A 110,869-nucleotide genomic window follows, 5' to 3' on the forward strand; every position below is an offset into this window, starting at 1 on the left:
AATCACCTTCTGCTCTTCCCATAAAAAATAGCATCAACAGGGACCATTCAGGCATGTAAAAATTCTCCTAATTCCATTATTTTCCACCAATGTGTCACTGTTCCTCCCAAACAACTCACATCTTTGTCAGTGAAGGAGAGTGCTCCCACGTCCCTTCCTTCATGGTGCACATCTACATTAAGATCCACAATTCTGAGATTAAAGTCAAAGTTCTGAGAAAAAAGTCAGCATTCGTAGAAAATAGTCAGAATTCGTACAAAAAAATCAGAATACACGGAAAAATAGTCAGAATTCTGAGAATATTAAATATTTATTCATAATCAAATATTAATATTAAAATAATATTTAAAAATGTGTTAACTTTTTTTTTATTGCTTCAGTGGCCCTAATCTTCTTCCATTACATAATGGTGAAGGGAAAATGCTATATAAAAACAACAAAAGCTATTACTTAATCTGTTTACTTAAATTATATTGGAGCTAGCGACTAATTCATTCTTAATTCATGACTCATATTTATAACTGCACCCAGTACCTACTGTTCTAAATAAAAAACTAATTTATTTAAAATCAATACAGTAAAAACCCTCATCGAATCACTACTGGGGTATGCAAGTGATCAAAAATACTAACTTGCCCTATAAAGGATTAATCATTTTACATTTACTTGAGTAACTTTTTTTTTTAAAGACAACAACAACAAAAAAAACTACATTATTTTAGAAGCTGTTGCGCTTCACTATACTTTTTATTTTTACTTAACTAATGTTATTGCGTATTGAAACACTGGTTACATTTCTTAACTTTTCTCAGCTCATCGAGAAAGTTAAACTACAGCAAACAGTAGGTATTTTTGTTGGAAGTTCTTCATTCTTTCCCAACTGATGTGCAGTAACTACTGTAAAGATCATTTTAAACTGGTTTCCTCTGCTTGAATTTGTCCGTAAACATATCTATTTATTTCTTTGTTTGTTTTATATTTTTAAAACACCCAAAATTGCACATAGCTGTCTATCTGATTAAATAATTTTAAATATTCAGACAGATGTTATGCTTCAGTTCAATTCAGTTAATTTTCAAAACACTAATTCACAGCACAGGTATCTCAAGGCTCTTTGCAGCAACAATCCAACCAGATCATTGTGGAGTTAGGAGGCTGAGACAGAGGCATTTCTTGCAAGAAAAAAGGGTTAAATTTATTTAACGTCTTCAGATGGAAGAGATATAGCTCTGACTGAAGCAACCTTAGTACATACATTTATACCCTACAAAAATCCAACACACACTCCCCTCAGGGGAACCACCCCACCCCCTGCATAAAGAACTTTCTCACAATTCAACATTTGGAGGAAATACAGCTTAAGTTCATCAAAGCCGTTCCCTGTTAGGTTAATATATCTTTCACTGGCCAGATGGATCTCCTCAGAACAACAGTCCTCCCCTTCACGCCATGAAGGAAGCTGTGGGACTAATTCTAATCTCTCATGACCTTCGTTTGGAGACATATCTCAACAGGTTTACTCCACATCATAGAGTCAGATTAGTTCAAAGTTTTTGATTTAAGGAAAACAAGCTGATTGCATCGACTCATTGACTCGACAGTAATTCCTCACACCAACCATACATGTATTGACAGTGGAGAGGAAAAACTCCCTTTTAACAGGAGGAAACCTACAACGAGTTCACAATTACTCAATGTAGCCATTTTATCAATTTTTTTATTTTTTCATTTTCTATTTTTACTCTTTTACTCTTACTTGAGTAAGATCTTTGTGTACACTACACACCTCTGTTTTCGGGTAACTTTCATGTTAATGGTTTAAGGGCTCCATTTAGGACCTCAACTTGTTTTGCCCAAACCTTTGTTTCCAACTTGCTTAGACTTCATGAATTAATGCCGTAATGCTATTTTAGATTGACCATTGTTGCTGTAGATGGGCTTTGATTTTGAATTGTCTCAGTAAAGTATTTAGGGTTTAAATTTGGTTCTCTTTTTTAGATTGATGGCAAAATTTTAGGAAGTTTATCCCACATAAAACTATTTCTGAGTGGCCAAATGAATAGCAGGAAGTGTTTGTACTAAATGCACTAATAAAAAGTTGGTGCAATCAGCTGCTGCTATCGAAGTTAGCACTAAATCAAAGAACCAAACTGGATCCTGACATAAACTGAATTATTGTTACACTTCTCAGCTAACAGTGAGAAACTGTATTCAGTTCCCAGCTCATTAAATTTGCATTAAGATGAAATTAACTCATGACTGGTGTTCTCTGTAACGTACCGACCACCAATAGGTTGTTAATGGTCTCACATTATCAGCAAGTTTCAGAAGGCTAACATAAAAAAAACAAGCCTACAGCATTTTTTGAGCCAAACTGAGGGGACTCAGTGAAATCAGTAAACACAAGATCATTCTGGCTCTGTTTTTCACACGCTGTAAAAGTCTTTAAGTCCTGTCTTTAACAACTGCTCATGTTTTCAGCACCATGTGGGCAGCTCTTGGCCTGCTAAAAGGTTTTTTTAATGTTGTATGTTGATAATAACACTAAAATTAGCTAAAAGTTTACGTAGCTCTTTTGAGTTACGTTTTAAAGCATAGAACGAAGAAGTAATTTCCTTTGGACCACCTGCCTGTGTCGGTGAGTTTGCACTATGCCCTTGCTTTGACCTTGACACTCCATTTCTATATATAGAGCTGTATATATAGAGCTTGGAATCCTGAGGTTCTGAGTTTGAGCCCTACTCCCAGAGTCTGCCACTCTAGGTCTCTGAGAAAGACCCTTAACCCCAGATTGCTCCCCGGGTGCTGCACAATGACAGCCCACTGCTCCCCAAGGGGATGGATGAATTTCTCCAATGTAAGATCAATAAAGTTCAACCAAAAAAATAAAAATAATATATATATATATATATATATATATATATATATATATATATATATATATATATATATATATATATATATATATATATATATATATATATATATATATATATATATATATATATAAACACATATATGCACACCCCTTAAGCCCCTGTCCCTTTTTCTTAAGACCACTTTGATCCCTTAGTTGGGGCTTTCTGAAATGCAAGTGGTTGTGTGTGTGTGTGTGTGTGTGTGTGTGTGTGTGTGTGCCTGATGAGGGGGTGGTTGCTGTGAATAACTACCAGGCAGTCAGCCAGTATCTGTCATCTGCCAGTGCAACACTATCCTTCCTGTCAATCTTGTTTTATAATTGTAACATTCTCATATTCTCCAGCTGAGCAGAGATAAATTTCCATCATAGGGACACACACACACATACATGCACTCATTCTGCCATCGTAGTGAGGACCATGTGTTGACTCCCATTGACTTCCATTGATTTTCAGCCATTTTCAACCCTTTCTATTCCCTAACCCTAAAACTAACCCCAAACCTAACCATTACCAATGCATACCTAACCTTAACCCAACCTAATGACATCTTAGTCCTAAACCTAACCATTAGCAAAATAACATGTGAGAACTGGCAAAATGTCCTCACTTTGCAACAACTGGTCCTCAATCTGATGGTGAAGTTGGAAAAATTGTCCTCACTCTGGGCTAGACAACTGGCACCAACTGTGCTTCTTTTGGTATTTTTTTTTTAATTCTCTCTACAAGATGTTAATTACATTCTAAAAGTAATTTTTAGCATTGTGAGAAAAAATTAAATGCCAGTTTTGGGCAACTTCCTTCTTCTGACAACTATGCTCCAGAGCCCTACTGCAATAGATGGACAGACAGACTGACAGATGATAAACAGAATTTATTTAATATTGCTGAAGGTCACACAGTTGCACAGATTAACTCAAAATGTTCTTCTCAAATAGCTCATCAGCAGATATAACAAAAATAAGGTAGAGGATCTTTAGCAGGGAAAACAAATCTAAGAATTAGATTTTTTTTTTTTTTTATAGATTTTTGTTAATTTCAAATCTTTCTGAAGGACCAAATATGTTACTTCTGACTGATTTATACTCTTGATAATAATTTAAAGCCAACATGTATTTGTTGTCCCTAATGAGATGGAAGCTTAAAAGTCCATTCAAACCTCACGCAAAAGACGGATACGGATACGTGTGGAGTGTTTCATACGTTCTAACCGTCGATTTCGTCCGTACTTTGACAGGAAAATTGGGAGCTTACGCTTACGGACGAAACGGATCAATACGGAGCAATACTACCGGAAACGGTGGGGGCGCTATTGAGTTTTTAGTACAAAATGCAACAGAATCAGGTCTTGGACCATCGCCATGTTTTGATCAATGACGAATCATTGGCGCCCAGCACTGCCACCTAGAGGAAATACGGGTTATTGCGCACCTCAACGGACGGAGGTATGAAGGAGTCAACGGATAGAACGTACGGACAGAAATACGGACATGCAGGCCAAACTTGAGGTATGAATGGGCCTTAAAGCAACGCTTTTTAACTTTTCGCCAACAGGGGGCGTTTAATGTGTAACTTTCAGGTTTAGCACCCCTGGTCTTGAAAGCAGCTGGCAGCACTGACCTGTCATAAAATGAACCAGGGTGTGGACCACTTTGGACCAGCAGATTGTGAAGTCATGAAGTCAGATGAAATGTGTTGTGAATTGGCGCTATAGAAATAAACTGAATTGAATTGAATCATTGATAAAGGGAGCTATCTACATGGAAATTATTCCTGGGGTCAAATCTAAATAGTCAATCAAAGACATTTTAAAGGCACAGAGAAAAGCAGCATTAAAACAATAGAACTATACTTTAGTCTTGTAAATAAAATCAACGGTTGTGTCTGTGCAGACTCAACAGATGGAAAAAATACCAGCTAAATAAGTAAAAAAAAATACTAATTTGCTTGTACTAATCATTCTTTCAGTCGACCAGATTGTCTGTGTATATATCACCAGCCAGAATTCCTGATGGTGTAAAGAGGTGCACTGCCGCACATAACATGGGTTACTTGCACGCCTCTGAAGGCACCATCAATGTTGAATGTGTATACGCTGCCTCCACAGAGGTGTTGTGTTTTTTGTTGTTTATTTAGGAAAGGCCTGACATATTTCATAGATACAACGTGGTGCAAAATTCTGCACGTATGTCCAACCGGGGCCTCCATGAAAGAGTCAGAGCGCTAAACTGCCATGCATGTAGTCCAAAACCGTTGTGCATTTCAAACATTTGACACACTTTGGAACTAAAAATACAACAAAGGAGCCCCCGAACTGTTCAGCAGCTGAGATACATCTGTCAAGTAAGAATAATTTAATATTTAACACTCAAAGTTTAAAGAGCTGGGCTCCTCAGTTCCAAGCGTTCTTACAGGAAAGCAAATTGAATTCCAATGTGTCATACTTGGCGGTTGAAGGGCAGAAAAAACGTCCCAAACAATGTCCCTGCAAAAGATGGCTGCAAAGTCAGGGTTGATTTTTCTTTACTGCTGTCATCAGACATCAATGGAAAAACCATTAGACCTCAACCCAGCTTTCAATACAAACCATTAAAATCCTGAACAGGTTTTTAGATTATGTAATTTGTATTAAAGTGTTTTGTCTATTTTGTGTTTTAGATAAGTTTCCACATGAATCACTCAAAGATCTCAAAGAAATGTTATCTCTTTTGAAGTTTGCTTTGTAGATTAGATGAAAAATTATTTTCTTAAACCATTCGAGGTAAATGAACAAGCTATAAATGTTTTGAAAGCTTTTAAAAGGAAATATTCTCAACTTTTACATACAACCACCAGCATTTTTATCATTTAATTTAGCTTTTTTTGTTCTATTTGTCATTCCCAAGGACAAAACAACTCTCCTCTCACTTCAACATGATGATTCAGAGGCTAATCGTTCACTTAGATATTTAATCCTGTGGGGAATGAGACCCTAATACTGTGCTGCATGGAGTTATCACAGGGAGACCATGTGCAATGACACCCGCTCTCTCTTGTATCATTGGAAATTCTCAGTGAGGGAGACCAGATCCGATTACTTAGGATACTGTGGGCTCAACAATAGTGGGACTATAAATACATCCTTAGCAGGTTTTCCACGCCTACATAGAACCTGCAGCTCAGGCCTTCATGCATGTATGCAATTTCACAAAGCATATAGAGGCATCCTATAGACTCCTGACATGCCTTTGGAGACTTAAGACACACAATACCTGCAGAGCGTAATCCAGATACTTCGATATCGACATGTAAAAAAGTGAGAGGAATTACTAGAGTCACCACAGAACGCGGAATCGCTTCACAAAGTTATTTACAGCTCAGTCCATCAACAAGCAGCAGGTGCAGCATCCTCACAAACAAGCCTATTAGCTTTCCTCCCTCTGGAACAATAACATATCCGGCAATCAGCTGCTCTCTCTTAGTCACACTGATACATTAGTGACAAACTGTATGATTTGACTGCATTTCATGACTGTTCTTTGATTATTTTTTTTTATTAAAGTAAGCCACAGGAAATGGATATCGGCTTTATTTGGCGTCATCCTACATTGGCTGTGTTCAGATGATTTGGCCTTGGACTGCTGTTCCATCAGTTTGCTTCATGCGGATGGAGCGATTCGGGGGGGAGGCAATAAAACTTTATTGTAAGCCAAAAGGGGGCTTAGCAACAAAAAGTGTGTGAAACAGTGCCCTGATCTGTGAAGACATTATGAGCAGTTCATATCTTCGTTTTAGTAATTAATGATATCTGCCTTATTTATCCACTACTGATTACATTACTCTGGGGGGGGGGGCTAATGCACAGGGTCACGTACAGTAAAACCTTGGATGAGAATCTTCTTCTCTCAGCCAGAACACCAGTGATAGGTTGAGGATGGATCTAATTGCTCAAAGCATGTCACCAAGGCAATAAAGGAGAAGCTAACATGAGGCTCTTTAAGGTCACACAGTGGGCAGGCCAGCAGCTTGTTGCAGACAACTATTATTAAAGATTTAGAGTAGATCTGTGCAGAGGACAAGAACAAATTCAATCTAGAGATGTCTGCAAACCTAAAGACCCATTGCAAGGAATGTCTAAAAACTGCATTTTTCCAGATTATAACAAGACGTTAGTCATTAACTTTTACATTTAACCAATAAATTTCTGTACCTCTGCAATAAATTTTACATATATTAAAATTAATTTCCATCTTTCATGACCAGTGGCATTTTTCCCGAAGTTGATTATGAGCTGTTAAAAAATTGTACTTGACTTACTTTTGTACTTCTATTATTAGTTTTATTCATCATAATAAAAAAGTAGGGTCAAAAATGTACTCATTATTAAAAGGTGTTTGAGTTTTAAATGTTATTTTTGTGTCAAGATTTGGACATTTCCTGACATAATATTTTTTTAGACTTAAGTTTCTAAGTTTACTTCCCATGGCTCACCATTGTTTATTAGCTCAGTCTTTAGCTTGCTGTATAATTCTTCATGTTTTGAGTACACGAAAAGACATAATGTATTTTTGTTCAACTCTTTGAGATGGGCTACATCATGCAAAGGATTCTGGGAGTCCTCCCAAGTACCTAATGGGAGCATTGGAAGGTCCCTATGCTGAAAGAGCTATTGATAGGAAGGTTCCAGCTTTCTCTTCCTACCGCCTTCCTTACTGCCAGCACTATTCAGATGGCACTTATCATGGCGGCCACTGATGTACTTCTGCTTTGGCTTGAGTCCACATCCATCTGCTGTATTCAGATGGCTCAATTTAAATATTTAAAACCGGTAAGTGGAAATGTGTCTACAGTTAACATGATAAGTGCTGTCCGAATATCGCTATCAGTAAAGAAAGAGCTAGGAAAAAGAAACAGGACACTTCCTAGCTCCAGCTCATTTAGCATAGGGTCCTCCTGACGTCCCTAGCCGCCACTAAGATTTACCCACAATCCTTTGTCAGATAGGATGTCTTTACATATACTCTTTGTGACACATGTTAATGTTCGGACCTTTATATGGTTAGGTTTCTATAAAGACGGGCATACACTGCACGATTTTTTCAATTGTTGCATGCAGCTAAAGCTCACACTGTACGATGAAATAGATGGGTTTAATAGTTCACAGCTCACGATGTATGTTCTCACACTGTGCACTACGACGCTCTGATGCGATCTACTTGCTCACACTGTACGTCTAAAAACCACGTCGGACTCCACTCCGCAGTGAGCTGGCGCTAATTCGATTCTTCTATCCGGAAGCCAAACGAGTAGAAGAGGAATATGAAGTTCACAAGAGTGAATCGCTTTGCCTTGGCAACTTGTGCAATTTGGTGCTGAAAGCCCTAAAAAGGATAGGCGACAACATATTTGGAGAAAGACATGGTTGAGCAAACGCGGCTACTACGGTCTATCAATTTTACAGAAAGAACTCCCTTTCACTCACACCCACAAACATGTTCGATTTTTTTCCCAACCACACAATTCCTGATAGGGAGCTGGTCGTGAGAGGCTGATTGCCCCTCGTTACGCCCTATACAAGAGGTCACAGATTAGCGGACCATCTGGATCTGGACCCAACCTGATTTAAAACATTTATAAATTACCGCATGTTGTCTGACGGCAGTGTCTAATTTCACTTGCGCTGCTTCTCCTGTTAATACGGTAAAGCTCCCCAGAGCGCCTGGCATCAGGCTACATGTGATACAAGTTAGTCAATGAGCTGCTGTCAGTCTGAGTTGCTGCTGCTGCTACTTTTAGACACAGCAGGCAAACCTGTGGCAAGCCGGGCGATGGGAAAGAAGGAGAAGATGATGAGAAAAAGAAAGCAGAGAAAGTGTGGACTGCTGGAAGAACTGTGGTGAACTGGTGAAAGAAAAGTGAAATGTTGTGCTCAAAGATGACCCTGAACATTTAGAGGATGTTTGGTTCAACCTGCTGCTGTGAAGCAGGATTCTCCACCATGAATAGAATAAAAAATAAATATGGATCCAGGCGCTAAATGAGCTCAAGGATATGCACTTTAGAATGGTTTTGTCTTCATTCAAACCCAGGTTTAAAGCCTTGCAGGGCAGCATAAAGCCCACTGCTCTCATTAAGACATGAAAAAGAAAAAAACTAACTGAACGGTCATTTCAGGTGTTCTATAAAATATGTGAATAAGGAAATTGTCTATATTCCAAACTGAATGATTATTGTTCTCTACTTAAAAAAAAAAAGTGTCCATTTTTTTCCATTTTTTTACGTACGTGTCCAACATCGTGATGATGTCTGGATTCAGCACAGCAGTCCCGAACTCCTTTCCTACCCTGGATAGAATTTATACTGTTGACTCCGCAGAAGGTGAAGGGATAGGAGCAAGGAACAGGAGGAGGAGCTTCAGTCTGAAGTATTTAGATCGAGCCACGGGCTAATTCAGCACTAAATATCAGCTGAGGAGGTCATGCATTCATTTGAATCAGGTGGACTGAAACAGATGTCTAAAACATGTAGGGCAGTGGTACTTATGGTCATCAGCTTTTCACCTCAGCCATAGCCACTCTACATTTAGTCGTCCTGCAGCTGCTTGTTACACACATGCATCTCACCTGTTCCCCCTGCTATTTATTCCCAGTTTCTCACTGTTTCTAGCTGGATTACAGTTTCCGTTCAGGTCTCGTCTGCTTATGTCAATGGCTGTTTTTGCTGTTGCTTCAAACTTTGCTCTCCTAGTTCCGGTTCTTTAGGTTTTGTTTTGTTTTATTTTGTTTTTCAAATAAAACCACTCACCATGCTGCACCTACCTTCCTACATATACAAGTTTGTATTTTGCTATAGAACAATCTGGTTTGTTCTGGGATGTTTGTATACAAATCACCATGACAAGTAAGCCACATGTTTTACTCGTCAGAACATTTCACATGTATGATGGATGCAAGACCATGGTCCATTCCTAAAAGCTGTGTTGCATGCCAGGTCAGAGGTCAAAGAGCCAATGCCAGCTCCAGATGGTATCTTTCTACTTTTGGAAAAAGATGCTGTTAAGAAATACTGCATCTCAAAGCAGGAGATACCTTGACATGAGGATGTATTTTGAGTTTGGGTTTGGGAATTCTGAAGGGAGGACATGCTTGACCTGTTATAGATACGGGTTCATAAAGAATGAATCCTGACACTGAGAGCAGATTTACAACTTTTCAATCAGATAATAAGATGCTTTTAGCTTTATTGAACTGCTGAATCTGACTTAATTCTACTTTTAAAATCCCAATTACGTTTTTATATGGCTTTATGCTAGCATGCCTTTTTTGTAAAAAAGAAAAAAACATCTATGTGCAGTCTAGCTTTGCTTTTTGCCTCCTCCTCTATTCTCCCATATTGCTTTTTCCATTCTGTCTGCCAGTGCCAAAATCCAGAGGAGCAGAACGTGGTGTACAGTACGATCAGATGTCAAGTGACTAAATGCCGTCGGTGCTGCAATCTTCTGTGGCTGAGAGGGCCGTGGTGTCGGCTTGCTCTGGTAAAAGAATTTTGCCAACATTAACACCATGCGCGACAAAACGGACACCGACTGAGTGAAAAGGACCTTTCTGCCATATCATTATGTAACACCCTTAATGTGAAGGTGCTTTTTTTTTTTAAACCTGAACACTTTATCTGTTTTTTTCCCCTTGGTTAACATCAAGTATTATATCCAACTATTACCAACAACGTACATTTCGGTGTCAGTTAATCTTACTGACGGCAAAATGTCAGCATTCCGTAGCATATTAGCATGCCAACGGATGCTAGCTAACAAAATACAGACTGTTTTGTGTATACACATGCCTGTAGACCTAGTAAAATGAAATGTAGAGCAATGACTTATTCTATAGTAAAATTTAAATCTAACGTTTGTAAAAAGAAAAAAAAAAGAAATATTCAGAGAGTTCAATTTTTGTAGGTCAGAAGTTGGAAAGTTGCTGCTATATTGGTGTATTTCAACATAAATCAAGACTATAAAATAGATTTGTTACTTGGTAATGTTCTCCTATTGTTTGTGTTATGAATATATTGGGATGAGGGGTGTGCAAGATGGATATTGTTTTTTTGCAAGATACATAATCAGCAAGAGACTTATTGACTGTCTAACCACCCTTAACTTTCAGAATTGTTTTCTATTTCAATTTCATAGTAAAATCACGCACATCCTTTGAGGACTAGAGATATTCCCTCATTCTGCTCCATTTGACAAACACAAATGCAGGTATATCCCAAATAATAGAACTGTAAAATTAAAAAAACATGAGAAGAACAGTTTTCTTTTTGTTTAAACATGAGTCTTTATAGCTGCTCATCTTTTTATCACAATTCACTGAGTCCTCAGGATTAGAAAATGATGAAAAAGGCACAACAATCAGCATGTACAAAACTTAAAAACAGAGAGAATTTTAAAAAATGTTGTTACACATGATTAATTTGCAATGAAAGAGAAATATCAAACAAACAAACAAAATAAAATATTGAAGTGTCTGACCCTTTAGGCATTTTGTGGTAAACATTCATATGTTAAGATCTACTTTATTGTTGGGACAAGAAGACGTTGACATCTCCTTGGATCTATTTTAATCTTGGATGGAGATGTACTTATAACTTTCATTGCCTCAAGAGCATGTGAACAGGATTATATTCCCCCAGACATCTCATCACTTGAGAACCGTGTTAAAACAGCATGAACACATGCCTCGGTCAGTTTTATATCAAAAGGAGACGTGGCTCTGATATACAGAACCCTCTGCAGTTAACGGCAGTACTAACAGCTCGGAAACAAAGTGAAGCATTTTAAAAGGTACATAGTCACATCATTTGACATTTTATTTATTTATATGTTGCGTTGACAACGTTTTTATGACAAAATGCGGCGTCCTGCTGGTGCAGTATTTGTTATCCTTGTCTTTTAAGCCCTTTTTTTCTCAGTTTAATTGTAAATATAGCCTTTGTGTGTATATTTACCAAAACAACATCATGTGCCGAGAATTACGTCACTGTACATGTGTAGAACCGTTAAAGATGCTGAAACATTAGAGTCGAGCAAGTTCAGAATTCCCAGTGTATTTAAGAAAAGAAAAGTCCAAGATCAAGTTGGAGAAGAAGATGTTTGATTCTAAGGCTACATTCTCACTGCAGGCCTTAATGCTCAATTCTGATTTTTTTGTGAAATCCGATTTTTTTTGCGTTGCCTTTCACATCTCCAAATATATGCGACTATTGTGTGATCGCCTTTGGGAACTGCATTCATACAACGCAAGTGTTCGTCATGCGCAGTAAAGGACACAATGACGTCACAAGCAAGCGCGCTCTGTGTTTATGGAAGTAAACATTGATGGTTGCGTTGGAGCGCATTTGATCTTTCCCAACCTTAAAACTTAAAAAAGTAATCTTTTCAACATGGTTAAACATAAATACTACTCTCCGCATTATCGTCCGCCATGGTTGTTGTTTTTCTTGACACTTATCTTTAGCGAGAGGCAGAATAGTGACCTATGTCGCGCATTAATGACGTTCAGCTCGGATGAATGCAACCTGGCCATTGGCATGCGGGTCGCATTTGAAAAGATCAGATACGTATCGGATTCAGGACCACATAGCCGAGTGGTCTGAGTCGCATTAAAAAAAATCGGATCTGTGTTGTTCAGACTGTCATGAAAAGATCAGTTATATGTCACACATGGGCAAAAAAAATTATAAAAAAATCAGATCTGGCTTACTTCAGGCTGCTGTATGAAAGTAGCCTAAGTGGAATAAAACTCGAGTTGCACTGATAAAAGTCTGACCGTTGAAGTACACTAAAGCTGGAGCTAAAGCTAAGAAAGCATTCAGAGTTTCTGTGAAATTGATACACATGACTTTACACTTTCTTGCTAATAGCGCTACGTGTGTTAGCAATGTTTTTAAGCCCCATCCTCTGAGATATCGGTTTTCAGTGAGGCACTACAGCGGTCAGAACGGTCAAAACTTATTTAATAGCTGCATTAGTGTCACCATCTGGCTTTCTGTTAGTTCAGTGGTACTGCAAGTAGGTGGCGCCACCTCTGTTTATGTCAGCTCATTGCACCCAGTGCTGAGGTTCTATTTAGGCTCAAATAAATACAAAGAAAACACCATCAGGATGGACAGTTGGAGTATATAACCTTATTGTAGCATCATCAATTGGATTTTGGTCTTTTTGGTGTAGATATACATCGTGACTATGCCCCTTTAAACTATACTTCATTGATTACTTTCTGTTTTTCTGTGGTTATAAATATGACGTGAAACGGCCCATTACTCTGATTCTCACCATCAAAACATAAAAAATAAAAGAAACTATGAAACCTAAAAAGGAAGAAGTTTAGCAATTGTAAGCTCGATTATGAGGAAGGGGGGAAATTATTATGAAGGGTGCTGCATTTTACCAACTTCTTATTCTTCTCCACTTCTATTGTAGAAGGGGGTAATAGCTATATGAAGGCACTTTTTGTTTATATCCAGCGCATCACAGAAAAAGTACAATGAAATCAGGTTGCAGCCACGGTACGGTGAGTTTACCCGGAGTTAAACTGTAGCAGGCTGCTCCAAAAAGGCAGCACAGACTTCTTTCCCCCACTCGCTTAAGGCAATAAGGTTCATAAATGACTGTATCAAAATAAAATCTTTATTCAACTTTGGTCCAAGACCTTAGAGAGCACAAACGGAACTTTTACTTATGAAATATATCGACACTGACAGGAAGCTAGAGGGTTAGCTTTGGAGTGCGATCATGAACCAGTCTCTTAAGAAATTAGTGTTTCTGAGAGGAAGCTAGAACACCGCATTGAATCAAAGAAATTCCTACCTTAAAAGCTGCAAAGCACAATAAGGCTCTCACATCTACTTCAGCAACAGAGATTTACAAATCAGATTAAACATAGAAAATTGGATAATCATGTAGTTTTGGCACAGATAATAATCTCTTATGATGCATGAAAAATTTCTCACGCATGTGTAAAATGTAAAGGTATAAAATAAAGGTCTCTTAGAGAATGTCAGACATTATAGCAAACTAGTCAGTGCCCTATACGGACGAACTGTCTCCTTAATGCTGTCTTGTTTGATTTGTTTTTCCACACATATCAGAGTTTGTTTTTCTTTTGTTTTCAAAAGGGCAGCGTATCCATGAAGATTTTCTCCACAATCGGAGGAGGGGGGACCAAGTCCTCCAGTTTCAAGTAAAAGATGCGCTGCCGGCCCTGAGTGCACAGAGTTCTCAGCTCTGGGAGTTTGCCCAGAAGACGGGACAGATAGTTAGGCTGTGTCCGTGTCACTTCTGATCCAATTCCACTCATGTGTTCCCTTAAACAGCTGATGAGGTTGTTCTGAAAGTCCTCGACTCTTTTGGGTTCCTTCAGGCCATGGCGATCTAGAATCATAGCATGGTCGTCATTATAAATGGATTTGATTAAAGTTTTCCAATCAGGGAAGCAAGATAAAAGGACTTACCGGTGATGATGACGAATGCTGAAAGACAGGCAAACAGTGACACGTCTAAGTTCATCCGGTGAAGGCTCTGTGAAAAATCCAAGATGGAGTCGATCCAGCCACCAAAACTGCTGGCGCACTGCTGCCGGTGGAGGACCAGGCCGTTACAAAAGATCAGCTTGTTCTTCTCTGGCTTTGACCTGAGCAGTTTAAACCATCCAATCCATTAGTGTCTTCAACAGTCAAAGAATTTACTATGTTAAGCTTAATTTCCAACAGTAGAGAGATTTAACTAACCTATATGCCACCCGAAGAATGAAGAGCTCAACAAAGGCAGATTCAAGGAGGAGCTCCTGATCCTCTGTGCAGAAGTCTGTGAATCCTGGGATGGTTTGAGCCCATTTTCTAATCACTGCTAGTGCATCGGTCAGCAGGTCGTAGAACTGCCTTATATCATCGGCATCCTCCTTTTCTTTCAGGTCGTCTGTCTTTTCCTGATACTGCAGAGGAAACAAATCAAGAACTGTAAAGACGTCTGAAGTCTCTCGTACGGAGAGAGGAGATCAGGGCCTGCTGGAAATGGCCGGCGTACCTTGGAGTAGTCGAGCTTTCCGATGCTTGGGTCGGAGTCCAAATGAGCCCTGATGAGAGAAGCGATGATGTTCACACAGGGGGTTGTTGAGGAAGGCTCAACTGTGGTCTTGGGTTTGGACGGTAGGCGACCTCGGCGGCCTTTGAGGCTGTCTGTGCGAACAACTAAAGGGACACGGAGAGAAAGACGCATGCATGACCCTCACATGTCGACTGATACATACTTCAGGATCAGTTTCAATGCCCCCTTTCCTTCAGCTGGCACTTTAAGGCTCAAGTTGCACATGGATTTAGTTTCCATAAATTGTCACTAGAAATCCTATTTTGTAGTCATGGTACTTTGGACTAATAAACACCCCAAGACGGTTCGACAATGCTTTACCTTCTTTGACCATTCCGACAGCAAGACATTTCTGGAAACGGCAGAATTGGCATCGGTTTCTCCGCCTCTTATCGACCGGGCAGTCTTTGTTGGCGAGGCAGACATACTTTGCATTTTTCTGGACAGTTCGCTGTAAAACCAAATAAAAAAAAACATTAGAATAAAATGTATAGCTACATGATCTTAGCATGTTAATTCCACTTTATAGTTAATAATGTAAAAAAACAAACATTGTGTTTATGAGGCACTTTTACAAACAACTTTATAAAACTAGAATTTAACAATACTGGTTAATGCAAACATGATAACCAACTCTAGCGTAACTTTAATGCAGGAAATTGCAATCCAAGTCTTTTTTTTCTTAAAAATAAATGGATTTATCTTCAATTGAACAGGTACATGAGGCACTTTGCCAGTGGAATAATTCAATTTATAGTTAAAATGTTTTAAAAATCTCTTATTCAAGTGGAAAATATCCGGTTATCTTATTTTAGGGGTTATAAACACTCAAATTAAAAGGTAAACCCACTTATTTTAAGCAATTTTAAGTCATTTTTAGATCGTTTTAGCAGTGTGATATGCATACCATGTTTTCAAAATTATTTTTACACAAAAGCATTAAATTCCCCAAATCAGAAATACTCCTAAAAGCAAACTAAGTTATTTAACAAATCTTTAAAATTAATGACAACAACCCCAGCAAATTAACATAACATTCTTATATCAAACTGCAGTTAAAATTTAAATCCTACTTTTATTTTTTTTATCTCTGCATAGAATATAATAAAACATAATTTTTTAAACCTTCTTCTTTGTACTATTATTCTACGGAAGAGGATTAGGGCCATCGAAAAAATAAATATTATTCCAGTTTAATATGGTAAAAAAGACTTTAATCTCGGAATTCTGACTGTAATTTCAGAATTAAGACTGAATTCTGACAGCTAACAAACATGTTAGCATCAATCCGTAGCCATGTCAGTTTTAAAGACTAAACTAGCTCTCTTATTTTAATCACCTTCTGCTTTTCCATTTATGAAACAGCATCACTGGGGAACCCTTCGGACACGTAAAAATGAGCCTAATCCCGTCATTTTTTCCAATGTGTTACTGGCCCTCCCAAACAACTCACATCTTTATCAGTGAACCTGAGTGCTCCCACATCTCTTCCTTCAGGGTGCCCATTTACATTAAGATCCAAAATTCTGAGAATAAATTCAGAATTCTAAAAAAAAAAAAAAAATAAATCAGAATTCCGAGAAAAAAGTCAGAATTCTGAGATTTAAGTCAGAATTCTGACTTTTTTACCATGTTAAACTGAAATAATATGTAAAAATCAGTAGCCCTAATCCTCTTCCATAATATTCTGCTTTATTGTTACTCTAAACTTCATTACTCTAAACTTTTTTTCCATTTATTCATTTTGTTTAAATCCTCTAATTTCATACTTTATTATTTCAGATAGTTAACTTTGATGCGTAGATACGGCTGGCCCCGTTACTGATGGAAGTCAGGATATTGTTTCATAAACATTTGGACACCATTTGCTATAGTTTAGATGTTATTAATATTTTCTGATTCTTTCTGTTAAGATAAGGCATATAATATAAACCCATAGAATGTATTTACTTTATGTATAAAGAGTTTGTTGGTGTATTTTGTTCTTGTTATGACTAAAGTATTAGCTACGGTATACATAGCAGCATGCTATCCATAGTAAGTGGCTGTTGACGGCTAGTTTTGTCTATCAATGATGTTTGCTTTCATTAACAGTGTCAGTTTCCTGATTTCCTTGACGCTAACTGATACTGTTTGCTATTGATAGACACATAGTAATGCTGCTACTTAGCAACATAAAGAAACCGAGTAGAAGCAGAAATAGAAGCTAAATGTAAACCTAGTCTCTTGATGTTTTAATTTTTGTCGTTTCTAATCTTAATATCTGAATATTTCTACAGGAAAAATGATCTAAAAATAAGTAGATGGAATATGGAATGGAATGAGTGTTTTTAACACTAAAAGATAGCATATGATTATTAGATTTTATAGACACTTAATAAAACAATGCAGATTTTTTTTTATCTTATTTCAAATGTCTTGTTCCATTGGCGATTACCTGCTTAATTCAAGGGAAAAAAATCATTTATTTTAAGCAAAACTGACATTTTTTGCAGTGAACAAATAAAATTGTTCAAGTAAATTGTGAAGACGAAGTATTAAATTGGTCTAAGGGACAAATCAGTTACAGTCTCTTCTTTCAGAGCATATATACAGTATAAGAAAGTGATTTAGTATTACACAATACTAAAAACTGACCTATAACGTTATAGTTTCTTAAAATCTGAGTATTTGCCCTTCATTTCCTCAGATAAATAAGATGATCTACCAAAGAAAGGATAATCTTGCCTGTTAAAAAAAATAGACACTATGCATTTAAAACAAGAGAAAAGTTTTTATTTTAAAGGAGAATTCCGGTTTTTAACACTTTTAGCCCATTTTCTGTAGTGTCCAGGAAGAAATCGAATGATCGACACCAAAATTTTGACAATTGGTCCTGTCTCTGCTTTTTGGCTCATTTATAATCCCCCCCTGGCTGCTCCAGAACGGCTTCCATAGTGCATGCCCGATAATGTCCTTAAAACAACCTTAAACGTTCTTTTTTTAAAATATGCTACTCACCGGGTCGTCAGCGCTGTTCAATGACGTTCCAAAAAAAGTTTCGTAAAGAAAAAACGTTCCTGTAGTGTTTTATTTAGCATTTTGTAAATCCCATTGAGTTCTGTTGGAATAGTCAATATTCCCCTGCCACCGGAAACGGAAATGGGGCCTGTTTACACAGTTGTAGTCTTTTCGCTTCACTCTGTGTACTCCGACGTCGAGAATCAAGAATCCACCTTTCGTATTCCATTTTCAGAGTTTTATAAAGTGTTTAACAGAGACGTTAGCACCTCGACTTCGGAGTACACAGAGTGAAGCGAAAAGACTACAACTGTGTAAACAGGCCCCATTTCCGTTTCCGGTGGCAGCGGAATATTGACTATTCCAACAGAACTCAATGGGATTTACAAAATGCTAAATAAAACACTACAGGAACGTTTTTTCTTTACGAAACTTTTTTTGGAACGTCATTGAACAGTGCTGACGACCCGGTGAGTAGCATATTTTTAAAAAAGAACGTTTAAGGTTGTTTTAAGGACATTATCGGACATGCACTATGGAAGCCATTCTGAAGCAGCCAGGGGGGGATTCTGCATGAGCCAAAAAGCAGAGACAGGACCAATTGTCAAAATTTTGGTGTCGATCATTCGATTTCATCCTGGACACTACAGAAAATGGGCTAAAAGTGTTAAAAACCGGAATTCTCCTTTAAATATACACTGAAAAATTATCTAGAAATAAGTAAAGATTTCTTAAATGAAGTGTATTTATCCTTGATTTGAGGAGTTAAATGAGATAGTTTACCAATGAAATTAGTATCTTTGCTCTTAAAATAAGATAATTAGATAAAATGCACTTGAAATAAGACAATGCAATTGTGTTTTCTCATTTTAAATGTAAATCGTCTTGTTCATTTGGCAAAATTTCTCTTACCTCCTCAATCTAACAAAAAATGCAATTATTTTAAGAAAACAAATTACTTCTCTGGATTTCCATTTTTTGCAGTGTATGAATTAAGGCAATATACAGCTATTTCAAGAAAAAAACCATGTGCATGTAAATTTTGGCATTTCATGCTTTCCGAACATGGACCAGGCCCCATTCTACAGGGGCACTGGCCCCTGTTGGCCCCCCACCTAGAACCCGCCCCCATGATCAGTGTGATAATTTTTTCTTAAATATCCTTATGTATACAGCAGAGCACATGAACAAAAAATGTGTAATAATATTTAATGTTCAATAAAGACTCTAATCATGACTTCTAACCTATGCAGACAGTGAATGATCATCGTTAAACAAAATGTACCTTAAATCTGCTCATACTGCTTGCATAAGGTTAAAAGTATAGAGGATAATCTTCTATTGAGTTCAAAACGAAAATTCATTTTCTATACATTCTGTGTATACAAAAAGACAATGAAGTTTGTCTAAGTTATTTCGAGGTGGATCATCCTCCTAATTGTCAATCATTCTGCTGATACGTTTACATAAGGCCGTCCTACCTGCTCGTCCAGCTATCTTTTTCTGCACATGCGCCCTTTCAGGTGTATATCTGTGGTGAACTACAGCTTCAGACAGCCATTGAAGCTCACCTTTCTCAACGCGGTTCTTTGAAAATAGCTGAGGGTTGTAAGAGAAAAAGTGTCTACGAAGTGTATGAGAAGAAAAGAAAGGCCTAAAAAGAGACAGATATATCCCAGAATGCTTTGCACGGAGAGCTCTCCTCGCAAAGCATTATAGGATTTGCTGTCACAGCGTCCCGCTGTCGCCATAGGCTGTGGATACCCGACAACGGCAACTAATAAAGATGGCGCAGGCACCGTGCAGTGGAGGAGTTACGTGACCAACAGGGAGCAAAAAGCAGTGATCATCTGTCCGAACGGAGTCCACTATATAGTCGCTGCTCTATTTAGGGATTGAGGGATTTGCAACTTTTAAACAGAGCGTGCATGATGAGAAATTGCTTGTGCACGCTCTCGCATTCATACAAAGTCTTGTTAAAAAATTTGCGAAAATCCTCCACAATACCTTTAATAGAACAATCCTACATAATTTAACTGCTTAAAACATTTTTTTTTATTTTCCTACCTTAAAGAAGCCTTTGCATCCTTCACAGGTCCGAACCCCGTAGTGCTGACAGGAGGCGTTATCGCCACAAACCGCACAGCGACCTTCACTGGAACCAGGGTTGGAGATTTTTGGAGACATTATCCCCCCCTCCAGAGTTCTTGGGCTTTCCAGTGGTGCATGTTCCAGGGACATGGTGGGGCAGTGAATAGGGGAGACATGTTGGTGCGGAGAGAGAAAGAAGGCATCCTCTTGACAAGTTGGTGCATCGTGATGATGATCCAAAGGAGAGTGCTGCTCCTGTGCGTTACTAAAGGTGAAAAATGAAAACTGCTGAGCCATGGTGGCCTTCTCTACAGAGGACGGAAGGGCTTGGGGGAACGGGCTGAAAGGGGAATCCCAGACAGCTGCAGACTCTGTCTGAAAGCCTGGTGTTGGAGGAGAGCCCGTACCGTAGATGGGGCTTCCATAATAATCGGAGCCACATGACAAGTGCGTTTCTTCAAGGCAGCTGAGAGAAAAGGATCCTGGGTAGCAGCCGTACACTTGGAGATCATCCAGCTTGAAGGGCTGGTTTTGCATCTGTGGGTTAGCGCTTTCTGCTACAGCAGCGTGACTGAAAGAGGCTGCAGAGGCAGGAGGGGAAGTGGTAATCTTGCAGGAGTAAGCATCAAAATCCCCGATGTAACCATTTCCCATCAAGGTGTTGATGCTGGGTAGTGAGGATGTTGACAGCTGGTCCTTTTGGCCAGAGATTTCCATCATAAATTTGGCACTGAGGTCAGGATTCAGGAGCTCAGAGCTGAAGTAGTTTTCATAGGGCACGGATGCATACTGGGCTTGTACACAGGGCATCGCTATGGCAATTGAGAAAAGAAAGTCTGTTAGTTAAAGATAAAAGCTAATTTGTTATCATTACATAAATATGAGCACATTACCCCAATTTTAGCCTCATTACACTGGCTCCCTGTACATTTTAGGCTTCATTTTAAAGTTCTTTTATTTGCTTTTAAGTCTCTACATAGTCTTGCTCCATCTTATCTTTCTGAGCTGCTGCACCCTCATGCACCATCCCGTTCACTGAGGTGCCAAAAACTAAACGGAAGCGATCGTGCTTTCTCTGTGGCAGCTCCAAAAAATGTGGAATGACCGTCCATTGCAAATGAAATAAGTCTGATTTTAAATCGCTCTTAAAAACTCATCTCTTTGCCCTGGCTTTCAAAACTGTGTCTGATGTTGGTTTTAGTCTGTGATACATCATTTTAAATTACTTTTATTTTTATTTCATTATAGATTTTATAGCTATGATTATAATTTAGTCTTTTATGCTTGTTTGGTTTTTTTGAGTCTGTGTAATGGTGTTATGTTGTTTCACTGTACAGCACTTTGGTCCTCTGAGAAATTTTAAAGTGCTTTATAAATAAAGTTGGATTGGATAATTTCTTTGTGTTCAATGCATTTTAATCAAACTTCTTTACTTTATATTGATGATGTAATCTGAGTATTCGGTTTGTTTTTCACAATTAAAAGAATGATTGACCAGCAGTCGGTATTTATGCTGGGCCTTCACCTGAATTTTCTTCCCGTTAAAAGAAGCTTGTTCGGCTCCTGTGTCGCCACATGCTCAGGATTGCTACAAATTTTATGACTTCATTACAGGTCTACAAATAAAAGTTGCATGATCAGACTAGGACTGCATTTAAACCAGAAATCTATAAAATTAAAACTGAATCTTTCTGAAATATAACTGGCAGTATGAATTGGAAAATTGCCATGTGCCTAAAGTCGTAGGGAAGCGGCTGTTCCAACCGTTGCATTTCCGAATTCTCCCGAGTGGTGCCCGACTTTACACGAGTTAATAAAGTGAATGTGATTGGTCGATTATCAAGGGGGCGGAATTGTTGTGGCGGAAGGTTCGCAAGCAAGTTTGATTGTGGCCGGTTTGTCGGAAGCATCTTGCTAACCAGTTAGCATCTTAGTGCTAGTAGATTCCCAATGGGAAATTCCATTGGGACCAAGTAGCACTAAATTGGTGACTTAGAAACGACACTGTCAAGGAACGCTATGGACAGAAGACACATGCAAGAGGAGGAGAGTTTAGTGTCGGAGGTCGTGATTGAGTCTCCTCCATCATCCATTTTTATTTAGAGGAGGAAAGCGGGGACGAAGATGTTGTGGAAGAGGACGCCAGGGCGGCAGAAGCTTGGTTTGGTGTAGAAGGCTTCCAGCCGTACATGTTTGAGCCCTTGCCTCGCAACGCTGCCAGTTCTGTTAGCTCTACGCCTGCCGAAGACACAGACGTCCATCCCCGTGAACACTGGGACGGAACTCAATGGGAAAGGAAATTATTCTCATTTCTAATTTCAACCATTGTGTATATTAGCTGCAACATATGAATCAAGATGCTATGAACGAATAAATGTGATTGACGGATGAGCGTTAATATATGATTGGCCGAATTTAGGTGTACAAGCTGACGTGTAACTAACTGGCCTGCAGAGGATAACGAAGAAAAAAAAAACTGATTTTAAAACAGGATTTTTTTTTAAAATAGAAATCTTACAAATTTTGGGACAATATGGTCTGGTAAAGAGTACATTTATATACATCTTTAAGCCAGAATGATTTGACATTTAAATATGATTTCCCTACTTTAAGTTTCCAGCCCTGGGATAAAAAAAAAGACCAAAATATGAAAGCATTAATGTTGGTCAAATAATAATCCCAAAGGAACAAAAGAAAGCAGACAGGCCATTGAATTTGGATGTTTTTCTGGGAAACGGATCCTAGTTGATAGAAAAATGGATGGTTCAAACTTTAGGGACATTCATGAGTTAAATCAGTCAGGCTGCCTGTGTTTCTGGACTGGGACGCAGGTTCACCTTCCAGCAGCTCATTGACCCGCAGCCGACTGCTAAAGCAATGCTCCAGCGGTTTAAGAAGACACATTAAGCTGTGTTGAAAAGTCCTAGTCAAAGTCTAGACCTCAAGCCATTTGAGAGTCTGTGTTTAGACTTGAAGATCACTGTTTTCAGGAGAAAAACGTTCAACATGAAGAGTTGGAGCAGTTTAGCATTGAGGAATGGGCGAAAATACCAGAGGCAAGATGTGGCAGGCTCAGAGATTTAACCAGAGCAACTATTGGCTGTAACTGTAGCAAAAGGTGGCTCTACAAAGTACTGACCTTAACTGGAGGTCAACAGTTATGCATGCTAAGCGCTCCTGTTTAATCATCCTATTTGTTGTTTGCTTGATAATCTACAAAACTTTAAGCTTCTTATGTTAAGTGATTTATATTCTCTAAAGATCTGTTTTGATTCCTGGTTGTCAGGATACAAAACAGTAAAAATGCCAAGAGGGTGAGTCTTTTTGTCCGTTTTTGTATCATTTATGTCAGAACTGAACAATCTTTCCTCTGTGACATCAAACAGTAGCCGATGTTAGCGCCTTAGAAGTGCTCCGTTTCGTTTCATCCCAACATGCCATTTCTCTTGCTTCAGGGCCTATCAGTCCTCTTTGAAAATGCAGACAGTGGTCCGGCAGATCGCTGGGATATTGTCAGATATTGTGTTACTGGCTGCTAATGCTTTGAAAAACCTCCTTCAGTGGAGGACAACCCTCTTTCACAGAGGGCCGTACCATGGAGTGTAACAGATTGTATTTCCCCTCTGGTTTAGTGCCAGTTAGAGTGGTAAAGGTGGTGAAGCCTGTTTGTACATTATGTGGGTGTCTTTAGCTGAATGGACATGTATCTACTGGCCTATTAGTTTTTATTCTTATTCCTTTTTTCTGCAAATGAACAAACATCCTTAATTGATGTATCTGATTGTTCAAAAAGTTACTTTAATATGTTCTGGTGAAGATTCTCAGTCATCCAGGTCATAGTCAGTCAAAAAAAAAACTTAAAAAAAACAATACACTAGACATTGTTTCCAAGTTTGAAGACCTTTCGCTTCCCATCCAGGAACCTTTTTTTTTTTATTCACATTGAATTTCTTTTGGAACTTTAAATTGAAGGTATGAGTTTTGAGTAATCAGGCTGAAGTAACACAAGCAAACTGAATAAACACGTATAATAATTATGTGCTAAACTAAATAACTCAAAGAGAATAAAACATCTTTCTAAAAAAATAACTTTAAATATCATTCCTGGTAGACATCTAATTGGTTTAATTCATCACAATCAAAGTTTATACAAACTATATTAAATGTACACTTATGCATTTTGCACCATATTTTTTTTACTTATTTTCTTTTATACTAATCACATTTTTACTTTTCTTTTTTTACTGTTTTAGGCTGCTCATTATCACAGTTGTAAGTTTTAACAACATAATTTCAGTTTTTATACACTCTGTGTATACTAATTGACAATAAACTTTCACTAAAAGCTTGTTCACTCACCTGCTTAATGTAAATATCCAGATTCAGTTTTTATTTGTTCCAAAGCAGAGAAACAGAAGAAGCCAGCTCTGTCAGCTGCTGTCGGCACACCCACCCATTCAGGCTCCCTCTCCGCCGCTCACACGCTGGCTCACAGCGGTGGGCTCCATACACTCTTGTTTTATTTTGGCTGCGCCGCCAGAAAGGCGGATCCATGCCCATAAATGGTGAAAGGGGCGGTAAAACGTTCCGGGGGGAGCACCAATCAGCGCCTCGCGCTCCATACGTCGTTCGGCGTGACGCACGCACGGGATTCCATTGACGCAAAAGCCGAGAGTGAACGTTAATCTAAATATAGCCTGCGGCGCTCACATGGGGCTATTACTGAATGAAAAAAGGGCTAAAAATAACCCAAACTGGGAGGATAAGACGGTTTTTGACTGGAAATTTAGCTCTAAAGCACATGTGAGGTGTGTTATCACTGGTTACTGTCAACTCCCTAATATATATAACTGTTGCAGCAATATTTAAAAAACATTTTTTCTTCACATTTAGTTTTTGTTTAACACATTATTTAATATACTTTTTTGAGAAGAAAAAAACAACCAGCCTCATTTATTTTTTTTAACCACAAATCAATAGAGCTACAGGATAAGACACACTTTTAACCCTTTATAGGGAAAATTAGTGAAATACTTTAAAAATCAAAACTTCACGCCAATAGTGTTATTGGAATCCAGGACAGGACCTTATTACTTTTGTAACATTAAAAAAATATGGATATTTTGATGGCAAAAATGAAAGTCAATGTAGTAACAAGAAACGCCAACTTACCCGAATATATTAAAGGAATAGTACACCCAAAACATGATTAGCCTTCATTTTCTACTCACCCCCATGCTGAACAACACTCTGGAGTACTTTTTTGATATCTCAAATGCATCTGGAGATCTGGGAGGCTTCTTGCTGTCTGCTGACATTCAAATAATGGAGGTCTATGGTGCCCGAGGCAGAAAGGTCCATAAAAGTCCACAAAAAACGTGTCAATTATTCCTCCATACTGCTCGTCCAATGTATTCCAAGTGTCCTGAGTGGGTAGCGTCCATAATTTACTCGAAACAAAGTCATTTAGAATGTTTTTAGAGCATAAACAGTAGTGTGTAGGATTTCCTAAAAGCGCGTTCACGAGTCTACGGAAACTGCGGCAGACCAAACCAGATGAAAGTGCGCATTCAGCGTCTGCTCTGCCGATAATGCAAGCGTAGAAGAAGAAATGTGCTGTTTACCTGTGCAAAGAAAGAAACAACGAAAGAAAAATGTCTGAGGACTTCAGTGTTGAGGAAGAGCATGAGTTCTTTGCCGAGCTGAATGCGCACTTTCGTCTGGTTTGGTCTGCCACGGTTTCCGTAGACTCGTGAACGCGCTTTTAGGAAATCCTATACACTACTGTTTATGCTCTAAAAACATTCTAAATGACTTCGGTTCGAGTAAATTCTGGATGCTACCCACTCAGGACACTTGGAATACATTGGACGAGCAGTATGGAGGAATATTGACACGTTTTTTGTGGACTTTTATGGACATTTCTGTCTCGGACACCATAGACCTCCATTATTTGAATGTCAGCAGACAGCAAGAAGCCTCCCAGATCTCCAGATGCATTTGAGATTTCAAAAAAGTACTCCAGAGTGTTGTTCAGCATGGGGGTGAGTAGAAAATGAAGGCTAATCATGTTTTGGGTGTACTATTCCTTTAAGAAAAATAACAAAACTGCTTTTATAAGAAATTCATGAAAAAAACTCAGAGTAAAAGAAACATTTTTTTTGTACAATATAACCTTAGAGGCATTAGTGCTGATACTGGCACTTATATTTTTTAGTTTTTAACCCTTTATAGGGCAAGTTAGCGTTGTTGATCCCTTGCATAGCCCTTACAAATGGAGGTCTAGAAGCACAAGATCTATATCCAGCCATTCTGCAAAGATCCTACTACATGGCTGTACATCTCACAAGTCAAGAAAAATGGTAAAAAGCTAATTGAAAAGTTAAAAAGTAAAGTTAAAAAGTTAATAAGCCTAGTTAACAATTATATTTAGGTTTATCCTTTTAAAGGGCAGTCAGTGAAATACTTTGAAAATCCAAATTTCAAGCCAATAGTGTTACCTTTGTAACATTTAAAAAAATATGGATATTTTGATGGCAAAAATGAAAGTCAATGTAATAACAAGAAAGGCCAACGTGCCCAAATATATTAAGAAATATAACAAATAATTCAAAGTCCTTTGTACATAATTATTGGTACTATTGGTATGATTATTAAAAATTAATGATTTAAGATGCCCAGCCCCACAGCACAAGGCAGAACAGTCTTAGAAGTATATTTTTTTTTCCTGAATATTAATTTGAGAAAGAACATAGTTTCGTTACATCTATTTTATATCCAAAGGTGGGTGGAGTCCACAAGAATTGTACTCCCGTAAGAGTAGCACTACTTCGGCGAAAAAGCAAAAAGAAGCCAATCAAGAAATGATTCAAGTAAAACTAACGTTCAAAACTAACATAGTAAAACAGAGCAAAATATAAAGTGTATTTGCATATTCTGCTATTCTACAGAGAGGATAAATTCAGGCACATTAAACTCTTTTCTAAATAGTCTTTCACCATATCAGTAAAAATTATAAATTAATACAATTAATGAAATAAATAAAGCAGTTCAATATTTACAAAAGTATCTGGTTTTCTGCTTATACATGTATAGAATATTTTTCCATTTATGGAGACAAATTTGTTGATGGATCTGAACTCCTAGCCAAAGCAACTAACTTTAACTATTCTTAAACATTTAACTTCAAGGTTTGCTGAGGGATTTAAAGTTAAAACATAGGTTTTCTATAAGGTTGAGTTAAGCCGGCGAGGTTTTCCTACACCAAACTTTATCCATCTGCAGCCATGGAGGTGCTTTGCAAACCCAAACTACTAAGCTTAAATACAAACAAGAAAACTCCCTTTAACATAAATCGTATGTGTCTCTTTGTTTTTTTGAGAGTAGAGTGGGGTTCAAGGAGAAGAAACAGACATACAGAAAGAAGCAGAGATACAAAAGGTAACTGGCAGAGGCGTAGCCAGAACATTTTTATAAGGGTGGCCAGGCAATAACCAATGTACAGTGAGGGGTGAACGGAAGCGGATAGGCACCAGAACCTCAGACACCAGAACCTGGCTGTGTCTTTCCTGCACAGGGCCACCTGCAAACCTAGTTAACAGTTACCAGGGGCGGACCTAGAAGGGGGGCCAGGGTCTCCAGGTGGCCCTGTGCAGGAAAGACACAGCCAGGCAGACGAGCCAGTCACCATGTCAGAGGATGAAAGAGAGCACGTACAGTTAGTCACAGTAAAAGAAACAGGACTGCACTGAAAAAAAAATTATTCAGATAATATAATAACTAACTATTTTGGATGAGGTATGGCAAAGGTAGAGCCAAGGTGAGGTGTATGGTAATAATGATAATGATGTTGGAGGAGACTATTTTCCTGCAAAAAAACTTCCATTAAATCACCTTCACTTAGATCTCTTGTTAAAATAATCAGTTGCAGTAAGCATAAAAAAGTTAGAAATGTATGACTGACCTAACTGATATTTTGGTGTATTTTTCTTGATTTCTGGTTTGCATAATAATTAGTCCGGTCAGCCAAACATTTATACAGGGCATAAGTCAGTCTGTTAGGCTCAATACTCTCCAGTCTAATCACGGGAGGCGGCCTCTTAAAGCTACAGTGTGTAATAATTACAGGGATATACAGTCAGAAATGTTGTTAGAAAGTCCATGTTGTTTAGATGTTTTTCTGTTGGAAACTGTTCATTTATACTGTGTTTTCGGTGAGATGTCATATGTCTGACGCTCATGAACGCACCATAAGTGTTCGAAGCTTCATTGAACGCACCACACCTGCAAGTGAGATGGCTGAACGTTTTTCCTGCTGATACAGCAGTGTAAAGCTCATTATTTCCCGTTTTTTCCTGAAATTCTTCATTTGTATGTGTTTACTAACTGGACTTGCTGTGTGTACATGTCAGAAGGTGAGTTTAATGGTGCTTCATTCTACTGTATGCTGTAACTTGCATATTTCATGATCACATGTCTAATATTAGTATTTTATGCTGCTTGATGTTCAGCTACCAAGCTAATTTTCACCATGTTCAATGTGTGCTGTATTCATGCTCACAATATATTAGTCATATGTGTTTCATTGCTAAATGCAGTCTTTATGTTTGAATATACATATTTTATGTATATTATGTATGATGTGTTTGTAATGATTGTTATTCTGTATTCCTTTGTAGAACCACAGTAAATCTACAACAAACCCGACATCTGCTTCCGTGTCTTTTAACGGGGACACATTCCATACACCTTGCCGCTCTAAACCAGTTAACTCCTGGAGAACACCTCATCTCCTTTTTATGGTCCTTCGAGCCGGATTAGAGTAATATCAAGTATGGATCCTGCAGATGCCCACACTGAGCCAGCACGCCAACGTGCTTCGCAGAGAGAGCATTATCCACCAGCTTACCTGAGTGACTATGTGGTTGCAACTCTCCCTTCAGAGGGACAAACCCGCACCACACACCCAGCTCCATCCATCCAGAGTTCACATAGCCGGAAAACAGACATGTCTCGGAGGAGCTCCAACCCCAGGTCTAGATGCTCATCTCGCTCATCTCGCTCAACCACCAGCAGATTCTCCTCTCACATCTTATCAGAGTTAGACACAGCTCAACTTGAAGAACGAGTGAAGGAAATGGAGCTTGAGGAATTACAGCAGACAATAGAGGAGGATCAACAAGTTGATAACGAGCGTCAGAGGCTTCAAACTCAAGCCAGAGAAGCCCAACAGCTACAAGAGGAAGCCATCAGAGCACAAGAATTGCTGGCAAGACAGATGGAGAAACGACGCCAGCTAAAGAAGAAATGTAATGAGCTGGAGATAGCTAAAATGGTTACTTCTCTCCTCAAAGAGAGATCCCAAGATTCTGGTGACACTGGATCCTCCCCACATCCATCAGATCAGCACAACATAAGTAACCCTGTGCCTCAGCCAACTCCAGCTCCTCTTCGCATGGCTATTGCTCCACCTGCAGCAAAGCAACGTCCTGCTCCGCCTCCTACAGCTGCAGCTCCACCCTCAGTAATTGTAGCCCCGCCTCAAGTACTTCATGCAGCTCTACCTACCACGGCCTCAGCTTTGCCACCAGTGATTGTGTCTACGCCTCCCATGCTCCATGGACCTCAGCCCATTGTAGCCCCGGCTCCTCCTCCGGTGAGTGTAACTACACCTCTCACTGTTCCAGCTCCGCAGCCTGCAGCTCCACCACTGGTGAGTGCAGCTCTGCCTCTCACTGTCCCAGCTCTGCATCCTGCAGCTCCACCTACAGTGAGCGTGGCTCCGCCTCCAGGGCAACGTCCACCCTCACCTCTTCATCCACCATTACAGTCAGCCTGTTCATCTATGCTTCCTGGTTTAGCGGCGGTGGACTACAACCTAGTCCCTGCTCCATACTCAGTTTATCCAGCGCAGCATCAGCCGACTCAGTCAACCATAACATATCCTGTCCAAACAGCGTCCTACCCTTCAGCCTTGCCTCAATCCAGTCCACAACAACCACAGGCAGCTGATGTTTCTCAACTCTTTTCTCCTTCCTATGGTATACCCAAACCTATGATTCCTTTCTTTGAGAGCGGCAAAGAAAGCGACTTTGCTTTACTTAAGATAGCGCTCGACAATCTTCTGAACAGCCATGTTCACCTGAACGAGCAGTACAAATATCAAGTGCTTCTTGGACATTTGAAGCTGCAGAGCGCGCTCCAGCTGGCTAAAGCCTTTATGTATGATCCAAGGCCATATACAGCATCTATGCAGGCTTTACAAGATAAGTATGGTCAACCCCGTCAGCTCGTCCAAAGTGAACTGGGTGCCATCCTAAATGCTCCAGCACTCAAGTTTGGTGACTCTGAAGCATTTGATGCATTTGCCCTATCTATCCAATCACTAGTAGGCATGCTTAGGACCCTGGAGGGTCAGAACGGCTATGAGCTGCGATGTGGATCTCATGTCGACCGACTGCTGAGCAAGATGCCTCCCAGCTACCGTGATGGGTTTGTGGAACACTGTCTGAACCAAGGTATTCTTAGGACAGGTACTGACCAAACTTACACCTTACCTGATCTGAGTTCCTGGTTACAGATGAAATCCCAAGCTAAACGCATAGCAGGTCGAGCAGCTTCGATTTATAACTATGAAGCTCCCAAGCCACTGAAGAAGGACCAACGTCCCTTCAACCGATCAAAGGAGAAGTCAACAGCATTCCTCCTCACTGCCAGTGGAGACCAAAGCCCCAAAGGACAAAAGTCTTCACCACCAAAGCCCTCATCCAAGCCCAAACCATATTGTCCTCACTGTGACAGTAAAGAACATTTCTTAAATGCTTGCACAGAGTTCAAGAAATTGAACACCAACCAGGTTGTGAGGTGGATACAGGATGGACATCGATGTTGGAAGTGTGGACGATCTCATAAACCAGAGTTTTGCACCCTCAAGCGACCGTGCAATATCTGCAAAGAGCAACATCTCACAGTATTACACGATGCAGTCCAGCAAACTCAGAAGAGTGTCTTCATGGTGACGGCTCCGACTGAAAAGGTGTACCTGGACAGACCAAACAGATCTCCGAAGGTGATGTTAAAAGTTGTAAAGGTCCTACTCCATAATCAAGACAGAGTACTAGAGACCTATGCAGTTCTGGATGATGGTTCGGAGCGAAGCATCATTTTGCCACAGGCTGTGCAACACCTGAATATCACCATGCGGCCTGAAACACTTACCCTCCGAACTGTTCACCAGGATGTGGTACAGCTTCATGGTGCATCTGTTGCCTTCTATGTGTCTCCACTGCCTAAACCTGAAGAGAAGTATTACATAAGTGATGCATTCACAGCTGAGAATCTTAGTCTCTCAGAACATTCATATCCAGTGAGAACCCTCCAAAAGAGATATAAACACCTCCAGCACATACCATTGCCTCCTGTTGATCACGCTCAACCCTTGTTACTAATTGGATCTGACATGGCTCATCTCCTGACACCGATAGAGCCGATCCAATTGGGACCCCTTGGGGGGCCTATCGCAGTCCATACCAAACTGGGCTGGTCACTTCAAGATCCAACCAGCAGTGCCTGCTTACAGCAACAGTATCGCCTTCCTCTGAACTCTTCAAGAACGTTGAACGCCTCTGGCAGACTGACACACTGCCATACACAAGTGAGAAGCAGGTCACCCGATCGAAGCAAGATCAGCAAGCCTTAAACCTGCTCCAGACATCCACTGTCAGGGTAAATGTCGAAGGGGTACAAAGATATGCTACACCACTGCTTCGCCGAGCCAACTCCACCATCCTTCAGGCTCCTATGGAAGCAGTGTTGCCAAGTCTTCGTAGTACAGAGAGAAGACTCGCCAAAGACCCACAGCGTGCAGAGGTCTACTGTCAAGAGATCCATAAACTAGAGAAGATGGGCTACGTAGGAGTGGTACCACCAGAGGCAGCAACATCAACTCCAGAATCCTGGTTTATACCACACCACATGGTGCGACATAACAATAAAGACAGGATTGTGTTCAACTGCTCCTTTCAGTATGGAGGAAAGTCTCTCAATGACCTTCTTCTTCCTGGACCTGCCCTAGGCCCATCTCTGTTAGGAGTCCTCATACGGTTTCGTCAATACCCAGTTGCAGTGAGTGGGGATATTAAAGGTATGTTCCACCAGATTCGCCTTTTGCCAGCTGACAAACCTGTTCTGCGCTTCATTTGGCGGGACATGAAGAGAACAGAGGAGCCAAAGATCTATGAATGGCAAGTTCTTCCCTTTGGCACCACATGCAGCCCTTGCTGTGCCATCTACGCCCTGCAGCGGCACGTCCAGGATATTTGTAAGTCTAACAGCCATCTCGTCGATTGTGTTGAACAGTCTTTCTATGTGGATAACTGTCTCCGCAGCACCCACTCAAAGGAGGAAGCAAAGGATCTGGTGGATGGTCTAAGTCAGTTACTCATCACAGGGGGCTTTGAGATGCGGCAGTGGGCTAGCAACATCCCAGAGGTCATTGAGCACCTACCATCTGACATGAGATCTGAGAGCAGTGATCTGTGGCTTTCCCAATCCAGCATGGACCTACAGGAGCCAACTCTAGGGTTACGTTGGGATTGCCTCCGCGACTCCCTGAAGTACAAACATAGAACAGTGGAGAGAACCGAGCCCACATTAAGGAACGTCTATAAGGTACTTGCCTGTCAATATGATCCCCTAGGTTATATTGTACCATTTACCACCAGAGCCAAGATTCTGGTTCAGGATCTTTGGAAAGAACAGATCGGCTGGGATGAGCCAATTCAGCCACAGAGTCTCCGTGACAGATGGCTCGCCTGGGAACAAGAGATTCCAGAACTCATCCACATGGAAATCCCCAGATGTTATGCACCAGCTTCTGCAGACTCACCATCATCAACCAGAGACCTGCACATATTCAGGGATGCTTCTGAGAGAGCCTATGGGTCTGTCGCTTACCTGAGAACAGAAGACAGTCAGAATAAAATCCATGTCTCCTTTGTTCTGGCCAGGTCACGTGTGGCACCAAAGAAGCAACTCTCCATGCCACGGCTAGAGCTGAGCGCTGCCCTCACTGGTGCACAGCTAGCCAGTGTTCTTCGCACTGAACTCACCTTACCCATCAGGAAGATAACACTCTGGTCCGACTCTACTACAGTTCTACACTGGATCAGGTCGGAATCTTGTCACTATAAAGTCTTTGTGGGTACCCGAGTGGCAGAGATACAGAGCCTAACGGACGTGAACAACTGGAGGTATGTGGACAGTGCTAACAACCCTGCCGATGACATCACCCGGGGTAAGACCCTGAAGGAGCTGTCCCGACCACATCGTTGGCATAAAGGCCCTGAGTTCCTGTGTCACACAGAGGATTACTGGCCAACCAGTCCATTATCCTATCCAGAGACAGATGATGGTGAGCTAAAGAAATCATCCTTCTGTGGACATGTAACTTTTGACACCTGTCCGCAACTCCCTGATGTGAGCCAGTTCTCAACATGGAAGGACCTGATGCAGACAACCGCACGGTCCCTTCACGGGGCGGCTGAGCCAAACTCTGAGCCACCTAGTAAAGCAGCTGACTACATCAAGACAGAGAACCTCCTCCTTAGAAGGGCGCAGTGGGAATCATTCCCAGAGGATGTCAAGGCTCTCATGTCTGACCGACCTTTACCAGCCTCCAGTCGTCTGGGTTCCCTTTCTCCAGAGTACGACAAGGACACAGGACTCGTCAGGGTCGGAGGGAGGTTACGGAGAGCAGAGCAGTTGCCACAAGACACCATCCACCCAGTTTTGCTGGATCCCAAGCATCCACTAACCAACCTGATCATTCAGGATTTCGATGAGACCCTCCTGCATCCTGGGCCCGAAAGGGTCTTAGGTGAGCTGCGTCGTCGGTTCTGGATTCTGCGGGGAAGGGAAGCAGTAAAGAAGTGTCAGATTCGTTGCATGCAATGCCAGGCATGGCGGGCTAACCCTTCTGTTCCTAAGATGGCAGATTTACCACCTGCACGTCTACGCCTCTACAAACCACCATTCTACTCAACTGGAGTTGATTGTTTTGGTCCGTTTACAGTCAAGCTTGGACGGCGAACGGAGAAACGCTGGGGCATCATCTTCAAGTGTATGACAACCCGCTGCGTGCACTTAGACCTCCTAGAGAGCCTAGACACCAATGCTTTTCTGATGTCTCTACGACGTTTCATCTCTCGAAGAGGCAAACCTTTCGAGCTCTTGTCTGATAATGGGACCAACTTCACTGGTGGAGCCAGAGAGCTACGTGAGGCCTTCGAGGCAATGGGCCCTCAACTGAAGGAACAGTTGGCAGCACAGCAGATTGAATTCTGCTTTAATCCCCCAGGTGCTCCTCACTTCGGTGGAACATGGGAGAGAGAAGTGAGGTCTGTTAAGACCGCTCTCAAGGTGGTACTTAAGGAACAGACAGTGCCTGAAGCAGTGCTCCGCACGGTTTTAGTGGAAGTGGAGGGCATCCTGAATGCTAAGCCCCTTGGGTATGTCTCGTCAGACGTGGCTGATCCGGATCCCATCACACCTAGCATCCTGCTAATGGGACGTTATGATGCATCTCTTCCACAAGCTGTTTACGATCCTAGTAACACCCTGGAGAATCGTCGATGGAGGCATAGCCAGGTCCTTGTTGATCACTTCTGGTCCAGATTTATCAGGCACTATCTGCCTAGCCTGCAGGAGAGACAGAAGTGGCTGAAGGATGGAAAACAGCTCCAACCAAATCAAGTGGTGCTCATTGTCGATCCACAGCTCCCACGGGCTTTATGGCCTGTCGGAAAGGTACTAACCACTTACCCAGGGGCTGATGGACGCATCCGGACCGCTGCCATCAAGGTCAAGGATCGGACATATGTCCGACCAGTAGCTCGGCTGGTCCAGCTGCCTAAACTGGAAGAGGCAGCCGAAGATGTAGTTACTTAAGTGGACTTTCTATCTTGGATTCGACTGTGCGTAGACAGTCGGGGGCGGCTATGTTAGAAAGTCCATGTTGTTTAGATGTTTTTCTGTTGGAAACTGTTCATTTATACTGTGTTTTCGGTGAGATGTCATATGTCTGACGCTCATGAACGCACCATAAGTGTTCGAAGCTTCATTGAACGCACCACACCTGCAAGTGAGATGGCTGAACGTTTTTCCTGCTGATACAGCAGTGTAAAGCTCATTATTTCCCGTTTTTTCCTGAAATTCTTCATTTGTATGTGTTTACTAACTGGACTTGCTGTGTGTACATGTCAGAAGGTGAGTTTAATGGTGCTTCATTCTACTGTATGCTGTAACTTGCATATTTCATGATCACATGTCTAATATTTAGTATTTTATGCTGCTTGATGTTCAGCTACCAAGCTAATTTTCACCATGTTCAATGTGTGCTGTATTCATGCTCACAATATATTAGTCATATGTGTTTCATTGCTAAATGCAGTCTTTATGTTTGAATATACATATTTTATGTATATTATGTATGATGTGTTTGTAATGATTGTTATTCTGTATTCCTTTGTAGAACCACAGTAAATCTACAACAAACCAGACATCTGCTTCCGTGTCTTTTAACGGGGACACATTCCATACACCTTGCCGCTCTAAACCAGTTAACTCCTGGAGAACACCTCATCTCCTTTTTAAATGTAATATATTATACATAACTATGTTATTTATCATTATCTACGAGCTCAGCCTCTTAACCTTAATATTTGCGTTGCCTTAGAATTCGTTATTTATAATTACATAGGAGCGGGTCTCGCAGCCATGGAGGCAGACATCTTTGCGCTACGGCAGCGCAGAGCCAACAAACTAGCGATTGCGAGATCGCCCATTACGCTCGAAAGTAACTACGGCAAGTTGAGAGAGATGAACTGAGACGGTACTGAACAATAGATGGCAGTATTATGCCTGAGAATACTATCTGTAAAATGATGTACAGTGGGGCAAAAAAGTATTTAGTCAGCCACAAATAGTGCAAGTTCTCCCACTTAAAAAGATGAGAGAGGCCGGTAATTTTCATCATAGATATACCTCAACTATGAGAGACAAAATGAGAAAAAAAAAATCCAGAAAATCACATTGTCTGATTTTTCAAGACTTTATTTGCAAAATATGGTGGAAAATAAGTATTTGGTCAGTTACAAACAAGCAAGATTCCTGGCTCTCACAGACCTGTAACTTCTTCTGTAAGAGGCTCCTCTGTCTTCCACTCGTTACCTTCATTAATGGCACCTGTTTGAACCCGTTATCAGTATAAAAGACACCTGTTCACAACCTCAAACAGTCACACTCTAAACTCCACCATGGCCAAAACTAGAGAGCTGTCAAAGGACACCCGAAACAAAGTTATAGACCTGCACCAGGCTGGGAAGTCTGAATCTGCAATAGGTAAACAGCTTGGTGTGAAGAAATCAACTGTGGGATAAATTATTAGAAAATGGAAAACATACAAGACCACTGATAATCTTCCTCGATCTGGGGCTCCACGCAAGATCTCACCCCGTGGGGTCAAAATGATCACAAGAACGGTGAGTAAAAATCCCAGAACCACACGGGGGGACCTAGTGAATGACCTGCATAGAGCTGGGACCAAAGTAACAAAGGCTACCATTAGTAACACACTACGCCGCCAGGGACTCAAATCCTGCAGTGCCAGACGTGTCCCCCTGCTTAAGCCAGTACATGTCAAGTTTGCTAGAGAGCATTTGGATGATCCAGACCATGACTGGGAGAATATCATATGGTCAGATGAAACCAAAATAGAACTTTTTGGTAAAAACTCTACTGGTCGTGTTTGGAAGGGAGAGAGAATGCTGAGTTGCATCCAAAGAACACCATACCTACAGTGAAGCATGGGGGTGGAAACATCATGCTTTGGGGATGTATTTCTGCCAAGGGACAAGGACGACTGATCCGTGAAGGAAAGAATTAATGGGGCCATGTATCGTCAAATTTTGAGTGAAAACCTCCTTCCATCAGCAAGGGCATTGAAGATGAAACGTGGCTGGGTCTTTTAGCATGACAATGATCCCAAACACACCGCCCGGGTAACGAAGGAGTGGCTTCGTAAGAAGCATTTCAAGGTCCTGGAGTGGCCTAGCCAGTCTCCAGATCTCAACCCCATAGAAAATCTTTGGAGGGAGTTGAAGGTCCGTGTTGCCCAGCGACAGCCCCAGAACATCACTGCTCTAGAGGAGATCTGCATGGAGGAATGGGCCAAAATACCAGCAACAGTGTGTGAAAACCTTGTGAAGACTTAGGCCCCGTCCACACGAAGTCAAAGCGAACACGAAACGCTGATATTTTCCAAAACGTTTGCCGTAAAGACGGAGACGTAAAATAAATGTGAGCGTCCACACGAATGCATGAAAACGCTGCAAAATGTATGCCAGGCCTGTAAGTGGCGCTGTGGTGCCAAAGCAAAAATAAGCGACGAAATGTTGGGCATGTGCACTAATATTTATACATGGTTGCCCTGCGGGTCCATTTTCGTGGTTAAGTGAAATTCAGGTGCTGAACTATGTCGTTCATATTGCTCTGTTCTTCCTGGAGATATTCCAGAAGAAGAAGATTCTGTTGTAAGCCCGACAGCAGGGTGAGTAGCATTAGCAACGGCGCCATTGTTGTTGTGATACTGGTCGCGCATGCGTGTGTAGAGGCGACGCTATGACGCATGCGTGTAAAAAAAAATATGCGGTTAGGGCGTAAAGATGGGAACGCGAAAACGGCGTTTCAGAATCTTCCCACTCTGAAGGCTGAATAAAAAAATGATCGTTTACAGACCCCCGAAACGCCGGCTTCGTGTGGATGAGAGGCTGGTTTGGTGAAAAATTTGTGCGTTTAGGCCAGGGTTCGTCTTCGTGTGGACGGGGCCTCACAGAAAACGTTTGATCTCTGTCATTGCCAACAAAGGGTATATAACAAAGTATTGAGATGAACTTTTGTTATTGACCAAATACTTATTTTCCACCATATTTTGCAAATAAATTCTTTAAAAATCAGACAATGTGATTTTCTGGATTTTTTTTTCTCATTTTGTCTCTCATAGTTGAGGTATATCTATGATGAAAATCACCGGCCTCTCTCATCTTTTTAAGTGGGAGAACTTGCACTATTGGTGGCTGACTAAATACTTTTTTGCCCCACTGTATGTAAACAAACCTCATCACTTGAGAAGGTAGGTGATGCGGACGTCGTGGAAGACATTTTGTCCCGTAACGCTCGCCGTACTGTTGGGGGGGGAGAAGCGGTGGGGGGGAGATGTTCATGTTGCTGCGGTCTGCAGTCTGGACGTTAGATGTCGCTGAAAATTACACACTGTAGCTTTAATGGAATATTGTTTCTGTATTTTAATGATGCCCTTTGTTATGCCCAATCAGTGTGTTGCCAGTCAGAAAGCCAGTCAATGGGAGTGGGTTTCAAACTCACAACCTCAGGATTCCAAGCCCTACACTGGAAAAAAGTAATTTTTTCTTCAATTAAGTACATTTGTTCTTGAATTGAGGAGGTAAGTGGGACACTTTGCCAATGGAACAAGACAATTTACATTTAAAATAAGAAGAAACAATTGCATTGTCTTATTTCAAGTGCACATTATCTAATTATCTTATTTTAAGAGTAAAAATGCTCATAACAGTGGCAGATCATCTTATTTACCTTCTCAAATTCAGGGTAAATACATTTAATTTAAGACATTTTTACTTATTTCTAGATTGTTTTTGCAGTATATGCCCTAATCACTAGGCCTCCGCTGTCTATTTAAGATAAGAAATAAAAATAAAAAAAGCAAAGTTTTGTTTTGAAAGTTTTTATCTTCATAATGGGAGGTAGATAGAAATAAAGATCCTCATTTTGACTCTCCAAGTATGAGAACTACAAGCATCTGTAGTGAATGCATACCATCAGTACTAAAATGTCATCATTGGAAAATCTGCACGATGGATGCGACAGCCGCAGCTGCTGACATCCCTTTGTCAGCATCAATTTAAGTCACACCTAATACCCCTTATGCAACAACATCTCCACAACAACCAGACAAACCAACACTCTTATTAAGACTTCAGCCCTCTCAGGGGACAGTTGGGTCCGGTCCACCTTGTGTAAAAAAAGCAAGAGTCTTCTTTTATTGGAGCCGCTGAGGAGTGTGACCTACTCCAACTGTCTGAGGTTACTGGAGGTAATTATAGGAGTCTGAGAGCCAACTTTTCTGTACGTACAAAAACATGTGATGCATATTATCATTCTATCCTTTTTGCTCTAGCTCTTTACAACATTAGAGACGGGTAAAATCAATTTATAGGTGCTTTTATATTTCCTGGGTAAAGTTTACCTTCCTAAATATCTCCTGAATGTTACTAGTTGTAGGTAATTAGTTAAGCGTAACATGTAGGTCTGGCTATAAAATATTCAGCACATTAGTGTTGATGTGGAAAGAAAACTCAATAATAATCTCAATAATCTCAATAATTATTTTTATCCTATCACTCTCAAATTTTACATTTTAATTACCATACCATATAAAGTCATATTACCATATGACTTTTAATTGCAAGGACTGAGGGACATATTATGGAGCACCTCACTATGATTCTTGGTAAAAGAAAAGTTGGTTTTAATACCACATTCAAACCTTAGTAACAGTTAAAATTACACCCCTAAAAAACTGTAAATTCAATTCAGTTTATTTCTATAGCACCAATTCACAACACGTCATCTCAAGGCACTTTGCAGTTCACCAGATCATCCAGTCAGATTGATTCAAGGTTTTCTATCTAAGGAAAACCAGTTGATTGCATTGACTCATTGACTTGAAGGCAATCCCTAACACTAAGCATGCTTGTAGCGACAGTAGAGAGGAAAAACTCCCTTTTAACAGGAAGAAACCTCCAGCAGAACCAGACTTAGTGTGAGCGGCCATCTGCCGAGGCCGACTGGGGTTCAAGGAGACAGAAGCAGAGATACAAAAATTAACTGTCAACCAGCTCCCCATCCAGAAAACACACAGCCAGGCAGACGAGCTCCGAGCCAGCTCCCATTTCAGAGGATGAAGAAGCACATCCAGCCAGTCACAGTCAGAGAAACAGGACTACACTGAAAAACAGGCCCATCTCCAACATCTATAAACAAAGTAGTTGGTAGCAGCAGCACAGCTGATATTTCTATCCAGGATGGAGTCACAGCCAAACGTAATGTAATGAAATTGGAAATCTGTTTTTTTTTTTTTTTTTTTGATTGAGAGGAAGAAACAGTTCTGCTCCCTATCAGTAAAGTATAGTATAGTAAAAAGGATATAAAGCTGCTAAAACTACACAAAAATGAAGATTAGATTAGCTTCTAGAGCCCTAAATGTTTAGAGTTTGTGTCGGAAAAATGAGCATACATCTAACCTGAAAAACATTGTTCTGATTAATTTGTCACTAACGTGTTATAAATTTCATTTCAACGGGTATATTTGAAATATATATATCTTTTTTCACTACTGTTATATTACTGATTCATTCAAAGCATCTTTTTCTCTGCAGCAGTGCCCTCTTTGGTGGTTCCTTCATCATTTACAGTCCTAGATGTCAGTGCCTCCTTCTTTGATCCTGGCAGCTGCATCACTCTGAACCTCCTGGGTTTTTACCTCACGCTGCTGCCAAGCCGGCCTCAATGTGGGCTGCAATGTTTGTAATAAGATTTCACCAACTCCAACTTAGAATTCCGTTAAGTGGGCAACACATGAGGTTATGCCTCCCACATGCACTCACTGATGAATAAATGCAGAAGTTGCTGCACTGATTCAGCCGCTGCTAAGTTCTGATTTACTGCTTACTGCTTGAAATTAATGTTCTTCAAACCATTAGAAATTGTTTCCACTTGCTGAAAACAATCTGCATGGTTTGGAAATATAAACCTGGAGTTTTAAAAGTGACCATTTAGTAACTAAAACATTATCAACATTAAATATATCCATTGGAAGATTAAGAAAGCTTTACCTAGGGAGCAAAGAAGGCCCAAAATGGGCCACAAAGCTGGAAGTCCTCACAGAAATACGTATGATCACTCATATGTACCGTAAATAGGAGCGAAAAAACATCAAAACAATTAAACATAATATACATAATATACATTTGTAAACATAAACCCCACTGGAAAAAATGGAAATCTAGGTAAGTCCTTTTATATAAAATAACTACATTTATTCATGAATTGAGGAAGTAAAAGAGACATTTTGCCAATAGAACAAGACAATTTACATTTAGAATAAGAAAACACAATTGCATTGTTTTATTTCAAGTGCATGTTATCTAATTATATTATTTAGTAGAAATACTAATTCCATTGGCAAACTATCTCATTTACATACTCAAATTAAGTGTAAATACACTTAATTTAAGGAATTTTACTTATTTCTAGATAGTTTTTTAGTGCATGATATTCATTTTGGACTGATGTGCATGCTAATTGCCATCTGAAGAAAAGATAAAAGCTGTTTTGAATTGGCCGATACCTGAGAACCGTAAACAGCTGCAGAGATTCCTGGGTTTTGCCAACTTCTACCGTCGATTTATCAGGAATTATAGTCAGACAGCTCTACCTCTCACAACTCTAACATCAGTCAAAAAGACTTTCCAGTGGACCCCCGAAGCTCAAGCTGCCTTTGATAAACTTAAGACTTTATTTTCCAGAGCTCCCGTGTTAATCCAGCCTAATCCTGCCAAGCAATTCATCCTCGAGGTGGACGCCTCTGACTCTGGTGTTGGTGCCGTGTTATCCCAACAACTCGACTCTGATCAAAGAATTCACCCCTGTGCATTTTTCTCCCGTAGACTATCCCCGGCAGAGCAAAACTACGACGTTGGAGACCGAGAACTCCTGGCCATCAAACTCGCTTTGGAGGAGTGGAGACACTGGCTCGAGGGAGCTGAACACCCAGTCTTAGTTTGGACAGATCACAAAAACCTAGCATACATCCAGTCCGCCAAACAAGCTAACCCTCGTCAGTCAAGGTGGTCTCTGTTTTTCTCCCGTTTCAACCTCATTATATATTACAGACCCGGATCCAAGAACATCAAACCCGATTCTCTCTCTCGTCTATACTCTGTTGATCAATCCGAGATGCCTGAACCCGTTCTTCCTGCTTCCTGTACTGTTGGAGTGGTTTCCTGGGAGATCTCCGATCTCATAAACTCTGCCTTGGCTTCTGAACCTGACCCAGGTAACGGTCCTCCTAACAGAACCTATGTTCCCTCATCTGTCAGATCTCACCTGATTCAATGGATGCACACAGCCAAGTTCTCCGCTCACCCGAGGGTGAGCTGAACAATCGCCTTGATTTCCAGACGTTTCTGGTGGCCTACGTTACACAAGGATGTGAAGGAATACGTTTTGGCCTGCTCCATATGTGCCAGAAACCAGACCTCACATCAACCGCCTTCTGGCCTGTTGCATCCTCTTCCTGTCCCAACTCGTCCCTGGTCTCACATCGCCATAGATTTTGTTACTGGTCTCCCAATCTCCAGAGGTATGTCAACTATTTTTACCATCGTCGATCGATTTTCGAAGTCATGTCATCTGATTCCCCTCAGGAAACTGCCCACGGCCTTTCAAACCGCTCAGCTCCTAGTGAAGCACGTTTTCCGACTCCATGGTATTCCCCAGGAAATTCTCTCTGACCGCAGACCGCAGTTTATCTCCCAAGTCTGGAAGGCCTTCTGTGCAGCTCTGAATTGTAAGTCGTCACTCACTTCTGGTTATCATCCACAGTCCAACGGTCAGACAGAGAGAATGAACCAACAGCTCGAATCGACTCTCCGCTGTCTGACCTCCAACAACCCCACTGACTGGAGTCAATACCTCACATGGATCGAATATGCCCACAACTCCCTCAAGTCTGCTTCCACCGGTCAATCACCATTCCAGGTCAGTCTCGGATATCAACCCCCTCTTTTCCCAGCAGATGAGAGAGAGATTTCGGTTTCATCTGTCAATCACCACATCCGCCGCTGTCAACGTGTCTGGAGGGACACCATCGCCTCCCTCAATCGATCTTCTGTGACCACCAAGCGCTTTGCGGACTCCAAGAGACGCCCTGCCCCAGAGTTAGCCATCGGTCAGGAGGTATGGCTTTCCACTCGGGACATTCCCCTCAAGGGAATGTCTCGTAAGTTGTCTCCGAGATTCATTGGCCCATACAGGATTGCCCAGGTCATTAACCCTTCTGCCGTACGCCTGCACCTTCCTTCGACTCTCCGCATACATCCCACGTTCCACGTCTCCCAGATAAAACCAGTTGTCACCAGTCCTTTGTGCCCTCCATCCAACTCCCCTCCACCCACCCTGGACGTCGATGGACATCCTGCCTTCACCGTCCGCCGGATCGTGGACTCCCGTCGGCGAGGTCGCGGATCGCAGTACCTCGTCGATTGGGAGGGCTACGGTCCGGAGGATCGCCAATGGGTTCCTGGCTCCTACATCCTCGATCCGTCCTTGATAGAGGATTATGAGCGCTCCCTCCCGTCGACTTCTTCTGGACCGCCAAGAGGCGGTTGTTGAGAGGGTGGTACTGTTGGGATCTGGAGCTGTACCACCTTCCTCCAGCAGAGTTCGCCGTGGGTCCTCCTGAGCTGAGCTCCCAGCACACCTGTGGCCCATCTCATCATCAGAGGATCCACCACTATATAACCTGCCTTCAGACCTTGCCTCAACGCCGCAGTGTTGATCTAGTTTGGTTAGCACCTGAGCCTAGTAAACCTAATAATCTTTGCTATCTCTGGTTGAGATAAGATTCTAACTCTTCCTTGTTTTTGCTTCACAGGAATCCTGTCTCTTCGTGAAGCTCTGGATGAGCTTAACCTGCCGAGCCTACCCTCGTGAGCCAAACCTGAAGACTCTTCTCTGGATTCCCCCGCAGCTCTTGGTTAAGAGCTGGAAACCCAAATCAAGGTCTGCCCTCATAGTCAGAAGTAAGACGCTGAAGCAGTTATTGGACTCTGCTGAACAAACAGTCTCTGGATCCAACAGTAACCTCTCTCAAAGAGAAACCCGGACTCCTTCAAGGTACTCTTCAGCTAACTCAAAGTCTCATAACTCATCTGTCCCTGCGCTAACTGAACTATCATCTCTGCAGACTCCAGTGAACCTGCCCCCAGGCCTGAACCAGTTCCAGTTGAAATATTTATGTGCTTGTGTAACAATAAACCTTGTTAAACTTTTCATCAGCTTCCGTTTGTGTTCTGCATATTGGGCTTACTCTGTAACCAATCATGACACTAATATTTAATGTGATTATTGCCGTAGAAGTATGCAGTTGGTCTTGGCTTCTGGACTTTCTAATTGCTGCAAACTGCAATCTGTCGACCGGGACAAGTCATTCTGCTCACGACGGTGCTTTGGGAAAATAAAGCAACCCACAGTCTTTCTTGTTTTTGCTCATGAGTCTCTCCTTGAGGTAGCATTTCATGAGGAAGGACACAAAGCGAAAGACAAGAATCTCCAGACTGATCAAAGGCTAAGTGGACCTGGTGGCTAACTTCTGAACCAAAAAATAGCATTCTGCAAAATTTCTATCTGAGTTTCATGTGGAGCACCTGAGAACAATGGGGAGCCCCACTACTGAACACTGGAGGCAAAACTGCCTTTTCCAAGCTCAGATCAGCAGAGGTTACAAGTCTGGCTTAGTTGAGCTAATAAGTTGGGTTGCTTGGTACCACATGCTGACGTGTTTTGAGCTGTTGTTTGGAAAGCTAAAACAAACTTTATATACATTGTTAACCTTCATGTGTTTTCTCATATGATCATTACATTTGATTACATAAAAGTGTTCTTTAAGATGACTCCCCTCATGTCTGATCCCTACTAGCTCAATCATTGAAGGTTAGGAATCAATTAACTAAAGGTTATTGATTTCTGATTAAGCAAATCATTTAATACATTATAGTACCAAATAACATTCTATCTGCCTCTTAGATTTGCATTTTGAATTGGTTTGAATACATTTATTAAATAGTATTAGTAATCTAACAACTAGTGAAGCACGTTTGCCAATTTTCTTTTGATCTGTTATTTTGATCCTTATCCACTTAGAGGCCAAGCAACGACACATTTATTTTATATCTAGAACCCACCATGATTTGATGAACTCCTTAGGAAGAAAGCAAGAACGCCTCTAGCATCACAGAATCTCAGCCACACTCAATATTAAGTTGCTTTTCCACATGTTCATCACTTTATGTCCCATTGAGTGTATAATGGGCCAAAATGCTTGGTTTTAATCTGGTAAAAGGCATACAGGTTAATTTAACTAACTGTTAGATAGAGCATAAAAAAAACAACCCTCCAGTCAACAAAAACTGGTTTAACAAACTGTAATTGTGTATGGAGTTAATTTTCTTTCCATTTTTGTTGCAACAACAGAACATGTTTGGTAACTGGAACAAAATAAAAGAAACCAGAAATGAAAGTTTGCAAAGATCATAATAAAAATAAAATTTGAGAGTTAACATTTTTTTATATATATATATTTTTTTTCTTTTACAGATTTTATTTCCAGTGTTATTCTCTCTAATGTCTTTTTTAGGTAGTTTTACAAATTAGCTTTACAATGTAACTCTATTTAAAAAGAATGTAATTTGTAAAACTTTTTTTGAAAAAGAAAAAAAAGGCATTTTTTAATAAAATCTGAGGAAACAAAACTCCTTTTTTTTATATATTAAGACCTTTTTTAAAGTTTAAATTCTGTGTTGCTTTTTTTTCCTTTTAAATCTCCATTTACTTATCTTTGCTTGCAATACATACCCCATAACTGAAGATGTGTCAAGTAATGAAGTACAAATACTTCATTACTGTACTTAAGTACACTTTTTAGGTATCTATACTTTACTCCATTACGTATTTTTCTTCCTACTTCTGACTTCTACTCATTACATTTTTACACAAGTATTTGTACTTTCTATTCCTTTAATTTTTAAACAAACGTTGCTCGTTACTCTTGGCTTCGGTTTAATGTTTATAAATATTTATTTCACGTCATGTGCGCCATCCAGTGCAGATCATTGGCTCCATCCACATCTAGTGAAAACTAGTGTAATTAGATGAGTCATATAACACAAACACTCATTGGTTAGCTAAAGTTAATCATCAGAAGCAAGCAGGTGTTCTTCAAACTCCTAACATGAATTGTCTATGCCACGCTACAATGTTGAATTCAGAAAAAGATGTTGAAATGTCTGAAAGGTTGGACACAGGCCAGAGCGTATCAGGAGATGGAGACCATCAAGACCTCCCTCATCCTTGGCTCTATCTAAAAGAATTTTTTGAAATAGTCGAAAAAATTAGCTTTCAATTCATTTAGTGGCATCTGGCTGTTTTTTTTAAGGTTACTTTATACTTTGGAGCACATACTTTTTCACTTTTACTTGAGTACAGAGGTTGTGTTGAAACTTCAGCTTTTACCAGAGTGTTTTTAAACTGCAGTATCTATACTTCTACTTAAGTAACAAATTTGTGGACTTTTGACACCACTGCTGTGCCGTCATCAAGTTGGTAATAGTTGTCAGAAAGAAATATCTCAGCCTGGCCATTTTTAACAGTGTAAAAGAAGCAGGTAAATGTGATTCTCAGAGCTTGAATCTGTGAAATTCTAATAATTATTTAACTTAAAAATGTCATAAATTCTGAACGTAGAAGAAAGAACAAGACATGCATCAACTTCTTCTTCTACTTTCTCATTAAAGACTCAATCCGTTTGAAAAAGTTTAATACATCTCACCAATTAGATGTCGCACAAGGTTCACTTAAAAGGAGAAAACCAAAAACAAAATGACAAATACAGTTTGACACTGACACAATACATAAACACACATGCAAGTAGCCTATTTCATTAAAACTAGACCAACATGAGACAATGGCCAAGGGAAAATAATTTAAACAGTCTAAACATAAAATAACTCTATTTTGGCTTTAACTCCACCACATTTTGGCATAAACTTGATAATTGCTTTAAGCGTCACAATCATATTAGCACATTATTCAATTACTTAATTCTAAAACTCTGGTAAGCAAAATATTCAGGAATGGTGTTGGAAAAAAATCCACATTTAAACAATAAAAGCAATTGAAGACAAAATGGAGACATTGAAATCAGTTTCCCCTCATATTTGTTGTCATGTAATATCAACATTATTGACATTCCTTCTTGGATAAACACTGATGGAGAGTTTTTGTTGAGATGTCAGGTGAGGTTTTGTGTGAGGTGAGCTGCAGGGAGCTCTACAAGCTGCATTAAAACACAGAAATGAACATAATCCACTGTAAACATGTTCTGCAACAAATATCACAACATAAACAGACAGAGAAGAAGGGGAATATTTTCTGGTTCCATTTACAGACTTGGGTTGCATCACATTAAAATTGGCACACAGAAGCAGCGATACAGACATGCAAACCTTACGTTTCTCTGTAGTTTTACTGGGTTTGTTAAAACTGTGTCAGGGGAAGAAGGAGAAAGACGCATAGGGTATAAACACACAGGTTAACAGGTTCAAATAACCAGCGATGACCCTCTGCAGGCTGGGTGAGGTGTTGATGGTTACTTATGGTGAAAGAAGCTCGACGTTTTGGTCGCTGCAGCCATGAGCATATTAGCTTGGTTCTTGTGAGTTATACGAATCTAAAACAGAACAGCAGTTTGGGTCAGTAATGCATGTTTAAGTATTGATAAATAAGACATGTTTGTATACATTCATTTAAAAAAAAAAGAAATCAAATTTAAGGTAGAATGCAGTAAAATTGCACTTCAAGGCTCTTATTTGTGCGTTAGCTGCAGATTTTAATGCATTTCATCGGGAGTTTTTGTTGCCAAGTAACTGTAAAGTGGAGGGAAATTCAATTATGCTTTGGAAATCTTTTTACAAAAATCAAAAAAAGGTGTCTAAAAAAGGGTGCCTATTACTGTGATTAGCTGGAAAATGCTTTGCCAGCCTTTTTCCACCTGGATCCCCGCTCTATTTGGCCCTCATGTCCGTCCATTGTCGTACAAACTTGCCCCCACTTCCTCACCTCCTCGGCCGTGTCTAGACCCACAGCTAGTTCCTGATTCTCCCTCTTGCGTTGTGGCGTGGAATAACATAGCACAGACCACGCTTCAATATTGGACATAAATCAAATATATCTGCGACAAGCTCACTGTGACACACTGCTGCAGGAGGATAACCAGCCCTTTACAGGTCCATAGGTTCCTTGCTTTGGAGAACAGAGTTTGGTGCTTTAATGCGCTGTCACAAAGTCTCCATTAAAACAGAACAAAAGTAACTAGATTTGACGGTAGTTTACATACCTTGGCATTAATATTAGTTCCGGATATGATCAAATTTACCAAAAGAATTCCACTTTAATAATTAATAAAAACCAAAGCACAGCTGGAACGATGGATGGATCTCCCACTATCTTTGATTGGCAGAGTTAACTCCATCAAAATTACTATATTATCTAAATTTATAAACTTATTCCAATGTGTCCCCTTAATCGTCCCAATGACATTTTTAAAAGATTTGAATCAAGCAATATCTGGATGTTTATGGTGAAGGAGGGTCCCAAGAGTTAAGCTTCTTACTTTACAGGTTCCCTATGCTAAAGGCCGATTAAATCTTCCAAATGTAAAAATTTCTGTGTTGCTACATGGAGAGAGTGGCCGGGTTAATGTTTTTTTTCTAGGTCCCAAAAAAAAAGAAAAATCAAACAATATTGGATGAAGAGTTTGTATGAGATATATATATATATATATATATATAAAAAAATAAAGGTGCAAGAGGTCAGAAAAGCACTAAGTTGGCAAACCTGCCTAAATATATGCTTTGCTAATGTCCCTATCTGCAACTAGAAAGAAAACAATGGAGGTGGGATTTCCTGAAAAGTAGCCAATAAGAGGCAGTTGAATTTCTCAGGTTGGTTCCTCCCTCAGTGATAAAAGTTTACAGAAACACGCACAGAAACAGATTCACAGGTGAGGAGGAGAGAATCTACAGGAGCATATAAAGTAGAAGAAATGCAGAGAAGGAGGATGGCCTCATGGTTGTGATATATTGGGGGCATTATGATGAATCTGTATGCAGAAGACATTCAAATGTGTGTGGAGAGTAGTTTACACTTATTTTTACTTCTAATGAATTTTAACTTCTACACATCTAAATTTTTTTATTTAATTCTCAATACTTCTCTAAATAAAAGCATGAAATAAATATATCTAACATGACACTAAAAAGTTAATAAAAGTCATGTTTGTAATGTGAATCTGATAATTTATAGTTAGCAGATTAACCCGCCTTACCTCACAGGGAGGCTGCATCCAGGGCTCCCCGTCAATCTGCATTGGAAGAGCTTTTTTTGTGCTGCAATTAGAAACGCTAAGATACGGTTACATATTATGACATAATACGTGTCCGTACAGCAAAAAGCAAACTAAACAGAGAAATGGAGTCCTGATCAGCATCATGACGGAAAACCAAACAACTGTTTAACAATATGCTGAAGCCAAATGACTCTCATTCCATTCATACGTTTCAATTTGCATGTTTTCTAAAGGCTTTGTTGGGCTACTGTATAAAGCCTCAACTCAACGCTATACCTGACATTTTGAATTGAAAAAGCTTCCTGGATGCGAAGCGAAATGTGTTCAAACTTGGAAACAAAGTCCAGTGGATTGTTTTTTAGCTTTCTTTGGAATTAAGCTGTTAAAAAAACCTCAGGGGTTAAGGTTTAAAATAAGAATGGCTCGATGTTTTCATTGATAAACTGAGAGGAGCTTAGATCATGGTTTCATGCTGCAGCAGAAGGTCCAAACCTGATGGTGATTTCAGAGGTCTGTGCCAGTCTGTGTCCGGCACTCTTCAGTCCAGTGTAGATCTGTCCCATCTCCAACGCTCCTTCCAGCCCCACCACCTCAAAACGTTTATCGCTTATATCTAAAAGACATAAAAAGTACTTCAATAGATTTCATGTTTTTTTTTTTTTTTTTTTTACAGACAGTCTCTACAAGGTGATTGAGGAGACTCACCCTGTAAGACTGTTTTGAGAACTTCTCGGTCAGTGATGACTTCGCTGTGCACTGCTTCTGAAACACTATCCGCTTTCTTCGTTTCGCCCCAGAGGTTGGAGCCTCCATGCATGCTGGGTATGTTAAGGACAGCTATGCCCTCTAAAGACAAGTTGTCCAGGTTGAGAGGTTTTCCACAGCACTATAGAGCCAAAAAAACATTAAAATTAGTAAAAAACGATTAAAGATTTTAAACTATATCACAACAACTCCCTTTAAAAGCCCCTTTCACATTGGAGCAGGACCACATTGATAAAAACTAGAACATAGATGATATCAACAGAGTCTTAGAAAGCAATGCGCCCTCTCTAATATTAAACAGACATCATGTCCTGTAAATGCAGAGGACGCCACCAAACAGCTGCAACAAACAACTTTGCATCTCCATGTCAAATAGTTTAAGTTTAAATGCCTAGTGCACAACGTCAAACTCTGCATAAATAAATATGTATGAAGTAAATTCTGTTCCATAATTGCTGCCAAAAAACATGTTTCGTAAATGGAAATTCAATTAAAATGCAATTCAAAATGAGGACTTTGAAAATGTGTGCGAGATTGCCTTCGAGTCAATGAGTCGATGCAATCAACTGGTTTTCCTTAGATAGAAAACTTTGAACCTTTTTTGAAGGAACTTATATCTTCTTTTCTGTTATTCTGTTTTTCAGATCAATTTTTACAGATTGCATTCCTTTAAAAGATTTTTTATTCAATTTTTTTGTATATGATTTCCTCTGAAATGAGAAACGAAGAAGCCATCCAGTCGATGTACAAGGATGTCAGCAAAAACATTTTACTGGTCAATGTTCATGTCGAGAGAACCTTTGTATTTGGTTTGAAGTGAAGAGAAATCTCCAGCTGTCTACAGGCCAGAGGCAGAGTCCACCCTGGACAGGTCACCAGTCCATTGCAGAGCAATTTAAAAATATTAAATCTGTAATTTTTTTTTTGAATATAATAAAACATTTTTAGGAAAAATCTAATTTAAAATAAATCTAAAAAAAAAAAACAGCACATATTGTTGATTAAAACCTTTTTATTAAGTTTCATTTCTGGATTACATCTTTCCCCCCAAATTTTCAGCTCTTTGCAACAATAATGGAATGAAATTCACCCCATACATATGGACACTGGTCATGGTTGCTTAGATGCTGTCAGAGAGAAGCCCCATTGAGAGGTAAAATAATTTTTAGCACTTCCTCAAACGGTTTATATTTTTATCAGTTTTGTCAATCAAGTGATCTTATTGTGATCAGAGAAGAAATTATTTGGATTTGGTCCAAATAATTTCACTATACACATGAAATGAAGCTGTGGCAAGTATCCCCTACCTGCGTATCATTATTCAGGTAAGATTTCCTACATAACGATGCCGTTATATCTCACCCAGCATTTATAAAACTAATAAAGACACGGAAACCTCTCAGGTAAAGGGGAAAATATAGCAAATCCTCAGAAAATATCCACATAGAGTTACAGTATAACCCCTGCATGCATTATCATTAAAGTGGAATCGGGCTGGTCAGTGGCGCAGTGGGTAGCACTGCTGCCTTGCAGCAAGAGGCTTCTGGGTTTGGTTCCCGGCCCGGGGTCTTTTTGCATTGAGTTTGCATAGGTTTCCTACATGGGTTCCCTGAGCATGCCTGTTAATTGACTTCTCTAACTTCTCCTAAGGTGTGAGTGTGTGCGTGAATGGTTGTTTGTCCTGTTTGTCTCTGTGTTGCCCCTGCAAAGGACTGGCGACCTGTCCAGGGTGGACCCCGCATCTCGCCCGTAGCCAACTGGAGATACGCACCAGTAGCCCTCGTGACCCCGCTTTGGATAAGCGTGCAGAAAATGAATGGAAGGATGGAAGGAGAATAAATGGATTAAGGTGGAATGAATGGTAAAGCAGCAGAAAATTGTTTTGTTTAAACTCTTACCGTAATACTGAGACAATCCTTTAAATTCTTGCAAGAGGCTGAGATGGACTCGGAAGTTGCAAACTCAAAATACATCAGCTTGTTCTTCATTCTTGGGGAGAAAAAAAACAAGAAAAAAGTTTTAGTTAAATGCTTAGGGTTAGAGGCTTACATAAAATGTTTAATTTAATTGGCTGTTATGGAAAACTGCAAATCGAATCCCTTGGCGTTAAGCTATGCCGAAGGTGTTCTCTACTGTTTGCATCGAGACGATGGCCGATCACAAAAACAGTTCAGCTCTTTAAAGGTCTCAAAGATCTCAAACAGACAATGATAGGTTGAATTTATACTCATCTAAACTAGTACACTGGAAAAACGATCTAGAAATAAGTAAAAATTTCTTAGACTGAGTGTATTTACCATTATTGTGAGTAGGTAAATGAGTAGCTTGCCAATGGAATGAGTATTTTTACTCTTAAAATAAGATAATTAGATTATATGCACTTGAAATAAGACAATGCAATTGTGTTTTCTTATTTAAATGCAAATTGTCTTGTTCCATTGGCAAAATCTCACTTTTACTTCCTTAATCCAAGAACAAATGCACCTATTTATAAAAAAAAAGAAAAAAAAAAAGACTTATCTAGATTTTTTCCAAGCGTATAAAAACAAGCGAAACTGTGGATAATTGAGGATAACGTCCCCGACTCATAAGAGTCCTCACCGGCTGTTGAACTTTTGTGGATGTTTCTCTCTCATGGAGTGAAAGCGATGAGCAATGGAGGCATCCTGCAAAGATTTTAGAATAATCATATTTAAAGAAAACATGCTCTTTAATACCGACTCGTGGTTGAAGGTGTGTTTGATGCCCTCACCACTCCAATAGAGAAATAGTTGTTCATGATCTCATACGGCACAGGGTCTCCCACATCCTGAGGGTTTTTAGGAGTCACCCTGATGCTCCAGCGATCCAGAGGAATCTTCTCGCTTTTCTCGATCTCCCTCAGGATTTCCTTCAAGTCCGACCCCTCGTATCCTTGCAATAGTTATGATGAAACAACGCTGTATCCCCATTGTTTAGTAAAACATTTTCATATAGGTTAATATTTGACTGTTTTACCTCCTCCCCAGCGTAGGCAGCGAGCCATGTCGTTTCCAGTTCCTAAAGGCAGCACAGCCACTGGAGGATGCCCCAAGATGTTCGCCTTGTCTGAAATCACAGTCATTGTTTCTGAGCTTTAAGACGTCCCTCTACACTGGAAAAACTATCCAGAAATGGTAAAAATTTCTTAAATTAAATGTATTCACCCTTAATTTAAGCAGGTAAATGAGATGATCTGCAAATGTAATGACTATTTTTACTCTTAAAATAAGATAATTAGATAACATACACTTGAAATAAGACAATGCAATTGTTCCATTGGCAAAATGTCTCTCTTACTTCCTCAATCCAAGAACAAAGGCACTTACTTAAAGAAAAAATGTCTTATCTAGATTTCGATTTTTTTCCAGTGCATTACCCTTTTGAAAACCATACTGAGATCAGTCTGAGCTAAATGGCACGCAAAACTGGACCGGACCGTGCCAAACACAACTGAACCACGCTAACATGGTACTACTTCGTCAGGACACTGGAAAAACGATCTAGAAATATAACATATTATATAATAAGTTGGTCCAATACTCACTCTACTACAATAAAACCATTAGAAACATTATATAAACAAGCATTAAAAATACTGGATAAAAAAACATACCACTACCACCATTGTAGTATTCTGATGAAATATCAGTTAGTTACCTGGAACAATCTTATCAAATTCAAAAACATCTGTTTAATTTATAAAATCAGACATGGTTTAGCACCACCTCTATGTGACTTTGTACAGTTCAGATCCAGTGAGGTCAGGGTAACCAGAGGGGCAGTGAGGGAAGACTGCATCATCCCCCGGAGAAAACAGCCTTTGGTCAGGCTGTTTTCTCCGTAAGAGCATCTCAGCAATGGAACACAGTGCCACAGTGTCATTCTCTTCATTCAAAAAGAATGCAAAAAAATGGCTTGTAGAGAGCCAAATTTGTGTGCACTAAGGTTTTTAGTGTGTATTTAAATAATTTTACAATAAATTTTTTATAATTTTACATACATTTTACTTCTTAACCATAATGTTTTTATGTAATTGGTATTGTAATTTAATCTTGTGATTTTATACTTGTGTTTATTTTTTAGGTTGCCTTTTTAATATCTGGCTGGGGGACTACCGATGAAAATTAGCACTCCTTAGCTAACTCGGGTATATTTACATTGTTTTAATGTTTATTAATGTACACTGTCCCCTTTCAAATAAACAAATGAAATGAAAAGTAAAAATTTCTCAAATTATGTGTATTTACCCTTTTTTTGAGAAGGTAAATGAGATGATTTGCCAATTGAATGAGTATTTTTACTCTTAAAATAAGATATTTAGATAAAATGCACTTGAAATAAGACAATGCAATTGCTTTTTCTTATTCTAAATTTAAATTGTCTTGTTCCATTGGCAAAATCCGGAAGATCCGGAATCAATTCCGGAAAATCCGGAATTGATTTTTTCCAGTGTACACTGCAAAAATATCTAAATCTAGATAAGTCATTTTTTGTTAAAATAAGTGCATTTGTTCTTGAATTGAGGAGCTAAAAGAGACATTCTGCCAATGGAACAAGACAATTTACACTTAAAATAAGAAAACACAATTGCATTGTCTTATTTCAAGTGCATATTACCTAATTATCTTATTTTAAGACTAAAAATACTCATTCCATTGGCAAACTATCTCATTTACCTGCTCAAATTAAGGGTAAATTCACTTAATTTAAGACATTTTTTACTTATTTCTAGATCGTTTTTGCAGTGTAGGGCTTGGCACAGTTCAGTTCTGGCTCGGTTCTGCATGAGAAGACTGCTTCATCTCCTTACAGTCAGCCTCAGTATTCAGGAAATTTCAGACATTCATGAAAAAACAAGCTTTCCTACTGTGCCACATGATTTCCAGTCTGTCGTTGTTTCCTGCGTCTGTAAGCCCTGCTCTGCAAGAAGGATCTAGAAATAAGCCAAGATGTCTTAAATAAAGGGTATTTAGCAGGAAAATAAGATGATTTGCCAATGGAATGAGGATTTTTACTCTCAAAATAAAGAAAATTGATAATATTCACTTGAAAAAAGACAATAAAATTGTGATTCTCTTATTTTAAATGTAAATTGTCTCATTGGCAAAATGTCTCACTTACCTCGTAAATTCATGAAAAAAACGCATTTGTCTTAAAAAATAATGAACTTTCTAGATTTAGATTTTTTTCCAGTGTGAATAGACTATCGTTTGTCGTATCCACTTCCCAAACGCCAATCTTTCAAATAAATTCACCAAAGGCTGCCTTCTTCCCCTGACTCTCTGCAAACAACAAAATATCACGAAAACAAAACATAATTTCCTGAATGTTAGGGGCGCTGCCGTGTTGGTTTGCTTGTTTCCCTCTAGAGAGCAGTAGTACCGTAGATCGCCACAAGGAGGTGAGGAACCATGCTAGCGTGGTGTATAAACGGTCATAAGAACTGTGATCCAAGCTCGGCACAGAACGATTTTCAGAGGGTAGCTTAAATGGGGCTATAGAGTTGCGTTCAATACCTATTGCATCCAGGAGCCAACCGACTGTGCCATCTCCGCCACACACCAAGATCTTGAACTGAGGCAGGTTCCGAAAGAAGTGTAGTCTAAAATCACGAAGACTGCATTGATAAAAGGATCACATAAAAGATGCCTTGGTGAATTTGCACATTGCTGGTTTACTGTACCCTCGACTGGGACCTCCATTGGTGAGGTTGTACACCTGACGCGGGTTCAGCAGGCCCTGGAACTTCCGGAGAACTCTGCACAAAACATAGCAGGAAAATACAGCAAACAATCCGACACTTCTGCAGTGAGATCAGCCAATCGGTGCAGTATGAGCACAAGAACGAACAGATTAAGCAGCAATCTCTTTGGACACTAAACACACTGGTTCAGATTCTAAATAAGCTATAATATAAAACAAAGTTTTACATGTGCGATGAGTGGACATGTTAGGGGCAGAGTGCCCAAAATCTTACCCAATGAATCATCTAGCAATACTTTAACTTTGTTTTTGTTTTTACTAAAGTAAAAGTAGAAAGTAGTTGTTAAAGAAATTGTAAAAAAGGACCAAAATGAGTAAATGTTGCTCCATAACGTCGGAATAAATTTTTATGATGATCAGACAAACAGGTGCAAATTCTGGTATTTAATAGTATAAAATAAAATTGAAGAACGCAAATAATTGACATGATTTAAAATGAAATTTTAAAGAATGGCCAAAATAGAAACTTGAGATCAATCTTTCAACATAAAACATAAATAGAAGATAAAGAAATTCCAGTTAAAGTATCTACAGTTTTCTGCAGATCCACCTGGCGTCAAACAACTCAAGTTAGACATGGTGGGGAGAGTAACTAGAATTTTTTTAAAGAAAGTTACTGAAATAAATGTAAAGTTACACCCTGCCTCTGGTTGTAGGGGATCTACAAAGATTGCTCACCTAAACCGGTTCCCGTCTGCATTTCTTGGAAATCAGCAGACTGAAAGCGGCCAAAAAAAAAAAAAACATGAGGTTCTAAACTGTGTATATTGAGGTAAGGATGAGAATAATTAGTGGGGAAAAAAATAAAAATAACACTTAATATCATGAATACACTATTAGTGCACATCATGATGGGAGCTCATCTCTAACAGCCATGAACAAAGGGAAAAATAAAAGCTAAAGTTCATCAAAAAGATAAAACATGCAGCTGCTGTTGATTTTCATTTATGAAAAATCTCTTTGCACGTGGTTAACGTTTGCATTTGCATATCGTTCACCTGTAATTTGTGCGGTTTGGTCATTAGTAGAGTTAAATGGTCAGCCAACCAATGTTATGGATGATTAGCATTTTTGTTCTTGTATCGGCCCATAAGTACATCAGAAGTGCGTTCAGCAGCCGTGTACTGCAAAAATTATCAAAAAATTAGTAAAAATGTCTTAAATTAAGTGTATTTACCCTTAATTTGAGGCGGTAAATAAGATGATTTGTCAATGGAATCTGTATTTTTACTCCCAAAATAAGATAATTAGATAATATTCAATAAGACAATACAATTGTTTTTTTTCTTATCTTAAATTAATCGTCTTGTTCCATTGCCAAAGTGCCTCACTTACCTCCTCAATTCAAGAAAAAATGCACTTATTTTAAGAAAAAAATGACTTATTGAGATTGAAATTTCTTGTGGTGTGCCTTGAGATCACGTTATGCAATACAGGACTTTTATTTTCTAAAAAGTAGAAAACCTTTGGTGTTATTCTAATCTTTTGTTTACTCATCCCTATTTACTCAAGCTTTGTTTCCTAGTTGCTCACCGTTCACCCTGCTTCCCTCCACTTTTAGGATTTACAAACACCAGCAGTGGATGATTGTTTAGAATCGGAGCGATCTGAAAAATAAACAGAAAAATAAATAAATCCATAGGCTTTAGGTTACATCAGTAATCAAACCAAACAAACAGAATGTGTTCAAGTTGGACTTCCTAACAAGAAAAAAACCCCAAAACAAACAAACAAACAAAAAAAACCAAATCATGTCAGTTAATTACCAGTCAGAAACACGAGGCGCATGCATGGCTGATGCCTCCATCTGCTATTCACTGTTAATGTTCAGCTTAATTTGTTAATAAAGGTTCCTTTTTGTTACATTTGAGACTTGTGTAGCTTTCTCATCATTGTGTCATTTGTTTTATCCGTGTAAATGGAGGGAGAGAAAGCAATATTGGAAAATAAAAAAGACTGACGTCAAAATAATTGGTACTGGCCTAAAAGAAAAAAACTATACAAGTCAATTCTTAACCCAAAATCCTAGTTTAGATCAGATGGTGTAAACTGCATCACAGCTGGGTGTTCCAACAACACAACATTCCCAAAACAGACATAAAGCTTCTGGAATGGGAGAAAAGTTAACTTCATGCCTCGACACCCATCAATTCTAATTTACCTCAACTGATCAACTTCACTGATATAAAAAGTGCTCCCTTATCAGACCAGCGTTTCCCTAGAGGCACATTTTCACCAAATGTGTATATTTGAGCCTTAAAGTACAATTTTGTACGAATGAATTACCAAAAAAAAAAAAAAAAAAGACAAGGAATTAATTTAATCTCACAAAAAGTACAGTTTAAACGCATCATTAACAAACATTTGACAGCTTCACGTAAGGGTCCCACCGAGGGCTGCAACTAACGATTATTTCACTAAATAATTCATCTATCGATCTTGTTCCATTGGTAAAATGTCTCTTTTGCCTCCTCAGTTCAAAAAGATCTAGAAATAAGTAAAAATTTCTCAAATTAAGTGAATTTACCCTTAATTTGAGTAGGTAAATGAGATGATTTGCCAATTGAATGAGTATATTTACTCTTAAAATAAGGTATTTAGATAAAATGCACTTGAAATAAGACAATGTAATTGTATTTTCTTATTTTACATGTAAATTATCTTGTTTCATTGGCAAAATATGTCTTTTACCTTCTAAATTCAAGAACAAATGCACTTATTTTATGAAATAATGACTTATCTAGATTTAGATTTTTTCCAGTGTATGATTTATGATGTAAAATGTATCCTATTGTATGAATATGTATGTGACAAACTCCTTGTATGTACATAGTTCTGTTCTTAAAGTGTGTTGTTTCCCTCTTCGACCTTCCCTGGGAAAATAACAATAAAATATAGATTTAAAGAAAAGAAAAAGCTTTTTAAAAAGTAATGGCAGACCTGCAGGATGTGACCATCAGGAGTGACACTCAGCAGTTTGGCGTCTTCCTCCTGCAGCATTAACAAACAGCTTATAACACTGATGCCAAATAAAAGTTAAGTTGTTCCTAAACTGTGATATTTTACCTTTGAGATGGGATAGATGGCCCATGGTGGCAATATGTGGTCTTTCAGTGGGCCGCAGTCACACTTCGTCAAACCGGCACTGACGCAGTCATCATGGCGCTTAAAAATAAAGCAGACTCTGTAACCAAATCTGTTTTCCATCTATCGGTCAGCTTTGTGCCAAAGCATCTAGAGAGCGATCCTCACCGTCTCCTGGCACCAAACGCAGCGCTTCCCGGCTAACGTTTTGATCTTCTTCAAGCACACCTCACACTTGCTGGAGTTACAGTCAGCTCTGATCCAGTCATGAGTTGCTTTCTGAAGGAAAACAGAAACATAAACCAGAGAATATTCTGTTGCTTTTCTATTCTGATCTGTTCTAACAACATTCATCCAGTTCATGCTGGAAACTGTGGGGATTTTAAACAAATGTTAAGACCAACTTTTAAAGACTCCAGGTCATAGCCATTCTAAAAAAGTTAAATCCTCTGGATTTTTTTCCAAGTTTGAAGATGTTTCGCTTCCCATCCAGGAAGCTTTTTCAATTCAAAATGTCAGAAATAGCGTTGAGTTCGAGGCTTTATAGAGCAGCCCAACAAAGCATTGTTTTGGCTTAGAAAAAATTCAAAATGAACCAGAAGAACGAGTCCGCCTTTTAGTGATGGGGAGTCATTTGGTAGCCTGCAATACTCGATACCGGTCTATAGACTCTATAAAGCTTCGAGGTCAACGCTAATTCTGACATTTTGAATTGTAAAAGCCAGGATCTATGTTAACAACATTTCTACTCATACTCCTACTATCTCCCATAGACAAAGGAAATCTTTGTTTCAGACCGTTTCAGTCACTTCCCTCTGGCAGGAGGCTGCGGTCCACCGGGACCAAAACCTCACACTACAGAGCAGATTCTTCCCATCCGCTACCAGCCTTATCAACAAGGCCCAGAGACGCCTTGACACCGTCTCCCTTCCTCCCCCAATTTAGGACCTAGAAGCTACACCAACGTAGCATCTCTAGACCTTCTGTGTTACATTAACGCACTGAATACCGCAGAGATCACGGATTAGCGGACCGCTACCTGCTGGCTAATCCGGAGCCAACCTGATTTAAAACATCTGTAAATTACTGCATGTTGTCTGACGACAGTGTCTAACTTCACTTGTGTTGCTCCTCCTGTTAATACGGTAAAGCCCTGCAGAGCGTCCGGCACCAGCCTACACATGATCCAAATTATCCAATGAGCTGCTGTCAGTCTGGGTTGCTGCTGCTGCTACTTTTAGACACAGCAGGCAAACCTGTGGCAAACCGGGCGATGGGAAAGAAGGAGAAGATGATGAGAAAAAGAGAGCAGAGAAAGTGTGGACTGCTGGAAGAACTGTGGTGAACTGGTGAAAGAAAGTGAAATGGTGCTCAAAGATGACCCTGCACATTTAGAGGATGTTTGGCTCAACCTGCTGCTGTGAAGCAGGATTCTCCACCATGAACAGAATCAAAAATAAATATGGATCCAGACTCAAAATGAGCTCCTTGATATGAGCTTTAGAATGGCTTAGTCTCCATTTAAACCAGGTTTACAGCCTTGCAGGGCAGCATAAAGCCCACTGCTCTCATTAAAGGAATAGTACACCCAAAACATGATTAGCCTTCATTTTCTACTCACCCCCATGCTGAACAACACTCTGGAGTACTTTTTTGATATCTCAAATGCATCTGGAGATCTGGGAGGCTTCTTGCTGTCTGCTGACATTCAAATAATGGAGGTCTATGGTGACCGAGACAGAAAGGTCCATAAAAGTCCACAAAAAACGTGTCAATATTCCTCCATACTGCTCTTCCAATGTATTCCAAGTGTGCTGAGTGGGTAGCATCCAGAATTTACTCTAAACGAAGTCATTTAGAATGTTTTTAGAGCATAAACAGTAGTGTATAGGATTTCCTGAAAGCGCGCACATGCGCGTTCACAACGCTACGGAAGCCGGCAGACCAAACCAGATGAAAGTGCGCATTCAGCTCGGCAAAGAACTCATGCTCTTCCTCAACACTGAAGTCCTCAGAAATTTTTCTTTCGTTGTTTCTTTCTTTGCACAGGTAAACAGCACATTTCTTCTACGCTTGCATTATCGGCAGAGCAGACGCTGTATGCGCACTTTCATCTGGTTTGGTCTGCCGGTTTCCGTAGCGTCGTGAGCGCGCATGTGCGCGCTTTCAGGAAATCCTATACACTACTGTTTATGCTCTAAAAACATTCTAAATGACTTCGTTTCGAGTAAATTCTGGATGCTACCCACTCAGGACACTTGGAATACATTGGACGAGCAGTATGGAGGAATATTAACACGTTTTTTGTGGACTTTTATGGACCTTTCTGTCTCGGTCACCATAGACCTCCATTATTTGAATGTCAGCAGACAGCAAGAAGCCTCCCAGATCTCCAGATGCATTTGAGATATCAAAAAAGTACTCCAGAGTGTTGTTCAGCATGGGGGTGAGTAGAAAATGAAGGCTAATCATGTTTTGGGTGTACTATTCCTTTAAGACAGAAAAAAGAAAAAACATACGGACAGTTCAGGTGTTTTATAAATTATGTGAATAAGGAAATTGTCTATAAACCAAACTGAATGATTGTTGTTTTCTACTTAAAAAAAACACTTTAGATTTTAAAATGGAAAAATTTTCTATTTTTTTTTTCTATTTTTTAATTTAATAATTCAATGTATAACATGGATGCATAAACACCTAATTTTATTTCAGTGTTAAATTCTGTTTAAAGTAACATATTATAATCCAAAATGTCTCCAAACCTTTACTGGTTGATGATTGTCTTTATTCGGACCCCGGTGATTTCTAATGGGTTACCCCCGCTCTACTCATATATATATATATATATATATATATATATATATATATATATATATATATATATATATATATATATATATATATATATATATATATATATATATATATATATATATATATATATATATATATAAATTGTCTGCATCATCAACACCAAGTCAAATTCCTTGTAAGTGCATTAAACCAGATTCTGATTCTTACACAATAAGGTCTGCAAACATGACTCCATAAAAACCTGTAAGCTTTGGCGATGACATTACACCCTGAAATGGAGATTAAGCAGAGCATTGTCTGCGTTTCTGCAGAATTAGGACATTTACCAGCTGCACAGAGCAGACTGTGCCAGCTGTAATCTGCACTTAAAAACACTGATGGCTCGCTCCGGCTCTCTAATGCACCGTAATGCTCCCTGTAGTTACCGTGTTTACAGTGGCTGTTATATGGCATTGGGCTGCTTAAAAGAAGAAGTGAGGCAAAGATTATTTCCCCAACCCATCTTTAGCTTTAATTTAATGAATTATTTGAAGTTTCTTTTAAATTATGCTGAAAAAAAGAAATAAAGCTAAACTGCTTGAAGTCAAAACAGATGTTTGTGTTTCTTACACCAGTTTCCTCTTTGCTTTTGACAAAGGTCCGAGCACACGAGTCTCGATTCTTGTTGGCGCACTGGTTGTGGACAGTGTAAGCACAGCCTAAGGAGAAACATAGATGGCAACATCAGTAAAGACTGGGCAAGAAAAACCAGGAGACTCAGGTGTAAGGAGCTTGACTGCCCCCTAGTGGCAGCGGTGAGCTCTTACAGTTGCAGTAGAGTCCCTGCTTTCCGAGGCCGAGCAGCATGTTCTCACACACACCGCAGTAGGTGGGTTTGTTGAAATGCTTCAGCCTCCAGATGTGCTGGCCATCCTTCTCCGTCATCTTTGGGAAAGGAAGAAGCAGGAGGGATCAAAGTTAGGAACCCAGAAGGAATCTCATGAAGCATGAGCTCAATCCTTAAATAAAATAAACCCAGTTTTTCCGACGCAAAACCTCATTAAGGAAGCAGTTTAATAAATTATAATAATAATCAAATTAAATTTACTACAGCAATGTAAAGCAATTTTTGGAACTCATTAATTTTGCCTAATGCATTGAATAAGTACTTTATATTTGATCCAGGCTCCTTTGGCAGCATTTTCTACCACACTTTCTATTATTATGTTTGGATGCAGCCCTCAGAGGATGCAGCTTCTACAGCAATGACGTTTTGGGGTATTTTTTCCATTTACAGAAACATGTCCTTTGCTTGCAACAGTAATAGAACAGAATTCTCTCCATATGCGTCTAATCTTATAACCATTTTTTGAACAAACACTGGGAGTGAGTGGTGGCCTATGTACAAAAAAATTTAAATAACAATTTTTTTCTTCACATAAGTGCATTTTTTCTTGAATTCAAGAGGTAAGTGAGACACTTTGCCAATGGAAAAAGACAATTTACATTAATATTAAGAAAAAGCAATTGCATTGTCTCATTTCAAGTGCATATTATGTAATTATCTTATTTTAAGAGTAAAAATACTCATTCCATTGGCAAATCATCTTATTTACCTACTCAAATTAAGGGTAAATACAAGTAATTTAAGAAGTTTTTACTTATTGCTAGATTGTTTTTGCAGTGAACTTAAAATGTTTTTTTTCCATTCGCTCTATGCATGAATTGGAATTTACAATAATAAGATCTATATCTACAAAATACAAGTTTTACTAGTTTACAGAAGTAGTTAACTATAATCCTATTTTTTTTTATGCATCTGTTACAAGAAGAGGGAAGTTTTAGTAAATTGTTTAAATGTTTCAGGTGTGAATCATCACTGCTCACCCTCAGTCCAAGCAACACAAGCAAAGGCACATTGTTCATGCCTCCCTTGACCCATTCTTCCAGAGTGACAGTTCCACTGCTGTCCACATCTATTGCAGTCATCATGTCTTTGAGAACCTGTCCAAAAACATCATTTTTTTCCAATCAACAATGGCATTTATATCTCAATTACACATCTTAAAGAGGAAAAAGCATAAAGCAGAAGGTCCTACTGGTCTCAGCTCGGTCACGTCCCAGCCCAGGTAATCAGCAGCTCGCATCATCTGGGCAATAATGCGATCTACTTCCTGCAAAAGAGACAATCGTATCCATCTTAATCAGCGCGTAAAAACAGATTTTAATCAAGAAAGACCAGAAAATCTAGCATGTAAAGCTAGAACATTCCTTGAAAGAAAAAGCCAAAACCTCAGCAAATATGTAAAAAATGTACAATAGGGCCGAAAAAAAGAAAACATGTCAATCAGTCAATCAGTCTGACCCCTGACCCATGTATTTAATGAACATGTTTGCATTTAAAGTAACAACTGCATAACCTTTGACACAAGTATTAGCTTCATATGACCTATTTTAGACAGTTTCTCTGGTCAATCAATATTCCACACCTCAAACTTACAGGTCTAGCGCCCCTAGTGGCTGAATGTTACAGTGTTGCTTTGAAATGAATCATTAAAGGGATAGTTCGGTATTTTTGACATGTATTTTTTCCCTCCGCCGCGGAAGGAGACATGGCTGTTGTTGGGCTCGCTGTCTGAATGACGGCGCGCACTGATACGAACAGAGAGAAAATAGGACCAATTGATAACGACGTGTGACTTTTTCCACTACAATGTTTTTGGGATGCGAAAATATCACTCTTTTGGACACATAATGTTTTGGGAAGAGAAACGTTTTATTTCGCTGTACCTAAAAACCTGCAGGACTACTTTCGGCTTGACCAAAACTGGACGATAACTCTGCTCACAGGACGCTGCCAGGGGTAAGTCAGTGTGATTGCATGCTGCTGGTGATCGAGATGCCATACAGATTCATGTCAAAAATACCGAACTATCCCTTTAAAGGAGAATTCCGGTTTTTAACACTTTTAGCCCATTTTCTGTAGTGTCCAGGATGAAATCGAATGATCGACACCAAAATTTTGACAATTGGTCCTGTCTAGGGCTGCAACAACGAATCGATAAAATCGATAAAAATCGACTTTTAAAAGCGTTGGCAACGAATTTAATCATCGATTAGTTGTGTCGCGCGATTAATGCGTCATCCGCCGCCGCCGTCATCCCGGGGAAGAAAAAAAATATGGCGGAGCGAGTCAGCGCCGCAGTTGCAGTGTTGACAACTCAGCGACTTTTCAGACCCCTCCAGCGACTATTTCTTTAAAAAGCTACTAGCGACAAATCTGGCGACTTTTTTCGGTGTCACTGGCGGCTTTTGGAGACTCTTACGTGAAAGCATGTATCGTTCCTACTCTTCTCCTCCAGCGGCAGCTGCTGCCGTGGGGCGCCTCCCCCATCCCAACCCCTTTCTCCCTCTCCCACAGGAATCCCTCTCAGCGCTGCAGTCAGAGCCGCAGGATTTTAGTGAGGAGTTTACCCTCAGCGTCCAGACTGCAAATGAAGCGCGCATGCCCCGGGATTGACGGTGTAGGTACCAGATTGACTCGGGCTGCCAGATTGACTCGGGGGCCTGCGCCTTTTGATGACGTCACAATACATAATTGTTTTAACGTTTGCACAATTGCGCAAAACATTTTGATTGGTCTGGACAGCTTACTAAAGTAATTATAGCGGGGTGTAGGTTTTATTCGAAAGCGGGATTGCTGTTTGTAAACGGACAATTTTACGAAGACATTCTCCATGGTCCCTGCGCCTTCTGATGACGTCACCGAATTCGCCATGGGCCTTGCGCCTCCCGATGACGTGACATTATGGCAATGCCACTCAAACAAACTACATTGAGCCCGCGGTCTGCATTTGTAACGAGAATAAATTCAGGAGAATGAAGCTAAAGGGATACAAAAAATAAACTTGTAATATTACAAAACCAAAAATACTACGAATACAAAGTATATTCAGAGATTAAAGTCCCTCTGATACTGTTTAAGTGACTGAGAAACTGCAGATTTGCCACATTTAAGATGGCGGACGCTCTGACGCATCTCAAAAGGCGCAGGCCCCCGAGTCAATCTGGCAGCCCGAGTCAATCTGGTACCTACAACGGCGCAAATTGATCACAATAATTAAAATAGCCTGCGCTTTGTAAAGTGAAAAAAGTCGTAACATGCAACTTTTGTAAAAACAAATGAACATGGCACAGAAGCACCACTGTTATGACGCAGCACCTGAAAAGAAAACACATTGGAGCCTTTGATGGCAGTGAAGATAGCTGATCAGCAGGATGAGTAACCATGTTTGTTTGGTTTTAAAGTGGGGAAACGTTACGTTAGTTTCTCAGGTAGCTCATCTGATGCTTTCCTTAGCTTGTTAGTAGGTTACAGACAGTGATAAGGTTGGCTTCTTATTTTACTTTTAATTTCATTTGAATTAGCTTAAGCAGCGTTTATATTTTCTTTATAAATAAATAAATTAGCAAATTATGAGGGCAAGGCTTTTAAAGTTTAAATCTTCTGGCAAAGATAAAGTAAAGAAGATCCTGCAATTTATGGAAGTAAAGCAGAATAAAATCCAGCAATATCAGTAATATGTCAATTAATTATCTGCCACATTCCCATGTAAATATCTGTCTTTGGAGGATGTGTTTTTTAGCACCCCTAGTTCTCTCATTTTTATTCCAAATACAATTTATAATTTGAATCACAGGGCTATTTTTATCTCTATGGTTCAGTATTTTCTTAAGTAGCAACTTTAACTGCTATACTTTCCTGTCTTAAAAGGCAGAACTCTTCTAGTCTATAAAAACCTCATTTGTTGAAATGGGGGGGCCTATTGTTTGAACCCCTTAGGGGCTTTAAAAAACAAAAATGCCTGTCTCTTTTTGCGCTTTATGAAACAAAATACCCTATATTTTGTGGATGTACAGCTACATTTCTCATGTAAGTTTGCGTAGTTTTAACATAAACATTTATTTTTCATATTGCACCAGTACAGTTAATGAGAAACCTGTACTTGCGTGCTTGTTTGTTCTGTCTAAAATGTTTATTTTGGAATGAAGAGGTTAATATAAAAAAAATATATAATACTAAATAAAACAAGACAGGAACGACGGTTTTTCTTCACGAAACTTTTTTTGGAACGTCATTGAACAGCGCTGACGACCCGGTGAGTAGCATATTTTTAAAAAAGAACGTTTAAGGTTGTTTTAAGGACATTATCGGACATGCACTATGGAAGCCATTCTGAAGCAGCCAGGGGGGGATTCTGCATGAGCCAAAAAGCAGAGACAGGAGCAATTGTCAAAATTTTGGTGTCGATCATTCGATTTCATCCTGGACACTACAGAAAATGGGCTAAAAGTGTTAAAAACCGGAATTCTCCATTAACTGCAGGTTAAACTGTACATATTTAAAGCAATTTTTTTTTAGCAACATCTAATGGTCAGACTGCAACAACATTCCTGTCAATTGAGGAAAAGGTTTGTTTGCATAGATAACTTTAATTATAGTTTTTTATTAGTCTTTGTAGGATATGGATTTTATATAGGCCTAACTTGTAGCACTAACATTAACATAGCAATCTCTACAGGCACTAGTTTGTCAGCTCTGGGCTGCCGTAGCACAAAGATATCTGCCTAAAACTCAAACATAAATGTTGAGACTCACAGTTTGTAGATGACAATAACATACATATGTATAACACATTACATTTCCTTCAGTGAATTCCTGTAATTATTAAACATTGTACCTTTAGCTGCTCTTATCTCTCTATGAAACTATATATTTTGATATATTACAGCAGTTCTAAAAAAAAAAAAAAAATCAGTTTTGGTCGACTTTGGCTCCCTCCAGTGGACAACAGATGTATTGTTTTGATTGAAGGAAGACAGCATTACCCACTAGAAGCATCTCCTGGTTGACTGCAGTTGTTGTTAGCAACATTTATTGCCAGAAATTTGTAAATTTGTACTATTGTTTATCATTATCATCACAGATGCTGTTGAAGTAGTGTTTCTACTTTATTTTAAAGGAGAAGCCCGGTCATGTTCAGAATTCAAACTTATGAAAGTACTTTAAATATAAATTATTACATACTTTTCAATAAATTATAATTGTTTTTAATTAGGAGTAATTTTCATTTCAGTGTGCTTTACTGGAGGCATCCATGTTTGTCAAAGAACACTACTGCCATCTACTGGTTTGTGACGTCACGGTGCGGTATTGGCTGTTGATCAAGTCCCAGTGCTGTATCTGGTGTTTGTCACAACGCGCTATTATCCAAGTCATCTTGAAAACATTCTTCTTCCAAATGTTGGCTACATATTACGGGTTTTTTCTCTGGCCAGAAGTTCGATGGCAAATCCTCCCTCTTCAAAGACGAACCCGTCCACGGAGGATCAGGAATCGGAAAGTTAAAATAACTGATTTTCTTCACTTTTACTCGATGTATTCCAACATCCAGCTGCCATGCACGTGGGCATTGTCAGTTTCACTATAGCTCTGGTGAATTTCAATGGTGAAGTCCTCTGGAAATCTTCAATAATTGTTGTTGATTGCAGATGTGTCTAGTAGTTCCCATTGATTTTGCTCGTAAAGCGGGGAGAATGGCGCTAGGCTTACCGCACCGTGACGTCACTGCTGGAAGATGTCAGTAGTGCGGTTTTACTATATTTGGGCAAAAATAGCCGCTCCCAGACTCAATGATCGCGACAAAAATTATTATTTTATTTTTTTACTGATTAACGCTAATTTCATAAAGTCACCGCAAACGTATTACATTTAGGTATAAATAATGATTCACTGGTTATCCCTTGCTGACCAGACTTTTCCTTTAAAAAAGTGTTGTTGTTTTTTTTTTTTTATCAAAGCACCAAACTCTTATCTATACTTACAGAACTGTCCAGTAATCCGTTCCCATCGTTGTCATAAAGCTTGAAAGTAACTAGAATTAAACAAAAACAACTGTGAAATCTAATCAATGGGTTTAATTAGCTCAGTCCTATAAAGTAAATGATGTAAATGTCAAACTGACACTCAAGCTTCTCCCGGGGCTGCCCCTCCTCCAGCACTGAGAAGTAACAGGACACATCGCGTAGAAAGACTCCTCCTGAAAATACAGAAGCTTTGGAGTAAAACTTTACTGCATTACATAAGAGGTAAGTTACATGGGGGATCATATAAATAAATGATCAGAAACTTTCTGAAGGTTAGTTGCAGGTGTATTCGGTGACAGGTGCAGAAACCGAAAGGCAAACAGGAGACACTCGTAGCATTCCTTTGTTTTTAATCACTTTAAGGCAGCGATAAGAAAACCACTGATGCGTAAAAAGTTACATGACTTCCGAAATGAAAGTACTTCAAGTATTACAATCAGTTACCTCCTTTGGGCATGGTTCTTTTTGGAGACAAATCCTCTGCTTGTTGAAAATAGCGGAAGAGCTTTTGGCAGAAGTTTGGAGGGAAGTCCTCCACTTCCAGGTAGGTCTTCAGGAAGAGACAGAAGCCCTCCAGACTGAGGGACTGAGCAGAGACAAAGGATCGCATTTACACCACAGCACGCCTCCTACTTCACTAGAAACACTATTTAACACCTGTTACAACGATACAGGTATAAATTAATCTTTACGTTTAATCCAAAAAAATTAAAAAAATAAGTTACCCATCAGTGCATTTCACTCAGTGGTTAGATATTATTTATAAAGATAAGTCGTAATAAAGAAATCTAGAATATCTAAATGGAATCATAGCTTAGGATTTTGTAGCGCAACCTGTTGAGATCTTTTGGTTCGGATCCTTGTTTTTGGGGCTGAATGACTTAATCTATGTGCAGATAGTAGTGCTGCGCCGATGCCATTTTTTGGCCCCGATATGATACCCGATATCTGGCTGTGCAGTATCGACCGATACTGATACCAACTGTTTGAAATTGATGTATGTGCAGGGGTTGACGTTAAGGATTTTTACCACTTGCCCTTTGGGCAAGTGACTTTCACATTTAATTTGCCCAGAAACTATTTTTACTTACCCAGTATAATGTTTGATAAATATAGTTCCTAATATTCATTTTTGTATATATATATATCAATGAAACATGTTTGTTTTTTAAGTGTTTTTGTAATTCAGTATTTTTTAATTTTACAGGTTCCTGGTGTGTATATGCATGTCTCAGATAATGAACTCAAGCCTACATTTCCGTGTTAACATGCTTTTCAATCCTTCCTGCACATTCTATCAAACTAAACTTTGCTTTAAACTGTTGTGTGCTTGGAAAAATATAAATTGTAATGTAAAAATCTAAAAAAAAACTTGACAGGTTAAAAACTTAAGATAAATCACAAGATAGAAGTCAATGTCACAAATTAATAACTTATTTTAGAGTCACAGTATGTTTATACAAGATAATACTATTAATATAATGCTACTTTTCTAGAGAATCATTATACATAGTTATTTTATACAGGGTTTCCACAGTCTTACATAATTTCAGAATTCCCTGACTTTTAACTGACTCAGGATTAGTTTTCCCTGACAAAATAAATGCAGCAACAAGACAATAATAATAACATAACAGGTCACCAATTTAACATGTTTAGCTCTATAACATTTAAATGTACCTCTCCAATGTCTGAGAGAAAAAAAATTAATGAACATTTTTTAATGTATGACCACTGTACAGAAGACTGCCATATGATAGCGCTTTCTAGCTTGTTTGTCGTTTTGGTAACTACATCAAAATTACCGCTAGCTTGACAAAAATCACGCCATCTGGCGGAAAATCTCGCGGCTTTTTCAAATCACGCGAGAATGTGTACAAAACAACAAAAACGGCGCCGGCTGGGTCGTTTTTAGCTAATGTCGGTGATTTTAAAGTAATTTTAAAGCTACAGTGTGTAATAATTACAGGGATATACAGTCAGAAATGTAATATATTATACATAACTATGTTTTTTTATCATCATCTACGAGCTCAGCCTCTTAACCTTAATATTTGCGTTGCCTTAGAATTCGTTATTTATAATTACATAGGAGCGGGTCTCGCAGCCATGGAGGCAGACATCTTTGCTGCCGTAGCGCAGAGCCAACAAACTAGCGATTGCGAGATCGCCAAAACGTCACAACGATGTAGAAAAAATAACGGGTATATTTATTATCTTAAGTCTACATGAAATCTATACCCTACACAGACTAATGAAATACTATCTGTAAAATTATCTATGTAAACAAACCTCATCACTTGAGAAGGTAGGTGATGCGGACGTCGTAGAAGACATTTTGTCGCGTAACGCTCGCTGTACTGTTGGGGGGGGAGAAGCGGTGGCGGGGAGATGTTCATGTTGCTGCAGTCTGCAGTCTGACCGCTAGATGTCGCTAAAAGTTACACACTATAGCTTTAAGTGATAAATAATTTTTTTTGTGATCACCGCACTTGCCCGGCGGGCAAATGCAATGAAATTTGTACTCTCCCGACAATACAAAGTACTTGCCCCGGGCGATCGGGCAAAGATTAACATCGAGCCCTGATGTGTGTATATATGAAGAACTGCATACTACTTGGATGTAAAATAATTGCCATCGTGGCTTTGTCAAGCTGCTGCCTACCTTTGTGAAGCAGGAAGAAGACACAGGGTTCCCGCGGGTCCTTAAAAAGTCTTAAAAGGCATTAAATTCTTCAAAATAAAACCAAGGCCTTAATTGGTATTAAAATGTCTTGAATCAGTCTTTCGTACGTCTTAATTTTTAAAACATCATAAATAGGTTTATTTTTATTACGATTTATTTTTGTAATCTAAATAAAACAATAAAATTGCCAATTTTTTTTTTTTCTATTTAAAAAAAAAAAACAGCTCGCCATTATTGGTTCCGTCCCGATAGAGGAACCAATAAAACGTTTTTTGCGGCCGGGACATTTGGGAGATGCGCTATTTACTTTTTATCTGAAAAATATGAGCAAGTGTAAATGTAACGAAAAATGGAGTTACCGAGAAACAGCCGGTATTTCTCAGTTTTGTTCCACCCTTGTCTCTGCAACGCCTCCACTTATCACCAAATCAAACATACTAAGAAAACCATACAAAGAAAAATATCCTTTCATTGGTTTATGAATGGCTTTAAAATCTATTTTTCCTTCTCTTAAGAAGATAAAAAATGACAAATATGCTAAACAATTGTGACTGGATTTCTCCAAACATTTAATATTTTAAGTGCATTCACCTTTTTGTTTCTATTATTTCTATGGCTCTGTCTATGTTTGTTTTAAATGTTTGCCGAGATAAATCCCCTGTTAGGTGTTTTACTTATTTGTTTTTCTTGTAATTGATCTTTATCTGTTCATGTTCACATTTGCTATTCTCTCTGAGAGTATTTTTTCATGTAAATGTTTGTTGAAATAAAAAAAAATTAAAAAAAGGCGGTATTTCTCAGTTTAGTTCCACCCTTGTCTCTGCAACGTCTCCACTTATCACCAAATCAAACATACTAAGAAAACCATACAAAGAAAAATAGCTGCAAAAAAGACTTAGCACTGGTTAGGTTGGGGCTTTAAAACTTATTTGTTTTGTTCCCTGCTAAAACAAAGTTTGTGAATTCAGTTAAATAATTGTTGATATATATCCGTCATTTGTGTGTTTTTAGCTTTCTTCCTGTATGGGAAGCTTTTCAAAATTTGAAACATTACTGCAGTGGTTTATGTTAAAATAAACCTTTTTGTTAAGTTGTTGCAAGCAGGTTTTTCTTGTGTTTCTTCAAGTGGCATTAAAAAGTCTTAAAAAGTCTTGAATTTAACTTGCCTCATGCTGTAGGAACCCTGGACTAATACAAAGTGAATCCAGTAGAACTTTTTCTTGCCTACCTGGAATGGGTGACAGTAGCTGAATAAACTTTTGGCTCTCAAAATGGTATCAGTGCCATATTTGTTTGTTACTCGCCGATACCGATACCACCATTTTAGTGCTGAATCTGAGCCCCGCCCGATACTGCTACCGATATCGGTGCAACACTAGCAGATAGTGATAGTAGTGACATGTATGCATTGGAAAGGGCAAGCAATTACAAAATAGATTCAAAAACATGTAACCTAACGATCATTTCTGCAAATACTTTAGTGCCAATAATTATTTTTATGTTTTCTTGTTTATGTGGAGATAAAAGTCATACAACTTAATCTTTCAGAGAACTTTCCTAGCAGCATACCATCACTAGTTTGTGAAAAACCACAACCATTTTTGAAATTTGTGTGAATTAACATCTGGTCATTAGGAAATATAAAGTAGAAAATGGTTTCCTAACATTTCAGCCTATGAGCGCCCTCACAAAATAAAACAAAAAAACAATCCCACAGACTGGTGACCTGCTAAAAATACTAAATATATTTTATTTCTACATGTAAAGTGAAGTTATTATATTAATTTTAAATTCATATTTACAGTGATGGGCAGTAACGCTGCTACATGAAGCGAAGCTATTAGTTTAACTACATGTTCCAGTAGCTTGACCGTAGCGTCGCTGCTTTATTTATCAAGTAACTTTCCAGTAGTGACGTTATTGTCTTTATCAAGTAGCGACATAGCGGCCACAAACGCTACAAAATCCAGGGCAAAACTAGGTAATGAAACCAGATTTTCTATTTTTGAAACAACAATCGTTGGACATTCACGCATGAGCCTCTATTCTGCCTCAGTCAACTACAGTATATTTTTTTAAATAAAAATGAAAAAAATATATCAGCTTTAACTTTATTGGCGCCTTTAATTTCCAGATAGTTCAATCTGATGAGTGCCACTAAGATATTCTCATTAGACAGCAGTAGTGAAACTTCGATATTGTATTTTCATGGCCTAATTTACCAGACAGGATGTTTACATAAATTTGTTTTAAGGCTTATTTGCACAGATAAGATTTTTTAGGTATGGAGGAACAGCTCTCCCATATATATAAATACATAAATAAATAAATGCTCAATAAATAAGCCTTCAATTAATTACCCCCCAAAATACAATGAATAAATATGTAGGTAGAAATTAAATTATACAGTGAGACATAAATGTATATATATATATCTCTTGATTAGCTTCTTTATTTTTTCACCTTCTTTTGTAAACAGTTTCATTTGTGACTTGAATCGACTGTTTAATTGAGGTCTAAAGAAGTTTTCTCTAAGGGAGACCCTAAAGAAATAAGATGCCTTTTGTAGGGTTTCGTTTTCCCTAGAGATGTCCATTGAATGCAAACTCATAGCCATGTCTCGATGTGTAGAACACTACACAGTACCTTTAATTTGGTTCTAATAACAGCAGATTGTTTACTAGTTTGTCTACTAGTAATTACTTCAGTTTTTATTTTAATATGCTGATCATAAAGCAATGTTTACACTGTGATATGTCATTGGCTGATCTTTAATAAATATTTTAACCAGTGTATCAGACTCATTTTGAATTGACGTTAGCTTGGTACAACGTTAAGTAGCTTCTGATGAAGTTAAGCTACTTTTAACACATTAGTGTAACTTAGCTTGCTATAATTCTTTAGGTGATAGCTTTTGTGTAGTGAAGCTTAATTTATTGTTGAGTAACTGATAGCTTAGCTCACTACACTGGACAAGTAGCTTGCCCAACATTGCATATTCATGTATTAAACTATTTAATGTCACATTTTGATATTTAATTGTGCATTTAATAATTTTACGTTATATTTAAATGAAATGAAATAACCAAATTACATTTAATTACTTAACTTAAATGTACTTTTAATGTATAATGAAAGATTTGATTTTTAATTGTGCATCTTGATTGTATTTTTAATATTTAAATCATGGTTTAAATAAATAAATCTACTTATCTCATGGTGAATTCGCATTTATTTGTTTTATGACATATTTTGGCACCCCATACACTTTAGGAATCCCATCACAAGGATTGTGAAAACCATTTTGTGATCCCATTGAGAGCTCCTACAGTGGATGCTGGTCTTAACCAAAAGGAAAAAAAACAGCAAAAGTGGCTCTTTAATAAATGATTGAAGTCAAATAACTAAATATTTAGATGGATGGATGGATGGATGGATGGATGGATGTAGTGATAAATGAATGAATGGGTGAATGAATGAATAAATGAATGGAGATGGTGATGAATGGAGATGGTGATGAATGGATGGATGGATGGATGGATGGATGTAGTGATAAATTAATGAATGGGTGAATGAATGAATAAATGAATAAATGAATGAATGAATGGAGATGGTGATGAATGGATGGATGGATGGATGGATGGATGGAAGAATAAACGAATGAATGAATGGAGATGGTGATGATTATGATGAATGGATGGATGGATGGATGGATGGATGGAAGAATAAACGAATGAATGAATGGAGATGGTGATGATTATGATGAATGGATGGATGGATGGATGGATGGATGCGTAAACGAATGAATGAATGGAGATCGTGTTGATTATGATGGATGAATGAATGAATGATTGATGGATGGATGGATGGATTGTCTATTGTTGTCAGAAGTGTTCCTACATGTTGCAGACATCGTGCCAGTCTCTGACCTCACTCTAGAATTTAGATCATTTTGGTTGGTGAGGAGTAGAAGGAAAAGTTCAGCCTTTAGAAGCTTTGGGCTGCATTCATGAAAGAAACACTACTGGATGGATGAAGGGATTAAAACAAGCATTAATTACCTCTCCAGATGTGTGCTTGGCATAACGGCCACCTGGATGAAACTCCTTAATCACATCTTTGACTCTCAGGCTGCTGTCTGCATGGAGAAGGTAAGACATTTCAAAATAAAGCTTAACTTATGAACGGAGATGGAAAATTAAGAAGGAATAAAAACAAATATGGACGGTTCTTCAACTGAGCTGGTTATAATGAATAAATATAATAAAAATTTCTCATTATGAATCCAAATTAAACACATTTTGCTTTGTTTTTGATATGCGTAGATGAAATGAATTAACTATGTGTGTATAACCCATTAACTTTTTGTTCAGGCCCTGCATTCTGAGCCAACACACACACTGCCTGTGCAGATCCAGACCGGAGCACATGCTGAATGTAATTATCTATTCATCCATTATCTAGCATCCAAACAAAGACCTACAGACCCATTTCATTGCTGCCAAAGCCTTTGAGTAGACAGAGTATTTTTAGCCTCTTGCAGCTTCTGTTGTTCGCTTACTGTAGTGGCAATTGTTTGTCAAACCAAACATCCAATTAAGTTCCAATAAGCCACTATAGGCACTGGGGTCACGTTTTCTTGACGCAGGCAAAAGAAGTGGAAGTCCAAACTTGTAGATGTTTAGTTGATTTATTTCCTATATTTTGTCACATTACAGAGTTCAAACTTTCCTTGCCCTGTTACCTCTCTTGCACTGGTAAAAACCCATAGGCCCCTAACCCAAATGCCCGCTGGTCCTTACCAGGCTCCTACAATTATAGAAAGTGGACCGCCCACATTTCTTCCTGTTTTACATAAAATAAAGAAAAATAATAAAACAACAAAAAATAGATGCACAAAAATGCAACAATTAACCTATAAATTAAGTCTGTAAATAATACAAAAAATATATAAGTTTAGGAATTAACACAATTCAAATGGATAAAGAAATAAAGAATAAATAGCTCCAACACTCCGGCCCCTAATTGTGAATACTGTCACAATTACAAATGAAGAAAAAGGAGCTATTCCCTCAAACATGTCCTTAATTCTTCAGGTTGATGCTTCCAGTAGCAAAACAAGTTTGGTCACGGGTCTTTCGAGAACACTGGTCTTTGTTTGTAATCGCACAGAGCGGACCAAGCCTTTTGCATCCTGGTTTACGCTCAGGACCTTGGCCATCATCCATGTTCCTCTTGGAGCTGTAGAGTCTGCAATTAAGACAACATCTCCAGGAGTGAGACATCGTTTAGTTCTTGTCCATTTTTGTCTTTCCTGCATCAGAGGTAAGTACTCAGAAAGCCATCTTTTCCAGAACAGCTCTGCCATGTATTGCACCTGTTTCCACCTTTTCCTGACAAAAAGATCCTTTTGATTGAACAATCCTGGTGGCAAAACTGGTTTGGTTTTTAACAACAACAAATGGTTGGATGTTAGTGCCTCAAGATCATTTGAGTCATCGGAAACTTTAGTGATGGGTCTGTCGTTTAATATGGCTTCAACTTCACAAAAAATTGTTTGAAGCCCTTCATCATCCAAAACTTGCTCTTTAAGAACTGAAACCAAAATACTTCTTATGGAACGAATCAGACGCTCCCAAACTCCACCTTGGTGAGATGCTGCTGGGATGTTAAAGTTCCATTTAATTCCATCCTGCACAAAAGCATTTTGAATTTTAGCATGATTCAGTTCAGCTAAACTCTCTTTCAGCTCTCGATTTGCACCAACAAAATTTGTGGCATTGTCAGATCTGATGGTGGAAACTGGGCCTCTTCTACAGATGAACCTGCGGACTGCATTTATACAGGAATCTGTATCGAGGGTGTAGGCCATTTCCAGATGCACTGCACGGCTGGTGAAACAAGTGAACAGAACTCCATACCTTTTCAGGAGGCTTCGTCCTCTTTTAACACTTACAGGACCAAAGTAATCCACTCCAACATTTGTAAAAGGAGCGGTGGCTGGCAGGACTCTTTCTTCTGGCAGATCTGCCATCTTTTGTTCAATAAACTTTCCTCTGTTACACCTGCAAACAACACAGTGAGAAATTATTTTTCTGGCAGCTGAATTAGCATTTATTATCCAGTATTTTTGTCTTAATCTTGACAGCATATGAGCTCTTCCTGCATGTCCCAACTGTTGATGAATATGGCGTAAAATCAGTGTAGACACATGCATATCCTTTGTCAAAATTGCAGGATGCTTTGTTTCGACAGGCATGGCTGATTTATTCAACCTGCCACCCACTCTGAGGACTCCAGCATCCAATACTGGGTCGAGTTTGTATAAAGAACTTCTCTTAGAGACTGCTTTAAGGCCACTGGTGATTAAAGCCAGTTCAGTTGTAAATTTCTGTTGTTGTGCAAACTGAATAATGGCTAGTTCTGCCTTGGCCAAGTCTTCAGGAGTCAGATTTTCTTTCTTCAGAGTGGTCTTGAATCTGTCTATCTGCTTGTCTAGGGCTTTGTTTTGCTTTTCTGGTTCATTTTTATTTAGGTCTGCAGCAGCAAACTCCTTCCTTTTCTGTTGCAACAGCATCAGAATGTTTTTCAGCTTTAAAAACCAGGCAACAGAGGTTTTAAGCTTTGTCCAAGATGAAAAATAATGAATCAGATAGCTTGTAGGATTTTGTGACTCCTTTACAAGAACACTCACGGCTAGGTCCCTTTTGACCTCTGGGTCATCTGCAGGAATTGCATGGTGATCCACATCCAGTTTAGGCCATTCCTCTTCTGATCTGTGGAGAAATTCAGGCCCATTTATCCATCTCCTGCATTTAATGAACTCCTCAGCTCTCATGCCTCTGGATGCATCATCTGCAGGATTTTCCTTGGAGGAAACATATCTCCACTGATTCACATCTGTTGCTTCTCGGATGACAGAGATCCTGTTTGCAACAAAGGTGTGAAATCTTCTGGTTTCACTGGAGATATATTTTAGTACTGTTGTACTATCAGTCCAGAAAACAGGTTTTTCCAATTGTATTTGCAGCTCCTTTTGCAGCAGTTTATTGACTCGGACAGCAAGAACAGCAGCGGTCAGTTCCAACCTGGGAATTGTTGTTTGCTTCATAGGAGCAACTCTTGCTTTTCCTAGAATGAAAGCAACATGTGAGATGTTATTCTTTTCCAGTTTTAAATATGACACTGTTCCATAGCCGTCTTGACTTGCGTCAGAGAAATGATGAAGTTGTCCTTTGTCTGGTTTCCTGATGCAGCTTGGTTTGATGCAACGATCCACCTTAAAACTGGAGATCAGCTGGAGGTCCTCCAGCCAGTCGAGCCACTTCCTACAAAGAGAATGGGGAATAACTTCATCCCACTTCAAGTTTTGTCGACAAAGTTCTTGTAGCAGCAGTTTAGCTGGCATACTGAAGGGAGCTAGGATTCCCAAGGGATCATATAGTGAACTAACCACAGACAAAATGCCCCTTCTGGTCTGTGGGCGGTCCTGCACAGAGGTTCTGAACTTGAACTCATCTGTTTCGATGCTCCACTGTAAACCCAGTACTCTCTCGACCGGAAGTTCATCTGTGTCCAAATCCAGATTCTTAATTTCTTTTGCTCTCCTTTCCTCTGGAATGGACATGAGCACTGTGCGACTGTTGCTTACCCATTTTGAGAGCACAAATCCTCCCTTAGAGCAGAGGTCCGTCAGCCTCTTCACCATGTGAATTGCATCTTCTTCTGTGGGAACAGATTTTAAACAGTCATCCACATAAAAGTTATTTTTGATAGTATCAACCACTTCAGCTGGAAACTGTTGTGCGTTATCATCAGCAGTTCTTTGCAGAGCATAATTTGCACAGCTGGGTGAAGACACTGCTCCAAACAAATGAACCAACATCCTGAACTCCTGTGCAGGTTTTGATGTGTTACCATGATGCCACCACAGGAAACGGAGGAAGTTGACATGTTTTTCAGAGACATAAACTTGGTGAAACATGGCATTAATGTCAGCCATTAGTGCAACAGGCTCTTTTCTAAATCTAATGAGAACTCCAACCAGAGAGTTTGTGAGGTCAGGTCCCTGTAAAAGCTGACTGTTCAGTGATGCTCCTTTATAGGTTGATCCACAATCAAATACAACTCTCAACTTTCCTTTTGTGGGATGATGCACTCCATGATGAGGAATGTACCACAGTTGTCCATTACCTTTCTGTAGGTCCTCTGCTGGTACAGCCTCAGCATGTCCTTGCTGCAGCATGTTGTTTACACATGCAGTGTATTCCTCCTTGTACTCAGCATCCTTTTCAAATCTCCTTCTGAGGCTCTGGAGGCGCTGCTCTGCAACACAGATGTTATTTGGAAAGCAGGGGCTTTCACTCCTGAAAGGTAAGTCAATATTATAATGACCTTTAATAAGTTTTGTAGAGTTATTGACAATGTTCATGAAATGCAAATCCTCTCTAGACATTTCAGTTTTCTCCTCTGATGATCTTTCGTTAAAATCATGATTGTACTGTTTGATCAGCATTTCTTCAAGATGCTCAACAGAGATCCTGTTGGCTGTCACAGCAGTGCAAACATTTCTATTTTTGCTGTGGCTTCTAGTGTGCAGGGGACCATTTATGACCCAGCCAACTTTAGTTTTTACAGCATAAGGCCCACCATCTACACTGTTGATCACCTCCCAGGGCTCTAAAACATTTGAAGCATCAGTTCCTATCAGTAGTTCCACATCTGCATTGATGCTATGAAGCTTAACAGGTTTAAGATGAGGCCACTGATCAATGTCCTTTTGCTGGGGAATATTCAATGTAGAAACTGGCATGGTACTTTGAGTCAAAACATCTGGTAGCTCTATGAAATCATTTGTTTCCAATTCAGAGATTTCTAAACCAGACAAAATTTGTACATTAACAATCTTATTTTGACTCATTGTTCTCAGCATAATATTTGTTCTTTTGCCCTTTAAGTTCAGACTTTTTGCCAGAGTTTCTGTACAGAACGTACCTGAACTTCCTGGATCAAGAAATGCATAAGTTTGCACAACTTTGTTGCTCTTTTGACTTTTAACTTTAACTGCAACAATAGAAAAAACAGCATTATCATCATGACCGGCCCCAATATGCCCACATGTCTGGGTGGTTGCAGTTGAGAAGTTGACATGAGAACTTGTTGTCTGTTGGCTTTGTTCTGAAGAGGCTCCTGGCTCCTTTTGTTGTATGTGAAGAACCCCTGGATGCTTTTGGTGACACACATTGCAATCCAAACGACTCCTGCAGTCTTTGCTTGTGTGACCAACTTTCAGACAACCGAAACAAATCCCCTTTTGTTTAATGAAAGTCAACTTGTCCCTATGCATTTTAGCTTTAAACTGCACACAGTTTTCCAGTAGATGATTTCTTTGTAAACAAAACAAGCAGCTGTGAAGAACAGTAGACTTGGTCCTGTTTTCAGTTGAGTGAGTTCTGGCTTCTGGAATTGTGCTGACATTAGTGGCAAAACTGCTTCCCTTTTTTCTTTGCTTGCTGTAACTTGGAACTTTGGAGTTGTTCCCTGTTGGTGGGTCTTGGATATTGCCAAACACTGGATCTGATGCTACTTTTACTTCCTTTGTTATGAAAGCAACCAGATCAGTAAACAACGCTCGGTGACCAGTTTGCTCCTGTAGCTCATAAGCAGTAACTCTCCATTTTTCCCTCAGTTTATATGGAAGTTTCAGGACAATTGTTCTCATATTTGAAGGTAAATCCAACTCCTTCATGTAAACAATTTGTTGTGTCAGATTTGAACAACCTTGAAGAAAAAGAGAGAATGATTGTAGACTTTTCACATCATCCCCTTTTATTGGTGTCCAACTCATAATCTTCTCCATATACGCAGAAGTTATTTTATTTTCATTTCCAAAATGTTCTTCAAGAAGATATTTGGCTTTGGAATAACCTTCCTCAGAAGCTAAGTGTTGACAACTATGCACGAGATCTTTAGGCTGCCCCCTGGTGAACTGCTCTAGGAAGTGCAAACAGTCTCTGCAGTTGTCAGTTTTAGCCTCCACTCCGTTCTCAAAGGCATTCATAAATGATCTGTACTGTAGGGGGTCCCCATCAAACACAGGGATGTTTCTGGATGGGAGAACAGACGATAAGTTTTGTTTTACTAGTAAGGCTGCAATGTCATTTTGTCTTTGCATGATGTTCACAATATCATTCTGACAGTTCTCAGTCAAAGGAGGAGATTGAAATTGCGTCTGCTCTGTTGCTTGAGTTGAAGAATCAACTTTAACTCTCATCTGATCCATTTGAAGTTGTCTCTCTCCTTGTTTAAGTCTGACAACAGGGAAGTTGGATGAAGACTTTTCTTTTTCTTTCAGAACAAACTCATCAGCGAGAGGATTTAGCAGGGGCGTGTGCTTTCCTTGGGCTCTTTCAAAATAAGAGTTCATCCCATCAGATTGTTTAGAACTAGCAACTGAATTTATTTTTAATACATTAAGTTTTGCGTTAGTTGCTGCCAACTCTGTTTCCAGGTCTAACTTTTCCTTTTCTTTTCTCAGGTTTTCCTCTTGAGCTTCGATCAGATGTTTTCTGTCCAACGCGGCGAGTCTCTCCATCAGCGCTGCCTTTTCAGCCGCAGCTTTAATGCGTGCAGAAGAGGTGGATGAAGCCCGAGACTGCTGTGAAGATGTTTTTGAACGTGGCTTTATGCTTGTAATATTAGAAACACTGTCTTCAGGATTTATTTCATCAGGATCTTCAACAACCTGATCATCAACATAGTTTTTCTGTTCCATATATGGATCTCCTGCTTCTGTCAACCAAACCTTTATATTGTCCACAAAATCAGAGAAAGTCGTCACCTTAGACTGAAAATACACAGTTTGTCTTTTTACTTCTTCATCTGGCAACGGCAAACCTAAAAGTGATTCGTGTAAATCAGTTGCTTCTTGATAGCATTTAATAAACTTTGCAAAGTCAGAAGCCACTTTCTTAACATTTTCTTGTGAGCTCATTAATGCAGAGATTTTCTCCATACATTTTGAAGCTTGTTTACACTTTAAACTTCGTTTTTCTTGACATGTTTTTATATAAAACTCCAAACCCTTGTGTAAATTTGATGGTTCTTTTGTTTTGTGACGTCTGGGTGTCATCCTCTTTGCTCTTTACATCAGACATTTTTGCAGATTCTTTGAATCATTTCAAACATTTAAAGCGTCATAGTCCACGAATAATCCACAAGGAAAAGCACAAACGTATCTCTTTGTTTAAAGAGATTGATTCTTGTGAACAAACATTTCCATGTTGGGCGTCGGCTCACGGCTTGATCCAAATTACGCATCAATTTGTCACATCAGACTCATCTCATCAGTCTTTGGAGTGAAATAATGTCTTTAAACTCCAGTAGTTTCACTATTTTCCTTTATAGCTTGAACAATATTGTCACATACCAGCTTGATGAATGAGTGACGTGTCCATCCAAGTCTGACGCATCAAGTCGCTTGATTTAATCAAAGATGATCCAAAACCTTTTGTTTGAAGGGAATCCTTGAGATCCATAAATCCAGCATGTTGATTGATGAGGTATTCCTTTTAGTCCATGGGCTGGTTCCTTACTTGTTCCACAGGGTGTTTTTACTTGATCCACAGGTGGGTTTTTACTTGATTGTAGTGGCAATTGTTTGTCAAACCAAACATCCAATTAAGTTCCAATAAGCCACTATAGGCACTGGGGTCACGTTTTCTTGACGCAGGCAAAAGAAGTGGAAGTCCAAACTTGTAGATGTTTAGTTGATTTATTTCCTATATTTTGTCACATTACAGAGTTCAAACTTTCCTTGCCCTGTTACCTCTCTTGCACTGGTAAAAACCCATAGGCCCCTAACCCAAATGCCTGCTGGTCCTTACCAGGCTCCTACAATTATAGAAAGTGGACCGCCCACATTTCTTCCTGTTTTACATAAAATAAAGAAAAATAATAAAACAACAAAAAATAGATGCACAAAAATGCAACAATTAACCTATAAATTAAGTCTGTAAATAATACAAAAAATATATAAGTTTAGGAATTAACACAATTCAAATGGATAAAGAAATAAAGAATAAATAGCTCCAACACTTACATTTTAATGGATTCACTAGAGGAGTTGAATTAGAGCTGACGTGTTCACGCCACACTCAGTCAGACGGCGCCCGAGGCCTCAGTGGCTTTTAACAGCATCTAAAGGTTGGACACCTATCTGATTTGGGTGTGTGGGCTGGGTTTGAGTGGACTTTGACAGCTGTTTTTACTCACCTCGCTTATCTAAATGAGCATTTACCATCTTGTAGAAACTGTTTTAATTATTTCCAAAAATCAGACTGGTAAGTGGAGCACTACTGGACCGTTTAGACACACCCAGTCACACAGAGTGAATGTGAATGGTAGGCTGGTCCGGTTTGTTTCCCTTTTTAAACCGTCTGATACCATGACAGATAAGAAGAAAAAAAAATATGGCTAAAGGCTGTCTATACGGTTCTGAAATTAACCAACAGTCCTCACAGAAATATTCAAATCCTCCTGGAGCTGATTCAATTTTTTCTCACATGGCAAATATAATCCTTAAAGGAGGGGTGATGGTTTGAAACAATTTATAGAAAAACATTTACAGGCTGACATATTTTACCAATCTAATTAAACTAAATAGCCAAAACTCTATCAAAGCGTCCGCAGAGACTGATTCCTACATTAGCTGAAGGACTGGACTTTGACTAGGCCATTTTAACACATGACTATACTTTGATCTAAACTGTTAATTTGAAACTCTTGCTGTGTGTTTGTTCTCCATTTAGAAGGTAAATATTTGCTTTATCTTTTTAATCATTTATGCCCCTTTGCTTCATTTCTACAGCCCCTAAAAGTTTTTCTCTACATATATCTCCTTTACTGCCCTTCCCTTAACCCGGCACAATGCTTTCAAGGATAGTTTCCATGGCGATCCCTATGAGGCTGTCATAAAACAGCTGTATTTACATTGACATCATATAACAAACATGCAGACTTTTCATTTATGGAGTGACTTCCCCTTTAGGGAAATCTATATAATCCCATAATTATGTTAAATAAGAAAATAAGTCTAGTTTTTTTTTTTTTATTTAAGGCTAGTAAATGCTTTTGATAATTATTATAAAATAGTAAATATATATTCTCAACGAGAGCCCACCTTCCATGTAATGCTGCAGCTGGATAAAGTCCACAGGAGTCAGAGCGCCTTCAGTGTCCTCAGCTGAAGCCATGATGACCACTGCCAGACAAACAGGACAGCAAAGATCATGTGTGACAGAAACAAAAGCACAGATTTAGTTAGTTCCCATAAACCGGTTAGTCTTCATTCCAAACCCCAGGCCTACCACAGGTGAGACAGCCCCTCCTTTTTTTTTTCCAGGGAAAATGATCTGCTTAAAAAAAAAAAAAAAAAAAATCAAACTGGACTGAATAGCCTAAATATTATTTTTTCATGTAAAAAAACAAAAAAAAAACAAAGTTGCTCCAATCCTAGACTGCTGGATTGTTGCACAATCAGGAGCAGCTGATATAAAATGACCCTCAGCACCAGCAGGTCGACAAGCTGCTTGAAAAATGTAATGCCCCATTAAATTAATCATCAACTCAAGCAGAAGATAAATCAACAATTAAAGCCATCCTCTGAAAGGGGGCGCATCCATCAGAGAGGATTATAGAGTAAAAGCAGAGCGCTTGGCAGTGACAGGGGCCTCCACACTCACCTGGGGGGCGCTGCAGAGTCACAACAGGTGATCCTCCTGGAAGAAGCCTGAGCTTTAATGAAAACCTGTCTGAGTTTGAGCTAAACGGGCGCCTCAAAAACACTTTTCTGATACAAATGTCGGTGTGGAGGGTTAGCTGAGCGCGGCTGCCTGATCCCTGTGGATGAACTTCAGCCGCAGTATTAGTGGGGCAGGACCCGAGGGATTAGGAAGGAGCGGAGGAGGAGCTTTCAGCCACATCATTGCATTGAGCGGCGCTACAAGAGCAAAGGCGCGCGCCAACAAATGCTCCACATGGGTATGGAGCGCCGGTAGTGACGTTGAAAAAAAACATTAGGAGCAATATTTATGGTTAATAAGTGCGTTTTAGGGAAAAAAAATAAGGGGTTATTTTTTTTTTCCAAGTCATTTTTTTGACTATATCATTAATTTATAAAAATTTTACTTTGTCAAATAAATCTTTAGTTTTGAGCTAAATATTTAGTTTGCAAATTAAACATTTAGTTTGTTGAATAAATATTTAGTCTGGAAATTTAATATTTAGTTGTTTAAATAAATATTTAGTTTGCAAGTTAAATATTAAGTTTGTTAAATAAATATTGAGCTACAACCTAAATATTTAGTTTTCAAATAAAATATTTAGTTTCTTGAATAAATATTTATCTCCAAACTAAATATTTAGTTTGCAAATTAAATATTAGGTTTATTAAATAAATATTGAGCTACAACCTAAATATTTAGTTTTCAAATAAAATATTTAGTTTCTTGAATAAATATTTATCTCCAAACTAAATATTTAGTTTGCAAATTAAATATTAGGTTTATTAAATAAATATTGAGCTCTAAACAAAATATTTAGTTTGCACAATAAATATTAAGTTTGTTAAATAAATATTTAGCTTCAACCTAAATATTAAGGTTGCAAATTTAGATATCTAGTTCGTTAAATAAATATTTTTCTCCAAAGTAAATATTTAGTTTGTTAAATAAATATTAAGCAACAAATTAAATATTTAGTTTGTTAGTTAGTTAGTTTGCAAAGTAAAGTTTTTATAAATGAATGACATAGTGAAAAAATTACTTGGAAAAAATGAACCCCTTACGTATATTTCTCTTAAAACAAGCTCAATAACCTTAAAGGAGAAGTTCGGTTTTTTACACTTTAAGCCCATTTTCTGTAGTGTCCAGGATGAAATCGAATGAAGGACACCAACATTTTGACAATTGGTCCTGTCTCTGCTTTTTGGCTCATTTAGAATCAACCCCTGGCTGCTTTAGAATGGCTAGCATAGAGCATGTCCGATAATGTCCTTAAAACAACCTTAAACGTTCTTTTTTTAAAATATGCTACTCACCGTGTCGTCAGCGCTGTTCAATGACGTTCCAAAAAAAGTTTCGTGAAGAAAAAACGTTCCTGTAGTGTTTTATTTAGCATTTTGTAAATCCCATTGAGTTCTGTAGGAATAGTCAATATTCCGCTGCCACCGGAAACGGAAATGGGGCCTGTTTACACAGTTGTAGTCTTTTCGCTTCACTCTGTGTACTCCGACGTCGAGAATCAAGAATCCACCTTTCGTATTCCATTTTCAGAGTTTTTTAAAGTGTTTAACAGAGACGTTAGCACCTCGACGTCGGAGTACACAGAGTGAAGCGAAAAGACTACAACTGTGTAAACAGGCCCCATTTCCGTTTCCGGTGGCAGCGGAATATTGACTATTCCTACAGAACTCAATGGGATTTACAAAATGCTAAATAAAACACTACAGGAACGTTTTTTCTTCACGAAACTTTTTTTGGAACGTCATTGAACAGCGCTGACGACACGGTGAGTAGCATATTTTAAAAAAAGAACGTTTAAGGTTGTTTTAAGGACATTATCGGACATGCTCTATGCTAGCCATTCTAAAGCAGCCAGGGGTTGATTCTAAATGAGCCAAAAAGCAGAGACAGGACCAATTGTCAAAATTGTGGTGTCCTTCATTCGATTTCATCCTGCACACTACAGAAAATGGGCTTAAAGTGTAAAAAACCGAACTTCTCCTTTAAATATTGCTCCTAATGTTTGGCTACTTACCTTTACAAATGGTGCTCCATACAAAACTAAGGCTAAACAAAACTAAGCTGAATTTAAATGGAGAATCTAGAATCACGTGGTGCCTCCATCTGCACTGGTTTGTTGAAGAATTTGAAGACTTTTAGCCGAAACTAATAAAAATCTGCAGAAGTTCATTCATACACAGGCAGGGGCGGTTCCAGGACAAATTAATTGCGCGGCCAGGGGGGCCCGGTGTTATGCCAATAAATACCTGCCTGCCGAGAATTACCTCACCTGACGACATTGATGAAAAAACAGATTGAAATATGAACGAAAAGGGAACTTTTAAATATATTCTTAATGTCATATTTTTTATAAATGGATACCCTAAGATTGAGAGTTTTGGTGGGTGGATGCCAAGAAATTCCTGCCTGCCCAATTTTCCTCCTCTTTCGCGGGAGCGTGCATCGCCCTCAACTCTAGCACAATGATGAGAAAACGGATTGAAATATAAACGCAAAATGAACTTTTAAATATTAACTTTTCATATTTTTTATAAATGGATGCACTAAAATTGAGAGTTTTGATGGATTGATAGATGTCAAGAAATGCCTGTCTGTCCAGAATTTCCTCCCCTGTATGAACGAAAAGGGAACTTTTAAACGTATTCTCAATGTTTTGTCAGAAATCATATAGAAAGGTGTTGATAGCAAAAGCAGGAAAATGCTATTCAGTGAGCATAGAATATATTCATCAGACACTGACTAGCACATCCATTAAACACATTTCTCTATATAAAGTAAAAATCGTATTCATTCATATTTATCTGTTGACCAAAACTCTAAATTTTAGGGCATCTATGCATGAGTGCCACTAAAAAAAAAAAAGTTAACTGATTTTTAAATATTATTTCAGTTTAATATGGGGGAAATTCTGACTTTTTTCTCAGAATAATGATTTTAATCTCAGAATTCTGACAGCTAACAAACATCTTAGCATCAAGCCGTAGCCATGTCTGTTTTAGAGACTAGTTCTCTATTTTTAATCACCCTCCGCTCTTTCACTAATGAAATGATATCAAGAAAAGTCACCTAATTCCTTCAGTTTCTACTAATGTCTTACTGGCCTTCCAAATAATTCACATCTTTGTCAATGAAGCTGAGTTCTACCACATCTCTTCCTTCATAGTGCCCATCTACATTAAGATCCAAAATTCTGAGATTAAGTCAGAATTCTGAAGAAAAAAAAGTCAGAATTCTAAGATTAAAGTTAGAATTATGACTTTCTCCCATATTAAACTGAAATAATATTTAAAAATTAGTTCACTTTTTTTTTTTTTTTCAGTGGCCCTATTTCTCTTCCGTACATAAGAAATACAAAAACATTAGGGTATAGATTTAAAAGTTCCCTTTTCATTCATATTTCAATCTGTTTTCTCATCAGTGTGCTAGAGGGGAGGTAATTCCAGGGATAACACCGGTGTGTTTTCATTGGGGCACAGAAAATCATTAGGACAGTAGCTTATCATTGAAAATATACTGAGAGCCACAGAAACAAAGGGAACCATCTGTGAGTCTGCACTGAATGAAGTGATTGGTTGGTTTTTGGTGTGAAAAAGGTATTTCATTTAACTAAAAGACGTCTATTGCCATAAAAGGAGAGAAAATAGGTGATAAATAGATATCAACCAAAAGATTAATAATTCCTGAAAATAACATATTTTTGTTCTATTTTAAATAAAGATCACCACTTTTAATCAAATATGAATTTAAACTCTAGTAAGACTGGTCAATTCAGCTATAAAAGATTAGATTTTTATTTTTTTTTGGTTTAAATAACATTTTGTAGAATTTTTTTTAAAATCATATCTCTATGACATAATATCTCCTGTTATGGATAGTTTGATTATGAAAGTTATCACATCCTTTATACATTTGCAGTGCATAACACAACACTGATGAGAAACAGATGTTGAGAGATAAAAGAAAACAACATTAAGAAAGGCTTTTCCTCTCAGGGACATGGCAACAAAAATGACCACGCATCTCAAACAAAGCAAGACAAGAGTTGCAGGGTTCCAAAAGAATTGCACCACTTCACACATAAAAGCAAAGTCATTAAATAAAACCCACAAGTTCTTCTAAATAAAATAATATATGGACATGCACAAAATTTAGATTTTAAAATCATTAATTCTAAATAAAAAAATTAAATGGCTCCAAATGACCTATCAGTCACTGATATTGTCATTAGAATTTTTTTTAAATTGTTATTATGTCCTCAAGCGCCACAACAGGGGTCAGAACCAGTTCTATAGGGAGACTGGCCCCTGTTGGCCCCTGTCTATGACCACCCATGTACACAGACTATCCCTGGGGGCCTTAAAACAGTCCAGTTTGGAGCTTTTGCAGATGTTGCCACATTCAGGCTTCAAAATTCTGCTTTTGGGGATTTTGTGCAAGAAACACAGAAGTGGGTAGAAACTAGTAACTTTTACCCAATTACAGTTGCTTATATATCTTGTATAAAAAATATATATATTTATATTTACTTAATAACTAAAATATACTTTTAGGGGTAGTTAATAGCGCCAAAGGAGAGAGTAGTTGTAACATCTTGCCGAGCATTTACCAGTAGTAATAACTAAAATATGAATTATTGAAATATGCTGGTTTGAACAGTAGGGGGCGATAAATCAATACAATGCCAATGGTTCTATGGCTCGAAGAAGAAGCATCATACGCAGGTGTTTACGTGTTGACGTCCTCCCACTTCCTTAGCTCCCTGAAAGAGGGGCAGTCGTCTCTAATTTGACCACAAATCCCAAGTTTCTTTGAACCTTCCGCATTTTTATCTCGATATTTAGGTTAAATGTTAACAAATGTTGACAGAAATGATCGGATGGATTTTGAAACCCGCACAAATTGTGCTGTAATTGCGTGTTTAGCCTCATTCATCGCAGGCAAAGCTAAAGGTAGCAGCGCGTCAGTGGAGATAATTTCCTCCTAAATCAGCTGCTGATCCGCAGTCATTTGGTCCTCTGTTAACTCAGAGCTCAGTAAAACTAACAATGGCCACTCGGCGTCTGACCGATGCCTTCTTGTTAATGCGGAACAATGCCATCCAAAACCGGCAGATTTTGGCTGAGCAAGTGAGTACAAACGACCCCCGTCTGAGTACACGTAGCAATGCTGCGGTGAGTGCTCTGCATCATTTTACTGTGTGTGTTGGCATGGATATAGACTCCTCTTAGCTAGATCCACCTGGGTGTTTGGATATAGACTCGTCATAGCTAGATCCACCTGGGTGTTTGCATGGATGTAGACTCCTCTTAGCTAGATCCACCAGGGTGTTTGCATGGATGTAGACTCCTCTTAGCTAGATCCACCTGGGTGTTTGCATGGATGTAGACTCCTCTTAGCTAGATCCACCTGGGTGCATGGATGTAGACTCCTCTTAGCTAGATCCACCTGGGTGTTTGCATGGATGTAGACTCCTCTTAGCTAGATCCACCTGGGTGTTTGCATGGATATAGACTCCTCATAGCTAGATCCACCTGGGTGTAAGTTTTTGTTACATTCATAGTGATTTTTGCAGTTTCTCTCTTAGTTAAATAACATGCTTCTGTCATTTTGCACATCTCTGATGTTGCTGCTATTTTCAAATATCCATTACTGTAAAAATGTCCATAGCTGGATATTGGTTATTTATTCTCCAGGTGCAGAGTTTTATATTGTTAAAACACTTTGCAGTACAGTATTCTATTGATTATCTTATAATTCTTTGCTATTATGTTATTCTTATACATGTTTCTAAACTCCACATTTGTTTGAAAATTTTCTCTATAATCTTTTGATATAGAATAAACTATAAAGACATTTTCTGTTCTATTCTATTCCTCACTTTTCTGTACTATGCTGTTCTACACTGTTCTATACTATGCTATTCTATTCTACACTATAGTACACTATTCTATACTACACTATTCTATTATCTTCTATACTGTAATATTCTATAAAATACTATTCTGTTCTGCACTATTTTATTCTATACTATTCTATTCTATTATACACTATTCTATACTATTCTATACTATACTATACTACACTATTCTATACTATTTTATTCTATACTATTCTACACTTTCCTATTCTATACTATTCTATTTTATCCTATTCTATTTTATTATACACTATTCTATTCTCTTCTATTTTATACTATACTATTTTATACTATTCTATACTACATTATTTTATTCTTTTCTACACTATTTATTCTATACTATTCTACACTTTACACTATACTATGCTATGCTATGCTATGCTATGCTATGCTATGCTATGCTATACGGTCCTGTTTCATGCCAGGCATGATGGAGGTAAAGGGGGACCATGCAGGGCTGTTTTATGCCCGCTGAAACCTAAGGCAGCTATAGATTATTAAAAATATATATAAATTAAAACAGAATTCTCTAAAGTCTATTTTTACCACTATATTTTCATTAAATGAAATGCATGTTTCATGATCATGTAATTAAAGTAGACCCTCTATGACTGTTATGTTGGCTATAAGTTCTGTTGTGTCTAAACGTGATGTTGACCCAACATTTGTTTTTGAAATTTGGGCTTATAAATAAGTTTTCACACCCTCTTCAAAGCTGTTCAATGTTTTGTAAGGTTATATCGAACCTCGATACATTTCTCTATGATGTCTAAACATGTAGATGATTTTGGTGGAGAAATCCATCACATGATTTTACTTCAGTCTCAGTGTAATATTTTCTGTAGCAGCTAACAGGTTTTCTCCCAGGATGCTAACTAATTTTGTGTTTTTCTCAAATCTGATTCACTTCATCATCCCTGCTCAGGGTCATCTACCTCATTACCAGTCTGTCACCATGGGGATGGTGTTTTCAGGGTGATGCCAAGAGTTAGTTTTTTATCACATACATTGATTTTCTTTTTTTTTTTGTTCTCTTAATCAGAGGGAAAGTATTAAGGTCATATCTTATTAAGTTCTTCCAAAATTTCCGTATGTATGTTCAATGTTCTTTCAAATGTGTTAAACATATCCTGAGCTCCACTGCGTGCATCTCCTCCAAAGTTACCATGAGCCGGTTGACTAAATCTGAGCGTAAGTTTGGTCAGTTTTAGGGCTGAAACAATTGGAATAATCGTGATAAATCAATTATTGATTACTAATACTAATTTAGTAAGCGATTAATTGTTAACCGGAGAGTCGATAATCTTAAACATGCCTTTAGCTGACAGAGCGACTCACTTAGAGCAGTAATTATATCAAAATTGTTAAAAAATGTACATAAATATTTTGCATTTAAAATTAAAAAGCTTTTTGGTCTGTCAGTCTTCTCTATCCAAAACTCCTCAAGTGGAAAATGTTCAGTTTCACCTGCTTTCATTTCTTAAACAGTCTTCTTTAAGGAAACTTTTTCTATCGGATTATGAATTTATATCAGATTATAAAATTTTACAAATCGATTCATCTGTAGAATATTCTTTCAATGAATCGATTTTTAAAATAACCGTTAGTTGCGACCCTAGTCAGTTTTTGTCTCGGTAAGTTTGCACTATTTGGAGATGAATGAAATCGTTTTAGACCTTCAAACTTTTGCATATTTTATTATTTTTATTTTAACTGAGCTGTTCTTGAACTGGTCTGCTGCTTTACTTAGCCCCTTTTATGCCTCTTAGGCCTCAGTGAAATTTATGCATAAATGCTTATATTATATTTCACGCTTGTTTTGTGGATAAAACATGCATCCTTCCCTTATATATCCGACGTATCTCATGTTTTGGTCCATAGCATAAAATCCGGATACAATGCATTGCAGTTTGTGGTTGTAATGTGAAACCACTCCTTCCAAAGGGATGTGAATATTTTTCCAAAGCATTGTGAGAGACAAAGCACCACATGGCGTTGGACAGAATCTACGTGCAAAGGTTCAACATGAGCCCAAACAACTGGAAGGATAATGAAAGATTTTCCAAACCAATAGAGATATAAAGGAAACGGGCAGAGCTCGGTATCAGATTAACAGGGAGACTAAACAAGGAATGGTTCACATTCTTCTCCTGCCTGACATGAAAACTCCATTTATAGTTGATTGTCTGATATGATAAAACCAAAATGAGTCCAGTCTAGAAACCTTACTTAGTGAAAAGATTGAGCTGATATTTTATAACTTGGCCGGTTTTGTCCTATAAAATAAACAAGTTTAGTTTTTGTATGCAACTGGTCTCCCCTAGTGAAAATGGCCGATCTATTCAGTCTATTTCAGTTTGGTTAAAGTCGTAGGGAAATCATATTTAAATGTCAAATCATTCTGGCTTAAACATGTATGTAAATGTACTTTTTATCAGACGATATTGTCCCAAAATGTTGAAAATTTCTATTAAAAAAAAAAAAAAAATCCTGTCTTAAAATCTGTTTTTTTCTGTTATCTTATGCAGGCTAGTTAGTTTTACATCAGCTTGAACACCTAAATTCGGCCAATCATATATCAATGGTCATCTGTCCAATTTTTTCAGTCATAGCATCTTGATTCATATGTCTCAGCTAATATACGCAACGGTTGAAATAAGAATAATTTCCTTTCCCATTGAGTTCCGTCCCAGTGTTCACGGGGATGGACGTCTGTGTCTTCAGCAGGCGTAGAGCTAACAGAACTGGCAGCGTTGCGAGGCAAGGGCTCAAACATGTACGGCTGGAAGCCTTGTGAAACTTAGTCTAAAAAAATTCAATATAGGTTCCGTCAAATAAAATTTTCGAAAAAGTACATTTGAAAAAATAATTTTGTAATAAAATCTTAAAGAAAACAGCAGTTACTCTAATTTTTTGAACTTAAAACTTCAGAGTAACTTTAAAGTACTACTTTTATTCTTTTATTTTGAAGTTTTTCAAAGTTTCCTTTTTGGATTATTTTTCAGCCCCATAAAAAGCCTGTAAACGCAAATAATCAACCTGATTTCTGTCTATGGTTCACATTTGAATCGTGTGATTGTTAATTGAGACAGGCCTAATGGTGCGTCTTGTTTATGTTTTCTGGGTTTTACCTCTATTATCTTACAGGTGTTCTGGGTTTCTTATAACATGTTGGGACCTAATAGAAGCTGCTAAAACTGATCATGCTCTTCTGTTCCTGAACTTAGTATTTGCTGTTTTCCTCCTGGGTTTCAAATCATTTAATCTCCCCCTCTCTCTCCTTTTGCTTCTCTTTACTGGATGGAAACGCTCTGCTCTTCTACCTAACAATCACATTAGGAGCTTGATGAGGTACAGTTGTTTAGAGAACCATCTTACTGCTCTGTTGTCATAAGAAACATCTTCATATAACTGTGTTTTTCCTAAGTTGGCCGACGACCGAATGGCTCTGGTCTCGGGTATCAGTCTGGATCCAGAAGCTGCTATCGGCGTCACAAAGAAGCTGCCTCCCAAATGGATAGAAGGAGTTGATGAGGTGAAGCTGCTGGATAACTGGAAATGCAGGCGTTCGGTTTGAAGTCTTTCAAAATAAAACGTTAATAATAGTTTTCCTCAACTTTCAGATCCAGTATGAAATCACAAGGATTCGGCAGAAGATGAAGGACCTGGCGTTACTTCACGACAAGCACATGAACCGTCCCACCCTGGACGACAGCACAGAGGAGGAACACGCCATCGAGATCACGACTCAGGAGATCACACAGGTTCACTCTCCCGGCTTTATATGGCGCCACTTCACAGCACGTGTCATCTCCGTATATTTAAATCACTCAGAAAATACAAATGGGATCGGAGCATTTTTCCTGATCTCAGCCATGCGGCCCTACAGCAAAGGAAGAGCTAACGGCATAGTGAAGCACTGCCTCCTCGCTTTTATGCTCATTATCTTCCTCCATGATCCCTCTTCTGCGATCACCTGTGCTGCACCTCAGGGTGCTTTAGGCTGATTTATAAACTAGGTCGTCTGTGTAGGTGTCGCGCTGAATGCAGAGATGTTCCCGCCCCCCTCCAAAATTGTAGGTGACCGCAGACAGTGCCACAGACATGAGGCCTCTGATTGGTCAAATCTACATCCGCTCTACGCTATACGTATTTCCTGTTTGGTACCTTACCGGCTTGTTTTGTTTGTATGACCGCCATTGCTGAAAACAACTCGTGAAGATGTCTGTGCCCCCACCACTTCGCGTCTGATGACGCCATCACGCTGGGTGAGCGTTGATGATGTCAACAGTGCGATGGAAATCAGGGAAGTAAAAAATGGAGAGGGACATGGAAGGGAGACGGAGCGTGCAGTTTTCTTTATTATTTTGCTCTTTCATCTGTCTGAATCCCTTTTACCAGAGCTGCTCCATGTTTATCGAATGTAAACAAAGTCATTTCGGCTTGTTAGATCAAAAGCAGCTGTAGCGTTGTATTGACGTCCGTACGTTGTGTTCAATGGTCACGTAATTTAGTGGGTCTACCTGTGTCTGGTGTTCCCACTGCATGCCGATCAGAGCTAAGGTGATCTTATTGTGGGTCGCTTTTTTAAGTCTTTTGACCCGGTTAGCTGTTTCCACTGCCACTAAAAGCCAATTGTTCCCCGGTTTAAACGGGTTTTCCAGCCAGTGGGAAAGGGGTATAACTGTGTATTGACCCCAAACACAAATGGTCCAAGCGATTTCCGTTATCCCTATATAAAGACGTGATCAGTGTCACTACCCGATCCGTCCCCGGAAGCACGATCTGTTTCTCACTTGTCCACTTATTTTAAGAAAGAAAATATTTTTTGCAGTGTTTTATGCGGTTTTTATTTAAGATTTTTACTCCAGAACTTTGTTTAAATTAAAAAATAGTAATTAATGTTCTTAATGTTGCCAATTTTGACTCTTTGCCTAAATGCTTTGTTAAACGGAGCGATGTGACCATCAAACTGAGGCTGAATTTGATCTGAAGGTCTAATGCAGAAATCAGATTGTTCTGGTTTCACAGATTTTATTGCTCTGTCTGTATTTGGTGTAATTGTGCAGCTCTGCAGGAGCAGACATGTTTATTGGGTCTAATGTAAGTAGAAAAAAAATTTTTTGTTGAACTTTTTAGTTTTTTCAGCTAAAGGAAAACCCCAAAGGAAGAAAAAAATAACAAAACTTTTTCAAAACCCTTTCCAACTCAGATTAAAACGTAAATTTAAACAGTTGTGGTTGGATTATGCATTGATTCTTGGGCTCACCATCTCATTTTCATCCCAGATGTTCCACCGATGCCAGCGCGCCGTGACGGGCCTTCAGTCTCGCCGGGGCCACTGCACCGAACAGGAGGAGAGGCTGTTGGTGAACGTGGTGTCGTCTCTAGCGCAGAGCCTGCAGGACCTGTCCACCAACTTCAGACACACGCAGTCCAGCTATTTAAAACGTAAGATCTACTGTTTAAAGGAGTTTCTTATCCTGCTCATGCTAGATATTATCATTCAAAATTACTTTTAAATCCATTTGAAGAAGTAGGGTCCCTTTTATTCAAGTCGTGTTCATGTTTATGGCCCAGGTATGAAGAATCGGGAGGAGCGATCGAAGCACTTTTTTGACTCTGGGCCTTTAATGGAAGAGGATGAAGAATTAGCTCTGTACGACAAGGTGAGAGGCAGCCGATTGGATGTTGAATATTGAATATATAATCTAAATAAGTTATTTTTTCTTAAAACAATTGCATTGTCTTATTTCAAGTGCATATTGTCTAATTATCTTATTTTAAGAGTAAAATTCTCATTCCATTGGCAAACTATCTCATCTATCTGCTCAAATTTAGTGTAAATATGCTTAATATAAGACATTTTTACTTATTTCTCGATAGTTTTTCCAGTGCAGTGGATTGTTTTTAATTTTCTGCTTTGGAATGTCTTAATATCACTAGGTAAAAAAGATGACTTGTCAATGAAATTAGTATTTTTACTCTTAAAATAAGACAATTATATAATATGCACTACAATTGTTTTGTTTATATTTTAAATCCAAACCGTCTCATTCTGGCAAAGTGTCTCACTTTCCTCCTCAATTCAAGAAAAATTCAGAATTTTAAGAAAAACTGACTTTAGATTTTAATTTTTTGCAATGTATGAACTCATTCAAAAATAAACAGCTTTAAGTATAGTTAGCAACTGTTTTATTGATTCGATGGGTTGATTATGATCTAATATTGATTGAACCCAGTTGTGCTGGGTGCAGTTTGATATGGAGCAAAGAGCCTTCAATTTGAAGAAAACATTTTGAAATGGAACTTTGAAAAACATCTCAATTAAAAGAGGAAAAATAAAAACAATCAAAAATGTGTATGCAGAATTCTTAACAATATTTGTTTTTGTATTTTTTTATTTTTTTTATTTTTAAGTTTGTTTTTTTTTTGTGGGCCTTCTGACTTTTGTGAATTGCAGTCTTTCTAAATTCTGTTTTACAATTTTCTACACTTGGGCCGTTTCTCAATATGCGTTCTTGAGCGTTCTCGTGTGCTTGTGTACTCGTGGCACGTCATCAGCCTCAGCCCGAGTACCGTTCCAATTCTCAAGAACGCCAGATCGAGAACGCATCAAATCCCCGGATGTTGTTCTCACCCCGCCCTCTTTATCGAGCATGCATCAGAGCAGACTTGTGCGTTCTTCAGACTGACCGCTTCCCCAGAATGCCCCGCGGCCGCAGCTTGATTCCAGACAGAGCTCACAGTGTTAAGTTAAACATTCCCTTTTCTGCTGCTGTTGTTCTTCAAAAGTACGTTTTGAAATCGTTTGAGGCGATAACATTATACATTTAAGCCTCCCTGTGTGGTCTGTTTACAGAGTTAGTGCGAAATAAAAAAAAAAAAAGTCAGACATTGAGCGGACCAGAGTGACCAGCAGACCTCCGAGGGCTAAATTTACCCCGTCTGTAGTTCACTTCTCTCGGTCTAGTTATGTGTGAACTACCGCTCGTTCTGATGGCGGTTTTTTGCGGTTCGGTAATTTTTTTTTTTATGTTTTTTAAGCTTTAGAAATTAAAAATATTGTTTTCAAAATGTTTTGTGTAGGGAATAAATAGTTTTGACTGTTAAAGAAATGCCAAACAACGTTGCCTGTGACGACGTAACGAGTACGCTTCTGCTCCAATACACATACGTGCTTGCGTGCTCGCGTTCTCGTCAAGTCCGATCTTCCTGCGTTCTCGCCAAGAACGGATTTGACAATTCGTCAATTGAGAAACGCCCTTGGTTTTGTGGTAGAAATGTGGTTGCTAACATCTAAGCAGAGCAGAGTCATTCCTATTGGTCCGTGTGAAAACACAGTCTCCCCAAAACAACTGGGAGGAAAAAACGTGAAAAAATAGCAGAAAAAATTAAATCTGGAAAATCTGAAATAAATAAACTGTAAAACTACTTTACAAATTACTACCAAACATATATGTATTTTTTAAGGTTCCATTTTTAAAACACAATTTTTTTTTAAATAACCTATATATAAATCATGTTTCTTTGCTTTTAATAATATTGGAATAAATTTTTCTCCGTACTTCCAAACCATATATACCAGGGGGCCCAAGGAGGGGCCGGTCTGTTTGTTTTGGGGGTTTTTTTAATTAGGGAGGGACAGAGCAAAGGAACAAAACAAAATGAGGTCAATAATAAATGGTTTAATCAAAAGGTCTTCAACATTTTCCAGGCCAAGGACCCCCAAACTGATTGTGAGATCAGGGACCCCCTAATTATATATATTGTATGAAATTGTGGTAGATCAAACTGGTCCTATATTCACTCTATTACAGATGGAGTAATGTAATGAAAGTAATGTCTCTCTGGGATTATTAAAGTATTTCTGATTGGGATTCCTGGTTGATTGGACAGGTGTTGTGAATGAAACGGTGCCCAGCTTGAAAGAGCTCCTGTGTGTCGCTGAATGTGTGCATTGATGACTGAAAGACATCTTCTGCCTCCATTTATCTGTTTACTACAGTGTGTTGAATTCATGTTAATGTTTATTTAAAGACATTTCAATTAGTGGAAAAAATTGCAGGGGGAATATAAAAAAAAGTCTAATCAACCAAAACGTTCACCACCCCCATGCAGTACCTCTGTTGACCCCCTAGGGGTCGCGGACCCCCTGTGGAAGACCGCCGGCTTAACCCTTTATAGGGCATTCAGTGAAAGACTTCAAAACTGCAAAAAACTAAAATCTAAGTAAGTCAGTTTTTCTTAAAATAAGCAGTGTTGGGCACGTAATTAGTTATAGTTACTAGTTACTTCTCCCAAAAAGTAACTGAGTTACTAACTGAGTTACTCCACAATAAAAGTAACTAGTTACTAGTAAAAGTAACTATTGCGTTACTTTTGCGTAACCCTCACCACCCGGCCCCCACCTTCTCGCCGTGTGTTTCCAAAGCCAGCTGAATAGAGTGGATGACAAAGACAAGAACCTGCAGAGAGTTTAGCATTTATTGCAACTCAATGTAAATGACATCAGGGGGGAACGCCATGTGACGTTTTTTAACAGGGCGTTCAGATCTGGTGAAATTAATAACTGGGGATGTCTAATTCTGAAATCCTGTGTGTTTGGGTTGTTATAGATACTGCAACATCTATCTATCTATCTATCTATCTATCTATCTATCTATCTATCTATCTATCTATCTATCTATCTATCTATCTATCTATCTATCTAGATCTATACTCTGTGTGTGACATAAAATATGGATCTCCATCCCTGCCACAAAGACCATCAAATAATGTTTAAAATAAAAAATACAGTAGGTTGAGAAGGCAGAGTATCCATCCATCCATCCATCCATCCATCCATCCATCCATCCATCCATCCATCCATCCATCCATCCATCCATCCATCCATCCATCCAGATTTTTCCCTTTCTCCATATAGGCTATCATTTCTGGCTGTTGTCAGGTTAATCATTTGATCGTTCACGCTCTCCATAGTTCTCCTGTGGCGCGAGCACAGGGCGACTGTTGCGCGCCTTTAGCGAGCATGCGCGTTTCCTGTCGCTTGCGCGGTGACTCGTGCCGCCTGCGCTGTGCGGAGATGCAGGGGAAACCGTATCTGATGGGGAAACGCAGCTCGACATTTGCTGCTGGATCATCCTCACTCCCCATCTCTCTGTGTGTGCTGTACGTTAACACCCACCAGCAGAAACACCCACCTACCCAACTGACAGACGGAATCTCACTATACATAAACCATTCTCATCCTCCCCTTTCTCATGACAAGGCGCGCACCTCTGGATGACCTAAAAAAATAATCTTTAATATCTCTTAAACAAAAGTAGCACAAACAATATTTTTTTCTGCACAAATCTGCACAAACGTTGCACTAACCATTCAGTCTATTTGCAGAGTTTTTTGACGTGTGTGGAATTTCAGCTTCACGCAGCTGCATGCGCACGAGTCCTATCATAAAGAAAGGTTCATTGTGCGACCTGAGTAACGCACAGTAACGGGGTGTCTGCGATGGTAACTGCGTTATAGTTACAGTCAAAGTAATTAGTTAGATTACTCGTTACTAAAACAAGGTAACGGCGTTAGTAACGCCGTTACTTTGAACGCCGTTAGTCCCATCACTGAAAATAAGTGCATTTTTTTTCCTTGAACTGAGCAGGTAAGTGAGATTCTTTGCAAATGGAATAAGAAAATTAACATTTAAAATAAGTGAAAAAATGCAGTCTCCTATTTCAAGAGCATAATATCAAATAATCAGATTTTAAGGATAAAAATGCTCCTTCAGCTGGGAGATTTTCTTATTTACCTACTCAAATTAAGGGTAAATACACTTATTTTAAGACATTTTCACAAATTTAAAGATAATTTTTGTAGTGCACTGGAAAAACGATCTAGAAATAAGTAAAAAAAATGTCAAATTGAGTGCATTTACCCTTAATTTGAGTAGATAAATGAGATAGTACGCCAATGGAATGAGTATTATTACTCTTAAAATAAGATAATATGCACTTTAAATAAGACAAACAAACCAATTGTGTTTTTTTATTTTAATTGTAAATTGTCTTGTTCCTTTGGCAAAATGTATTTTTTTAACTCAAAGAACAAATGTACTTATTTTAGGAAAAATGACTGATCTAGATTTCGATTTTTTTTCCAGTGTGTGTTATTGGAATCCAGGACAAGACCTTATTACCTTTGTAAAGTTAAAAAAATATGTATATTTTGCTGGCATAAATGAATGTCAATGTAATTATATGAAATGCCAACTTGCCCGTATATATTAAGAAAAATAAAAGTGTTTCTATATGAAATTCATGAAAAACAGAGTAAAATAAATAGCACTCCATTTGTAAGTGGTATGCAAGTGATCAAAAATGGTAACTTGCCCTATAAAGGGTTATTCTATTAACTTAGGAACGGAAAGGATTACAGTTTATGTGACTAACATTTAGTATGATGCCTTCAGGGGGGCCCAGGTTTCGCTCTACAGGCACATTGGCCCCGTTGGCCCCTATCTAGAACCACGCCTCCCATTTGCCTGCTGTCTCCTTAAATTATTTTTATTTTTTTTGTCTTTCTCAGGGTTTCACAGACGACCAGTTGATGCTGGTGGAGCAGAACACTGTTTTAGTGGAGGAACGGGAACGGGAGATCCGGCAAATAGTGCAGTCCATCTCGGATCTGAATGAGGTTTTCCGAGACCTGGCAGGAATGGTGGTGGAGCAGGTACCAGAAGGGGAAGAGTAAATTGCTTTTCGATGGTCCGTCTGAGGACGGATGTTTGAAATGAATCAAAGGGGTTTTCTTTTGGGTTTCTTTTATTGCTTGGCTTGTTATTGAGGTGTTTTTCTATAATAGGCTAAAACAAGAACTTCTGGTTTAGAGCAGGGATTGCAAAATGGGGGTCGGAAGTTTTTTTCCCAAAACTTTCCCGAAATCACTGTGATGTGATTCCTAAGTATATGGAGGGCCAAAATAAATAGATGTTCCATTTATTTATTTAAGTAATACAGGATTCCAGCAATAAATATATCAATCCATCTTAAAATATATGCTTAATTAGATAATTTAGTTTACTATTATGTAATTAAACATGTATTGAAAATAAATTAATGTCATTAAAAAAATTAAAAAGGAATAACATCCCTCCTCATGTATAAAGAAATATAGTAATTGTATTTTTAAGGTGGTCACTAGTTGGTTGCCAATTTTAAGAAAATAATAAGAAATAAGAAAATGAATAGAAGTGTTTATTCAAAGGGGAAAAAAGTATAAAGCTGAATATTCATAATGTTGAAGTCAATGTTCGTCTTCTAATGAAAATGTTTGTTTTAGGGAACGGTTCTAGACAGAATCGACTTCAATGTGGAGCAGGCCTGCGTGAAAACAGATGATGGACTCAAACAGTTACAAAAGGTAAACAAAACACTTTCTGCACTAGAAAAAATCGAAATCTAGATAAGTCATTTTTTTCCAAAAATAAGTGCATTTGTTCTTGGATTGAGGAGGTAAGAGACATTTTGCCAATGGAACAAGACAATTTACATTTAAAATATGTAAACAGAATTGCATTGTCTTATTTAAAGTGCATATTATGTAATTATCTTATATTAAGAGAAAAAATACTCATTCCATTCGCAAACTATCTCTTTACCTACTCAAATTAAGGGTAAATGCACTTAATTTAAGACATTTTTACTTATTTCTAGATCATTTTCCAGAGTGGGTCTTTGATTTTTATCACACTGTTTGGTCAATGAAAAGGTTTCCTGTTTTAGCCACCCAGCAATGCTGATAAGTTTACACACTCTGTCTGATTGAGGGAGAGAGAGTGTCAAAGGTCAACAGGTCGGTACTGAGACCCGCCGCAGAGCGTTCAGGACTGAGGCCGACAACATCGGCAACATTTTGGTAACTGGATAGAAGATTCTATTTAAAATGTAATAACAGTTTGATAAAACACAATTACTAAACAGCAGAAGACATCGTTTTTTAGTCATGTTACATGCGGCTCACAGATCTGTGCAGCTAGAAGTTAAGGCTTTCCAGTCAGCAGCAAAGTCTGGTGACAAAGGATACTGGACAAAATATGATAAAGATAATGAAATCAGCTTGGGCTGAATCAATTAATCGGATTAATCATGATTGATTATTGAAATAATCAACTAATTTAGTAATCGATTAATCGTTAACTGCAGTATTGATACTCTAAAACATGTTTTTATCTGACAGAGCAATGGCTATTATACCAAAATTGTCTAATAATTAATATTTCTTCTATAGAATAAAATAAAAAAGTTCCTTTGTGTCAATATGCTGTATCCAGAACTCCTCAAGTGGAAAGATTTTAGTTTCACCTGCTTTCATTTTAGAGAAAGTCTTCTTTAAGGAACCTTTAGATTATTAATCTAAAAATAATCCACAGATTAATCGATTTGCTAAATAATGTTAGTTACACTGGAAAAAAATCTAAATCTAGCTAAGTCATTTAATTCTTATTTGTGCATTTGTTCTTCGATTGAGGAGGAAAAAGATCCACTTTGCCAATGGAACAAGACAATTTACACTTAATTTAAGACATTTTTTTTTCCAGTGTAAAGCAAATACACTGCAAAAACTTTAAATCTAAGAAAGTTTATTTTTCTTAACACAAAAGCATTTTTTTCTTGAATTAAGCAGTTAAGTGATATGCTTTGCCAATGGAATAAGGGAGTATACATTTAAATTATGAAAAACAACTGCAGTCTCTTATTTCAAGCGCATAATAAATAATTTTGATTTTAGGCCCTCGCAGTGCTTTTATCCCCTGCATCACCACCATAACCCTGTTTGGGATTTTTATTTTTTCTTTATTGATAAAATAACTTAAATGAACTTGAATAAACCTCTGGATGTAGGGTTTGCACTTATTGTTGATGAATTTTCCATTACAATCTTCATGGAAGTCAAAGGCCCAGATTCCACAATCTGATGAATTTCCTAAAATCTGCTTTTTGTTTTTTTTCTTGTGTAATGGTCATTGACTTTTTTTTTTTTTTTTGCATACAATTTAAACTCTTAATTTATAAAATGTATTTATTTCTTGTTTTTAAATCTCTGAAGAATCCATCCACTATTACAGTTTCATGATGCTGCCCTTTCATTTCCATCAGGGATTCCATATTGATAAATACTTTTAGAATAAATGTTGTGGTGCAGAATATTATTGATTGACAGAACTGACTCATTTATTTTGAAGCAGCAGCAGAGTGTTTCTATCAGCTTGCTTAGATTTTAGATGCAGGCAGATTTATTTAAATATTCTTAACTTGACTCGTTTCCACCAACATGCAATGTCTGATTCTGGATGTCCTTAACCCAAGATTCCACATCCTCCGTCTCCATCCCGCTCACGTTCGTCCTGCGGAGCTCTTGTGCAGTCATGCTACTCCATTAAAGCTGTTCCACATCCACCGCTATTTTCCGTTCCGCTCCGGTCCTTTGGAAGCTGGCCAGGTCTAGATCCACAATTGCAATCACACCGAACAGGAAAAAGAAAGTCAAGAATATCCGGTTTGTCAAATTAAAATATAGTAACGACAGATCGGTAACTACAAATTATAGCATACATTTTATATATTCCCTAAAAAGAAGCCAGTTTGATTGGATGCAAACTATCGGTACTTTAACATACCAGGAAGCTGATTCCTCATCTCGATCAAAATATTTATTTTATACCGAGAGGCTTAAAAGTTTCATCAAATCCAAGAGGGAATCTCAGAACTTAAAAATAAACTGCTTTAGATGTAGAGAACAAACAAAGGATAATATTTGATACTCGATACCATTTTCGATACCGAGAGGCTAAAAACAAGGACCCCCAAAATTTAACAGAAAAATTTTTAATTAATAGATAAAATACAAAAAATAAATAAATACAATAAACAATGAGAACAATATTTTGAGGTTGTATGCTGTGCAGAATATTAGCATGATTTAAAAAAATAACAAAATTAACATAAGTGTCCCTTCCTCGGCTTATGCTTTACACACATAACAATGAGACCAGCCAAACCAGTTAACAAACAAAGATAAATGCTGTATTCTCAGCAGCCGCATCTGTTCCAAAAAAAATCTGAAACTGAAAAGTGCAGAGAATCATTCAATCATAATGTTCAGAAAGTGCATTTCCTTCTGTTCTGCCCTCTGGATGAATGACTGTTTGTCTGCCACTGGTGGTGGCACTGGCCTGAATCTGCTTTTATTTTCATAGCTGGATGGTAGAGTCGGCTGTGTTTGATGGTGTTTAGACGCAGGTCTACTTCTCTCTGCTTCATTCTCTGACTTCAAGAGAAAAAATAACACATTTCAGTCACCGACATTTATGTAAACGTATTAACTCTATGCTTATGTATACTGACACTGTGTCAATTAAAGGAATAGTACACCCAAAAGTCAAGTCAAGTCAGCTTTTATTGTCATTTTCTACGTATGTACAAGACATACAAGGGAAATGAAATTACGTTTACTCTCTGCAATATACAAATATACAAGAAATATACAAGACTGACATTTAAAAACTGACATAAAGTGCGGGACATGACAGGCAAGAGTGGTAAGATAAATATAAGTATGAAATATAAACATTACAATAAAAAGCAATAAAAACAGCAGCAATAGTTTGTTCCAGGCTGAGGTAGTGCAGGTAAGGTGCAGTCTCTGGTACAGTGTATGTAAAACATGATTAGCCTTCATTTTCTACTCACCCCCATGCTGAACAACACTCTGGAGTACTTTTTTGATATCTCAAATGCATCTGGAGATCTGGGAGGATTCTTGCTGTCTGCTGACATTCAAATAATGGAGGTCTATGGCGCCCGAGGCAGAAAGGTCCATAAAAGTCCACAAAAAACGTGTCAATATTCCTCCATACTGCTCGTCCAATGTATTCCAAGTGTCCTGGGTGGGTAGCGTCCAGAATTTACTCGAAACGAAGTCATTTAGAATGTTTTTAGAGCATAAACAGTAGTGTATAGGATTTCCTGAAAGCGCGCGCCTGCGCGTTCACGATGCTACGGAAGCCGGCAGACCAAACCAGATGAAAGTGCGCATTCAGCGTCTGCTCTGCCGATAATGCAAGCGTAGAAGAAGAAATGTGCTGTTTACCTGTTCAAAGAAAGAAAGAACGAAAGAAAAATGTCTGAGGACTTCAGTGTTGAGGAAGAGCAGGAGTTCTTCCGTAGCGTCGTGAACGCGCATGTGCGCGCTTTCAGGAAATCCTATACATTACTGTTTATGCTCTAAAAACATTCTAAATGACTTCGTTTCGAGTAAATTCTGGACGCTACCCACTCAGGACACTTGGAATACATTGGACGAGCAGTATGGAGGAATATTGACACGTTTTTTGTGGACTTTTATGGACCTTTCTGCCTCGGGCGCCATAGACCTCCATTATTTGAATGTCAGCAGACAGCAAGAATCCTCCCGGATCTCCAGATGCATTTGAGATATCAAAAAAGTACTCCAGAGTGTTGTTCAGCATGGGGGTGAGTAGAAAATGAAGGCTAATCATGTTTTGGGTGTACTATTCCTTTAAGGCAGGATGTGCATACTACGTGCCTGATTTATTTATTTATGTTTATGATCATTAACGTGACATTAGCCTTGAATTGCTAGCTGCGGCTAATGGTGGTATTGATACTTTTGAAAAAGATTATGCAACATTTTAGTGTCTATATCGATTTTTACAACCCTAGATCCTAGTTGTCTCTATTACAAAGATCCACAATGAAAAGAAGATGCTTTGGCAGAAACTGCATGTGTGATTGATGCTGATGATGAGTTTTAATTATGTCATATTAGATTAAGCCTTCATTACTGCATGTTTTGCTCCTACGAATGAAGTAATATTATTGTGCACGCTGTCCTCGAGCTCAGAGTGACTTAGAGCGGATCAAGACGGAGGATGTGGGATTTGCACTGCAAAACATCAAGATCTAAATAAGTCATTTTTTCTTTAAAAAATGCATTTCTTCTTTATTTGAGGAGGTAAGTGAGATGTTTTGCCAATCGATCGAGACAATTGACATTTAAAATAAGAAAAAACAATTGCATCATCCTATTTCAAATGCATATTATCTTATTTTAGGAGTAAAAAATCTAATTCCATTGGCAGATCATCTTATTGACCTACTCAATTTAAGGGTAAATACACTTAATTTCTGAAATTGTAACTTATTTCTAGCTGTTTTTTTGCAGTGTGTGTGTGTGTGTTAGCTCCTATTCAGGAACTTTATGCACTCTGGCTTCAGCAGGTGAGACCTAAAGGAACCAGATCAGGAAGGAATCTGTGGATCTCCAAACTTTGACCACTTCTGTTGGCTGAATTAATAAATTGGTTATTTTCATTGTATAACTTATTTTTTTAACAAAGTTTTTTAATAACTTTCAGTCTTTTTGGTGAACTGCTGTCTGCATGTTATAAATGTTTTACTGGTTTGAATCCAACAAAGCTTTCATTGCACTGGAAAGAAGATCTAGAAATAAGTACAAATGTCTTAAATTAAGTGTATTTACCGTTAATTTGAGCAGGTAAATGAGATAGTTTGCCAATGGAGTATCTTTACTCTTAAAATAAGATAATTAGATAATATGCAGTTGAAATACAACAATGCAATTATGTTTTTCTTATTTTAAATGTAAATTCTCTGGTTCCGTTGGCAAAATGTCTCTTTTACCTCCTCAATCCAAGAACAATGCACTTATTTTAAGAAAAAAATTACTTATCTAGATTTATATTTTTCTGCTTTGGGGCAGAGTTTGTCCAACCACCAAACTTTTCTGGTTTTAGATTCATTGTTCTGTTGGAGTCTTCTTCATGGTTCAAAGCTTTAGCTGCCAGAAATAAAGCTGAACAGTTTATACTGCAAAAAATCGAAATATGAATAAGTCATTTTTTCTTAAAATAAGTGAATTTTTTCTTGAATTGGGGAGGTAAGTGCGACACTTTGACAATGAAGCAAGACAATGTATACTTAAAATAGAAAAATAAGCCACATTGTCGTATTTAAAATGCATTTCTAATTATCTTATTTTAAGATTAAAAATCCTCATCCCATTGGCAGATCATCTTATTTACCTGCTCAAATTAAGGGTAAATACACTTAATTTAAGACATTTTTATTTATTTATGGATGGTTTCTGCAGCATAGTGCTGATTTGAAACCATTACAGAGACTCTTACTAGGTGTAAAACAGTATTAAGAGACGCTAATAAAGTTCAGGGCTTTTTTTTAAGAATATTTGATTAAATTTTCATGACAGAATAACAGTAAAAGAACCAGAAATGTTTTTACAGACTTTTTCCTCATCATTAACTTGGAAATATGTATATTTCTTTAGCAGACAATGGACTATAGAGGAGAATCCATCCTTCATCTTGGAGGAAATATTTTCTGTTGAATTAAAAATAAACTTTTATTGGTTTAAAATGGCAACAGATTCTAATTTAGGATGTTTAAGTCGTTATATAGTGGAACTGATGTGTTTTTTTTTTTTTACCTTCTCTTTTCAGGCGGAGCAGTACCAGAAGAAAAACCGGAAGATGCTGGTCATTTTGATCCTCTTTGTCATAGTCCTTGTTCTAATCATTATCCTTTTCGGAACAAAGTTCAAGTGAATCATTCCTCCGTGTTTGTGTCCGTCTGTTTGGGTGTTTGTCGTGTTGTTTGTGGCTTTCGGGCTCTTCTCGATTCGGCCTGAAACCGTCAAGAAGAATTCATCATCCCTCCAAGTGCTTTTTGAGCGGAGTGAAGGTGTTTCCCTGCTGCTAGCTGTTGAGCGAAAGAAGCAATCTTCAGGCTGAAGCAGGAATCCCCGCCCATGCTGACATATCTCTGCGTTAATGAAAGGAAAACATGTTTGTGGTTGGATTACCCATGTTAAACAAGCGTTTAACGGTCAGATCAGCGTTAAGCCTAAACTCAGTATTTGACCCTCTTAAAAAAATGCAATGAGAACATTTTTAGGTTTGATCAGAGAAGATATGCAGAACCAAAAATATCCTGTTTAATTTCAGTGGCTCAACTCAAACATGGCTGTCCTCATTCACCTTCACCAAGTTTGAATCATCTCTCACCCTCGCTACACTTTGAAAAGCTCATTGTAAAAACACTTGTTTTTATATTCCATGTTCCAAGCATAAAGTGCTACCTTTTTAAAACTCTTGCAGTTTGCACATACTGAGGGCCTGAGAGGAGGAAACGTCGTCATGGATGTTCTACTACTGTCGCTTGTATGATATAAAGAATTATTTATTTTTCTGATACCTTCAAATAATCCTGATGTGTTTTTCTGTAGATTTGCTGTTCGAGTATGAATAAAATGAACCCACTCCACTGAGCTGAACACTGTGATGTCCAAACGCAGGCAGTCGTTCAGAGATAGCCTTATTACCTTTTATTCTTATTGTTTGGACACGTTTCACTCAATGTGTTGCAAATTCTCTTCAACTTTCCTCCTTTAAAGACTGAGAAGCTTCAAAGATAAAGAGCTTTACTGTCTGTATTTTACTCTTCATACAGCTGTCTAATCGTTTTCCTTGTTGATGTGGAGTTTTGTGTAACAGATAAGATTATCTGTGAGGTACTACATGTATGTTTTTGTTTTTAAAGTGAATTAACTGAGACGGCTGCTTTTTAAGAAAAAATAAAGCTCAAATATGATAGAAGACGATGTGTGTTTTTAATGATCATGGGAAACAAAGCGTGGAAGGCCCAGTGTAACTGCAGTTGGAGTATGATGGAAAAGAAAATAATAAAATTTGGTTCATTTCTATAGCGCCAAATGACACGTAATCTCAGGACTGTTTACAGAGACAAGGAAAAGACCCATTTTGAGTTTCTTTTTTAATCATTTAAAGCACATGTGTCAAACTCAAGGCCCGCGGGCCAGATGTGGCCCGCCATGTCATTTTATGTGGCCCGCTAGAACTCCCACAGCCGTCATTTTGATGGTTCTGAGATTTTAAAGGGAAAGAACTATATTTAAAATTAAATTTATGTTGCTCATGTTAACTGACTTTTCCTGTTTCTATATTTCCTTCATTATCACGTAGTTTTTTTAATAAAATTAAAACGTAAAAAATAAATATGATTAATTCTACCTCAATCCCCCGCAACCATCATTTTGACGGCTCTATTAGTTGCATTGTAAATTCTTCCCGCGGTTGATTGACGTTTGGTACCGTTGCCTAGAAACCAACATTCTACCTAGAACTTTTTGGCTAATATGGAAAAAGTGGCGTTCAGAAGAAACCTAACAGTGATACAGGCTTTAGAAATGCTTCAAAATATTGATGATAGAGATTCAGTTGGAGGGGGAGTGACCGATGAGGAGGACTGGGTAGGAAGCGGCTGTGTGACACGTGTGTTAGAGCAACAAGCAAGCATATGTTTTCTATGCAACTGTAATTGTCACTTGAATAAGTTATAATAAATAATGAGTTATTTAACATTAAGGAGTAGTTACATTTATTTTACATTGCATTCAATTACATTTAGTTACATTTATAAGTTACATCTGGCCCTTTAACGACAGCAATTACGCTGATGTGGCCCTCAGAGAAAATGAGTTTGACACCCCTGATTTAAAGGAAAAGTCCG

The 110,869-nt window shown here is 38.5% G+C and overlaps 4 protein-coding genes across 6 annotated transcripts; 1 reads left to right on the top strand and 3 right to left on the bottom strand.

Annotated features, from left to right (window-relative positions):
* Positions 1–12,115: 12,115 nt before the first annotated feature.
* On the bottom strand, positions 12,116–24,640 carry LOC119791805 (nuclear receptor subfamily 4 group A member 1-like). Its single transcript, XM_038298125.1, has 7 exons — positions 24,490–24,640; positions 20,107–20,942; positions 15,361–15,490; positions 14,980–15,143; positions 14,685–14,887; positions 14,409–14,587; positions 12,116–14,328 (listed from the first exon to the last, which is right to left on the bottom strand). Exons 2-7 carry the CDS (start codon positions 20,938–20,940, stop codon positions 14,066–14,068), a joined length of 1,773 nt encoding a protein of 590 aa, XP_038154053.1. The 5' UTR covers positions 20,941–20,942; positions 24,490–24,640; the 3' UTR covers positions 12,116–14,065.
* Positions 24,641–47,481: 22,841 nt separating this feature from the next.
* On the bottom strand, positions 47,482–85,527 carry dgkab (diacylglycerol kinase, alpha b). Its single transcript, XM_038298114.1, has 24 exons — positions 85,250–85,527; positions 84,688–84,768; positions 75,569–75,645; positions 69,266–69,407; positions 68,920–68,994; positions 68,780–68,829; positions 63,994–64,068; positions 63,782–63,898; positions 62,722–62,839; positions 62,525–62,613; positions 59,270–59,380; positions 59,084–59,182; positions 58,958–59,008; positions 57,551–57,624; positions 55,938–56,012; positions 55,771–55,856; positions 53,231–53,320; positions 52,986–53,146; positions 52,835–52,899; positions 52,132–52,222; positions 50,174–50,354; positions 49,961–50,081; positions 49,448–49,508; positions 47,482–47,791 (listed from the first exon to the last, which is right to left on the bottom strand). The coding sequence occupies exons 2-24, from the start codon at positions 84,758–84,760 to the stop codon at positions 47,711–47,713; spliced, it is 2,163 nt and encodes a 720-aa protein (XP_038154042.1). The 5' UTR covers positions 84,761–84,768; positions 85,250–85,527; the 3' UTR covers positions 47,482–47,710.
* LOC119791800 lies at positions 76,989–80,347 on the bottom strand. The gene is made up of 2 exons (XM_038298115.1): positions 79,701–80,347; positions 76,989–77,572 (listed from the first exon to the last, which is right to left on the bottom strand). Exons 1-2 carry the CDS (start codon positions 80,317–80,319, stop codon positions 77,460–77,462), a joined length of 732 nt encoding a protein of 243 aa, XP_038154043.1. The 5' UTR covers positions 80,320–80,347; the 3' UTR covers positions 76,989–77,459.
* Positions 85,528–90,024: 4,497 nt separating the features above from the next.
* Positions 90,025–109,901, top strand: stx16 (syntaxin 16). 3 transcript variants are annotated; one of them, XM_038298100.1, is made up of 9 exons: positions 90,025–90,480; positions 94,566–94,577; positions 94,654–94,761; positions 94,850–94,990; positions 96,515–96,677; positions 96,807–96,895; positions 101,808–101,951; positions 102,561–102,641; positions 108,781–109,901. In XM_038298100.1, exons 1-9 carry the CDS (start codon positions 90,355–90,357, stop codon positions 108,883–108,885), a joined length of 969 nt encoding a protein of 322 aa, XP_038154028.1. In that variant the 5' UTR covers positions 90,025–90,354; the 3' UTR covers positions 108,886–109,901. The 3 variants fall into 3 exon arrangements, with proteins under 3 accessions (XP_038154028.1, XP_038154029.1, XP_038154030.1); XM_038298101.1 differs by having other exon boundaries at positions 90,025–90,435; XM_038298102.1 differs by lacking the exon at positions 94,566–94,577 and having other exon boundaries at positions 90,025–90,435.
* The last annotated feature ends 968 nt before the right edge of the window (positions 109,902–110,869 follow it).

Source organism: Cyprinodon tularosa, unplaced genomic scaffold (assembly GCF_016077235.1).
Source record: "Cyprinodon tularosa strain WSP-4 unplaced genomic scaffold, ASM1607723v1 ctg40, whole genome shotgun sequence".
Lineage (NCBI taxonomy): Eukaryota > Metazoa > Chordata > Actinopteri > Cyprinodontiformes > Cyprinodontidae > Cyprinodon > Cyprinodon tularosa.

Coding starts and splice junctions, on each gene's coding strand:
- LOC119791805 (XM_038298125.1), bottom strand. CDS start 20,940: ATGCCCTGTGTACAAGCCCAGTATGCATCCGTGCCCTATGAAAACTAC. Junction 14,888..14,979: donor GAAAGCTCGACTACTCCAAG/GTACGCCGGCCA, acceptor TTTCCTCTGCAG/TATCAGGAAAAGACAGACGA. Junction 14,588..14,684: donor ATTCTTCGGGTGGCATATAG/GTTAGTTAAATC, acceptor TAAACTGCTCAG/GTCAAAGCCAGAGAAGAACA.
- LOC119791800 (XM_038298115.1), bottom strand. CDS start 80,319: ATGCCAGTTTCTACATTGAATATTCCCCAGCAAAAGGACATTGATCAG. Junction 77,573..79,700: donor AGCAGAGGACCTACAGAAAG/GTAATGGACAAC, acceptor TGTTGTTTGCAG/GTGTAACAGAGGAAAGTTTA.
- dgkab (XM_038298114.1), bottom strand. CDS start 84,760: ATGGCTTCAGCTGAGGACACTGAAGGCGCTCTGACTCCTGTGGACTTT. Junction 69,408..75,568: donor CCAAGCACACATCTGGAGAG/GTAATTAATGCT, acceptor GTCTCTGCTCAG/TCCCTCAGTCTGGAGGGCTT. Junction 59,381..62,524: donor AAAGCAAAGAGGAAACTGGT/GTAAGAAACACA, acceptor GTTTTCCTTCAG/AAAGCAACTCATGACTGGAT.
- stx16 (XM_038298100.1), top strand. CDS start 90,355: ATGGCCACTCGGCGTCTGACCGATGCCTTCTTGTTAATGCGGAACAAT. Junction 96,896..101,807: donor AATTAGCTCTGTACGACAAG/GTGAGAGGCAGC, acceptor TGTCTTTCTCAG/GGTTTCACAGACGACCAGTT. Junction 102,642..108,780: donor GACTCAAACAGTTACAAAAG/GTAAACAAAACA, acceptor TTCTCTTTTCAG/GCGGAGCAGTACCAGAAGAA.